This window comes from Lutra lutra, chromosome 5, assembly GCF_902655055.1.
Source record: "Lutra lutra chromosome 5, mLutLut1.2, whole genome shotgun sequence".
In the NCBI taxonomy this organism is placed as follows: domain Eukaryota; kingdom Metazoa; phylum Chordata; class Mammalia; order Carnivora; family Mustelidae; genus Lutra; species Lutra lutra.
The window spans coordinates 87,109,436-87,253,614 of NC_062282.1; the positions used below are offsets into that span (position 1 = coordinate 87,109,436).

The 144,179-nt window shown below is 41.6% G+C and overlaps 1 protein-coding gene and 1 long non-coding RNA gene across 3 annotated transcripts; one reads left to right on the top strand and one right to left on the bottom strand.

The window, feature by feature from the left end:
• Positions 1-218: 218 nt before the first annotated feature.
• LOC125101011 (uncharacterized) lies at positions 219-5,769 on the top strand. Its single transcript, XR_007127731.1, has 3 exons — positions 219-266; positions 375-486; positions 5,549-5,769. It is a non-coding gene; the product is annotated as an uncharacterized LOC125101011 (long non-coding RNA).
• On the bottom strand, positions 5,273-99,692 carry ANKRD55 (ankyrin repeat domain 55). Of its 2 annotated transcripts, XM_047731600.1 has the most exons (12): positions 99,597-99,692; positions 97,767-97,857; positions 74,961-75,083; positions 62,937-63,067; positions 60,980-61,089; positions 50,471-50,531; positions 34,105-34,233; positions 24,246-24,430; positions 20,012-20,179; positions 15,756-16,417; positions 8,065-8,157; positions 5,273-5,684 (listed from the first exon to the last, which is right to left on the bottom strand). In XM_047731600.1, exons 2-12 carry the CDS (start codon positions 97,822-97,824, stop codon positions 5,563-5,565), a joined length of 1,842 nt encoding a protein of 613 aa, XP_047587556.1. In that variant the 5' UTR covers positions 97,825-97,857; positions 99,597-99,692; the 3' UTR covers positions 5,273-5,562. The 2 variants fall into 2 exon arrangements, with proteins under 2 accessions (XP_047587556.1, XP_047587557.1); XM_047731601.1 differs by lacking the exons at positions 97,767-97,857; positions 99,597-99,692 and adding an exon at positions 82,866-82,896.
• Positions 99,693-144,179: the final 44,487 nt, after the last annotated feature.

The window sequence follows — 144,179 nt, forward strand, 5'->3', positions numbered from 1 at the left end:
TCACCTATTCAGAGAACACTGGGTAGGTATCTTAGAGCGAGCTATTTCAACACATGAGAACATTCCTTTGGTTTTTAGCTTTTCTGGAATTCAAACGCTTACTTAGCTTTGTCATAGAGATTTGAGAAAAGTCCTCTGGCAGCCTCCTTCTAGCTGTAAACCACAGTGCTGATTGGCCTCACTGGTGGTTTGTTATTCTCTTACATACTTTCAGAAACTTCTCATCTAGCTCTGCAGCTTGAATAAGTTCTACTTTTTCAAATATGGTTAGTGCTTGGCTCCATAGTGGTGCTCCCGAAGTCCATTTTTAGGGTTTTAAGTTTCTTTTTTTAACCTGATTGAGCATAATGCCTGTCTGCTCTGTATCTCATCAGTAGGTAGGATTGAACCCTGACAAAATAGAGAAATTATAGTTGGTATCTCCTGGGACATCTTGGAACAATGTCTTCAGTATTAGTCAAGGGAAATGGGTGTCATCTTCTGCAGGTGAGACCAGTGCTTATTTTGTTTATCACAGAGAACTATTCTTTGGGCTCTAATATGTGGCTTTGCTTCCTCATAAGCTGGTCTTTTTATTATCAGCATCTAAATAGTTGGTAAATATAATTGGTTTCTCTTTAAAAGCTTCTTTGGGAGTACTTTTATACACCACATGAAATGGAAATAATGGAGAGAATTTCCTTTCCTCGTCCCTTTATGTCACTTACTGCTATGTCTCTGGTGGTGATTCACCTTCTGGGCACCAAGATACTGTTCGTGATCATCTGTATCTGGGCTCAGTTCTTGCATTCACTTACCATGTGCAGCCAACTACTCTCCACCTTCCCTCCACCTTCTCACCTTATAGCTGGCCTCACATCTCTAAATCTCCAAACTCCATCTTCCCATCAGTAAACACAACATGTTAGAGTCTACCTAAGGGAAACAGCAGTGTTTCTTTTGTTCTCATTTTTCCCAGTTGTGGACCACTAGAAATTGTAAAGTGACTTACCATTCACCATTAATAAAATTTTTACTAGGGATTTAGTAATTAACAAGCTATTTCCCATTTTTCACATGTTAGTGTGAAAATTCCCTTTGTCCTTCTGATGACAGTTGTGCTAATATACCATGCTGATTCATTGACTTTTCATGTTGGTCTTTGGGGATTTCTTGAAGCTTGAAGCTCAGTTGCCTAAAAGACCAAGGTTGGATGGACTAAAATAGAGGTCAGTATGGGAAGGCATTTTCTTTGAAAACAATAGTTTTGATAGAAACATAAAGTTTGGTGACAATCTTCATCTGTCAGTATTAATATTTCTATGCCCATGTCTAGGAAATATGTGACTCTGACGGAATTTCCTGATTTGATTTTTTTTAAAAAAGATTTTATTTATTTATTAGAGAGAGAGAGAGAGTGCATGAGAGGAGAAGCAGAGGGAGAGAGACAAGCAGACTGTGCTGATCATGGAGCTGGAACGCAGGTCTTGATCCCACACAGACTGTGCTGAGCGTGGAGGTGGAACACAGGTCTTGATCCCACAACACTGAGATCATGACCTGAGCTGAAATCAAGAGTTGGTAGCTTAACCTGCCTGAGCCACCCCAGTACCTCTAAGGAGAAAGATCATTTTCCCTGAAGGCAATAAGAGAAGCTAACTACCACACTTGAGAGTTGCTATCATGTGTTCTGTTTATTATTATTAATTTAGTTTTTCACTTGAGTGTTATGTTTTATGCTAAGTTCAGATATGTTCCTTCTTAATTACCCCCATTTAAGCCCTACAGTAGATTCCAAAGTTTGTTTTCAAGAATGCCTTTAAAACACCAAGATGCTTAGAGACATGCATTGGTAAACTTCAAAGAGTAGGGGCAAAAGCAAAATCAATGATTATGTATGTCTTTCTGGAAGGCACAATGTTTCTAATCAGTCACTTGGTGACGTTTTCTAAAATTGCATTATCAGGCTGTGATTATTAAGAGTTGGAAAGGATAATAAGCTGGAGTCACAGAAGCTTTTTATATTGGCTGAGTCCTATGAAAACGAGAGCATTAGAGTTTAGTGCTTATGGGGAGAAAGAACACCTGTGTTACACCAGGTGATTACCGAAGGAAAATAAGAAAAATGGCGGGGGGGGGGGGGAACCCTACCTTTCCAACAACCCTAACTGGTTAGCACAAATTACTGAATTGGTGGACTCTTTCCACAAGTATTAACATTAGCTCTCCTCTGCCTATACAGCTTTTAGGCTGAATGAATAAATTCAGAAAGGGATGCTTTGCCAAAGGTGTATCTCACCAATGATATTTCTGGAACAGGAAAACAATGATTTGGGAATTATGTATGTGGACTATGGGACTAGGAAGACTCTGCCATTAGCTGTGTGACTGTGGGCGAATTAGTCAACTTCTTTCTTTGCCTTGGATTCCTTGTCTGTACTTGGATAATACAGGTTGATGTAATGATCCCAATGAAATAATGTATGAACAGTTATGATTTTTATGGTGTAAATAAATGATACGTCCTTAGCAAGGAAGGGAAGTATAAGAGGTAAAATAATAGTGATTTTAGAAGAAAAACTTACTTGACATTTTTTAAGTTGGGCACAAACCAGCAAATACCTAATATCTGATTTCATCAGTAAAAGGATAAATCTACCCCAAACAAGCCACTTTACTTGGTGACAAAAGGTTAACGGGTCTATTTAAAAAGTTGGTAGTGGGCAGCATAATACTTCTTCATAGCTGACAAAAGATTCTTTTTTTTTTAAGATTTTATTTATTTATTTGACAGACAGAGATCACAAGTAGGCAGAGAGGCAGGCAGAGAGAGAGGGGGGAAAGCAGGCTCCCTGTGGAGCAGAGACCCTGATGTGGGGCTCAATCCCAGGACCCTGGGATCATGACCTGAGTCGAAGGCAGAGGCTTTAACCCACTGAGCCACCCAGGTGCCCAAGATTCTTAAATCAGCTTCAGCGGGCAGGCCTAACATTAGAAAATGCTAAGTGTGGGGGCCCCTGGGTGGCTTAGTCTGTTGAGTGTCTGACTCAATTTAGCTCAGGTCATAATATTAGGATCTTGGGATTGAGCCCTGCATCAGGCTCCATGCTCAGCAGAGTCAACTCGTGATTCTCTTTCTCCCTCTCCCTCTGGGTGCATGCTCTTTCTCTCTCACTCTCAAATAAAATAAATAAATCTTAAAAAAAAAGAAAAAGAAAAAAAACTAAAGGGAAATGTTATGTGTGTATACCTTAGTGCAAGTGTCGGGGGATGGTGGCTTTTTCCAGAGCTATAGACAGGTATGGTTTCCCTGTTTGTTATTTTTATTTATTTTTTAAAAAGATTTGCAGGGCTCGATCCCAGGGCCCTGGGATCATGACCTGAGCTGAAGGCAGAGGCTTTAACCCACTGAACCACCCAGGCACCCTGGTTTCCCTGTTTTTTAAATTGCTTTAGCCGCTTAGCTATCCACTTGGTAAAGAGAACTTAAATGAGCACTTGGGGACTGAGCTTTGGTTAGTGTGGTAATTTTTTGGATAATTCATTAATATTCCAGTTCTCCCCTTTCCTGCGGGTGGAAGAATTACCTTCATCTGATTGCCTCATTTGGAGTTAGGCATGTCCCCACATGACTTGATTTGGCAAATGAAATGTAAAGGGAAGTGATGAGACTCTCCTGGCACTTCCTCTATTTTCATCACCAAGGAGGCATGTGCTGAAGTAGAATGTACACCTGCCAACTCTGCCAGCTGGTACGCGACATGTACTGTGAATGAGCATTGTCAGCCAAGGAGATTTGGGCGTTGTTTATTATTGCAGCAGAGGCTGGCCTGTCCTGACTAAGCTAAGCCATCTATGTCTGGGTATCTACTTGCACGAACATAGATTCAGAAGTAACCGGTGACATTATAGAACCACCTAGCTGATACTTAACAAAGAAGGATTCTTCCAAGATGCAGCCCATGAACGAAAGGTAAGAGAAAACCCTTCAGAATCTATGTCCTGAGAACTCTTCCATTTGCCCTCCCATTAGCTTGGGTGACTGTCAAAGGCTTTCTCTTCTATAATCCCTAATTCAGACTACTATCATTGGCAAAATGAGACTGTGGACTAGTAACCTCTTTATTATCACTTCCTACATCTCTCTACCTTGCCACCTCCCTCTCTACATCCCTATTTCCTTCCCTTCCTTCTTTCCTGGGGGAAAAAAAAAAAGACTAAGTGCACATTGTGTGCCAGGCACTGTATACATTTCTAGAAGTGCAAAGCCAAAACACTATGATTTGGCCTCAGAGGAGCTTCTATTTAGTTAATGGCACAGTCTGACCTCTCTCAACAAATAATGCCAATATAAAATGGTAGTATTGTACTTGAGATATTTACAGAATAACATATAGGCTTAGAAACAACACAGAATTGGGGCACCTGGGTGGCTCAGCTGTTAAGTGTCTGCCTTCGGCTCAGGTCATGATCCCAGGGTCCTGGGATGGAGCCCTGCATCGGGCTCCCTGCTCAGCGGGAAGGCTGCTTCTCCCTCTCCCACTTCCACTGCTTGTATTCCTTCTCTCACTGTGTCTCTCTCTGTAAAAAAACAAAAAAAACAAAAAAAACAAAAAAAAACCCTCTTTTTTTGTCAAAAAAACAAACACACACACAAACGACCATAAATAAATAAATAAATAAATAAATAAATAGAAATAACACAGACTGAATATGATCTTATACACCTAGGCCTTAAAGTTTAAATCAGTCCAAACAACACACAAATATCTTAGTAAGACCTACAGTTAGCAGTAGTCTTTCAAACTTTACTAAATCATAAGTTGAGAATGTCTTGAATAGGCAGAGACCATTATTCTCAGAGAAAAGAATGATTAAAAACACAGAGTATTTGAGGAATGTATGAGAAATTCCTATCTTATTCAGTTGGGCCAGGATGTAGATCCTTCCAACTCACACGATCTTCTCACTATTACAACAATCATATCTAAAAATGACAATAAGTGGAAATAATCAAATAACAAAGAAGATACATAAACACTGGCAAATGATTTGGGCTATAGCCAAAATCAGAAGATGTTAGAAAATATCTTACAGAAGCCTGTACATTTAAAAGCTATAAACTGTTTATAAAGGAATTTGCTACTATAATTTTAATTAAGTTTCATCAACGTAAGATAGAATTGCAATAAATGTGAAGAAAAAGTATGGAATATACTTTTCTGTTGTTTTTTATTCAGCAAAGCATGTATTTTTAAAACAAAATCATTTAGGAAAAAAAAAAATCTGGGGATGCCACAATGCAAACGAAACACAGCAAAGTCTCCCTGCTGATAACATATTGTGACTTTTTATTTTGGCATGGAGACACCACAGAAACTCACAGACTTAAAACATACATACAGTCAAAGATTCCAAGCACTTCTTTGGGAAGTATCATTGGAATAAGGAGTTACAAAACTGTGAATGGCTTCTAGAACGCAATTTACTACATCACTCTTTGTTCTCACAAACTAGAGTAATCTCATTCTTTGACGGCTGAAAATATATGTCATCTCTATTTTTACAGCTGGTGACCCACAGTTAATTTTCATCAGTGGCGGGATTGGCCAAGCTTTCTCTGTCCTTGGCTGCTGTGCTATGTCCCCGTTGGCTTGGAATAGCAGGAAGCACTCGGTTTGTCCGCAGAGGTCCTCCAGACAGAACTGTGGAGAAAGAACAGAATGGGAGTCTTTCAAGGTTTGCTTCTCTCAGAATCTCAGGACAAATGGAGGTGGCAGAATAAGGAGTGGAGGAATTTCTAAGGAGCCTGTCTTGGTGAGAGCCCAGCTGCAGGAAAAAGCTATGTCTCTATCCATTCAGGCTTACCACGTGTCATCAGCGATGTCAAATATGCACAAACACAAGACGGAGCCAAGTTTGTTCAAAACACATCAGGCAGTGCGTGCTTGGCAGAGCTCTCTTTTCCTGGGGTGGAGTAGCTGTTGATGGCCAAGTCAGCATAATGCTCTAAATGAGCCCCAAGACATCTGTACTGATATTTTATGCGAACCTCAAAAGGTTCTCAGGGTTCTCTTAAGAAAAGCCCTCTGTACCTTTCCATTTCTTTTTCATTGAGCTAAAGCTGATCGAATATCTTTATCTTCCCTTCTCTCCTTACATTTAATTGTGGAGAACGAAACGCTCCTGGGCTCTGCGAAAGAAAATCCCTTCTCTGGCTTCTCCAAACCCCACCAGGATTCAAGGCCAAGTGACTACTTAATTAGGTATCTTTGTCAGTCGTTTCTGCTTAAAGATAAGGTCAGGCTTGAATTTCATCTAGTGATTGAATTCACACCATCCCAAACTCTCACTTTACATGGATCAGGAAAAGCAAAGGAATGGATCTGAGATTTTGGTTTTGGCTACAAACTCTTTGTATGAGTTTGGACATATTATCTTCACCTCTCCTTTTCCTTATCTGCAGAAGGACAGGGTTATACTAAGACCCCACTGGTTACTGTTTTTACCTAAGGAATCCTAGAACCCTTGATTGGTTCCTTCCAAACTACAGCCTGGGGCAGAAAAGACATGTTGGATATTTATTCTGTGCAAAGTGTTGCCAGGGTTTTTCACCTGTTACCTCATGTAATCCTCCCAACAACCTTGTCAGGCTGGCAGTGTTCCTATAGGCTAAGGGAGGAAACTGAAGGTTAAGAAACTTGTCTGAAACAGGGCAGCTCTAAAATCATCCAACCTCCGAAATAAAGAGGGTATGGAGAAAGAGAGAGAGAGAGAGCATGAGAAAGTACCTGCATGCTTGCATACATATTATAAATGACGGGGCTGGGATAGAAAGAAAAGGAAGGAAGGAAATTAGAATTCTTAAGTATTGCTTGTTTGCATGAGTCATCTGATTCAGTGTCTTATAGTTTTGCTCCTGGCTCTGCTACTTACTACCTGAGTAATGTTGGGCAAATCATGTAACCTCTCTGAACTTAGTTTTCTCATCTGTACAATAGGAATAATAATAGAACCTGCCTCCTCATACAGATATGAGGATATACAAACTCAGAATTTCTGGATATGGGGCCCAGAAATCTACTTTATAACAAGCACCCCAGGTAATACTTTAAGTACACTCAAACTTGAAGATCACTGGCTGAATAGAATATATTTAATATTTTATATTTAAGAAATTTTTGTACAAATTATAAAATAAATCAATAATGTCAAAAGCAGTATGGGTGAACAGCATCTCCATGATTATTCCTTTCTGTTTAGGGATGCATAGCTTCTGAGTACAGGAATAACACATATTTGTATCTGTTCATCAGAGTAAGGAAAGCAATGTCAAGAGACCAGTCTTAAGAATTTTTTTTTTTGGGGCGCCTGGGTGGCTCAGTGGGTTAGGCCGCTGCCTTCGGCTCGGGTCGTGATCTCGGGGTCCTGGGATCGAGCCCCGCGTCGGGCTCTCTGCTCGGCAGGGAGCCTGCTTCCTCCTCTCTCTCTGCCTGCCTCTCTGCCTGCTTGTGATCTCTCTCTGTCAAATAAATAAATAAAATCTTTAAAAAAAAAAAAAAAGAATTTTTTTTTTAAAGATTTTATTTATTTATTTGGCAGAGAGAGATTACAAGTAAGCAGAGAGGCAGGCAGAGAGAGAGAGAGAGAGAGAGAGAGAGAGAGGAGGAAGCAGTCTCCCTGCAGAGCAGAGAGCCCGATGGGGGGCTCGATCCCAGGACCCTGAGATCATGACCTGAGCCGAAGGCAGAGGCTTAACCCCCTGAGCCACCCAGGTGCCCAGTCTTAAGAATTTTTAAAGCACCTTCTTAAACTCATTAAATAGTACATAGCAAAATAAACTTGTCATTGTTTTTATAATCCAAACACAAAAATTCCTCAAGGGAGGGAGTATTCTTTTTTCTTTCTAAACAAGCATTACCAAGTTGGACGAAGCTTTCAACACTGTCTCTCTTCTATTTTCCTGTAATTCACAAGTTTTGGCGCCTGATGTTCCCTCAAAATATGAAAGTAAACTGAAATAACAGTTGCGTCTAGACATGTTAACACTTGCAAAGGCAGCCGAAGAAGATTCAGAATACTTACATTTTTGGTCTGGCAGAGGAGCTAGGTTGTTCCGGGTGATAGGAAGGTCCCTGATCTGGGGTCTGTTTGGGGACAGATGCTGAAAATTTTGTCCTGGGGACAAAAAGAATTGTATCAATCATTTGAGACATAACCAAGTACAAATTACAAAATCCACTGCATTAGAGAATTGTGAAGTTGTTAGAGATCACGGAGTTTAAGATTCTAACAAGAACAAAAATCATAACAGCTACACTTTACTAAGTTTCTTTACAGCAAAGTCACTGTTTCAATGAAAGAAAAAGACATCAGAAGTCAATTCTTAATAAACTAGTTGAAATAAAATTTTAAAAACAGCACAGTTGACCACCCACTCCATAAAACTTAAAAGTTCGAAAAAATAAAATAGGGTATAAAGTATAACATCTTAATCAAATCTGTGGTGAAAAATACAAATCAGTAGGATATATTCTTCTAGATTAGTGTTTCTCAATGCTGGCTGCACATAGGAATTATCTGAGGAGTTTAAAAAAACACTGTTGCCCTAGCCAAACCTGAGATCGATTAAAAGAGAATGTCTGGGGCTGAAATGGGGCATCAGATTTTTATCAGTTTTTTTTTTTTTTTTAAATAAAGATTTTATTTATTTGTCAGAGAGAGAGGGAGAGAGAGCGAGCACAGGCAGACAGAATGGCAGGCAGAGGCAGAGGGAGAAGCAGGCTCCCTGCCAAGCAAGGAGCCCGATGTGGGACTCGATCCCAGGACGCTGGGATCATGACCTGAGCCGAAGGCAGCTGCTTAACCAACTGAGCCACCCAGGCGTCCCAGATTTTTATCAGTTTTGAAGGGATTCTAAAATACAATAGGCTTGAGCATCACTGCCCTAGAAGATGGGATCTGGGTGAAGGTACTCAGGAGATGGCTACTCTCTAAGTTAGGCCATAAGCAGTTCTGTCCAGGAGCCCTGTGTACTGCCTTTTGGGAACCAATGGTTAAAATCTCAGGAATTTAGTGATCAGCTTGACATCACAGTGGCAGCCTGGTGTCGGTCATGGTAGAAGTATTTATACTATGGACGTGGCAAGCACTGATTTCTCTCCTGGAGAGCCAGCTGTTAAATATTTATCAATACACTACCGATTATAAAAGAGTGATCTAAATCTCTTAGAGTAGAAAGAATACCCAAGGTATTTAGGTCCTTTTAAATAGCTGACCAAGTGGGACAGAATTAGACTCGTTTGCCAGCTTGGGCAAGAGATGCTCCCTCTCTAAGCCTCAATCTCCTGACCTACAAAATGGTGAAAATAAGGTATCTGTCTTTTTCACTTGTCATAAAAATGAAGTAGGAGAACAAATATAAAGCATTCAGCTTACAAGGTTAACGCTCACAAAACATTAGTAACTATTACAGTTTTATTCTGTGGAGTGTTTAACATGATCTCCTGGAGAGTGGAGAATCTTTTGATCTTTTGCCTCATAGTCTTGTAAGAATCAAAACACTAACAGAACTGCTCATAGGTTTAATTCTGCTTGGGTCAAGAAGTCCTTAGAATAAGGTGGAAAAAGCATTAGCCAAGATCCACTGTCCATCTGCGTAGAGGAGTCCAATGACATATACTAAGGGCAGAGATCTGAGCACTGCCATTTGATGAAAATTGAGCAAAATTTCCAGTCTCTCTGGTGGATATTATATTTTTATTCCTTTGTATTCTAAAGGTCAAACAACTTCATAAGCTATTTAAAAAGAAAACATCCTTGAATAGAATAACAGTAAGTGATTATAGCAAGTACCCATATCAACTCATACCTTACTTATCTATGAACATTTGAGCAGAAATTTACAAAACCAAGAAATGAGATAATGATAATTATGGTCAATGTTTACTGAGAACTTAGGACTCTCAGGAACTGGGCTGAACCCTATAGGCATGACTTCATTGAATCTTAACAATCACTTTCCCTTGTGACACAGATACCATTATCATCCCCACTTTACAAAGGAGGACTCTGGGTTGGAGGACTTCTCAAATGTGCTCAAGGTCGCAGAATGCAAAGCAACAAAGCTCCAACTTGGGTTTGTCTGACAGAAAACCCCATCCCGCCTCCCTAGCAGCCAAAGCCATTTTGACAAGATAAGAGATGGGCAGAAAGGGGACATGACAGTGATCTGAGAGGTGGGGGGAGAGCTAGACTTCATTCTGCACTGGCATCTGGCTCAGTTTGGAAGGACAGGGTGGAGCTATGCACAGCCCAGAGCACTTTTACCTGTCCTATGGGCACCTTGGGGAGCATCCAGCCCATGGGGACAGGGTGGAGGACCACTGTCCTAGATTGAAATGGCAAGAGGGGTTTTCACAGTTAAACAAAGGAATTTGGTTAAGCAACTGAAGAAATTCAGCACTCTATTGTGTTCTCACCATATTCCTGAGCCTAGAGCACAAAGAGGACAAGGCAATGTGCTCAGGAGGAGATTATAGTGTATGCTGGAAGAAAAGCAGGTTAACTTGTTCTTTTCGAGCCCAAGAGTAGAGGTGTGAGGGCATCACGTAGGAAAGAGGGGTCCAGAAAGGTGGAGGTGTCCTGAATCCCACAGGGCTCCCCCACTTCCTACCTAGCTCTGCGACCTTAAGCAGGTGGGCTAACCTGTCTGTGCCTCCATTTCCTCATTTCCAGAATAGGGATTAAGAACTTCCTCCTGTAGCGCTGTCAAAGGGGAAGTAGCACTTCACTACCTGCCCCACAGGAGGCTCATTAAGCCGTTCTTCCATGGTTCACGGTGAGAAAGAGCCACAGCTCCTGTAGAGGTCAGGGTGACTTCCAGACAACAGTGGCTTTTGAGCTGGTTCTCAAAAGACTATACAAATCTGCCAAGCACACAGTGGACAGAAGGCATAAATAACAGGGGCACTGATGCCATAGACTGAAAGGTATGGGTTATCAGGGAACTGAGAGATATTCAAGGAAGTGTTCAAGGGGTAGGGAAAGGATTGGAGATGGGAGGCCCAGATGCTGAGAATGGGAAGTGAGGCCCAGCCACGCTGGGAACATTCTGTTTACCAGCCAAAGAATCTGACCTTTGTCCTGGAAAAGATGCAGCACCTCTGAGGAGCTGAAACACAGGGGTCAGCGGATCAGATCCTACAAGATCAGGGAGGACAGCACATTGCTGCTGTGATAGTCTAGAAAACTGGGATTAGGGAGTTCTCTCTGGAGGGAGAGGGGGAAGCGAGCGTTTTCTTACTTTCTGTGTGATGGCTTGTAAATAACCAGGCTGGTAGCAAACACCGCAGAGCTTTCTGTTCCATTTTCTCTGAAAGCTGCTTGCAATGAATTAAGCTGATGTGCTCCAAATTTCCTCATTAGGTTAAGTGCCCCATCCCACATCTCTCTCCATCTAGCCCACTGACAGGTCTCAATGAATGTTGAACAATAATCATTGCAGCTAAATGTTCAGGGTTGCTGATGCAAGCACAGGGTATTGGCTGCCAGGAATTCAAACGGCAGCACTGTTAGCCACCTCTTACTTCTACTAAACCCAGGGCAGAAAAAGACGAACTCCAATGCCAAAGGGGCTATTCAAGTTCAAACCAGTGGTGGGTGCAGTGGTATGATTTACAGCATCCAACTGCTTTATCGTATTGGACTTTCATATCAAATATAGGGATCAATGTTGAAATCTGCTAGATAAATAGCTTAAACCACTAAGTGAACCCTCAGAACCCTCAGAACTGTAGTCCCGAAGCCTCAGCAGTTCTAAAAACAACATTTTAAAGTGGGTTAAAAATGTCCACAAAAATAAAATCTGTAAGGCAGGAAAATCTTTTTGTTTGGGGAAGGACGACATAATTTCTAAGAAAATTGCACTGTGCGGGGGGGCACCTGGGTGGCTCAGTCCTTGGGTGTCTGCCTTTGGCTCAGGTCATGATCCCAGGGTCCCGGGACTGAGCCCCACATCGGGCTTCCTGCTCAGCGGGAGGCCTGCTTCTCCCTCTCCCACTCCCTCTGCTTGTGTTCCCTCTCTTGCTGTGTCTCTCTCTGTCAAATAATGAATAAAATCTTTAAAAAAAGAAAAGAAAAGAAAAGAAAATTGCACTGTGGGTAAAGCGGCAAGTATACTAACAGACTGGACTGTGAGATTTCAGGAGACAAGCACATTGCCACGATGATACCTTGCTGTTTAGGAGATCTGGGTTCAAGTGCTGAGTATGTCGTTAATTGGTTGTAAGACTCTGAGCAAACCGTTTTAACTATTTTAGGCCATGTGAGTTATAACTGCAAAGGCCTCATGAGATATAATAGCTCTGGCCTCTGGATAAGAAACTCGCTCAGAGGGGCGCCTGGGTGGCTCAGTGGGTTAAGCCTCTGCCTTCGGCTCAGGTCATGATCTCAGGGGCCTGGGATCGAGGCCCACATCGGGCTCTCTGCTCAGCGGGGAGCCTGCTTCCCCTTCTCTCTCTGCCTGCTGCTCTGCCTACTTCTGATCTCTCTCTGTCAAATAAATAAGATCTTAAAAAAAAAAAAAAAGAAACTCGCTCAGAGAGATGACATGTCTTCCTTTATCAATCAGGGCTCATCCAGGAAAAAAGAGACCTCTGTTTGTCTTTCAAAAAGAGGGAATTTCATACAGTTGGTTATGTCTGTGATAGAAAAGCTAAGAAGCCAAATGAAGAGAAAGTAGGAGGACAATCCAGAGATTAGCTGTTTATATATATATATATATATATATATATATATATATATATATAATTATTATTTTTAAAATGCAACCACCCCTAGGCTGGTGAGATGAGAGGAAGAGATGGTAGAAGCTAGTGGGGGCCAGAGGCACAGTGAGCAGCTGTATGGGGGGAGCGGGAAGAGGAGGTGGACCTACTGTTGGGAAGCAGAGGAAGCAGAGGGACACTGTGTACAAATACACTGCTTTCCCTCATTCTCTTACTCTTCTGCTGCTGCTGTGCCTCCTGGTACTTGGCCCAAAGTACTTGGAAGCAGCTGCAAGGGAGCCTAGGAAGCATCGTTCCCTGAGAGACAGAATAGAGCTGAAGAAAAAAGACTAGATGTGAGAGCAATGAGGCAGCTGACTAGTACATTTACTTAAACTTCATCATCTTTAAAACAAGGTCATTTCTAGCTTGTATCTAAAGCACCGTGCTTAGTAAAGGGCCTGGCACATTGTTTTAAAAAACAACAACAACATATACTTTTGTGTGTGTATAATACTATATTCAAATCACTGTTCTAAGTACTTTACATACACCACCTCTTTTAATCTTAACAGCAACTCACAGTCCTATATTAAGGTATTTCCTCCCACTTTTTTTCAGGTGAGAGGAAAAAAAAAAAAAAAAAGCCCAGAGAGATTAAGTAACAGTAAGTGACAGAGCCAGAACTTAAAGCCAGATGTTTTAACCATGGCAGTATTCTGCCTCTTGACAAATTAGAATGACAGAGACTCTAACCATTATAAAGACCATATAATCTTCTACCTAAACATGAGAAGAAAATTATAATTTTTTTTTAATTTTATTTATTTATTTGTCAGAGAGAGAGAGGGAGAGAGAGCAAGCACGGGCAGACAGAATGGCAGGCAGAGGCAGAGGGAGAAGCAGGCTCCCCGATGAGCAAGGAGCCCGATGTGGGACTCGATCCCAGGACGCTGGGATCATGACCTGAGCTGAAGGCAGCTGCTTAACCAACTGAGCCACCCAGGCGTCCCATGAGAAGAAAATTAAAGTCAGTTGCACAATCATTTTAGCAAACGCATTAAACTCATTTAGAGGCTGAAGATTCTTGGGAGATTTATCTTATCACAACTCAGTTGCCTACAATGGCTCCTAGTTATTAACAGTGCTTAAAAACATTGGTTGAAAAAAGAAATGCTTCGATGTGCCACAGCTAATTATTTAAGATTCCCTTGGAGAATTTTGCTGCTTCTTTTCTGCTATTCTGCCACCCCAGGACTACTCAAGTTACTTCAAGTTGTTGTTGAAGCTGCTGTTACTTTCGTTTCTGTTTCTGTTCCAGACAGCTGAGCCCAGTCGTAACTGACAAAGAAAAGATAGACCAAGGCTATCTGGGGAACAGAAAAAGAACAGGATTTTCACAAATTTCAAAAGCTTTTCAAAAGAGAAGGTATTAGCCAAGACAGGACCAAATCCAGGGCTATGCCACTAACCACATACTTTCACACTTTGTGGAGGAAAGTAAAATGTTGGGTGGAATTTTCCTCGGATACCAGGCAAAAGCCTTCCTGTGCTCATCCATATTTACCCTGTGGTTCAATACATAACAGACACGTATGAGGGCAAGCCATACTCCTCCTCACGTGTTTCAGACACCACACACCAGAAATGAGGGAAGAGAGCCAGACTCGTGCTGCATATTAAACAGGAAGGAATATTTTGTATTTCCAAACACATGTTCCTCCTCCTCTTCTTACAATACCCATAGCTCTCCTGGTCTTTCCTTCCTCTGTGTTTGACAGAAACAGGGGTTCAAGATACATCATTTTTCTCCCTCTCAACCCTATCGTAAGAAAAACAACAGAAACACGTGGATAAAGAACAACTGACATTCCACGGAGAGATACTAGGACGCGTGGTGGACTGCGCTGAACTGGGGACAGTGACGTCCAACTGGGATCGAAGGGGACTTTGGGTATATACATCCAGCCTGTCATGACCCTGTGCGATTTAGGTTCAGGGTTGCCCAACTTGTTAATTTCTCAAGAGAAGCTAGAATTTTCCATTTTTGTGTGAAACTTCAAGATTTTTGAATATTAGCGATTAACTCACTTGAAAACAAAAGACACTGTGATAATGAATTGATTTGGGAAGCTGTTTTGTAGCCTCCGCTTTGGAACAATGGTTTCCTTTCTCAGGTGTGCCTCAGAATCCCCTGTGGACCATTTACAAAATAAAAATAAATGTTTTAGTGTGATATATTTATTTAAAAAGTGGGGGGAATTACACACACACACACACACACACACACACATATATAGTTTGTATGTATATAAAAACAAATTTTTTAGTATGATACATTTATTTAAAAGGGGGATATATACTTATGTATAAATGTTTTGTGTGTGTGATGTATATAAGACATCTCTGGAAAAATAAACAAAAAACAGCATCAGTAGTTTTGGATGTGGGGTGCCCTCCAGCTGGGGGAAGAGACTGGAGGGAGAAATGCAATGTGAGCCTTTGGAATGTGTGGAGACATGAACCATTAACATGTGAATGTTGTTTCCTTTCTATGTGGATACACAGAAGGCACTGCCACTTCCCCTTCTCCGTCACCAAGATTTTGCTTCAGTAGGTCTGGAGCAGGGACCAAACACCTGATTTAAAACCAAGCTGGCACACAAACAGATCAACACCTCGTGACTGATCTCTGCCACTTACCCCTAGCTAAGAATCTTGCTACTGGAGATACTAATATTCCCGTTCAAATCTGCCACAGGTATTTGCTGGGAAGATGAGAAGGCACATACTTTAACTTGCTGACTGCTCTCAGGGTGGAAAAGCAGAATGCTTCCATAGCCTGGAGATCTTGAATCCAGTGGATTCAAAGACAGAAGTTGGCCCTAACCATCCATTTTGTTCTGGCCCTGCCCTCAAGGCTACTACTGTTGATCCAGTTCCTCACCCAGAACTATATAGACTATGAGACCCTGCCCGGAATGAGGGAAAAGGAAGCAAGGACAATACCTGATGAAGGATTGTATAGGTGAGGAAGTTGGGACAGCCCCAAGACCTCCTGGTGACCAGCCTTGCTGGTGAGCAATCTGTCTAGCAGCTTATCAGAAGAAGACACAGTCCAGGCTTTACAGAACACCTGGTTGGAATCACCTCTCCAGGGGTGATCTAGCAACGTCTGGCAGCCAGTTCTGTTGTGCAGTAAGTCCTGCTCGCTTCGGCTTTTCTGAGATCTCTGGGCCATCTGATGAGTACCGGAGTTCAGGCCGGCTTGGGAAGTGGCCCCCTGGGAAGCCGTGAGGAAGTTATTGCCCAGGGTGATGGGTGGGAGACTCTGCGTTCTGATTGGTGGAAGCCCCTTATGGGCCAGAGGCTTCTTTTCTGGCAAGAGATATTTTGAATTCTCCGAGGTCCGCTTCTTAAAGTCAATCATAGCCACCTGACCAGCAGGCTCTTCTTGGCAGTTGGTCTCCGTGATGCTGTCAAAGGTAGTGATGATGTCATCAACTTCCGAGGTGAGCTCCCCCCTGTGTCGATCCCTGCTGTGATCCTTATGATAGGCTCTCTGCTCTTCTTTTTTGTTTTTGCAGAAGATTTGGTTGAGCATGCTGAATCGTCCCTCCTTCTTCTGGGGTCTACTGTTCTGGGAAGGAAGAGGTCGAGCAGGCTCTGTTCTATGGGGATATAAAATAACAAGGATGCCATGAGAGGACAGGAAATGGAGACAACCCCCAAACAAAAAAACAAAACAACCTCCCTCTGTTCCATCTTCTTGAGAAGGTTGTCTGAGGTCATCCAAAGAGACCCCCAAAGCTGTCTCAAGTCAAAGGTGATGTGGAGGAACTTGCAACACCCTTTGTCTCTCCCCCTTCCTTGCCATGGTCACTTCTCAGCCCAGTTATTTCTTATATTCCTCTTAGTTCCTCGGGGGCTGTCCTTTCAAAATTTACCTCTAGAGAATCTATTTTCACCAAGGGATAACCTAAGCTGAAAAGAGCTTAAAACACTACTGTTCTCACTTCTCAAGGGCAGTCAATAGGAGTATAAGTTATTTTTTTTTTTTAAGATTTTATTTATTTATTTGAGAAAGAGACAGTGAGAGAGAGCATGAGCTAGGAGAAGGTCAGAGGGAGAAGCAGACTCCCCATGGAGCTGGGAGCCCGATGTGGGACTCGATCCCGGGACTCCGGGATCATGACCTGAGCCGAAGGCAGTCGTCCAACCAACTGAGCCACCCAGGCGTCCCAAAAGGAGTATAAGTTTTAAGTCACAGAGATGAAGGCCAGGCCTGAGCTGAGGCTTCAACTAGTGGAAGTGGGGTGTGCTCGTAGAGGTGGGGGAAGTGTGGTTTGGGGCTTTCTCTGCAAGGGATCCCAACAGATCTGGGCAGAGCTCGGACATTATCTACTTTAGGAAGCTGGCCTGTTTTATGCTATTTAGATGTTCTTCACTTCCCTTTCAGTTTTTACTAAATCTCCTATTGAAAAAATACTTAAAAAAAAAAAAAAGTCTACTAAAGGAAAGCAAGGGAAGAAACTTTTGTCTGGGCTTCAGCTGCTCTAGAGGAAGTATGTAAGCCAGAGATTGGGCGTGGCAGCAGAAGCAATGTGAGCAATGCCCAGTGGACAGGCAAATTCTAAAGAAAAAAAAGTTGTCTAGTTGGCTCCTTTTCTGTGGAGAATTTCCCTGAGGCACTATTCTGTTTTTGTTCCTTGGAAAATTCTGTTACTCTCTTTTGAGGCCACAACTGACTTAGTGCTTTCTGTGGTACGAGTTAATGATGCAACCTGACCCATGTGAATGTCCTAAAAGCCAGATTGCAACATTACTTTTTGGAGTGAGATATTGTAATCTGTGATTTGGAAAATATCGCCCTTTGACTGCATATAATTCATGTTTATCTTTATAGGTCACGCAGTGTGTAATTGGATCTTTACTTCTATGATGTATTTCTACCTTCCTTCTTTCACATTCCACTAGGCTTTTTGAACTACTGAACACAACTTCTGGACCCCTGATGTTATCAGAGAGAGCCCCGGGGATTTCTAAAGTTCTTTCAAGTTGACCTGTAGAGAATATGGCCCTGTGAATTAATCCTACTTTAGTATCTTCTACAGTCTTTCCTCCTTCTGTCACAGATTGTGATTCAGCGGGGGGTGGGGGGGTGGGGGGGTCTGTCTCAGAGTGCAGCCCATTGACCCTGAGGGCGGGGGTCCCTAATAGTCTTCAGTAGTTCCATGAGGTTAAAACCATATTCATAGGGACGCCTGCGTGGCTCAGTGGGTTAAGCAGCTGCCTTCGGCTCGGGTCATGATCCCAGCGTCCTGGGATCGAGTCCCGCATCGGGCTCCTTGCTCATCGGGGAGCCTGCTTCTCCCTCTGCCTCTGCCTGCCATTCTGTCTGCCCATGCTCGCTCTCTCTCCCTCTCTCTCTCTGACAAATAAATAAATAAAATCTTAAAAAAAAAAAACCATATTCATAATAATATCAAGATACCTTTTTCACTGTGCTGCTTTTTGCACCAAGGGTACAACATGATAGGGGGTCAAAGTATTGGGCTCCTTGGTACAAATCAAGACAGTAGCGTCAATGGACTTATGTTAAAAAAAAAATCGTCATTTAATTTATTGATGTCCAGCAAAAGTGATTAATTTTATTAAATATTAACCTTTAGGTATACATTTTTTGACAAAACAGGAAGTGCTCGTAAGCAATTCCACTATATAATGAAGTATGACCGTTGTCTTGAGGCAAAACACTTGTGTAATTGAGTTGCCAGCTAACCCAGAAACCTTTTTTTTCATGAAACACCATTTTTATGACTCATAGACAAATTATGGTTATTTGGAGTTGGCTGTTTACAGAAATTTTCTCAAAAATGAATAAAATAAGCCTGCCATTTGAAGGTAAACAATTGACAGTAATTGTTGCCAATGACAAAAATCCAGTTTTTCAAGAAAAATTAGAATCGTGAAAAACCTACAGGCACCGCTGTAAGCTTGACAACTTCCTGATACATAAAAGCTTTACTGATAAGATCAGTGATCGTATTAACTAGTGTGATTTTTTAAAAAATTCTATCACGAAGTGTGTCATTTGGAAGATATTCACAACTAACTGAACCAGTATTTTTCCAAAGGACCAGAACAAGATGTTATAAAGTCATGCATGGGTATAAAACCCATTTAAAGTGCAAGACAGAACTAATGGATTTTGATAACAACAGAGTATAAAAGGTTCATTGATATGCTGACAGTCCCTATTGCAACTAACCTTTAGGAAACTAACACTTGTCAAGTTTTGATGTAATATCAAAGGAAAAAGTATCCACAATCATCTCCAAAGACCACTGAAATATCTTTCTCCAACTACATGTTTATGCAAAGCCAGGTTTTTTCCAGACACTTCAAAACAAAGCACAGCAACAGAGGGAAGGCAGGAGCAGATATGGGAATCCAGCTGTATTGTATCAGGTGTCTGTTAAGATATCAAAGAGATCTGCAAACAAGGTGGAGCTCAGCTATTCTTCTCATTACAACTTGTTTTTGGTTTCAGAGAAGAGGTTGTGTTTAACTAAAAACATGGTCTTTAGGTCACCATGCAAATGTAATGGGGTTATTATTACTTTACAGGAGTAACTAAATAAATATTTTATTAAAAATTTATTTTAAGGGGTGCCTGGGTGGCTCAGTGGGTTGGGCCGCTGCCTTCCGCTCGCTCGGGTCGTGGTCTCAGAGTCCTGGGATTGAGCCCCGAGTCCGGCTCTCTGCTCAGCGGGGAGCCTGCTTCCTCCTCTCTCTGCCTGCCTCTCTGCCTGCTTGTGATCTCTCTGTCAAATAAATAAATAAAAATCTTTAAAAAAAATTTTATTTTAATTTCTAATGCCATAAATATCAATAGGTGTAACTCACATCCATAAAAGCTCTCTGGGGTTCCCAATTTTTAGAAGTGCAAAAGGGTCTTGAGAACAAAATTTTGAAATTGTTGATTACAGACTAAAGAATATGAAGAGACCATGGCATTAAGGGAAGAAGAAAGGGAGAAGAAAGACAGGAGAAGTGCCAGTCCAGAGGGCGCTGGGTCTGATGGATTTGTGCTCATGACTATCACTTTGCTCCACTGCGTTGAGAACATGTCACCCTCTGTTAGACAACAGCAAACACAGTATTAAGGTAGTGCTGCCCTGGTGCATCAACAAATTCAACAATTGTAAGGGATTTTGTGCACTGCTGGGAGGAAGAAAATGAGGGCCTGCCGTTGCACTCACCTGCTCTCCTGGGAGAGGAGTCTGACGCAGGCCGCGTGGCCGCAGTACAGGGCATAGGCCAGGGGTGTGCTCTCCTTGGTGTCCCGCAGGTTGCTGTCCATGCCCAGATCCAGCAGTGACTGGACACAGTCTGCCTTCCCTGCAGCAGCAGCCCAGTGCAGTGGGGTCCTGGGGGACCACAGGGGAGCAACACAAGGGTCAGAGCACAGACGTGGCCCAGGTTGCTTAGCCAGCGACAGGTCCTGTTTAAAGTCTGGGCCCCGCCTGAGACACATGTTGCTACGTATGCCGTGGACACACTAAGCTTTAGATGGGGCTGTAGGATGACAGTGTGCCCGTTGGAGCCTGTCCTCTAGTTCTAAGCATTCCCTGGCCTTCTGCCTTCACTGGCCTTCCTGAGAATGTCCTAGAAGAGGAAGCAGTGGGTCAAATGCTACGGATAATTTTCAGGCTCTATATACCCAAGGGCCAAACGGTCTTCTAAGAACACTGACTCAGTTTAGTCACCTACCAGCTGGGTGCCTATTCTTTCCCTAAACTGAGTGTTACTAGCACCTTTAAAGAAACTCCTTGCTGGGGGCTCCTGGGTGGCTCAGTGGGTTAAGCTGCTGCCTCCGGCTCAGGTCATGATCTCAGGGTCCTGGGATCGAGTCCCGCATCGGGCTCTCTGCTCAGCAGGGAGCCTGCTTCCCTCTCTCTCTCTCTCTGCCTGCCTCTCTGTCTACTTGTGATCTCTCTTTGTCAAATAAATAAATAAAATCTTTAAAAAAAAAAAAAAAAAGAAAGAAACTCCTTGCTGGGGTGCTGGGATGGCTCTGTCGATTAAGTGTCTGCCTTCAGCTCAGGTCATGATCCCAAGGTCCTGGGATTGAGCCCCACATGGGGCTTCCTGCTCAGTGGGAAGCCTGCTTCTCCCTCTCCCTCTGCTCTTCTACCTGCTTGTGCTCACTCTTGTTCTCTCTCTCAAATAAATAAATAATATTAAAAAAAAATCTCTGCCAATTTGGTAGGCAAAATGATACTTCAGTGTTGTTTTCTTTTGCATTTCTTTAACAGTGAGGTTGAACTTTTTGAAATACATTTCCGTCATTTGTGTCTCCTCACTGAAATGACTCTTAATGCCCTTTGGCTCTTTTTCTGTTAGATTGGTAGTTTTTTCTACTATTTATGTGGGCTCTTTATGTATTAAAGGTATCGGTCTTTTGGTAAACATTTTCTCTAATTTGTTACTTGACTTTTAAGTTTTTAGTGATTTTCCATACCATTGAAAAAACACAATTATCTCTTCACTTTTGTTTCTTTCATAACTTTATCCTTAGAAAGCCCTCCATTGCCAGTATCTAAGCCTTTATTAACTTGTAAAAAATTAAATCTTTTATTAAATAAAAAATTGTAAATTTTTTTCTTAGGGGGAAAAAAAAAGCAAGAGACTGGGAAAAAATACTGTAATTTATAAATTGCCCTGGGAAAGGCTCAGTCCTGAGGCAGGAAAGGAGGACATGACCAGCTTCTCCTTGGCTTTCGGGGGGGGCCTCAACCTTGGGCAGAAGGGCAGCCAAGTGGTCTCTCAGACATGGAGGCAGCTGAAGGGTTCAACTGAGAAGGGCTCAGTTGGGGCTATCTGTAAAGGTACATGAGCCTTAATATTTGGAGAGTAGTCTTGTCTCCAGTGTGGCCAGTGTCCCGAGGTATGGATTGGATTGTATCTCCTGTCAATCAAGCATCCTTCACCTCAAGTTATGCTATGGGCAGCACTTTGAGACCACTTAATAGGACCATATTTCTTCTTCAATATAGTGATCAATCACAGTGCTTATTTGAATATGTGGCAGATGTGATTCATTCCACTCTACTTGAGAGAGGTCTCCAGACACTATTTATTATGAAATAGGATGAGGCAGCAGCCAGATTATGCCATCCAGTTTAGAGAATATAATGCCAATAAATTCGGTAGATGAAGGGTTGGACATCAATTTTGGCAATTTACTAAATCATGACAACCCACTCTGGAGCAGCTTGAAATATTTCTTCACGACAACTGTGAAGGCTGACTGTTTTAATTGTTTGGACTACCAACACAGAAAAAGAGGTCCAGAAGAATGGGGGGAAACTGACATTGTTTTTCAGAAAAACAAGGGAAGTATATAGACAACTCCTAACTGATACATGTAGAGCCTTTGTGGGCAATCTGTAGTGTCCAATTGCAAGTTATCCCCACCGTAATTCCTTTCTTACTCTGAACTTCCTGCAGTTTCACAGGAATAGCAGACTGGTTTCAGCCATCACAGTGTGGAGTTGGGAGTTGGGATCAGAAGAAAGTCATTCGAGATGGCTGAGGAGGTAGTCTCTGAGTGGCAGGAAATGAGGACTCTATAAGCATGAAGCATTGGTTGAGGAATCAGCAGCTATGGAATGATTTATAGGACATGTAAACGTTCCCTAGAGGATTCCCAGAAACATGGAGGGAGGGGAACTTGGTGGAAGATGGTCTTTCCTGATGATAAATGGGTTGGATATTAATGTCAATCTGACCCCACAGGTTGATGAAACTTGGGACATTTATGCTACATAAGCTACTTCTGGGTCATGTGTTCTGTGCCATCACTCTTAGGCTAATTTACACCATGTTCTAAATGTCACAGATCTGTAAAACTTTAGTATCTAGGAGAACTAGGACCTCCACATTTTCCCTTTTTTTTTTTTTAATTTAAATCGCTGCCTTATTTCTTCCCTTTTCTTCAAACACTTTCCCTCTGCTAAGAAAGATAGGAAATCACAGTTACTACAAATGCTTAAGGCACTTACACCTATGAAAATTTTGAAAAAAATCTACCACAAAGAGGAGCTCATAGTTTGTGTGAAGGCACAGCTGCATGACGCAGAAAACATGAAACAAGAGGGCGGGCAGCATCTGTCACCGCTGGCAACCTATGAGCTGAGCTCGGGAGCAGGAACTAGATTCTCCTTGAGCTTTTACTTGAACTTAAACTCTCCTCGGCCTTTATCTTTTGTACCTTTTTTCTCTGCTTGGCTTTACTTTCTTTTGACACTTGTGGAACTGGCTTTTCTTTGCTAAGTGTGTGATAATGCAGAATGGCAAGTACCCTCTTCAGAGCTGCTTCTAAAACTACTTGGAATTAGGCAAACTTTTCTCCAGCCCTCCTCTCCTCAATGTGTTGCTTTTTTTTTTTTTTTTTTTGGCCTTCTAGATCATTCACCTTTTCTCTTCATATAACTTTAGTCCTGCTACTACCGTCTTACCTGCTCAGGATCAACATCTGCTCTTAGGAAAAGGTCTACTTTCAGTGCTCTATGCTTTAATTTTACAGTCATCATGTTAATAATGCCCAGCTCCTGAGACTCAGGCGCAACCTAAGATTTTTTCTCCAGCGTTACAAGGATTTCAGGAATCAGGAGTAGGCGGCGCTTCTTGGAATTTATCTAAAGTTAGGATAAATAGGTGGCTAATGTTGCAAGAAGGTTAAAAACACACAAACAAATAACAAAACAGAACCAAAAAAAACCCCATACATAGTGTGTAAACCTTTTACTTATTTTCCAAGTCTTGTTTGTTGTTATATTATTCTTGCATTTCCATTGAGTCAATGTTTAACTAAAAGGAAGATTAGATAAACAGTGTAATTGAAAAGCTCTTAATAGTTGATTAGGAAGAAAAGCACTGTGTATGAAAAGTTCTGTTTGGAAGAGGAGGGTATAAGTCTTCCTTTAATTGCTAACTACCTCTGAGATAAGTCTCTTCCCCTTTCCGGATACAGCTTCCTTTTCTATGCTAATATTATTTTAATGCTTGGGGAAAAAGGCTTGATAAAGTCCTATCTGGTTCTGAATATAAAACCTCTATTATGCTCTTGTCTGGATAGCAAGAACTTTTTGACTTTATAACATAATCCAGGAATTTAGAAAAAAAATAAGACTTACTGTTAAGAATAAAAAAGAACGTATAGCAGGAAACTGACATACAGAAAGCTTTCTGAAAACGTTTAGCAAAAAGTGGAAAATCTGACAATACTGTTCAGTCACAGCATTTCTCTCCATAACAATGATTTTTCCTGCCCTGACTAAAACAGAGCAGTTTTGTCACCAGCACATGTGTCAACATTACCGGCAGTGGGGATATAGTCATATAGGATAACCCCTTAACCATGTTCTTTAAGATTAACTTTCGGAGAAGATGACTGGTAGTCCCCAACCCATCCTGAGTAGGCCCAAATACCTGTCATCCACATCCAGAGCCTGCAGGTTACACTCAGGCACTCTGGCCAGCTCATTAATGATGTCACTGAAGCCCGCCGCCGCTGCGATGTGCACACACGTCTTCCCACTCTCGTCGTCGTAGTTGACAATGGACGGCCCTTGGTGGTGGCTCAGGATAATGGAACACAGGATTCTGTTTCCACTCTGGGGAGGAGAGGTCAAAAGGAGCTCATGAGGTCCAGCCTGGGGCTCTTCCCTGCCCATGCATGTGCAGAAAAAAATACAAAGGGGAAAACAAATGCAAAAGGAAAAGGAAAAAGAAAAAGGGAAGTAAACACATTTTATCAAACCCTCCAACACCTTCCCACTTGTCTCTTGTTACCGCCAGGATTTCTGTTTCCCAGAAGAGCTAAATTGTCTTCTATGATTCGACAGCTAAGAAGGACTTCAGTTATACAGAAGTCTAGTTGACTAACGTTGGAGGTGGCCCATGCAGGGGCCACCGACACAGCAACTTGCTGCTCAGATCTCTGTGCTTGCTTTCCCCAAATGTGGCAGAGGTGACCGCTGGTACAGTGAATTCTCATGTTAACAAAATGACCATGACAGGTACTCACTGGTGGCATAATGATGACCAAGAGGATCCAGTAATGGTCAAATGGCTACAAATGGCATGAAATTTAATCTCCAAAAATCCTTGGTGAAAGGAAATGGATCATAATTAAGTAGCTAATCAATAAAGAAATCGACAAGTATGAGAAAGAACTTCAGGCAACCATATAAACTGGGTCTATCTCTCTGTGTAGATCTATAATAAAGTTTTTATCTTATCTTTGAAGGGAGGCTATTGTACACTCTTTTTAGTAACCTGTCCCAGCCTTAAAAGCCACCAGTCCTTTGAGGTGTCCTGTATTTCTCCAGTTTGCACAAATAGGTGAGTAAAATCTGTGCATATTACTGCTATTGAATACCTTCTATCAAATTGAAAAAAAAAAATTGCATGAGCATTTGCAATGTAAGATGACAATAAATCTTCAGGGCAAGTGAAAGAAATTCTCATATCACTCAATAAAAAGTCTTATCTTTTAGATTTCTCCTGGTATCTCTGGGAAGATCATAAAACAATCCAAATAATTCATTAGCATTTTAATTTTCTCAGTGAATCCACAGAGAGACCCTGGAACTCCACGCAGTAGGACTTCTGGGTGGGATGGAGGCCCCTCTGAGGCATGCAAAGCCAAGTTAAGGAAATGGGAGAGGCAAGTTGTTATTCTGGAAGCGCAGCTTAGGACCACATGTTAGGGTCAGAGACCCGGGCAAGAGAGAGAGTTGGATTTTTAAAACGCAGCAATTCTGATAGGCTTCAAACGCTATTCAGCAGCTACTTCCTGATACACTTTTCCATGTAAAATTTCCTGTTGATCTTCTTCCCGCTTTGTTACCCTGTTCATGTGATCTCAAGTTTGCATTCTAGAACTTGAGTCAGTTTCCACAATTCCGTGGAACAGCACTCATTCATTTCACCTTTCCTCTTCCTTTCCCTCCCTTGTTTCTGTTCACACTCTGGGCTCTCTGGCTCTCCGGATTTCCCATGACTCAGCTTGCTGCTGGCTTCACAATGAGCCATTACACTGTGAACCCTGGGGTGTGTTTCCAGTGCATAAGGGGACAGCAGCTGACAGTCCCGAAACCTCTTGCAGGACCGAGGGCCAGGAGCCTCACAGCTCTGAGTGCTGAGTATGTGTTAACCGCAACAGCCAGGGCCAGATACATCATGTGTGTAGTCCCCTATTCCCATGGCAGGGAACAAGCTTATTCTTTTCTTTTTGGTGTCTTTTTCCTCCCAAATACCCTTTGTCCTGAATTTTCCAGGGAACTTCTTTGTCTCTACATCCAGCTCTTACTTACACAACAGCGACACTCTATCTCCTTTTCTCTGATAGGAAGATAATTCCCAGGAATAATGGGGAAAGCTGTCTTTACCGAGTGAACATTGTGTGCCTGGCACTGCTCCAAGCATTTTCACGTACCAGTTCATTTCATCCAGACAACAACCCTGTGGGGTAGATCCTCCTTTGAGTCCCATTTCATAGAGCAGAATATGGTGGCACACGGGGGTTAAGTAACTTGCCCAGGGTGACAGCCAAGAAGTGACACAGCACGATAGACAAACAGCCTGTCTGCAGAGCCCTTGCACCTCATGGCTACACCGTTCTGTCTCTGATAAAAGGAACCCTGTCTGTTTATTTGATCCTTCATGTTCATACTGGAGAAACAAAAGTAAAAAAGTAAAGAACTCCTGTTTAGGCTACAATAGCAGTAGCAAGGATGTGTGCCCGGCCAAATGAAACATGAGGTCTTTAAAAGCTTCTGCTCTGAGGGTTGCCATGGTGTACCCTCAGAGGAATCTGAGGGGCCTGAGAGAGCACTAGGCTGTGAGCTGGGGCTTTGGCTTGCTGGTTTCCTGGTAACCGCATTTCTTTCTTGGTGAGCTGGCTGTGTCAGGCAAAGGTAGGCTCCAGGCCTGGGAGGCCAGCAAGGGTCACAGAGACCAAGAAGCACCAGGACAGAAGGAATGGGATGGTGCCTGGAAGAGCCCTCAGGAAGAATGGAGAGTGGGTTTCCACTTGGGAGAAATGTCATTAAACGGGGGGGGGGGGGGGGGGGGGGGCAGTAATACTGTACAGATCCTATTCTTACGGAGCTCTGGATTTCTGCACTGGATGACCTGATGAACATTGTGGATTTCTTTGTCTTCTGTTGTATTTGCTCTGTTTCTGTTCGTGGATAATTCATGAAATTGCCCTCATGTGCTCTGAGAGCTGCTGGGAACTACTGAATGTTAGTCATTGTCACGTTACTTGTCATAAGGGAGGGTTCATAAGACGCCTTGTGTGATATAATGATTTATAAGAAATATATATATGGTCACTCAGATTCCTGAAAATGCTTCAGAGCCATAAAGGTGAAATGGGTGTCCTGTTATTAAAAGGTGACTTTTGGACCCCACCCAAGGGTGGGGCTGGTTGCCAGGAGGACCTACCGTGTGATTAGAGGATTGGAGCTGTCGGTACCCCCACTCAAAGCTTCTAGGGAGGGGAGAGGAGCTAGAGGTTGACTCAGCCCGTGGCCAATAACTTAATCATGACAGTGTAGTGAAGCCTCCATAAAAATCCAAGAGGGCAATCTTTAGGCCTTTCTCAGAGAGCTTCCATGCTTGGGGAACCAGAAGGTTTCCATCTGCTACCAAGCCAGACCCCAAAATCCATGAGGGCAGAAGATCCTTTCTCTGGGACCTCACCTTATGTATCCCTTTAACTGGCTCTTGATTCCTATGCTTTATCATATCCTTTCATAAAATGGTTAAGTGTTAGTGTGTTCCCAAGTACTGTGAGCTGCTCCAGCAAATTAATCGAATCTAAGAGGAAGTCACTGGAACGTCCAACCTGTAGCTGGTCAGTCAGAAGCACGGGTAACAACCTGGAGCTTGAGACTGGCGTCTGAACTGGGGAGTGAGGTGCAGCCTTGTAGGACTGAACCTTTCACCTGTGGAACCTGGTGCCATCTCCAGAGAGACAGTGTCCGAACTGACTCGCATTCTCAAATACCCTGAAAAACCTTGCCACCCACACACAAAACTTGAACTAATGTATAATAATTTTGCTGCAGGAAGACTGCTAAAAAACAAGATTCCAATGTTCTGACTGTAGATGCTTTTTATTCTAGGAGACCTTCCAAAGGGTCTTAGTGGGCGACTTAGGACTACTTGGTTATTTGCTAACACATGTCTGGGGAATTAGTGCTATCATGGCTTCTTCTCAAAGGAAACTCCAACCTCCTCCCTTCTTTTGGAAGCAGTGGCCCGTTTGCAACACTTGTCTCATGATGGTGACCAAATAAATGGGAGGCTAGGATTTTAGGTCATAAGCCAGAGCCAGATGCATCAAGCTGGGAATGTAGCTGTGAGGGAACATCTACCAGTCTATACTAGGCAAATATTTGAAAGTTGAGAGCCTGGAGCTAACCAGATATAAAAAGTACCTAATAGCCTGAAGTCTGAACCATCTTCATGTTTAGCCCTTTGGATACAAGCTTTATTGCTTGGCCTGACTCCAGAGGCCAGTGTACCCCAAAGCTTGGGGCTGACTGCCCTGGAAAGCTAGGGGAAAGACAAAAAGGGGGGAATGGGGCATGAGGCATGCTGATCCTCAGCTTCTGAGCCTCATCATTTCATAGATTCTCTAATATGGTAGAAAAAAAAAATCTGCTTTCTTGCTCTGTTAGTGTGTAGAAAGGGGCTGAATTCTGCTTCTGGGTGTCTGACAAGATGAAGATCTCCAGGAGGGCCCTATCTGTCCTTGCTAAATGTCTGACTGGGATTCTGCTGAAATGAAGCCTAGCAGAGTCACTCTCAATAAATATTTGCTGAACAGTAAATAAATGAGAAAAAAATATTGACGAACTTTGAGCAAAGCCAAAGAGAATACCCATCCTTTTTAGCCTCTCTCTCTTTTCTTCATTATCTTCCCCCTTTTACTCTTTTCACTCTTTTTTTAATATGTATTCCCTCTTAGGTGAGTCCCTGTTATCTTCTTCTCCTGTACTCTTTTTCTCTCTATAACCAGGTGCTGGGGAGCTGACCCACGTCGCCACTTAAACTCAGGTTGCCCCTCAAGCCTGCAATTTCCCTAAGTGTGTCAGCCTTTCCTGCTGGGTATGGGTTTAGAAAACTTGACTTTCTTTTTGTTTACTTTAGGCTTAGTGGCTTTGTAGTCCTCCTCTTATCAAGCGCTGGGAGATAATGCCTGGGTGCTTCTGCAGGTGCTGGGTGTCCTTGTTCCAAGGACAACCTCTGGTACACTATTTTCTTTACCCGTGAATTGGATGGTGGGACTGAATGAATTAGCATAGTCACTTCTAGCTCTAAGATTCTTTCCCTATACAAACTGGACCCTCTGGTATATGACATTTATCCGTTGTCACTCTGAATATATTCAGGGTAAAAGTATATTTCTAAGATTTTGACACAGTCCAAAAGGTTGACCACAGATCTTCACCACAGGAAGGAGGAGGATTCCATGCTGGACCAAACCAGGCTCAAACACTAGAGGCTCAAAGGTTATATTAAAGAGCTCTAAGGGTGAGAGAGAGTGTGTGTGAGTGAGTGTGTGTGTGTGTGTGTGTGTGTGTGTGTTTAATTTCCTTAACCACATAACCACATACTGAATGAACAAGCATGAAATAGTTGTTTTATATTAGTGCAGCTCTTTTCTTTCTACTCTTCTTTAAAAATGCACGAAAAGAAAGTACTTCTAAGGAAGATTCCAAAGAAACACATCTTCTAATAAGCAGAGGAGGGAGCTACTGGTGAGATTTGAGGAGCACTAGATACCTGCCCCCTCACTGACCTGCCATCATATCTATTCTAGAATTCCTACCATTAGAAAAACCTTCCTAGTATTAAGGCATTACTCTCCTGCAAGTCTCAGTTGAGCTAACAAATGGTGTTCTACAAAGAGAACTCAGTAAGCCATTGATCTCGCTGATTTGAGATGGGTAAATTTATTGGATTGAATTCAGTGAACACTTCTTAAAGGAACTAAGATTCACAAAGATCCGTTCTGGGTCTGGAGAGACATCTACATGAATAAGGCATATTGTCCTTAAGCATACAGTCTATAAGGGAAGAATCAGCCATCCCACTGCTTGCAACACCAGTCCTAGACATAAGAAAGTACTAGATGGGCAACTCAGAACAATTCTGAAAGGGAGTTCAACAAAGAAGGTGGCATTCCTTTGGGTCTTCAGGAATAAGAAAGAATAAGCAGAGATTCTTCAGGCAGAAGGAATGATGTGGGGAGTGCAAGAAGGGTTTCAACAAAAAGGAAGAGGGTGATTAAGATGGAGACAGACTGAATCTCCATGATGTACTGGAGTAACCATTCGTATTTTGGTGTGACTGGAATAAAGCCTATACGGGCTGAAGAGGAGAGGTCAAGGAGTGGGTGGGGACTAGGGAGTGGTTGTTTACAACAGTAGGCCCTAGGCCAGGGATTTTGTTCTGTACCAAAAAATGGAACTCACAGAAGGTTTTTGAGTCAAGGACCAATAGTGACCATAACTGTCCTGTAGGATTAACAGTTGTGTTCATATATTCCTTTGGGATTTGTAGAAATAGCCCTTGGTGGCAATGTAAGAATAGAAGGGACAAAGAAAGGGCTGAAAGTAGTAATATAGATAGTGAAACTGTTCAGATGAGAGACGGTAGAAGCTTGATCTAAGAAAGTGAAAAATTGTCTCCATTTGCTCTTCCGGGTTTACTCTCCCATTTTTTTCCATCCTGTTCCCATCTTTTTCCATTCTGCTCTTCCATTTAGCCTTCCTTGCCCTATGGCTTCTGGTTGGGTTTGGCCAATGAGTGACACTGACCAGAGATGGGAGTATGAGGATAGAAATTGGGGTGTTTATCATTCAGTTCTCTCTCTGCTGGGCCACAGTTTGGTCATTCCATCAAAGGTTATACCTACTGTCCTGGGCCCTCTCCTACAGCTCTAGCTTTTGTTGTGTCTTAGTAACCACTCCCTCCCATGCCCTTTTAGAGCCAGATGCCCTAATCGCAATCTGCTGTGGTATGTGATAGCCTCTTCAGGAATCTCCACCCAATTTATCCCATCCCGACTGGGCTATGTTTCCTGCTGTGAACCTGACCTGTACACAGGGGAGAGAAAGGAGATGACAGAGATGTGAGAGCTGAGGAGGTAGAATTGAGGGGTCTTGACAACCAACTAGACACAAAGGCTGATAAGGAAGGAGTGTGGATGACCCAAAGCTCTTTGGCTTGGGCTACTAGGAGGACAAGAATGTGATAGGAAGGGAAGACCACGGGTTAAGTTTGGACATGTCCAGTTTGAAGGGTCTGGGAAATGATGTGGGGATGCCAAGGAGAGCTAGAAATGTGAGTCTAGAGTTTCAGAGAGAGGTCAGATTTGAGAATCTTCTGAGTAGAATGACAGTTGATGGGATGGGCTTTCTGAGGAAGAGAGGAAGAAAAAGACTGAGGACTGAACTTCTGCAGGTCTCCTGGGCAGACAGGGGAGGTGAAAGAGGGCAACAGGCCCACAGGAGGACATCACCAGCTACCAAGGCACTTGAGAGATGGGGCAGAAGCCTAACCCCAAACCACTTCATGGGCCTAATGTTTCCAGTCTTTCTTGCCTTGGTTATCTGGGTGAAATACAGAGGCTCTATTATTTGAAAGTGTCATGGCTTTAAACATGGGCTCATGTGGTCCAAAAGAAAAGCACGAAGTTTGGGGAAAGGAATAAATGACAAAGGGAAATAGACTCATTCATGTGGAAAGGAGCACAATGCTGGTCCTGTGCTATAAATGAACCAGAAGGCTAAAGGAGGCAAGTGTAATCATGGTTTCAGCTGACATTTGGAATTACCCTTAGTCTTCTTGGCAGATTAAAGGGCAGGACACACCACTTCTGAATTTCACTGCTAACCACAAGGACAGAGAGGGAGCATGGTTCTCCTACAAGTGTAATTCTGCACCTTTTAGGGATAGTCACTGATCTACACTGAGGGAGGAACTGAAGAAAGTTGTGGATGACTTCCTCAGAAGAGTTTGCCTACATATTTACATCTTCACACATAGCATGTTTCATACAGTTGTAGGGGTTTTAGAAGGGACCTGTCTAGTTAATCCTTTTTACCCCCAAAGGCAGATACACAGTGGGTGCTCAAGAAATATATATTAGGCAATTGAGTAAACAAATGGATGGTGCAGTATGTTTATACCAAATCATGATCAAGATGCAAATATCTTAGGTATGAGTAGATAAGATTTTAGTACCCATTAATATGAATTCATTTATCATGTTTTTCAACCCTCAGTGCACATTTCAATCTCCTGGGGTGAAGGGAAGCTTTAAAAAGTATGGATGCTTGGGCTCTATCCCAGAACAACTAGCTGAAAATCTAGGGTGTGAGGCCTGTGTAATAGTATTGCTTAAAAGCCCTTTAGATGATTTTAAAGTGCAGACAGGACTGAAATCAATGTAAGCACATTAAAAGCCCTATCATTTGGTAGAGAGAAAGGAGAAGAGGTGGGTATGATAATTAAGCTGTTGTGGAGGAAATCAGTTACCATAACAAAAATGGTTATCTATTCTAATTACCTAGCACATTACACGTTGCTGTCACACACAAACTCTCATTCATACCCCAATGACACACAGTTAATCCAAGAGGGATTGGTGATTTTTCTCAGATATAACCCAGGTCTGTCAATGCAAACAGATTTTTTGAGTTGAGTACTGGGTGTTCTTTTCATTTTGCCAAATGGCCTCTTTGAGGATAAGAGCAGGGGTTCCCACCCCTGAATAGTCCAAATCAGAAGGTCAGGAGTAGGGTCTGGGAACCTATCATTTTACAAGCACTGTGGCTGATTCTATTGCAAGGCAGGGACCACAGCAGCAGCTCTAAATTGCGGGGGTGGAGTGGAGGACATGGGAGCAGGGGTGTGAGCCCCATCCCAGATCTGTGGAATCAGAATGCCAGGGTGATGAGGGTGAAGACAGGAAATGCTTGATTTGGATACCAGTCCCACCTCAGCTGAGGACCCGCACACACGCTTGCTCAGCCAGAGGACTGGCCCGGCAGGGACTGGCATGAGGGGGGCAGGGTGGGAGATTAGATACTGAAAGTATGTAGGAGGATGCTACAGCAGGTGGGGAGGACAAAACAAGTTTTGCTCACTTCGCAGTTTTGCCCAGCGCTCATGTTAGTACAGAGTAACTAGAACCAAAGTTGGAGTTACAAAACCAGAGAAGTTTCCAAATCACTTCAGTTTCAATTTTACCTCGAGCCTGAAAGTGCCAGGTGCTCGTCTCTGGCATGCTTGGCACGTGAAACCATTAAGTGAAACGGCCAGCAGGGCAGGCAGAAACCCCCTCTCGCCAGCGTCCTGGCACCGGCTCGGCAAGGGCGCCTTTATTGGGCTGATGAAGGTTAACAGTGTCTCTGCTTGGGTAGCCGAAGACAGAATGGGCTGGCAACTTGGTTGAAATGATGCGTAATACTACTGTCCTCTGAAGGACAGAGTACATGACTCTGAGTTAATCTATTCCTCTAAAGTAGAAAGCACGTCAATAATGGTAGCTATGGGCATTCTTTCATCTTATTCTCACTTTCCCCCTCTTTGGGCTGTAGACTTCTTGGGCCTATTCTGATTTCTTTGGTCATGTGTTCTAAGACAGACTCCCTTTTGTGATCATGGGATAGCGTTAAGAGGCATGATTTTCATTGCTCAGCCCAGAACTCAGGGTCACTTGGAGTAACTCTGCTTTGGAGGATTTGGAAGAAGAGAGTTATGGTCAAAAGACTTTGAAGGGATTTTCCTAATAAAACTTTGAAGGTTTATCCTGGTGCACTGTGAGCTACTTAGCAAGCATGCAGATGGAGAGAGTAAGAGAGCAAGCAAGAGAGGTGGTGTATATGTGTGTGTGTGTGTGTGTGTGTGCGCGCGCGCGCGCGTGTGCGCGTGCATGTGTGTATAACAGCCAAAGCAGGCTCTCTTCCCCCTGTGTACCTTGGAGGGGTTTCTTCTCAACTGATGCACTCAAATCCTCCAAAGTGACAGGTTTGTGGTCAGGCCCTTTGGACATGAAGGGACGGGAGGAGGGCAGTGTGCATCTTCCTTGCTCTAGCACACATTTAACCTCCATATCCGTGCAGTGGCTGCACCTTTGATAATTCCATCCTTCAGGTCTGATAAACTCAGAGACTTGTAACATGGCTTTACACCATCTACAGCAGGTGGGGAGGACAAAACAAGTTTTGCTCACTTCGCAGTTTACTGGTCAATTTCTCACCTGCACTGCCCAGTGGAGAGCTGTTTTAAAGTCTTTATCCACAAGTGTGGGGTCTGCTCCCTTCTTCAGCAGCATTTGAGTATGCTGAGGCTGGTTGTGGAAAGCTGCCCAGTGGAGCGGTGTCATTCCCTACAAAACCACAGTCAGAAAGGGGAAAGGTGAGCACAGGCTATCAGGAAGGAAAAGGGAGGTCCTACTTTCTCCCCAGACCCAAGGGCCATCACCAGATACATTGGTTGCTGCCTGTCAGTTCAATCAGTCCTTAAGCCATTCAGTCAACAGATACTTACTGAGGTTCTGCTTTGTGCCAGGAAAACAGGGATGGAGAATACTACAGAGAATTACATAAACAAGATCCTTACTCTCATGGGAACTGCAGTGTAGTAGAGGAAGACAGACAACAAATGGAAATGAGCAAAAGGATTTTCCAAATTGTTCAGTGCTATAAAGAATGTATGTGGGGAGCTGTGAGAGAGGAATTACAGGCTCAGTGACTGTTCTACATGGGCCTCTAGGAGCCAGGCTGGGGGAACAGAGCAGCAAGCGCCAAGCCACAGAGGCAACCACTTGTGACTGGGGTCACGCTAAACTGCCATATCCCACCCACAGGGGGAGGGACACTGTTTTACTACAGTATCTCCAGTGGCTACAACAGAGACTGGATAAATAGTTGTTGAAGGAATGAATGGAGAAGGAGAGAGAGCCATGTGAGATGAGTCTGGAGAGGGAAGCAGGGCTGATCCTGGGATGTAAGATGGGGGATGCAAACTCTGTATAAAGCATTTAGATTTCATTCTGAGGTCTGTGAAAAGGCAGTGAAGGGTTTTGAGAGCATGTTGATATGATCTGATTTACACTGTTAGAAGAAATCACTCTGTGGCAGCTTGGATGAGTTCATCTGGTGAATCTCAACTTCTTTCAGAGCTTGAAGTCACACCCTTTAGGCATCATTTAATAATACAATGAGCTTATGCTGGGAAAGGTAACCATGAGGACGAGTATTATTGGGGAGTATACCATGAAAAGATGGCCTCTTCTCCTTGCCCACACTCTCAGTACACAAAGTATCTCTGAAATTGTAAAAGGTAACCATGAGGACGAGTATTATTGGGGAGTATACCATGAAAAGATGGCCTCTTCTCCTTGCCCACACTCTCAGTACACAAAGTATCTCTGAAATTGTAAGGACGTATTTTATATTTCTATTTTCGCCAGAGGCTTCCATTGAAGTTAAACAATAACTTTGTTGTTTAACCCTTAAACTGTCCCTGCTCCCCTTCCCCCAGGGGACCTAAAAACAAGTCCCGGAAACCAGTTCCGGGTGTGAAGGCCAAGAAAAACAAGGCTGTACCCACCTCGAGTCTAGCCCTGACATAAGTACAGCCATCTTGGCAAAGCAAAAGCCGGCACCTTGCACGGTAGGAGTGGGTTAGCATAAGAATGGCCATCCTGAAGGCCAGGAAGCCATTTTACTGAGCGTCCCTAACCAGCCCACAGGTCGCACGCAACTTGAGATAAGAGAAAGTAGCTAAAACCTGAAAAACAACTTAATCATATGCCACCAGGGCGGTTAGGCAATGGCACCACAGGGACCAAATGTTAAAGAAAAACAAATAGTTAACTTGCAGAGATCACAATCCTGCAAGACAGGAGTCTCCCTTGGTTTGCAAATGTCCTGGTGATTTACAACAAAAAGGGCTATCTCTTCAATGGCCCAATTTCCAGAGACAAATGGCTCAGTTCCTCAAGGCCTAAGGTTGCACCATAAAACTGAAGGAGGCTGAAGCAGAAGGAAATGTAAAGAAAGTTAAATTTCTTCTAAACCTAAATCTCACTTAACCGCCAGGATGGTTCCAGGGTGACGCCGGGGTGGCAAAAGGTTAAACGAAGTTAAACTGTCAAAGTGGGGTGCAAGATATGTATGCAGCTATGGGAAAGTGCCTTGAAAATGCTATATAAACCCTTGGCTTTGAGTGCTCGGGGTCCTTGTTGAAACCCCCTGCGCCGGGCGGATACTTGGACCCCAGCAAGCTGGAAATCAACCTCTCTGTGTGACTTGCATTTTCGAGAGTGTTCTCTAATTGAGGGGTGGTCGGCTCCGTACCCTAACAAAATGACTCTAGATTAAGATGCTTGGTAAAGAGGGTAAAGAGTATGGGCAGCTTTAAAGTTCTTTTCATAGTCATCTCTGCACATAATATAAAGCTAAGAGTCTAATACTTATCAATCCAATGGTCTTTATGAATTCTTATGTAGATTTTTCACTGAATCCTCTAAACAATCTTCCGAATTAAGTACTGTGCTGAACTCTACTATGTGTTCACCAAACTCTATGTCCTCTTCCTCCAGGGTGCACAGGGTACATTCCCCAGCCTCCCAGCAGATAGGGGTGGCCTTGAGACTGAGTCCTGATCATTGCAACATGGACAGAGTGGGAGGAAGCCCCTCACAGGCCTGCCTAGAAAACAAAACCCACGGGCTCTCCTTCCCTTCCTTCTCTCTTTCCTCATCCAACAAATGAATGCAGACAGCAAGACTGGAGAAGATTCCAGAACCATGTAATTATGACGCTTAGGACCTGACTGATGAAGGTTACCTGTGATCCAGGATTGGACTATGATTCTAGCAAGAAAGAAGCTTTAACTGTGTCAGGCCCCTGAGATTTTGAGTTTATTACTGTAGCAGTGGGCCAACTCTGATAGGTGCTGCTGTCCTCGTTTTATAGAAGAGGAAGCTGACCTCTAGAGAAGTTCCCAAGTCTGTGAGTGAGAATCTAGGGTTTGAGGTTTACAGGACACTGGGATGAGAATGTTAATCCCCTTGAACAGGTCGAAAATTCTAAATCATTTTACTATGATCTGCTTTCAAGTTGCGAGGCTCACATAAGTGAGATATGCTTTTCTTTTTTTAAGATTTTATTTATTTGACAGAGACAGAGATCACAAGTAGGCAGAGAGGCAGGCAGAGAGAGGAAGGAAAGCAGGCTCCCTGCTGAGCAGAGAGCCTGATGTGGGGCTTGATCCCAGAACCCTGTGATCATGAACCAACCTGAAAGCAGAGGCCTTAACCCACTGAGCCACCTACGCACCCCAGTGAGATATGTTCTTAAGAATACTTTAAGAAATTAGTTACATTTGGAAAAGAAGGCTACACTGTTAGAACACAACCTGGATCCTTGCCAATGTGAATGGGGTCGAGTGTGATTCTATGAGAAAACTTCAGGAGATGAAGGGCAAGAGTCTTCCTGGGCCAATGACGCCAGGAATAAACATGGGAGGATCCCCGGAGCACACTCAAGGCCTCCTCTTAGATCTGATAAGTGTGGAGAATCCTTAACTTGCTCTTGTCATTTAAAGTTAAGAGATAAGGCTCTGTAGCGCAATGGCTAGTGCATTGGACTTCTAAAGCTAAGAGATAATCGTTCCGTGTCACAGTTGATTGCCTGTATGTGGCCCACATCCTGCACGTAGCTCACATCTCACACGCCGTTCACGCCCTGCTTGTAAATCTATATTCTGTTTGTAACCAGATCTTATGTAAAGTATAAAAGAAGTGATTGAAAAAAAAAAATAAAGTCGTCTACTGATCATCAGTCGGTAATTCCCCATCATTTCAGCTCTGATCACCAGGATTCCCCCATCGCGTAGCTGACAAGTGACACCTGAATAGGGACCTGAAATTGACAAACAGTAACGCAGTGATCCGGAGACCTCACAGAAAGAGGTAAGTGAGAATGATGGGGCAGAATCAAAGTCACGTCCAGCATTTCCTAGCATCAGTACAACATCTTTTATCTCAGGGAGGTGCTCGAGTGTCCAGTGGTCGATTAAGAGTGTGTCTGGATGCTACTTGTGAATATAATCCTTGGTTTTCCAATGAAAGGACTTGGGAAGAGGCAGTTTGGGAGCATGTATGCCATAATGTGGAAAAAGCTTATAGACGAGGTGAAAAAATTCGGAGTTTTGGGTTATATGGGCGTTGGTAAACAACTTCAAATTTGGGAAGGAAACATAAAGAAGAGGATCTTAAGGCTGAAACAGCCACTTCTTTACATACATTTGAGTTAGATGATGAAACAACCCGACAAATTCAAACCGGAAGTTAAAAAAATTACTTCTCGGCAAAAAGGACAAATGCCATGTTTCTCCTTTGGCCACTGCATCTCTGATTCCCTCTGGGGATGAGGACGAGGAAATAGCAGCAGATGTCTTTGGGGATGAGTGAAATGACAGTGGGTTCGATGATTTATGCACGTTACAATTAGGACCAACAAAAACTAAAAAACACCATTCTGTTTCTACATCATCTTGCCCCCATGAGCTGCACTTAGTTGTCCCTGTAACTTTCAGGGTAATAGGCCAAATACTTAGGATGGAATGCCGATAAAGACAGTAAGAAAGAGAATTTAAAGGCATGTTCCATGTGCAGACCTACTTCTCCGTATTATTAGGAGTATTTATCCAGTTGGAGCAGTAATGCCCGCTGGATACCCTATGATTTTCAACTCCTAACTAAAATGGTATTAGTCTTCTCTGAACTGCTACAATGTGGCTTTCTGAGGAGGCAAATGAAAAGTTCAGGAGTTTAGGACAGAGGGAATGTTGCAGCTGTTACTCAACATGGGAACAGGAGCTTGGACAACGTCCAATCATCTAACTCATAACATTCCTCCCTCAGCCCTTCCCTGCATATGTGATGTGGCCCTACAAGCCTGGCAAAAAATGAATTCTGGTGCCAATTATACTCCTAGTTAAACAAAAATACAACAAGGGCCTAAAGAGCCATACATTGAGTTTATTGGCAGGTTAAAAGAATCATTGGAAACTCAGGTAAGAGGAAAACAAATTAAGACCATTAGCATATGATAATGCCAATGAAGACTGCCAGGCCCTGATTTAACCTCTGAGAATCTGGCAATGTCCTGGATGATTTATAAAAGCTTGTGGTAATGTTGGATCCTTTAAACATCAGGCCTGAGAAACAGCGTTAGAAACCATGGCTGTTAAAAACAATTGCAGGCAAAATGTTAATTGTGGACAAACAGGATATATAAACAATGCCCTCTCCCTCCCTGTCTGATTGCTCCCTCTTCTGCCAATCACCCCAATAAATCGAAGATTGAATTGCCTAATGTTTTTCCCCCCACTGTTGACAACGCAAGCAAACATTGGGCTAAGAAATGTAAGTCAAAAGCCAATAGAGATGGAAATCCTTCTGCGAACCCTCATCAGGGAAACCCCAGGCCCCAATAAATGTGGGGTTACAGAATTCCTATTCAGTTTGTACCCAAAAGCGACTCTCAGTTAATGGACTTAGTCCCTGCTACTCAGGGGAGTGCTGCTTTTGATATCCCTCTTCCTAAGGCTTGCTTTTATATGTCCATCTCGATGTCCTTAGATGTCCTTATAAATTGTCAACAAACTGATATGGATCTCTACCCCCAAATACGGCTGGTTTCCTGCTTGAACGGAGTAGCTTAACTATGAAAGGAGTTACAGTACATACAGGAGTCAGACGCTGGTTGTTATAGTGAGATTCAAATTACGGTTTCTGTCACACTTACTGGACCTTTCCGGCAGGTGAACGAGTCCCCCAACTTTTGTTACTTCCCTATATTAAAGCCTACTCAATCTTCAAACTTCAGGGAAGGAGGATTCAGCAGTACTAATAAAGAGATTCATTTTTCTAAGAAACTGTAGGAAGTCGACCCCAAATGAAGCTTTCTATTAAGGGATGAATATGTGAAGGGCTCTTAGTTCTGGAGCAGATATTTCCATCCTTTGTCGTCAGTGTTGGCCAACGACCTACAATTTGGCCTGCTGATAATGCCCTTGAGGGGGTCTTGGCTCTGTAACCACTCAACTGAGACAAAGCAGCTGACCTCTGCCCTGTGTGGGCTCAGAGGGATTACAAGGTCATATTCAACCTTATTTACGTGTTATTGATACATTATTTCTAGATTTCTCTGGGCAGTTCTCAATCCTCTGAGTCCTTTACTGCCGTCAGCTCTATTGCAATGTTTTAGCGTTACGGGGGTCCCTACTACCAGAAAAAATGAAGGCACCAGTTTACAAAAGCCACAGATTTTACTGCCTTTTGTTCTGTTTGGCAGATTCATCATATTACAGTTATAACTTAAAACCCACAAGGATCAGGTAGAGTTGAACGAGCTCACTGTACACTAAAACTACAATTAAACAAAAAAGGGGGAAACCCCAAGGATGTTTTACCACTCTATTTACTCTTAATTTTTTGAATTTATGCCAAGGCGACAGTCTGACAGCCGCAGAAAAACTCACAACCACAGCAATCCCTTGAAGCGTCTATTCCTATTTGGTTCAAATGTTTTAATGAATGGCTTCCTGGCCTCCTATTAAGGAAAGGCAAAGGGTCTGCTCTTATTCCTCAGGTACGGTGATGGAGCCGCCGAAACACTATGGCTTCCTCTTTGGCTCATCAGGCCCCAGAAAACCAATGACCCCGCTGATAACCACTGCACCCCCGATTTCTGAGAAAGATCTGGAGATAAGAGACAGAGGTGGTCACTCAGAAAAGTCCCTGGTGATTGGACTGTGACATCCTTCTGTATTACCCCTGCAAAATATAATAGTACTCGTTATGAATGGGATGAGATCAAATATCATTTACAAGATTTACGAGGGAATCTCTCTCTTGACTTCAAGGGCTCCAGCAGGAGATTTTTGAAACCTTTCGAAACAAATTGCCAGGCTTTCCTTATGAGAATCTTGCTACAGGGATTGCTGAGGCACTGCAGGACCTTGACCATTGAGCTTGGTTTCAAGAGTATTATGCATTGTTTTGGGGGCAGGAGTTAGCTTGCTAATACTGTTTATGTCTATTTCTTACAGGGTACTATTGTCTCAAACGACAAGTGACCTCAAACGACGAGCGAATAGGTGTCTAGCTTGGAATTGGCTCTTAAGATGCTGCAATTAAAAAACAAAGGAATCGCTAGAACCAACCTGGACCCTCGGTAATGTGTCTGGGATGGAGTAGGATCCTGTGAGAACACTCGAGGAGATGGAGGGCAAGAGTCATCCTGGGCCAATGACGCCCGGAATAAACATGGGAGGGTCCCCGGAGCGCTTTCATGGCGTCCTCTTAGATCTGGTAAGTGTGGAGAATCCTTAACTTGGCCTTGTTATTTAAAGCTAAGAGATTCCTTCATTGCCTGCTTGTAGCCCATCTCCCAGATACAGCTCACATCTCATATACAGTTCATGTCCTGCACGTAAATCTAGATCCTGTTTGTAACCGGATTTTGTGTAAAGGGATAGTAAGATAACCGTTAGTCCTCACAGTTCCCCCCCATCATTTTGGCTGTGATCACCAGGATCCCTGCCTTGGGAAGGTGACATTACACAAACGCAGGGGAACTTCTTTTTCGTATTCTGACAGCTGAGTATTTACTGAGGATTCAGAATAACTCCGTGCATTTCAGTAAGTCTTCATTATAAATGTGGCACACTGGAGGTAGAAATCTAGACTCAGCGGGAATCTGATTATTTTTATCATTCATGGATTTTCCCTTCCCAGTGCTTAGTCTTGTTTGCTTCAGACTCACTGGTTTCTGCTACCAGTATTCAGTGTTAAAAGACCCTCAAAGAAAACTGGAAGTCACTGCAGTGTAAACTCTTGAGGATAGGTCCTTGTCTGTTGTCTGAAGGCTTAGAGCTTAGAACAGTGTCAGGAATGTTGCAGGTGCTAAGTAAGTTATTTAAAATGAATGACTTCTTAACCATCCTTGATTAAATTGTTTTGCTTTTGCAAATTCTAGCTTTGCTTTTAAAAACTACACGGCACCTTGTAGGCCCTCTTTAGCATATGAAAGTTCCATTGAAACCTCCCTTCCCCTCCCCTTACCCCCAACCGCAAGGTACATAACCTGCCATCCCTCACAACCCGGGGCAGCAGTTCTTCCTGCCCACGGGTCCTGTCCCCGTGCTTTAATAAACCACCATTTTGCACCAAAAACAAAAAACAAACAAACAAAAAAACAAAACAAAAAAAACCAACAACAACAAAACACAAAAAAACCCTACCTAAATAAAAAGCAAAACCTGACTTCTCCTTTATAGAAAATCAGTTTGTCTGATACCTCATTGTTAACCAACTCTTCAACTGAAACCTAGTAGAATTTTTGATCAGTCCAAATAGGTAATATGGCTATCACTCTGTGCATTGGTATGATTTACTAATAGGCGAACTCAATGTGAAAATAACAGTTAAAAATTAAATTCTGGTTATGCACTGCTAATCCTTGTCTTCTAAACACAACCATTAAACTTCTAGTTATTTCCTTAAAAAAACCCCACCCCCTTCCAAAAAAAACCTTAAAACCCCAACTTCTGCATCCTTTGGTAAAGTGGTAGGGTGGGGAGAAACACTAGAGTTTTTTGTATAGCTACTTGCAGCCAAGAAATTTATATTACCTTAACCATATTTATAGACCTAATCCTTAAGGGGTAGACCTTCATAGCCCCATTTTACAGGTGAAGAAACCAAAACACAGGTTAAGTAATTTGCCTATGGCTATGGGTATGTGCCATAGTTGGGATTCAAATCCAGGTCCCTTCAACCTTGGAGAGTAACATTTCTTCCCACACATGCTCTTAGGCTTTCCTTTTGAAAGTGAGCTCAACTGCTGGAGAATGCTTCCCTGGATCACTGGATTCAGATCTAACTTTCTGAACTGGTTTTCATTAGTGTAAGGGTTGCCATCCTATATTTGTTGCATTTAGCATTGCTTCTAGGCTCTCAAAACAGCACATACTTAACTTTGGAAGGTACTGAACTATATATTTTCTCCCATCCCCCACCCTAGAATTTGGGTGACCATCTGACCCTAAATCAAGACTTCAATCATTCCATTCCTTCTTGAAATAATCATAAACACACACGTTGTATGTATTACACTATAACAGGTTGCAAACAAGTCAAGGGAACTTTGACATTGCTGTTTTTTCAATTGGGTTAGTGAGAAAAATAAATCCCCTTAGAATTAGTAATATGAAAACCAAAACTTTCAAAATCAGCTTTAGTGGAGGCCCTGGCATTGCACAACACACTGTTTAGGAGAGTAGACTTTTGCTACAGCTGTCTCCAGCTTCTGGGCAAACCAGAAAGCATCCCAGTTTTGTGAAGGCTGGTGGCCATCTAAGGGGCTGACTTCAGGCTCAGACTGGTGTCTGCGTTAAGCTGTGATGCACTTAAAGGCAGAAGCTGTGGCTTCTTGGGCATGGTAAGCCCACAGCACTGAATACAGTGTTCAAGAAATACAGGAAGAATTAGTGAATTACAGGTTCTCAAGGCTCCCTTGGTCTCAGAAAATACCAGAGTGTCTTGGATGCAGTCCAGCCCTCTGTGTCCTAACTGTGGAGACCTTTTCTATCAGTTGCCCCTACAATTTCGTTGAGGACTCAATTGGGCCTGCGAAGCATCAGGGGGCTGAAGACCCCGGAGCCATCTGCAGACATTTTGCAACAAACACCCAGATGATCCAGGTCAGAGTAGAACTCCACTTCTTTTGAAAAAGTATTGGCTCAGAGACTAAAAAGTAACTGACACTTGAGAGCATAGCTCTCCAGAATGTTTCAAAGGGACATGTTCAGTTTTAGTTGGCTTTGAATCCTTTTCGAGATTGCTGATGGGTCTGTGTTGGGTGTTGAGCAGGTTGCTTTGAAACGGGGCTTTCATACAGATGAGGAATTCTGTGCCTTGAGCCTGTGTCACTGGCATTTTAAGGGCTTACAAGTCCTATCAATGTTTCAGAACCTCCCCGCGCCCCCAAAACCACTCTCTCTTCTGTGTTTTCTGAACCAGAAATCTGGTTAAGTGCTCAGGATGGCACCTTTAAACTGGCATTTGCAGACTCTGAGAAGCACAGAGATGTATGATGTGGCCAGGCCACTTGCTACACCCCTCAACTTGGTGCTCTGGGGGGTAAAATTATAGCAAGTGCTGAGAGGTCAGCAAAACCTAAAGGATCTAGAATTTAACAGAAGTCCAGCTTGGCTTTGCTTGACTTTCTAAAATTTACATACTGTTAATCTCCCGATCACATATGACTACTGCTCACAAAAGTTGTCTCTTCTAGACCAAAAAAAAAAAAAAAGAAAAAATGATGTGTTTTAAAAGAATTAAAAAAAAAATAGAAGTGGAGGACGAAAGCCATTTCCTTCAATTTTAATTTTGAAAATATGTTATAGATCACAAAAATTAATTATTTCATCATCTATGTTTTAGAGTTTTCCAATCTGGATAAGTTATGTTCATCATAACGGTCAAAAGATAATTAAAGACTAAAAATAGATGTTGGGTTTTAGGACAGTAAGAATGGCTGCTATTGATGATACTCTTTTAAAATGATCACTCTCTCCCTGGCGGGGCACCTGGGGGCTCAGTCATTAAGGGTCTTTCTTAAGCTCCGGTCATGATCCTGGTGTCCTGGGATCAAGCCCTGCATTGGGCTCCCTGCTCAGCAGGAAGCTGCTTCTCCCTCTCCCACTCCCCGGCTTGTGTTCCCTCTCTCACTGTGTCTCTCTCTGTCAAATAAAATCTTAAATAAAAAATGCTTACTGTCTCCCTGTAATAATGACAAAAACTGTATCCAACAAAAACATAAAAATCTTTAGGGTAGAGAATTTTGTAATTTAAATGAGACCCTAACAGAAGAAAGGCTACGAAGAATAACTGAGGCCATGGAAGCAAAAGGGCAAATTTTAATAAGAACAAACTTCTAAAGTAAAGCCTTGAGAATAGAGACCTAAGTTGTTGTATTTATTTTTCAGCTAAACAGAACATCTACATTCTGCACTAAACTGTGAACTATTAGAGCAGGAATCAAGCCTACATGAGACAAGGTAGGTAGCTAAATATTTTTTAATGAATAACACAACAACTTTTCTCATTTCAAGCAGATCACCTTGGGAGGCCTACAGTTATTCCACTTGTTGATCAAAGTATTTTTGGAAGATCTTTTTTGGATATTCTGCAATATCTTGCAAAAAATATTCTGCAATATCCACTGCACAGGGGTTCTAGCCATGGATAGAAAACAGGCTTTGTGTGAACTTAGATCAAAGAAATAAATTACAGGGCGCCTGGGTGGCTCAGTGGGTTAAGCCGCTGCCTTCGGCTCGGGTCATGATCTCGGGGTCCTGGGATCGAGGCCCGCATCGGGCTCTCTGCTCAGCAGGGAGCCTGCTTCCCTCTCTCTCTCTCTCTCTCTCTCTCTCTCTGCCTGCCTCTCCGTCTACTTGTGATCTCTCTCTGTCAAATAAATAAATAAAATCTTTAAAAAAAAAAAAAGAAAGAAATTACATCTCTACGATCACTAACTTCAAGTGGAAATTTAGCATCTTCTTTAAATACGGATATAGGCAACCACTGTTAATGATACCTGTGACTTTGCCAATGATACAGATACTTTTGTATTGCCTTCATTAGCACAGATACCTCAAAATATTGTTTCTGTGCATCACTAGTACACTGTTACTTGTCTGACCACTAAATCTTAACGTATTAACAAGCAAGCTTGCATATCACCATTGCAAGTTTGATCTTTATAATATTTTGATAATGCTGTTTCAAAATAACTGGTTTCTCTTGTAATCCTATGTATTTTATTTTACATAGTTTCAAACATTTTTCTGTGGTTGGATCCATCAGCTTCATCAGTGCACCAGAGGTGTCCGTATCATAAAAATGCACAAGGACTCCTGGTTTAGTGTCTACACCACATTTTTTGAAGATCCCAAATGATACAACGTCTTTTTCTTGAGAGTAGATTTTTGGCAATAATTAAAAGTCACCTGGGGAGTCAAATCTGATACATAAAATGGGTAACTGAGTTGGGTCAATAAAACAAAGAGAAAGGGCCAATAAAATGGATTCTTCAAAAGTTCGATAATTCCTTATCTACATATGTAAGTATATTTTTGAGGTGAGGGCTCTACTATGTGCAAGTTACTGAGCTAGAGTCTAGGGATCCAAAAATAAAAAGATAGGCCTAAAAAAAAAAAAAAAAGGCCTACCTCTAGACATGCAGGGAAAGGAGAAGGTGAGGGTTCCTAAGTTGCAGAGACTTACTCCATTTTTTTTAAGGTATTCATTTTTAGGATAAAAATTCTGGAGCATTAAAAAAATTTCACTTTATTATTTTCCCTCTTGCTAACTGTAAAGTAAAATGATTTCTAGAGTCAGGCGCTGTTTCTGTTGATTTTTGCCTTGACAGTGCACAGTCTCTGCTTAGGATTATGTCTTAAGGATGTTTTAAGTGAATTTAGTGGTAAGAATTACATCCAAAGGTTCACATCTGTTTTTGCAATTTGGATTTTTTTTCCTCAGAGCACTGTTAGAATGAAAGTTTGGTCATTGTCAGGTCACTTACAAAAATCTACTCCTATCAGAATGTGCGTTCAACATAGGATTAACGATGTACCCTAAATATAGTTAAAAACCGTGCTTCTCTGGATAAATGCATTAAAAGTTCTAAATGAGCTGCCATTAAATTAGTTTGTAGCCCCTTTTGATGAGGCACTCTTCCTGTCAAAGCTAAAATGAGAGCAAGAGAGGTTAGATTCCAGGAGTTTAGCAACTTGTCAGCTCCCTCTAACTGCAACAGACAGCTACTCTGTCTGTCAGTGATTCCTCTGAGGTCCAGAAGAACAAAGGCACAAAGGACAATCTGACCCATTTTGCCTTTCCCACAGTGTCAAACTCTGCAGTGTAAATAAGTCACTTTATAATTAAGTTCAGTGGTCAATGAAACAGGAAAAACAAACAGATCATTAGAACAGAACAATTACAAGAAAACTTAGCATAATGTAATTATGCCTTGTGGGCTTAGGGGTGGGCCTTCTTTAAAAAGGCCTCAAAAGCAGAAGCAGTAAGGAGTAAGAAGGATCACTTTGATTATATCATATTTTAAAAAATTTCTGTACTAGAAAAGACACCACAGACAGTACTAAAAGGAGTCATGCACTGCGAAAAATTATTTGTAATCCAATAGCAAACAGAGTTAATGTTCACAATAGAAAATAAACTATGAATCCATACAAAAATGACAAAGTAGCCCAATAAATGAATGGACAAAAAAATCTAAAGAGGCAAGTCATAAAAGAGGATACAAAAATGGACATTATGCCTATGTAATGGTACTCAGTCTCATTAGCTATCGGGGAAATGCAAATTAAAACAAGAAAATATGACCACACTATTCAACTGCAGGTAGAGCTATAAATTGATGCAGCCTGGAGAAGCACCAGGTGTGTGTATAGAAAACAAAAATGTACACCCCATTTCCCACCATTGGTTTTCTAGAGAAATGATTGTGTAAAATACTCAAGGAGGCTTGTATGAGACACTCTTTAGAGGAGCGTTTGTGATGGTGAAAAACTGGAGACAGTCTAAATATACATTCATAGGGGAATACCAACTTAAACGGAGGTATTTTCATAGTGCGGAACATCATGAAGCCATTAGAAGGAATGAACCAGATCTGTACATTATTGACATGAATAGAGCTCTAAGACATTCTGTTGGGTGAGAAACCAAAGTTGTAGAACAACATACGGAGTGTGATACCTTTTGTGTTACAGTCCACGGGGTCTGTGGGTATATAGAAGACATTGGGAAAGATGCATCAGACAGTGATTACCTAGGGGCTAAGGTGGTAGGGTGGAAGTGATCAAGGACTTACTATCATTACTTGTAATATTTAAATTTGTAAAAAGCAAATGTGTTTACATATTACACAAGTAAAAACTAATAATGCAAAAAAAATTTGTTTCAAGCCCCTGAGCTCAGATCAAGACAGCCACTAAAGTGATAATCACTTCCCTGATATGAAGTATTACCTCGTGTTTTATTTTACCTGAACAGGAGAGGTGCTTGCTTTCTTCCTTTCTCTATTTGGTAGTTTCAGTTTATAACCTAATCTATCTGCTAATGAAGTTTGATTTCTACTAACTGATCCTTTAATTTCCAATCATGATTATGACAAGCTTGGGGGTCCTTCAGTTATTCTTGGAGAATAATTTCATTCAGACTCTGCAGAGGAATGCCTTGCTCTTTCGCTTGTATTAGACAACCCTAATGCTTCACTAGCAGCGGTAACTTAATTTTTCCCTCATTTCTCTTCCCTTTAATCTTTTCTCCTTCCTGTTGTTTAGCAGATGCGGGGGGTGGGGTGGTGCTGTGTCCATGTGCCTATGCTTTAATTGTTGTCCCGTCATATATAATGGAGGATCATTGTGCTTGGAGCTAGTTGGCAAAGTGATTGGGGGGAGGGGGAGAGTGGGCCATTGCTTGTTCAGAACACTGAGAAGCCGAGTGTAGGAAATCTGCCAAGGTGGTGAATGAAAAAAAGCCTTTGCTGTGTTCTTTCCATGTCAGAAGTGTCCTCATTTCCTAGTGGTTAAGAGCTTTTAGCTCTTAATCCATGTATATGGATTGACTCATAATAGCATTGATCTGTGTGTGTGTGTGTGTGTGTGTGTGTATGGGTATATGTGTGTATACACACACACATATATTTTAAACACAGACAAGCATTAGCAGTTGGCTTAGATGGATTTCAGATGTGCTGTGACACGTCCCAAAGAGGAAGCTGCAACACTGGCTGTAAGTGTCCTTTTGAGGTCCTCTTCTCTGTGCATAAAAGCCACAGTGGGAGGAATCTCTTCTGAGCGGTTACTTTGCATGCGAAGGAAGTGGAGACATTTCCAATATTTAGCACATATTGTCTGAGAAGTGGAACAGTTACCATTGTTAGAAATACCCGGGTCTGCTTTCACTGTCCTCAGCAGCCAGGGCCCTTGCAGGGTGGGGAAGAATAGGGAACCATCACTTTGCCAGAGGATGTTCTTTTAGCTGAAGACTGAATGGAGTTGGAACTAAGCTTTAGGGTATGAATGAGAGAATTTGCCCCCTTCCTAAGAAAAGCCAGTTTTGCTGGGTGGGGGTATGAGTTGGAGGTAGAGGAAGTTGATTGTCAACTTTCCCAAACTTCAGAAGTTCATGATCAGACTGCGCCACTTGGGATGACTGGGTGGTTCAGTCAGTTAAGCAACTGCCTTTGGCTCAGGTTATGATGCTGGGGTCCTGGGATAGAATCCCACATTGGGCTCCCTGCCCTGGTAGAAGCCTGCTTCTCCCTCTGCCTGCCGCTCCCCTTGCTTGTACGTGCCCAAATCTTAAAAACAAAACTGCACCACTCAAGCTCCCTGCTTTCACACCATAGGCAGAGTGGTCAGAGTGTGCTTTCTCATTGCTGGTTCTCATTTTTAAAGCAGAAGTTTAGAACAATGTAAACCTCTCATTCTTAGGGTTTTGTTTTAAGTCCCTGAAGACATGGTTAGTGAAAGCACCATGTGACCACTGAGTCAGGGTGGTGTCCAACCTCAGACTGAGGTGGTGAAGAAGGGGCTTTTCAGTGTGGTCATTAATGCTAAGCCAGCTGGGAGGAAACCCTGTCATCAGAAAACTCGAGAAAGACTAAGGGCCCAGCCCCGGTTAGGACACTTCCTCCTGCAACTGCTGTCTATGGCCACCTGGCTTCCTCGAAAACTGTAATTTGGGATTTTCACGCGTATGCGTTTTCAATGCTATCACACTTTCTCAAAGTTACCAGACATTCTTAGTAGAGTGAAGCCAAACCAAGCACATAATATATTAAAAAAACCAACAACATTAAAACATTTAAATCTATTTAAAGAAGATTGTTAAAGAAAACAGGCTGGGTAATGAAAATCAGTCCTGTTTTTTAAGAGTTAAGTAGGTAGAATAAGACCCTGAGCTACGCTGTGGCAGCTCTGCCTGGTATCTGGTAACACTCAGGCAGGGATTTTGTTTGCGAGTACTGTATTGTCGTCTTGGAAGACTTCTGTTGTGTCTGCCACGTAAAGGAAACAGCAACAGTGATCGCTGGTGTTAACGATGCGGCCTCCGGAGCATGGAGCCTGGAATTATCGGTCATCTTTTCTCTCAAAGGGAGAGCAATGGCAGCTTGCCCTAGAAGTTTCTGGCTCAAGAAGACAGGAAAGAGTAACGTTTATTTCTCAATATCCAGAGGGAAATTACAAAATTTCAGTGGTGTGATAGATGCTTAAGTATTTAATGCAAAAAGTCCTATCCTAGTAGAAGCTACCCATAACCAGGGTGGGGATAAATTTCTGCCTGAGGGTTAATAGTTGAGATACAAGCTCCCCTCTCAGAGTGGGAGCCCACAAATGTGCTCCATCCCCTCCCTGAACCTCTATGATAGGAAGCACAGGTTGAGAAAAGCCCTTCCTTCTACCCTCACAGGTGCAATGGCCAGCTGTTCTTGAGAGAGCAGGCTCACCTCATTGTCCTGGTGATTAATCTCGCTGAGATTTGACCGTTGCACCAAGACTGTTAGGAGCCTGTGAAGAAAAATAGAAAGGCTCAAAAGAACAATCTGTATGAGGACATAACATAGAAAGACAGTCCACTGAACGCCTCCAAATGAAGATGGGCTGCTTCTGCTTACCTAGGGGAAAGAGCCATAGAAAAGGCAGTGTGATCAGTGAGAAGGCACCTGGGGGGTTCCTCTGTCTCTTGTCCTCCAACCTTTTTTCATCTCAATGACTCAGGTTGGGGTAGGGTGCAAATGGCACAGAGAAGGTGAATTTTCAGGCTCATTCTTACTCACCAGACCTATTCTGTGTGACACCTGAAGAACTAAAGCCCTCCACTACTTATTCTTTATTCTTTTACATACTCTCCTACGACTGTATACAATGCTTTCTTTTTTTTAAATTTATTTATTTATTTTATTTATTTTATTTGACAGATAGAGATCACAAGTAGGCAGAGAGGCAGGCAGAGAGAGAGGGAAGAGGAAGCAGGCTCCCTGCTGAGCAGAGAGCCCGATGCGGGGCTCGATCCCAGGACCCTGGGATCATGACCTGAGCCGAAGGCAGCGGCTTTAACCCACTGAGCCACCCAGGCGCCCCTGTATACAATGCTTTCAACTTGCTTCACCACTCACTACATGGTCATGCCTTTTAAATGTATAGATTTTAAAAGGAGACAGCATTTACAACTTTGCGTATTTTTTGCCAAACATACAAATATCTAAGCATGAAACGACCCTACTCAGTGTGAAACAACTATCAGTGTTTCTCAAGTTCAAGTTTTTATCGCAGTTGGGTCTCACACGTGGATGAACTTGGTCAACACTGTGGGAGAGCAGTGACTGAGTGTAGTGGTTAGGGACTCATAATCTGGAGCCAGACTGTGTGGGTTCACATCCCAGCTCTGCTACTGACCAGCTTTGTGACCCCAGGCAAGTGTCTTAACCTTTCCGTGCCTAAGAGTCCTCATGTGTAAAAGAGGGGTGATAAAAAGTGCCTAGTTTAGAGCTCAGAGTGCAGATTAAATGAGTTAATGCATACAGCATTTACAGCATGCCTGGAACACAGCAAGTGTTATTTTTAGAACACTTAATCCTAAAATTTTTAAAACATATTTTATTTATTTATTTGAGAGAGAGATAGCAGGAGTGAAGGGAGAGGAAGGGGGAGAAACACACTCCTCACTGAGCAAAGAGCCCAATGCGGGGCTCCATCCGAGGACCCTGGCATCATGACCTGAGCTGAAGGCAGACTCTTAACCACCTGAGCCACCCAGGTGCCCCGACCCTAGATTTTAACCCTGGCTCCATCTCAGAATCGCCAGGGGAAATTTTTTTAAAACCACAAATAACCTGGATTCTATATTCAGGGTTTCTGACTCAGTAGGTCGGGAGAGAAGCTCAGCTTTCACAGTTGAAAAGGGCTTGTTCAGGAAATTCTGGTAAACAGGAATGTAAAAACCACTGAGACAGGTACTGAATGAATTAATTAATGGATACTCATTGCTATGAACTGAATTCTGTCCCCTCCCCCTCCAAATCAATAAGGCTCTGACCTCCAGTGCCTTAAAATGTGACTGTACTTGGAGACTGAGCCTTTAAAGAGGTAATTAAGTTAAAATGAAGCCATTAGGGCGGATCCTAATCCATTTTGACTTGATGTTCTCAGAAGAAGAGATTAGGGCACAACAAACACACCAAGGGTAGGGGATCACAGAGGAAAGACTATGTCAAAAGGCAGCAAGAAGGTGATTTCTCTGCAAGCCAGGGACAGAAGACTCAGAGAAAACCAACCCTGCTGGCAGCTTGTGGGTGAACTTCCAGACTCCAGAAATTTGAAAAGATACATTTTTGTTGCTTCAGCCGTCCAGTCTATGCTACTCTGTTAAGGAAGTCCTACCGAACGGATATACCCAGTCAAGATGATAAAGGATCGTCTATGGAGAGACAGTGAAGGTAATTAATTTTTGGAAGAATTATTTGAAAAAATGAAATGGTTTAGGCTTTCCCTCAGATTTTCATTGTGTCTCAGCTTAGATGCCATGTAGTCCTGAGTGTTAAATTGCTACCTGCAATAGAAGAGAAAGTGGGACCAATCATGTTCCATTAGTGGTAAATGTAACACGAAGAGCGCTAATTAAGCGCTAATTAATTAGGGATACCCTTCTGGTTATTTGCTCTGGAGGGAAATAACCAAGAAGCCCAAGGTTTAAATCTAGTTGTACCACTGTCTTTGGGGGAGCTGGGATCATGCTGTGATTTAATTCTGCATGATCTCTCTGAGCTTCTGGATCCTCACGTTTATCACGGCGATAACGGCACGGGGATAACGTGGTAAGGACTGAATAATGAAATAGGCATAAAGCTCTTAGTACAGTGACTTGAACAATGTCTCTAAATGCAAGCTTTCTAAATTCAAAAATTCCTCCATCTAGTGGGATGAGGCTATAAAAATAATTGCACAGTGGATAATGTTGTTTTTGTCTTCATGATTCTATTTCATTCCTGGATATATTTTCTCTTACAGTTGCTTTGTAAGGCTGGAAGGCAAATGGCAACTGACTTTCTTCTCTCTACTGGCCATTGTTTAAGCTCTATGGCTCATTTGGTCTCAAGTGTGGGGGGAGAGTGGGAGGGAAAGGCAAGAGGTCAGCTGTGGTCCAGTCTGGTTATCCTCAGCTAACCCTGAGCAGACTGAGATCATATGTAGCTAGATGGCATCTCCTGGGACTGCCCCAGAGCAGTGATCACACTGAAGGAAGTTGGGCTCTGACCAGATAGGAATGAGGGAAGGGAGGGCAAGACCTCTTGTCACGTCCTGGGGATGCCTCCAAGAGGGCATGGGATGAATCCTGTACCTGGGTATTTCTCTGTTTGCTTCTCAAATCCATTTGCTACCCTGCAATGTCTTTATTGTGCAGGCTTCTTTGCCCTCTGACTTCTGAGTTTGGCCAGGAGAGCTGACAGGGGAGAGGAGGGAAGACACTTCCTCTTCTGACTTCTTTCTTTTACCAAAAACCAGGGGTCCTGCTAGGTGGACCACCTTCTCCAGTCAGAGCTGTCAGCAGGTTCCAATAACAGCTCCCTTCCTTGCCCCTCTGGTCTAGGGGTGGAACATTTTCCTGTTTTGGGGCGGGGCGGTGGTGGAGGGGAAGGTGAAGTGGGGAATTATGTTACCATTTCCCGTTAGTTAATTTTCAGTAGTCTCCATGAAGCTTTGTACAGGTACCTTCTACTATTCCACGACTTCGCTCTTAGGACCTTGATAGATACATGCCAGTCTATTTTTGCTTCAACAGTTTGATTCCTAAGTGCTTCAGAGTCATTGATTTTCAAAGATGGACACAAATTTACAGATAAGTATGCTTGCTTGGTCTCTTTTTGGCAGAGCAAATGACTTGAGCCCCAACCTTGTAGGGCCATCCTACATTGCCTTGGTGGTGATCCAGCCTAGACTAGAAAACAGGTGTTTGGTTCCCCGCCTGGGGCTTCCATGATGTTCCATGGTACAGGGGTAATCTGCCAGGAGCTGGTCCCACATCTATCTTAAACCAGAGGACTTGCAGACCTCTTAGTTTTGTTTTCTCAGAGCCCTCGTTCTGTGTTAAGGTGGCTCAGGAGTATTTCTCCCACAACCCCCAAACTAGTCTCCTCTTAGCACCAGCTCTGTCCTGTTCTCAACTCTCTAGGGAGCAGCACAAAGCCTCCCTTATCCCAGGTAGCAGGACAGTAGGTAAACGCCCCGCAAGAGCACTCCCAGACAGGCAGCATGGTGAATGGTAAGACAACAGATGCTAGGGCCAGATTGCCTCCATTAGAATCCCTGCTCCATTACCAGCCAGCCAATAAACTTAGGCAAGCTAGGAAAGAAACTCTCAGTGCCCATATTTTCTTACCTTTGAAACAGAAGTAATAATAACACCTATTACTTAAAGATCTGTTGTGATTTTAAGTGTGTCAATACATACAAAGCACTTAGAATGACATTTACAAATTATCTATGATTTAATAATTTATAGAGAGAGAGTGTGGGGTGGGCAGAGGGGGAGAGAGAGAATCTCAAGCAGGCTCCATACTCAGCGTCAAGCCCATGCGAAGCTTGATCTCGTGACCTGAGATCATGACCTGAACCAAAACCAAGAGTTGGACTCTCAACCAAATGAGGCACCCAGGCATCCCTAATTTAATAATTTTTTTAAAATTCCTACTCTTGGGGCGCCTGGGTGGCTCAGTGGGTTAAGCTGCTGCCTTCGGCTCAGGTCATGATCCCAGGTCCTGGGTTCGAGCCCCACATCGGGCTTTCTGCTCAGCAGGGAGCCTGCTTCCTCCTCTCTCTCTGCCTGCCTCTCTGCTTACTTGTGATTTCTCTCTGTCAAATAAATAAATAAAATCTTTAAAAAAAAAAAATTCCTACTCTTTATGTTTGGGGAAGCCCCTGATCTCCATGAGGTGATTGGGAGGTCAGAGATCAACTAGATGTATGCTCAAGTGGGAGCGGCTTGCCTCTTTGGGCTTCTCTGTTTTGCTGGCTCCTTGGGCTCAAAGCCCTGGATCTGACCAGCACAGTGATGGCTGGGGAAAAGGGTCCCTAAGTTAGCTGTCTGTCCTCCTATTCCTAAAGCTGCTGACATGGGAGTATGCTGTAATAACAGCACCCACCCACAGGTTAGTATACATCACCTGGCAACTCGAGAACAGGACCCCAAAGAAATAATTTCCTTCTTCCCTCTGTCTGTCACCAAGAGCCATGAAAAGAGGCAGAGCCTCTGGCACTCCGGCAGAAAAGAATGTGCCAGTAACCATGGAGACCATGAAAAAGACTGTGCTGTGGGCCCTGTGGCTGCATTCAGAAGAAATCATTGCTTGCCTTCCAATGCTAGTATATGCAGCGCTGTACAAACACAGCTCCTTTCTCTTTGGAGCTTCATCTTAACCCGCTTTCACACAGTGCCCTCTGAATGTCCAAGCCAAGGAAGCAAGAAAAGCCATGGTGAGCTGAAAGGGAGAAAACGTGGACCTACTGAGAACTGAGGGTTCAAAGCAGAAAAGGGAACCATGAGATAAAACCCGCACTCCTTTGCTTTTGTCCACCACCTTGCTTTCCTGTTCATAATTATAAATCTCTTATTCCTGCATCAGTTTAAATCCCCACTGAGCTGCAGCTTAGCTAAGGCTGTGTATTGGAACTTGCTGGTTTGTTCGTGAGTTGTTTCCATCACAGAATCTTGCTGGGAACACAGGGCTAATGGAGGTGACCCCTTGGCTTGTTTATAAGCAGCTACAGTCTGAGGCTTCACTCTAAACAACCTCCAGTTGAGCACTGAGTAGAAGGAGCACGCTATTTGGAAATCTGAGGGTTATCAGGTTTTTTTTTTTTAAAGATTTTATTTATTTATTTGACAGAGATCACAAGTAGACAGAGAGGCAGGCAGAGAGAGAGAGAGAGAGAGAGGGAAGCAGGCTCCCCGCCGAGCAGAGAGCCCGATGTGGGACTCGATCCCAGGACCCTGAGATCATGACCTGAGCCGAAGGCAGTGGCTCAACCCACTGAGCCACCCAGGCGCCCCAGTTATCAGGTTTTTAAAATGAGTATGAATACCTGAGTTTAAGGACACAATGTGGCCCGTACATACATGTTTTATGATCAAGGGACAAGTAGAGATGAATGTGCACCAGCAAGGTGGGGAAGGGAGTTTCAGGGAAGCTGAATGGTTGAGTTGATGTTCTTTGGATTCTAAAGTCTACCAAGAGTCTTGCAGCGGCCAAGGGAAGGCCACCCCAAGATGGTCTACTTTGGCATGGACATTACTTTGAGTTTAAAGCAATTGAAACTCAGTAGATTCAGAAAGAGCTCTTTTGCTCCCCTTCAACTGCCTGCCTCTACCTGGAAGAGAGCTATTAACAGAGATTCCCTTTTACCTAAGAAACTTACCTGTCTAATAGGGCAATCTTTGTTTTCCAAATATCTCCTCTCATCTTTCTTCTCATGGTCGTCTTCCCCTTGTCTGCTCAGATCCCAACCCCTCTCCTTAGGTTAGCCTCATGTTGCTTGACTGTCTTTGGAATTTCCATGTCTGTGGGAATCCATTCCCAGTACACATGCTACTTTTAGTTTTACCTGTGAATCTGTCTCATGTCAATTTGATGCTTAGCCCAGCTAGAAGAACTCTGAAGGGTAGAGCAAACAACTCGTCCCCAATGCAAAAATGGGTATATTTTTTTGTGGACCTGTGTGTGCTAAGGTAAAGAAGACTGGCGTGAGAACTGGTGAGGTGACAATAGCAGGGATTTGTTCTTTAGCACTGATCTGTAGTATTTCTTTATTTCTATCCATCTTCCATCACAATTAATCACTACTATCATCAATATAAGCAACACTTATTGAACACTGATAATTGACAGTGTTCAGTGCTTTTCACATGTTTTCTCATTTACTTCTACCTTTTTACTATGAGATAAATATTGTATTATCCATACCTTGTAGGAAAGGAAGTTAGCTGAGCTTTGACATGTTAATATGGTCATTAAGAGGTGGACCAGATTCAAACCCAGTCAGTCTGACTCCAGATCTTGGTTTTCAGATACATAGAGTAAAACAAGATTACAAATGAAGAAACTAAGCAAAGAGAAAACAAGGGCAAAGAGAAAACAAGAAAAGACGATGCAGTTATGGTCCTACATGTGTGCCAAAGGTGGGACACAAATTGGGCTACGGGTGTTTTAAACACACAGAGAGAAAAACATAAGTCACAGCTTCCACATAGTAAAAATCAATAATTTATCAGGAGAATTACAGCAGTTCTTTCTTTAGTAGAAATCTTTTTTGGGTTTTTCCTTTTTTTTAGATGCTGTGACAAAGTATTTCCTGACACTGAGACAATAGGAATTTTGTAAAGTTTCTTAAGGTAGGGCTTAATGACAGAATGTGGCAGTTAAAATACATTCTATAGGGGCTGCAGCAGTGGATCCTAGGAACATAGCAGGCCCCCTGGGCAGGTTACTTATCCTTACACATGCACTAGGTAATAAATTATCTTCTTAGTGCCTCAGCTTCCTTAGCCATAAAATGGGGATAAGATACCTATTACATAAAGGTGTAGTCAAGATTAAATAATACATGGAAAACACTCAGAACCTTGCTCAGAACATGGTAAATAATCAGTGCTGTTTGTCCTCCTTTTCTTCATCATTATAAATGCAGATTTATATACTTTAGTGGTTAGCTGAACCAGCCAAAAGTTGTATCCACTTAGGAAAATTAAGCAAACAGGTTTTCATGGCCTAATGGAAGGTCACTACTTCTACATTATGTCTGTAGGGTTAGAAGTACCCACAAGCCAGACCAATTTTTTTTTTTCCCAGAAAACAATTACAGTTTTCATGTGGGCACACAAACAGATGGAAGAAAGAAAGAAGGCCAAATTTCATGCCAGAGAACATGGCTTGACTACTTTCTGCTTAAAACACTGAATGCAGATGCTATCAAACACTCCGTGGCTGTATTTTTTCTCATAAGACAATGATAAAATACCTAATTTTAAGCAACATAATTCCATAGAGAATTCTTTAAGGCAAACTAGTTTCTAAATGTTCTCTAGGTTATAAAGCCAGTTGCTTTGCTATATTGATTGTTGAGGTTTAACCCAATTCATTTTTGAAGAACATTTACCAGAAATGATGTTTTGGTTTTGCAGTAGTTAATCTTAACCTTTGGGTTTTCCTAGTTACCACTGGTACTATTATCATAACCAAAGTAGGATTTCATCTTTCAGAATCAGCTAAGTGTCCATTTAGGACAATAACATTATATCGTCAGGACACAGAAGGATGTTTATTTTTCTGGCTTCCCCTCTTCTGAAGGTGGTGGCTGGGTCATTAGGTATAATTTCAAGAGAAGGGGAAACCACAACTCTGTGTTATCTGTTATAGTGATGTAATGTAAATCCTAGAGAATCTAGAGCCACTGCTGGGCATAATAATAGACTGATATGTCCATGAAAGAGGAAGTACATTTGGATTGGTTTTCAATTCATTAACTGCAGTGATTTGAGATGATGAGCCCAATCAACTGACCAAATTGACCTTGAGTATGATTTTGACTGACAAGTCTTGGTTCACCCCTCAGGTGCAATGGCATGATGATGGAGAGAGCTTCTCACCAAAATTCATGACCTCCTTTTTTGGACTGGAGTCACTGCCAGGAAGTGGATTCTATTCTATATTCCCAAGTGCTCCTTATACCTATGTGTGGTATAGGACCAGTATGGTAAATGACTAGTCCTTATTAAAAGAATGTGAGCAGAAGTGAATTTTATCAAAGGCTGAGATTTTAAAGAAATAAGAGGGGTATCTCCACATTACTCTTTTCCCATTCCCAGGCTGAACAAAGAAGAATTCTTTGATCCTAGAGGATGGTGGAGTCACAAAATAGAAGAAACTTAGATCCCTGAGTTACCATGCAGAGGGAAGCCCCCCCCCCCAATCCAGGAATGCCTACATTGGACAAAGCTCTTCCTGTGTTAAAACATGGAAGCTTTGGGTTTAATGTGTTACAAAAGCTATAATCACCATAAGAAAAAGCAGTCATTTATCTTCCAGAGTCAGGCAGATTTTGAAATGACCACTGGGTGAGGCGGGTAGAATGAAGTAGAGCCAATCAAGGCAGAATAGTCTTTAAAAAAAAAAATTATTTATTTATTTATTTGACAGAAAAAGAGAGAGAGATCACAAGTAGAGCAGCAGGCAGAGAGAGAGAGGGAGAAGCAGGCTCCCCGCTGAGCAGAGAGCCCGATGTGGGGCTCCATCCCAGGACCCTGAGATCATGACCTGAGCTGAAGGCAGAGGCCCAACCCACTGAGCTACCCAGGCGCCCTGGCAGAATAGTCTTAAAGGCACATTTTAAATATATATATTTTTAAGATTATTCTTAGGAAAACAGTGTGATTTTGTAACTAAATATTTTTGTGGGTTGTCCAGAAAAGTCATTCTTTCTTTTTCCTGGTTCATCAAAAAGGAGTCATCCTTTATGATGTCTACTGATTGTTAGCTCTGAGCTTGCTATTTCTTCTCTAAACTTCCTTGTTTTGTTGGGCTTTGAGTAAATCCTAGTTTTTTTTTTTTTTTTTTTTTTTTTTTTTTAATTCCTGGATATAATCCAATGATAACAAGAGGTAGTGCTTGGTTGGGAATAGTTCTGGAATTTCCCAAACCCTTTTAGTGTAAAACAGAATGAAATGAAGAAATCTGTTAACCTCTCAACTTTGTTCTCATGAACCCACACAGAGCTTTAGTTTTAGTTCTGGATACAGGGTCTAGGGGATGAGGCTCCCAGAATGCCACCCCCTGTGGTGCTAGTCTGGGGAATGCTAAATTCCTGTCAGAAGCATGTTCTGTTCTGCAGAAGTTAAGGAAGTGCCCAGAATGTTGCTGATTCCACAGTGGCAAATGCTGTTATTAGGTGCTCCAAGGGCTTTCAAAAGATTATAGACTGAGGCCTTTAGACACAGAGGATTGGGGAAGCTATACTTGGTCTGGACAAAACTCTTTCCTTTGTTGCTCAATTGTCTTACAAAAATGTGACCCTTTTGATCATCCAGTTTACTTGAGTATATTTCTTCATACAGCTCCCAGCGACTCAGAGGCCTGGTTCGCTTTCTAACCCACTTGTTTCTCTGTCTCACTCTACTTTGCTGGGTCCCTTGCCTCCTTCCAACCCATAAACATTAAGCATGACTCTGGGGTACCTGAGTGGCTCAGTTAAGTGTCTGACTCTTGATTTTGGCTCAGTTTGTGCTCTCGGGGTCCTGGGATGAGTCCCTCATCAGGCTATGCACTCAGTGGGGAGTTTCCTTGGGGGTTCTCTCCTTCTCCCTCTGCCCTTCCCCCTGCTCAGTCTCTCCCTCTAAAAGAAAGAAAGAAATAAATCTTAAGAATGTTGGCATGACTCTGACTTCAGACATTAATTTTTATGCCCAGTCAGTGCTTTTCCACTCCCTTCCCACTATCTGAAATTATCCTATTTATTTTGAAATTACCCTCTTCATTTGTTTACTGGTATGCCACTTAGCACCTTCACTAGAATATAAGCTCTTTAAGGTCAGAGACCCTGTCGTGCTTACTGGGAACCCCTATGGCATACAATAGCACTTGGTCTATGATTAAGCACTCAAGATTTATTGAATCAATAACTGCCTGATTGAATGAATACATGAATTCAGATAATTAAAAAAATAGCATTTCTTAAATCAGAGATTAGGAGAAAAGGGTTTTATTGAAGTAGGAGGGGATTTGAGATTACGAGTTTAAGATTCTTCCAGGATATTTTGAAATATTCTGAAATGTGGTCCTATCTGCTACAACTTAAAAAAAAAAAATGGACAGGTTTTGTTTTTATTCACCACTGAGGTTGATTAAGTGACATTCTAATCCAAGTTAAGTTCCTGCCAATGTGAGCATTGTGTGAACCTGGCTACTTACCTCACATCGGGCTCAGCAGTGGCAGCATGCAGTGGCAGACGGCCATTTTTATCTGGGATATTGTGCTTGGCACCATTTCTAAGCAGACTCACACAGCCTTCCAGCCAACCCTGAAATATAAGAGCAACTGTGTCATTATATAACACAGCCTGGTATAACACAGACCAACAAACTTTCTCCAATTTTCTTTCTTTTCTTCAGTGTGGCCAAAACCATGTCTTACTGATCTGAAGTGGTTAAGTGGTTAATTTCAGCCCTTCAGCGTAAGGCTGATGGTCTTTGAGGTGTGGCTTCCTGAGTTTCCTAGACTCTCTCCTCTGTCTCCCATTCCCTATTTCTTAGTTGCTGTTTTCCACTTTTATACTGAATTCCTAGGGCTAAATGTGGCACATGGTAACTCTAGCCTCTCATTCTATGGGCCTAGCTCCAAATCATGCTTGTCAATGGTCTGACCCAGGTGCCATGGTCCAATTCCAAAAATTGGGCTCCTATGTCACTCTTGAGTTCCAGCCTCCACTCTGTGCCTCAGTTTATATCTGATAAGCAAGCTTTGGTCTACTTTTCTAAGTTCCCTTCCTAGTAACTACAAGGGTAATATTTTGCTTATTCTAGTCTGTCTTCTCCTAGTGTCTAGAATCCTAACCTGAGCCCTAATCCAAAGGGTAGGACCCTGCCATCTCATTGGCTGATTTTTCTAATGCTGAATACGGGGCAACTACCAGGGCCCTCTAAGATTTCCCTATAGCTGTGTTTCACCTACTATGAATTTCCCTCAAGAAACTTCATGTAAACTCCCTGCTGTCCACTCACTCTCCAGATTGGGAGTGATACTGCTGCACCTCATGCTTGTCGCCTTCCTGGTTCGTCCTTATAGCTGGGCCATTTCCCCACTATTTCTCATTTTAGAGGGCAGATAAAATAGCCAGCTAGTCCTCCCTCCATTTCTGTTCTACACTACTTAAAGTAACTGACTCAACCCTACTGATAACAAAGTTTGGCTAAGGAGAATGCCTCCTACATTCATCCAGAGCCATTGGGGTTACTCATTCAATTATAAGTAGACATATAAGTAGATGAAACTATTATTATGAAGAGTAATATATATAACTCTCTCTCCTGCCTTCCTCCATTCCTGTATAGTTAAACTTGAAGACTACATGGTCCAATGAGAATGACTGATTTTCCCTCACAATACTGGAAGCAGTGAAAATCAAAATGTTATTAAATGAATGGAGAAGAAAGATAATGAAAAAAGAACCTTTTGGTTCTGGAAATTCTGGAAAAAATTCTTTCAGTGAGAGCACACTCATAGGTTCTAATATTGAATATTGTTTTGAGTTGACCAATAATCTATGTCTTAAGTAGAAGCAAATGTTGTTCAGTTAAATGTTGTAGTTTCCTAAAGTATTAAATCTGGTTTTAGTTTCTAATGTTCAAGTCATCAAAATCTCTGATTAAAAGGAAAAAATATGACCGGGAGACCCAAAAGAAAGGCATGCTGGACAAATTTTTTAGTTGCCTAAGTTTTAGTTTTTGAAAACAGACCTTCTGGTGGGGGAGGGGTTGAAACATTTTTATCATTTTGCAACATTTCCTGGAACTGTGTGTATGTGGTTTTCTTTTTTTCTTCGGAAAAGAAACTAGAAAATCACTGAATATACTTGAAACCAGTGGTCACTATTCAGAACCAACAAGTACGTTTTTACTCACTATGCTCTGGGTGGTTCCACATGTGTTTCTCTTTCACTTGTGATAAATGTAGGATACTATTTTTTACTACATTTTACAAATGAGGAAGGAGGTAAAGTCATTTGCCTAGGTTTATATACATCCATAGTAAATACATTTGTATACTGAGTTTGGAGCTGTGATAGACCCTTCTCCTGCAAGAGGGACCCCATAACAACACATTTAGCCCTCCCCATTCCCTGACAGCCACCAAAGACATGATTGGTACCAGATAGGTTGCCAGGCATAGACTTGTGCGACCATAAGCATCCTGCATGTTAATATTGGCCCCCATCTTCAACAACAGCTTCACTGTGTCCACTTGACGTCCAGAAACCGCATGCATCAAGGGTGTACATCCTGGAAGGAGACATTTCAACAGTCTTTAATAATATTTGACTTGTGAAATCTATGGGCAAACTTTATTTGCCCATATATGTGCTCTTTGCAGATAAATGAGCTGCTCTCAACACAAACGCAGCTGCTGAGCTACATGGGACAGGAGAGAAATGAAGATCATTGTTGCTACATTAATACAAACTATGTATTTTTTTCTGGTTCTGTTAAATCTTCTGTTATTTTGCAGTAATGGGTTGATTAAAACATTTTGTGCCAATGATAAAAATTCCTCATTACTACCTTGAGAATTAGCATGACTTGGGACATAATAGGCAGGTTTATCCTGACTTGGCTTGAACAATGTAGAATCTGGAAGTGTCCAGAAAGCAACTCCAGCCAGGCAGACAGGTCTAGCCCACTTTACTAGAGGTGGTGGGTGATAAAGGGCAGCCTAGCCTTAGCTTGCACACAATCTAAAGAAAAGGGTCCACCCTTGTTGAAATACTTCTCTGTTTTGGTTATTAATATAAGCCAAGGCATTTGGTTCTTCATGTCTTGTCTTTCTGAACAAAAACAGAGATGAAATTACACATTGTAAACAACCTGTAGGTTTGTGGGAACAAGCCAGGCTGGTAAGGCAGAAGCCTGGTGCTTCACACTCCTTCAGGTGAAGAAACCAAATCTCAGACACAGTCCCTTGCCAACCTGAGACTTGTTTACAAGCGTTTTTGTTGGCGATTCACACCTTCTTCTAGTGAACTACAAGCTATGACCCTAGGAGATCCCTGAGAATGGACAAATGGAGGGACTGCTGTTCTCACCAAAAGACTGCACTGGCAACCCAGTTGCTCTGCAGATCTCTCCCTTCCAATGCTCTTTGGGTAAAAGCAGCAGTGAAGCGCTATGTCTTAAATAGTTGCAATAGTTCCTTCTTTATTTCTTCCTCCCTCTCCTCTTTCCTTTCTTCCCTCGCTAATCCCTACTGTCCCTCCCTCCATCTCTATTCCTTTTTCTGTTTGTGGGTGTTGAATTGGTCTAGCGCCTGTTTGTTGAAGAGGCTGGCTTTCACCAAATTACATTTGCACCTTTGTCAGAGATCAGTTGAGTATATTTGTGTGAGTCTATTTCTGAATTTTTTGGTCTATTCCGTTAATCCATGTGTGCATCCCTCAGTCATTACCACAGTCTTGATTTCTGTAGCCATAGAATAAATCTTGAAATTTGGCAGACTGATTCCTCCTGCTTTCTTCTTCTTTTTTTTTTAACATTTTTATTTTAAAAAAAGGTTTTACTTATTTATTTGACAGACAAGATCACAAGTAAGCAGAGAGGCAGGCTCCCCGCAGCCTGAAGCGGGGCTCTATCCCAGGACTCTGGGATCATGACCTGAGCCAAAGGCAGAGAGGCTCAACCTGCTGAGCCACTCCGGTGCCCCAACATTTTAAATTTTAACTCCAGTTAGTTAATATACAGTGTGATATTAGTTTTAGGTATACAGTATAGTGATTCAACACTTCCATACATCATCCAGTGCCCATCACAACCCCTGCCCTCCTTAATTCCCATCACCTTTTTAACCCAACCCTTCACCCACCTCCCCTCTGGTAGCCATGAGTGTGTTCTCTATAAGTAAAAGTCTGTTTCTTGGTTTATCTCTCTTTTTTTCCCCTTTGCTCATTTGTTTCTTAAATTCCACATATGAGTGAAATCATATGGTGTTTGTCTTTAAGTGACTTATTTTGCTTAGAATTATATTCTCTAGCTCCATCCATATTGTTGCAAATGGCAAGATTTCATTCTTTTTTATGGCTGAGTGATATTCTACTATATATAGATATAGATACAGATATAGAAATAGATATAAATACAGAAATAGATATAGATAATATAAAATCAATCACATCTTTTCTACCCACTCATGGAAACTTGGGCTGCTTTCATATCTTGGCTACTGTAAATAATGCTATAAACATAGGGGCATGTATTCCTTTGATTTAGTGCTTTTGTATTTTTGTGGGTAATAGGGTAGTTCTATTTTTAACTTTCTGGGGAAACTCCATACTTTTTCCCCACAATGGCTGCATCAGTTTGCATTCCCATCAACAATACATGAGGGTTCCTTTTTTTCCACATCCTTACCAACATCTGTTGTATCTTGTGTTGTTGATTTTAGCCATTCTGATGGGTCTGAGGTGATAACCACATTGTAGTTTTGATTTTCATTTCCCTGATGATAAGTGATGATGAACATCTTTTCAGTTCTCAGTTGGCCATGTGTATGTCTTTTTTGGAGAAATAACTGTTCATGTCTTCTGCTCATTTTTAAACTGCATTATTTGTTTTTAGGTGTTGAGTTTTATAAGTCCTTTATATATTTTGCACACTAACCCTTTATCAGAGATGTCACTTGGCAGATACCTTCTCCCATTCCATATGTTGCCTTTCAGTTTTGTTGATTGTTTCCTTCACTCACAGAAACTTTTTATTTTGATGCAGTCCTAATTTATTTTTGCTTTTGTTTCCCTTGCCTCAGAAGATGCATCTAGACAAAAGTTGCTATAGCCAAAGTCGAAGTTTTCTTTCATGATATTTATGGCTTCGGTTCTCACATTTAGGTTTTTAATCTATTTTGAATTTATTTTTGTGTATGGTGTGAGAAACTGGTCCAGTTTCTTTCTTTTGTTTGTTGCTGTCTTGTTTTCCCAATACCATTTGTTGGAGAGATTATCCCTTTCCCATTGGATATTCTTTCCTGCTTTGTTGAAGATTAATTGACCATATATTTGTGGGTCTATTTCTGGGTTTTCTGTTCTGTTCTGTTGAGCTGTATGTCTACTTTTGTGCAAGTACCATACTACTTTGACTACTACAGCTCTGATATAACTGAGTTCAGAATTATGATACCTTCTTTTTCAAGATTGCTTTGGCTGTTCAGGGTCTTTTGTGGTCCCAATCAAATTTTTAGAATTGTTGGCTCTAGTTCTGTAAGAAATGCTGCTGCTGGTATTTTGATAGGGATTGTGTTAAATGTGTAGATTGCTTTGAGTGGTATGGACATTTTAACAATATTTGTTCTTTCAGTACGGGAGCATGGAATGGCTTTCCATTTCTTTGTGTCCTCTTCAATTTCTTTCATTAGTATTTTATAGTTTTCAGAGCACAGGTCTTTCATTTCTTTGGTTAAGTTCATTCCTAAGTATCTCACAGTTTTTGATGGAATTGCAAATGGGACTGCTACCTTAATTTTGCTTTCTGGTGCTTCGTTACTGGTGAGAGAAGAGCACCAGATTTCTGTCCGTTGTGCTGCAACTTCGCTCAATTCATGTATCAGTTCTAACAGTTTTTTGGTGGAGTCTTTTCAGTTTTCTATATAAGTATGATGTCATCTGCAAATAGTAAATGTTTTACTATTTCCTTACTGATTTGGACACATTTAGTCCTTTTTCTCATATGATTGCTATAGCTGGGACTTCAATACTATGTTCAATGGAAGCAGTTCTTGAAAGTAGTAACTTTATGAAAAGGAGATCCTGGTGTGCCCTGCAGTGTGGTGTCCCCTGTTTACTAGAACGTGGCCCTTCGAGAAGAACATCCTATGTGCGCTGCTTATGCCCTGCTGTTGCATCTGAGTCACTTTTCCTTTCAGTGCAGTCCTCTGCACTGACTTTGTGCCTTTTGTGGGCTGTGCTTCCTCTGTGGTGTTAATGGGACTCAGGGAGCTGTGAGGGAGAATGCCCACTGGGGAACTTCAGAGTGGGGTGGCAGTGTGTTGGGCCATTAATTCTATGCTGGATCTCCTGAAGTACCATGGTGGCTGAAAGATGTACCCCGCATCAGGAGTCATGCGGCTGTCTGGGGGCTGCACTCTGGCTGGGTGCTGTGGCTGGGTGGGGGACAGGTGGCAGTTGTGCTCCTGGCTGCTGGGCAGGGCATGTGTGAAGCTTTAACAAAATGTGCCTTGAGCTCTGGGCCAAGGCTGTTAAGTGTCTGTGTAGCCCCAACTCCCACAGGTGGCTCTGTGTTTATGATGGGGGACAGGGGAAGAAAATGGTGCCTGCCAGTTCCCTCATTTTCAGAAATCAATATGAGCAGATCTGTCTCCCACTTGCCCCTGCTGTTACGTAACCTGCCATTTTTGTGTTGCCTCCACATAGTCTGCTATCTCGTTAAGGGTATCAACCCAGCCATCACTTGCCCTCCTGGGCTCACCCAGAGCTGAGTCAGCTGACTTTTAAAGATCTAGGCTCCAAGTCCACTGGTTTTTATAAAAACTCACAGAATTCAGCCCCTCTTCATAAAAAACATTATGGGAATTGGTCTTCCCTGTGTGAGGTCCTGTGTAAGGGCCTGTTTCTGTCCACAGTCCATGTGCAGCTCCCTCCCTCCTACAGGTAGCTTTCCCCCACCTCACCTTCCTGACCTTCCTAACCTTTCAGAGGCAGCTAATTCTCTATTTAGTTGTGGAGTTTGTTCTGCCAATCTTCGGATCACTATCCAGTTTATTTACTTGGAGATGGATGATACCTAGTAAACATGGGATGGTGTGAGCTCGGGTTCCTCCTACACCTCTATCTTCTAAGTTCTCCTTCCTACTTTATTCTTTTTCAGAATTGATCTCTACTAATTCTTTGGCCTTTCTGTATAATTTTAGACAATTCTGTGTATATCTACAAAAAAATCTTGCCGGGGTTTGATAGAAATTGCATTAAGCCTGTATATGAATTTGAAAAGCACTGCATATTTACTATCTTGAGTCTTCTAATCCATGAGCATGATAGGTCTTTCCATTTATTTAGAACTCCTTTGATTTCTGTCATTAGCATTTCATAGTTTTCAGTATATAAATTTTTTTTTTTTTAGATTTTGTTTATATATTTGACAGAGAGAGATCACAAGTAGGCAGAGAGGCAGGCAGAGAGAGAGGCGGAACAGGTTCCCCGCTGAGCAGAGAGCCCGACTGTTGAGTGATTTTAAGTGGTATTAAAGGGTTTTTTTGGTTCTGTTTGTTTTTGTTTGCTTTTTTTTCATGAGAGAGAGAAGGAGTGAGCAGGGGGAGAGGCAGAGGGAGAGAAAGTTGTTTTTTTTTTTTTTTTAAGATTTTATTTATTTATTTTACAGAAAGAGAGAGCACAAGCAGGCAGAGTGGCAGGCAGAGGGAGAGAGAAGCACGCTCCCTGCCAAGCAAGGAGCCTGAAGGGCACTTGATCCCGGGACCCGGAATCATGACCTGAGCCGAAGGCAGCCGCTTAACTGACTGAGCCACCCAGGTGCCCCAAGAAAGAGAGATTCTTAAGCAGGCTTCAAGCTCAGCATGGAGCCAGATGCAGGGTTTGATTCCACAACACTGAGATCATGACCTGAGCTGAAATCAAGAACTGGACACTTAACCAACTGAGCCACACAGGCATCCCAAAGGGTATTACAGTTTTAATTCGATGTCCGTATGTTCATTTCTGGTATACAGAAATACAATTTGTTTTTCTGGATTGATCTTATCCCTTGTGACCATGCTAAACTCACAAAATCAAGCTGTGCAAAAGGGAATAGTTTTATTTTTTTCATTTTCAATAGATAGGCTTTTTATTTCCTTTTCTTGCCTTTTTGCACTGGCTAGAACTTCTGCCACTGTGCTGAAGTAAGAAAGAGTGAACATCTTTGCTTTGTTCCTATCTTAAGAACAAAGCATTCAGTATTTTTTACCATTAAGTAAAATGTTAGCTCTAGGGTTTTCTTTCTTTTTTTATAGATCAAATTGAGGATGTGCCCCTCTATTCCTATTTTTATGAGTTTTTAATCCCCACTGTGTAAAATTTTTTCACATGCTTTTCTGCATTCATTGATATGATCATGTAATTTTCCTTCTTTAGCTGGTTAATATGGTGGATTACATTGATTTTGAAATGCTGAGTCACACAATTCCTACAACAAATTCCACTTGGTTATGGTATATAATTCCAGTTATAAATTACTGACTTATATTTGCTAATATTTTGCTAAGGTTTTCTATATCTTATGAGGAGTACTGGTCTTTAGGTTCATTTTTTTTTATACCATCTGGTTTCAGTATCAGGGTAATATTAGCTTCATAAGTGTAACCAAGAAAAGTTTCCTTCTCATTTTTTTCTGGAAGAGTTTATTTAGAATTGGTACTATTATTTTTTTTTAAAAGATTTCATTTATTTATTTGACAGACAGAGATCACAAGTAGACAGAGAGGCAGGCAGAGAGAGAGAAAGGGAAGCAGGCTCCCCGCTGAGCAGAGAGCCCGATGCGGGTCTCGATCCCAGGACCCTGGGATCATGACCTGAGCCGAAGGCAGAGGCTTTAACCCACTGCACCACTCAGGCGCCCCTAGAATTGATACTATTATTTAAAAGTTTGGAGAGATTGTTGCTGGGAAGATGGCGGAGTAGGAGGACCGTGGGCCCACCTCTTGCTGCATGGTTGCCTGGAGAGCACCTGCATCGGCATAAATAACCCAGAAAGCAACCAGAAAGCTGGGAGAACAGATTCTCTGTGGCCTGACATAGATAAGAGGCCACAGCAAAGCAGATGTACCCCTCTGATCGCTCTTGGCAAGATCCCATCAAAGCACTTCCATAAGCCTAACAATGTGCAAGCAGCCCAGAGGAGGGCCAGCACCACTCCAGAGTGAGTCCTGCCCCAGGCAGAGGGGAGGAAAACCACAGGCCACTCTGACTGTAGGCACCCCCTACCACCAAAAGCTTCTCAGGGGACAACACAGGGAAAATGCCTGCAGTTTGGTGCTACTTCATGTCTGGTAAACTCCTGGTCTGACTCAACTCAAGCTCAAGGCAGCCCCTGACCGCCCCACTAACACCACAGGGACCAGACTCTGTCCACAACAGGTAGAGAGCCATTGCAGCCTGGACTGAAGGCAAACACAGCTCTGGCACAACGGTAGGACACCCCTATGGCAACACACAGAGCAGACACCCCTGAAGTGCCAGGTTCTGGGGAATAGGACATGGCACTGCGGGACCTCTTCTTTATTAGGCCTCTACTTTCAAGTGCGGGAGACGTAGCTGACTTTCCTAACACAGAAAAACAGACACAGCAATAGACAATGAGGAGACAGAGGAATATGTCCCAAATGAAAGAAGAGAACAAAATCACAGCAATAGACCTAAGCAAAATGGAGATAAGATATATGTCTGATACTGAATTCAAAGTAACACTCATAAAGATCCTCCCTAGAATCAAGAAGGAGTGCAGAACCTCCATGAGACCCTCCATCAAGAGATAGCAGCCAGGGGCGCCTGGGTGGCTCACCGGGTTAAAGCCTCTGCCTTCGACTTAGGTCATGATCCCAGAGTCCTGGGATGGAGCCCCACATTGGGCTCTCTGCTCTGCAGGGAGCCTGTTTCCCCCCACCCCCACTCTCTCTCTGCCTGCCCCTCTGCCTACTTGTGATCTGTCTGTCAAATAAAATCTTAAAAAAAAAAAAAGAGAGAGATAGCAGCCATAAAAAAAGAACCAGTTAGATCTACTGGACTCACTAAATGGAAATAAAAATACATAACCTGTAATAAATAGCAAACAAGAGGAAGTAGAAGAACGGATCAGCCACCTGGAGGACAGAGTCATGGAAAGTAATCAAGCTAAGCAGATGAGAGGGGAAAAAAGTACACAAAATGAGAACAGACACAGGGAACTCAGCGACACTGTCAAGGGTAACCATCGCATGACAGGGATCCCAGAAGGAGAAGAGCGAGAAAAGGGGGCAGAAGATTTGTCTAAAGAAAGAATAGCTGTGGGGCGCCTGGGTGGCTCAGTGGGTTGGGCCTCTGCCTTTGGCTCAGGGCATGATCCCAAGGTCCTGGGATGGAGCCCCGAGTCAGGCTCTCTGCTCAGCGAGGAGCCTACTTCCTCCTGTCTTTCTGCCTACTTGTGATCTGTCTGTTAAATAAATAAAATCTTAAAAAAAAAAAAAAAAGAATAGCTAAAAACTTCCTGAATGGGAGCAAAGAGAAATCCAGATCCAGGAGGCACAGAGAGCCCCCAGCAAAACCAACTCAAAGAGGTCTGCACCAAGACACAAAGTAAATAAGATGGCCAAAAGTAGTGATAAAGAGAATTTTAAAAGCAACAAGAAAAAGGAAAGCCGTGACATACAATAGAAACCCCATATGGCTATCAGTGGGTTTTTCAGCAGACACTCTGTAGGCCAGAAGAAAGTGGCATGATCAATTCCAATAGCTAAAAGGAAAAAAAATCTACAGCCAAGAACACTCTATCCAGCTATCCATTCTTCATTTAGAATAGGAGAGACAGAGTTTCCAAGAAGTTAAAAGCAAAACCAGCTACATCCCTGTCACCCATGGGTCCCAAATTCACAGTTCAGCTGTCGTCCTGCCTGAGGAGCAAGCATGGCCTGCTACCTGCTCAATGCCAAGACAACAAACCTTCACCTCAGATTGCCAAGGGCTCAAACTGACACTTTTCTCAAATTCCAGCTCCTGTGGTCATGTTTGTGCACGAAAGTGGGCATGATTATAACAGCAGAATGAAGTAGCACAAAGACTGACACTAATTCTGTGGAATATATAATGGATAAAAGGAGTGTGCTAGGCTGAGAACATCACCAACAAGCACGTCAAAGAACAATACATGCAGCATGATTCTGGTTAGTAAAAGAAACAAACCCGGAAAAAATAAAACAAGATGAAACCAGAGAGGGAGACAAACCATAAAAGACTCTTAACGCATAGAAAATAAACTGGGTGTTGCTGGAGGGGTGGTGGATGGGGGTATGGGGTAGTTGGGTGGTAGGCATTAAGGGGAACACTTGATGGAATGAGCACTGGGTGTTCTATGCAACTGATGAATTACTGAATTCCACCTTTGAAATTAATGTTAATTAATTGGATTTAAATAAAAAACCCCCACACACAAAAATTAAAAGTTTGTAGAAGTTTCCAGAGAAACCATGTAGGCCTGAAAATTTTTTTTTCTGGGAATTTAAAAATTTTGAATATACTTTCCTTAATGGTTATAAGGGGAATTCAAATAGTCTATTTCCTACTGGACGAATTGTGGTGGTTTTATCTTTTTTGAGAAATTCATCCATTTCATCTACATAGTCCTAAAGTTATGTGTGTGGAGTTTTTTTGTTGTAGTTCTTTTTATTGGTGAGATGTCCACGTGGTCTGTAGTGGTATCTTTGGTTTCACTCCTAATAGTGGTAGTTTGTGACTTCTTTCATTTTCTGTCAGTATTGCTAGAATTTTGTCAATGTTACTGATTTTTTTCAAAGAATCAGTTCCTTGCTTCATTCATTTTCTTTATTGCTTTCTGTTTTCAATTCCATTGATTTCTATTCTTTCTTTATTATTTCTTTCCTTGGGTTTATTTTGTTCTTCTTTTTCTACATTCTTGGGGTAAGAACTTAGATTATTGACTGATACCTTTCCTCTTTTATAATGAATGTATTTAGTGCTTTCCCTCAGTATTGTTTTAGCTGTGCCCCACAAATTTTAAGATGTCATATGTTCATTTCCTCTCAAAGGCGGTATAAGCTAGGCTTGAACCCAAAGAGTCTGGGTCTTAAATTATCACACAAGTGGTTTTCAACATTTGTTTCTCCTCATTTTCCATTTCTAGCCCCAAAGCAGATGTACTAGTAAGTCTGACTTAAAAACAAGCAAACAAAACCCCCCAAAACTACTATGGATAATTAGGGGCAACTACTCACTTTACAAAACATTTTATATACATTTAAAAACATTTTGCTGTCATGATAAGGAACTCCCAAGCTCTTCTTGGGCAGGTACACTGGCTAAAAATCATTATTAAGTTTCCGCAAGTAATAGAACAGAAGAAAACAATGACAGAACTTTCGTTACAGTCCCACAGGTCCCTGATCTTTTTTTTTTTTTTTTTTTTTTTTAAGGCCTATTTTCTTTCAGTTGTTTAGACTGGCTTATTTCTCATTTCTGTCGTACTATTTTTTTTTTTTTGATTTTTTAAATTTTTTTATTTTTTTTCAGCATAACAGTATTCATTATTTTTGCACCACACCCAGTGCTCCATGCAATCCATGCCCTCTACAATACCCACCACCTGGTGCCCCCAACCTCCCACCCCCCACCCCTTCAAAATTCTCAGATCGTTTTTCAGAGTCCATAGTCTCTCATGGTTCACCTCCCCTTCCAATTTCCCTCAACTCCCTTCTCCTCTCCATCTCCCCTTGTCCTCCATGCTATTTGTTATCTGTCGTACTATTTTCAAGTTCATTGATCCTTTCCTCTGCTTCCTCATTATGCTTCTGAACTTTTCTATTGAATTTTAAATTGTGATTATTTTTTAGTTTTAAAATTTTCTATTTGTTTTTTTGTATCTGTTATTTCTTTGTTAAGGGTTCCTATTTTTTCTTTTGTTTCAAGCACATTTTTAATTGCTCATTGAAGCATTTCTTTTTTCATGGCCTTTTCAAAATCTGTCAGATACTTCTTTTTTTTTTTTTTTTTAAGGTTTTATTTATTTATTTGAGAGAGACCATGAGAGAGAGCAGGAGAGGTGAGAAGGTCAGAGGGAGAAGCAGACTCCCCGTGGAGCTGGGAGCCCAATGTGGGACTTGATTCCAGGACTCCGGGATTGTGACCTGAGTTGGAGAGGCAGTTGTTTAACCAACTGAGCCACCCAGGCACCTGTCAGATAATTCTAACATCGGTTATCTCAGTGTTGGTATCTACCGATTGTCTTTTTCATTCAGTTTGAGGTGTTCCTGTTTATTGATATGACAAATGATTTTCTGTTGAAACCTGGACGTTTGGGGTATTGTGTTGAGTTGCCTAATCCTATTTAAACCCTCTATTTTAGCTGGCTTTCTCTGACATTGCTTCACAGGGGAAGTAAGGGTGGGTGGGTGTGTTTGTGTGCCCCCTCATCATTGCCAGGTCATATTAGAAGTCCAGGTTCCCTACTTTACTACCATTGACATCTGAGGGAGAAAAATCTTCATTACTAGGTGGTGGTAAAAATACTAATTCTCAAAAAGGCTTCCTCTGACACCACCCTGCCTGGTAGGGGGAGGGAGGCTCAGTAGCTGGGGTGGAGGTTTAAGATCTCTACTTGGTCTTTGCTGGAATGACAGGGCTAGGGTGACAAGTTTTTGTTTGCTTGCTTGTTTGTGTGTGTGTATGTGATATTTGGTGGAGTAGACTCATTACTGTCTAAAAGTTTTTTGTCTTGCTTTGTGGTCTCTTTCCTTGTTCTTTGGTTAGAGAGCAGGCTTTTGTTTGTGGGGCTTGGGGTTTTTTTTGGTCTGTGATTATTAGCCTTCCTGGGCTGTTGGATTCTTCAACTCCAAGTATGGGACATAAGAGGCAAAAAAGAAAACCAAGGAAACTTACACCATGTCATTCCTTGGGTCCCATGGTCCTAGCCAGTCTTGTCATTTTCTTTCCACTCTCTAGAGTGTTCTTATGTTTATATTACACACAACATCCAAGATTTTTAGTTATATTTAGCAGGAGGAGTAGAATAAAAGTACGTCTACTCCATTTTCTAAAAAGCAAATCTTTGCTTTCTGGCTTTAATAGTCACACTTTCCCAACATCCAGTGCTACCAAAAATAGCCCTCTTTCCATACTCCCTTTTTAACTACTTGGCCTATCTACTTCAGTTATTCATACAAAGAAGTTGAAAGTAAATCCAAACCAAATGGCTTCATTATACAAGGTGATATAAAAGAATTGGTAGATTTGTGTCCAAGACCATTATTTAAAGAACTACTAAAGGACCTTCAGCCACAGAGGCAGGATACTCCTTGTCCCTCCAGTATCAATGGTCTGTCAATATATGATTTTATTAACATTGCTCACTCTGAAGGCCTTCTGGAAACAATAGGACAGAACATTCTGCAGGATTAAAAATGGCATAAATAGCTCACCTTCACTGTCACAGCATTCTAGGATGGAAGGGTCTTCCCGAATTACTGAAGTCAGAGCATTGACATCTCCATTAGAAGCTGCCTGATAAACCATGGTCAGGTCGACTTCTTCAGATGAGTCACCTTCATGAATCAAACAGAGATACACTTAGTGTGTATACCAAACTCACTGAAAGAATTAACACCTACAACATCGCCCATACAAGTGATTCATGAAAACTTCTCTGATGAATCCAGGCAGGACGCTGAGTCATCCTCCTCACAAGCACCCTCAATGCTTCTGAAGAAAGGTGGACCCCTGTGGGCCATGTTGTAACATCACCATATACAGGGAAGGAGTTTGAGGGATTAGATGTCCTCTGAGATTTTACTATTCTCTGTAGGCCTTCAGGCTACTCAAAATCAGGTCAGAGAGGAAAAAGAGACCCTTATTTTGGTTCTAGGTTTCCCTCTTCGATCTGAAACACGTTAAACTTTTCAATGACTCCATTTACCCAACTCTGATAGAGATACTGCATTCTCTATGTCCTGTTCTCCTGATGTACTCTCCACCCCTTCCCACCCTGCTGTGTACCCCGAGGGGCTGACACTGACTGTATCACCTGGGCCCCCTCACTCTCTGGCTTGCCCACAGAAGACACCGCAGGAGACTGATCGGGAGAAGATAGAGAGGTAAGGAATTCCTTTCTGCCTTCTCCTGGTGTAGTGTCTAACAGTAGCTGCTTCTCTTCCACCAGGAGTTTCCTCCTCCCCAGAACCAGCTCTTACTGGGTTCCCTTTGGAACTGTTCTCTCCACCCTGCCTCATCTCTGTATGTAATCTCTACAAAACTAGTTGGGGTTTCGCGATAATGCTGTTTCCAGAAGGACCAGACCTATATGCAACTCCTTGGAATTTGGTAGTCACCTGTATTATACCTTTGAACCAACTAATGGTACTGCCAAAGGTGACAACAGAACTTCAGGTCAGGTGATGCCAGGGGAGCACTGAAGGGTTGGGAGGCAAGCTCTGCTCATGTGGAGACCCCTAGGGAGGCACTGTGCAGAGCCCCTCTACTTCTACAGTTTCTCCCCCACACAGCCATTATTCAGAGAAAATACATGTGTCCATACAGAGTTTTTAAAATCATGTTTTTCTGTGAATGTAGACATTACACCAGAAATACTTTACAGTTCTAATCTGTAGTTGGCAGTAATCCTAACCTTTTGGCTGGGTTTCTCTGCCCCAGTACTTCTGGGAAGTCATTAGTGATTTTTTAACTAGTTGACCTGTCCCAGGAGGAGCTTGTTATTGAAAATGGTTCACTTTTGACAACAGGCTGCTTTGTAAAGTGAGTAGCTGCTCCCTAATTTATCCATAGTAAATTTGTTGTTGGTATGGGTATTTTTAAAGCAGACTCATGTGCACTTTTGCCTGGGGGCTGGAAGTAGGAAGTGAGAGATACCAATGTCAGATGCCCCTTCTGTGGTAAGTGGGAAGACTCTGGAGGCACACAACTTGGGTTCAAGTTCTGATTTATACTAACTAGGTCTGTGAATTTGAAAATGACCCTCTCTGTTTCTTTGCTCCTAAAATGGAAATGATGAAGGCTGCGTGGGTGGCTCAGTTGGTTAAGTGTCTGCCTTTGGCTCAGATCATGATCCCAGGGTCCCAAGACTGAGCCCTGTCGTTGGCTTCCCTGCTCAGCAGGGAGTCCACCTCTGTTCTCCTTTTGCCCCTCTCCCTCACTCATGCTCTCTCTCTTCAATAAATAAAATCTTTAAAAAATAATAATAAAATGGAGGTGATGATGACAACCACTTATGTCTGTGTCTATGTGTTTACTCCAGAGATTATTCCATGGGGCCATTATAGCAGCAGCTTTCAGATATTTGAAGATTTTTTTTAAATTAAAAATTGTGGTGAAATATATAACAAAGTTTATCATTTCAACTCTTTAAAAATATATAGTTCAGGGGAATTAGGTACATTCCTATTATTGAGTAACCATCACCATAAATCATTTTCAGAACTTTTTTCATCTTCCAGGACTCAAACTCTGTATCCATTAAATAGTAATTCTCCATTCATGCCTCCTACAGCCCCTGGAAACCACCATGCCACTTTCAGTCTCTCTGAATTTGACAACTCTAAGGAATCATTTAAGTGAAATTAACAGTGTTTGTGCTTTTGCAGTTGGCTTCTTTTACTCAGGATAATGTCCTAAGGTTCATCTATGTTGTAGCATGTGTCATAATAGCCTCCTTTTTCAAGGTTGAATAATATTCTATTGTATGTTTAGACTACATGGTTTATCTGCTCATCCATCAATAGATGCTTGGGCTCTTTCCACCTTTTGGCAATTTTGAATGATGCTATATCGTGAGCACAGGATTCAAATACCTCTTTGAGACCCCGCTTTCAATTCTTTTGGGCATAAACTTCAAAGTGGAATTGCTGGAACATATGCTAATACATATATATATATATATATATATATATATATATATATATTTTTTTTTTTTTTTTTTTTTTTAAAGAACTACCATAATGTTTCCACAGTGGCTGCACCATTTTGTATTCCTGCCAACAGCACACAAGGGTTCATATATTCCCATGTCCTTACAGACACTTGGTATTTCCTGTTACTGTTTTATGTGTGTGTTTGTTTTAATAATAGGTAGTCAATAGGTGTGAAGTGATATCTCATGGTATTGATTAGCATGACCCAATGATTAGTCATGTTGAGTATCTTTTCATGTATTTGTTGGCTCTTTGTAAATCTCTGAAGAAATGTTTCCTTAAGTCCTTTATCCATTTTTAATCAGGTTGTTGAATTTCTGGTGTTAAGTTACAAAAATTCTTAATATATTCTGGATATTAACCCCTTATCAGATACATGATTTACACATATTTTTTCCCATTCTGTGGGTTGCCTTTTCATTCTGCTGATCATGTCCTTTGATGCCCAAAAGTTTTTAACTCTGATGTAGCTCAATTTGGCTATTTTTCCTTTTGTTGTTTGCCGTTTTGTCATCATATCCAAGAAATCATTGTCAAATTCAAATTTAGTGTCAAAAAGCTTTTCTCCTATGTTTTCCTCTAAGAGTTTTATAGTTTTAGATCTTATGTTTAGATCCTTGATCCATCTTGAGTTAATTATTATATATGGTGTTAAGGTAAGGGTCTGATTTTTAGTCTTTTACACATGGCTATCCAGTTGTTCCGGCACTGTTCCTTCCCATTGAATAGTCACAGCACCCATGTTGAAAATCAGTTAATTTAAATGTATGGGATTATTTCTAGATTCATAGTTCTGTTCCATGGATCTATATGTCTGTCTTTATGCCAGTATTATAGAGTTTTGATTACCGTAAGTTTGAGTATATTCTAAAATCTGGAAGTCTTGAGAACTCCAACTTTTTCATTTGTAAGATTGTTTTGGCTATTTGGGGCTCCTTGAGATTCCATTTGGATTTTAGGATGGATTCTTCTATTTTGCAAAAATTTTTTTTTGACAGAAGGTTACAAAACCATTTATATGCAGAAGATCTAATAAACAATACATAAATTCTTCCTTCTTTCTTCTTTCCTTATCTATTATCCATTTTTCTATCTAGTATCATTGGAATTTAGATGGCAATTACATTCTCTGTAGGTTTCTTTGGGTAGCACTGACATCTCAATATTATCTTCTAATCCATGAAACAAGGATGTCTTCCTATTTATCAGTGTCTTCTTTAATTTCTTTCAGCAATATTTTATAGTTTTTAGTGTATAAGTCTTTAGCCTCCTTGGCTAAGTTTATTCATAATTTTTTTTTTGATGCCGCTTGTAAATAGAATTGTTTTTCAAAAAACTTTTTAAACAATTTTATGGTTAAATTGTTTTGTGGAACTCCAGCAGTTAGAAATAGCAGTGAGTGAGAGTGACAGAGAAAGGGTATTTTAAGTGTTAAAGCACTATAAAAATATTCTGGGTCAGGGTGCCTGGGTGGCTCAGTTGTTAAGCATCTGCCTTCAGCTCAGGTCATGATCCCAGGGTCCTGGGATCGAGCCCTGCATCGGGCTCCCTGCTCGGTGGGAAACTTGCCTCTTCCTCTCCCCTTGCTTGTGTTCCCTCTTCAAAAAAAAAGAAAGAAAAATATTCGGGGTCACTTAAAAGGTAGTGAGTTTCCTGACATTGAAGATGGCTAATCTTGGGTAGATGGTCACTAAGGAAATGTATTATAAAAGGAATTCACACAGCAGGAGGCACAGCATAAAGGGACAGGAAGATGTGTGAGGCAGAACAGAATTTCCTTCAGAGTTCCTTCTAGCCCTGAACTATGATACTAAACAGTGGAGCATTAAGAAATAGGAAATGGGGGCGCCTCGGTGGCTCAGTGGGTTAAAGCCTCTGCCTTCGGCCCAGGTCATGATCCCAGGGTCCTGGGATCAAGCCCCGCATTGGGCTGTCTGCTCCGCAGGGAGCCTGCTTCATCTTCTCTCTCTCTCTCTCTGCCTGCCTCTCTGCCTACTTGTGATCTCTGTCTGTCAAATAAATAAATAAAATCTTAAAAAAAAAAAAAAAAGAAATAGGAAATGAAGGGGCTTCCACAGAGGATGGGTAGACACAGCTAATTTAAGTTGAAGTCAATGCAAATAATTAGGTATAAATTTAAGACTACACAAAGAATTGGAAATGAGGAAGTGTGATGTAGAAATGACATGTACAAAGAGAAGGATGAATGATGGTCCTTAAAGATTCTAAAACAAAATTTTTTTCTACCACAGGTCATGAAACCAAAGGTCACAAAACAGAAGATTTAAATAAACAAACAATATATGCATTCTTCCTCTTGTTCCTCCTTTTCTTATCTATCTCTGTATGTATCTATCATCTATTTTTCTATCTAGTATTATCTGACTACCATCTAGAACATGTTTTGAATAGCTCTAGCCTTTCTAATAGTGTGAAAGTAAAACAGATAGACTTATGTATGGGTACATAAAGAGAAATTCCAGAATTCACAAAGAGGGGGAGAGGCTGAAAGTAGAACATGGAAAAGAGACAAAGAAGTAGGAAGAAAGAAGCATGTGAATAGATGTAAATCATGTTTTATAACATGTTATCTATGTATAGGTATAAACATGAAACATACAAGACTGGAAGGACATGCATTAAAAAGTCAATAGAGATCATCTCTTCGATGTTCTTTAGAACTTTCCATATTTTCCAAGTTTTCTATACTGTGTTTATATTTTTAAAAATCATCAAAGTAAACCAAGTTTTTTTTCTTAAATGCTGAGGAAAGTGTCGTATAAGCTTTATACTGATGTGCTACTACTTAAAGGATAAACAAAGCTTAGTGTGTCTGTAACTGAGAAAACAAGTTCTAGGTATTTCACCAAGTTCTGAAAAAGAAAAATATATATGTATTTTTCGAATTCTGACCTTTATAAATTCCCTAGATTAAACAAACAGGTACATATATTAAGTTTTTGTTAGGTTTTACCTAAAAATTGGAAGGATAGACACTCTTGCAACCATCTATTTCCCTCATTTTTCATGGTTAAAAACCCTAAAAGGTTTCTGGATGTGCCATAAATTATGTACCTAATCCCAAGTGCCTCGCTCTTTAATAGTGGAATTTCAGACATATGACAGGCTTTTAGAAAGGCTTTTTGAAATGTTTGGGATTAGAGGACCTTCCTCAGAATTTCTCACATTTTACACAAATGTAAGCCTCTTTTCTAAAGCTTCACACAGTAGTTCTGCCCTTGAGTTATTATTGCGGAGCTGCTTAGGAAAGTCATTGCCTACAGCAATAACTGGCCTATTTTATTGAAATGTACCCAGAGGTCAGCTTGACACTTGTTCTGCTTAAGGTGTGACTATTTTATGGAAGAGTTGAATCAATGTAAGGATAGATTGGTTATTGCAGTTTCAAGAGTCCCGACCAGAATGGTCTTGAGGGGCTTTCTTTCAGTTCACACTATTCTGAGGCTCCTTGGGTGACTGAACCCACTCTAGAATCACCCTAAGTCCAGATTCATTTTGGCTAACTTTGTAGATCTTCCTTAGACTGTTTCTTACAGAGGAACTGATTGCCTGTGAAGAGCTGAAGCTTAATGATTCATCCATTTACTTGACATCTACCCTAGGCTACCCTAGAAATTGTGGGGACAAATGTTGCAGAGTCCCGTCTTTAAGAAAGACAAGCCCTAGTGGGGAGACGAGTGCGTAAATGACAACTGAGATATACCAGGGATATGGAAGGACAGCGGAAGAATCACTTAAATCAATAGTTCCCTGGGCATTCCCTTGGTTCAGATCCCTCTCTCCTCCTGCAAGATTATCCTGGGTGTTTCAGGGACAGTAGAGAAACTCCGTTTCAGGGGTTGTATGGAATGACCTATCAATAAGGTGGTGAGGCCCTTCCACTTTTAGGGAGGGTACCAAGCCTACACTGCACCCTGATGGCTTCATGTGACAATATTGCCTCTCACTGGTGATGAAGAGTCCCTGTGGGCCTTGACCTGGTACCTGAACCAGGATGGTACCAGTTCTGCTGGAGAGAATTAAAAGCCAGTCTGGAAATCTCTAAGTGCAGAAACAAGTTTGAGATCATTGGTACAGTTGGGTGGCATTGAAACAAAAGTAGTTTCATATGACGCATCATATATATCATGTGACACATTGCGTACATACTCGAGGCAATGTAGGAAAATACTCAGAGCATAGACCCAACCTCCAGAGTTTGTTTGAATCCTGGCATTGCCACTTACTTGCAAGCTGTAGGACCTTAGGGGAGTTGCTTAACTTCTCTATTCCTATTCTTTAATTGTCAAACGGGATAAGAATAATAACTACCTTATAGCTCTGTTTTGAGAGCTAAATGAGTTAATCCATGCAAGGTGCTTCAAGCAATGCCTGCACAGAGTGAGTATTCAAACCATGTCAATTATTATGAATATTACTTCTCTGACATAGATAGGGTTTTCTGTCTTCTTTGCCCTTAATGAGACCCTTTGCATTGCTAAGCAGGCTACAGAGATCTTGTGAGCTGAAACATTTTGCTATTTCTCCTGTTTTCTCCTCCAGTTCCTCAGGGTATATTGGCTGAGGCTTTAAGAGTATTTTATAAAGTGCCAGTCATATGCGAGGAGGAAAAAGAGTCTCTTTCTAACATTTTAAAAAGAAAAACAGCTCCAAGCTTTCTGTATATACCAGCTGAGAGAACAAGTACTCAAAGGAACTTTCATGCCCTGGGAATGGAAAAGGGGATTTCATTCTCTGGGGAGGAAGTCTTGCAATAATATCTCAAGGGCAAATACCTGGCCACAATCAGACCTTTCTTAACTGGATTTGTGATGTGGCACATGCTGTGTTTCTTTGAATCTCAGCATCACTGTGTCCCTCAGGCTGCTGCTGCTGACCTGTGCCATTCCACAGTTGGCATCTCTACTGAACCTGGGGTGGTAGTGGGATGAAGGGTGGGGGGGGGGCTGGGAAAATGAAACTTGCTATTTTAAGAAGCATGTCTGTGTTGAACTTCAGTCATGTTGTCTCTCTAGAATGCATTTTCATGGAATGAACTTCATTTTAATAATACTAATTCTTAAAATGTTAGATCTCAATCTTCAATGTGTAGGGCATTGAGGATATGTACAATGAATGGATCAATTGAGTGTTTTAGCCTGCATGTTCAGTGGGTTTTCTCGCCTACTGGAGGTCTTGTGGAAATCTCCTTGATGTTAAAATATTGTGTCTTTAAGTTCTTTGGCAATTAGGCAGGTATAAATTTTAAATGAATTTTGTAAAGGACTGTACTAGCCTAGTTGGTCTTTGGAAATTGCCAAACAAGTCAAGTACTGTTATTTCAACCACCCTTCCTCCAATCTCCCTGACTTTCTTCTGGACCAAATATATCACTCTACCTACCTCTTTCACTTCCAAGAATTGACAGGTTTTCCACATCAAGTATATGCCATTTTAACTGGGGACTCTGGAAGGTGAAGAATAGGTGAGGAGGCAGAGTTTGTTAGCTAGGAGAACACAGGACAACTGCAAGGCCATGGGGCAAAAAAGTTCTCGAAGGTGCTATAGCCCCCTGATGTGCTGAGCCTCAGGATAAGGACAGTGGCTTCCTGCCTATGGCTGCTGATCAATTACTGAATGCTACATCTGAAAGTATATACTTTATATTATATGTTGGCTAACTGAATTTAAATAAAAATAAAGAATAAAAATAGTTACCAAAACAAACGAACAAGTAGCAAAGATACCATGGCAGGAAGTCTGCCACAATTCCATTTCAATTTCTTCAGGCATCTTTAGAAACACATGAGACTGCTGTTAGGAAACTTAATGTCAATCGGTGGCTATGGACAGAGAGCAGATACAGACATTTTGAAGATTAGAGCAATTTTAAAGAAAAAGGTAAGTAAGAAAGGTAAGAGATCGGTGTCCAATCTGGGACTGGATTACTGATGAAGAGGGAGCAAGAAGAGTCAAGACAACAAGACATCCATGGAAGGCCAGCTGACAGAATGTCTGCAACAGGGCTTCAGGAGCAGTGCAAAGCTAAGGGATTAGAATACAATGATAGAACCTGGAAAAAATGAGTAAAATTTCCTAAGATCCCATGTGAGTTAGGCTCATAGTGAGGGCATTTCGTTGCTTATTTATTAAGTGAATCTCTGTGTCTCCCCTCACTCCAAAATCCCCTTCCATAATAAGAGGCCAGGTCAAGCATGATGTTAAGTGGATCTAACAACTGGTTTATCAGAGCCTCCATCGAAATGGAGGCAGGCCTAATAGCTGGACTGGGAGCTATAACTTTTTAGCTGCTAAATTGTACATAATGTGTATGTGTTCCTGGGGAATGATCAGTATAGGAAGATGGGTGGTCTCTATTGATCTGAGGGTATAGAGATATTTAACTATTGTAAGAATCAATGACTTAACAATTCTGAGCATAGTGCTGGAATTACACATATCTATTTGTTTTTTACAAAAATAAGATCATGCTGTACATATAATTTTTATTTTTGCCCCCTTTCACTTAATATTTGATCATAAATGTCTTCCCATGTCACGAGATGAGATTTTAAAATGTTGTTTATAAAATGTGGCAAAGGATTCCATTGACTGAACTTAACACAACTAATTTGATCATTTTCTTATTACAGGACATTTAAATGTTTTCTCTTTTTTTGAAGAATCCTAAGTTTTGTGGCCACTCCAAATAAAGCTATAATATTCTTGCTTATATGTCTTTTCCCCCATCTTTGACTATTTCCTCTGGGCATATTCCTAGAAGTAAACATGGGAGTAAGTGCATTTGAGTCTGTCAAATTGGCCTCCAGAAAAGTTAAACCAATGTACCCTCCCCAAGCCAGGCCTGAGAGCATACACTTCATCTTTCTTAATGACACTGTACATTATTTTTTTAATTAATGTTGATGTGAAAGAAAAACAGTATGTAATTGTCAGTGGTTCTTCTGTTCCCTGAGAGAAAAGTTTTTCCATCTGTTTATGGCCATTTATGAATTATTTATTGGTGTCCTTAACATTTTACTATTTCAGGGCATTTATCTTTATCGAGTTGATTTTAAATACCTTTATATATAGTAAGGACATCAGTTTTTCACCTGTTACCTATGCTGCGGTTATTTCCCCTGTTTGCTACTCAAGTTTTCTGCTGGTTTTTGGAAAAATACATCTTCAAAATTTATGGATACTGCATTTATAAAATCTACTGCATTGCTTTTATGATTAGAGAGGTCAGGATTTGTGGAACTTTAAGCCTAAGGTCCTAACTTACATGTTAATATTGAACTATAATTAATACGGAATTTCTAAATTAAATTTTTGTATGCTACAATTTTTTCCCAAATAACCAATTAGTGGATAATTGGTCCCTTTCCTTGCTGCTTTGTAGAGGCAACCTTATCTAAACTAAATCATTATTAACTCCCCACAAGAGGCTCTTCCTACATCCTGTTCCCTTAAACTGTGGCTTGGCAAGCAGAAGCCCTGACCTGCCCTCTCTGCAGAGGTATACACATGAACTTGGGGACAGAGCCAAAGTGTACCTCAGACACATTCCATAGAGTCTTGTGGTTAGTCCACAGTCAAGGTTCTGAGCTTTTTTGGGTTTCCAGCAGAGTTCTGAATTCTAGAATTTTTGGTAGCATGTTGGAAGGAATTAAAAAACTTAGAACAACCCCAGAGTTAGAAAAACTATGATAACAGTCACTTTTACAGGACAACAGTGTCTACCAGTCACTGTGATAGTACCCACTGTTACTGTGCTCTTCATGTCTCTGTCACTGTCTGAAAAACAGTCATAAGGATGGTTAACAGTTTCATGGTTTTTATGCACCCTTTCTGTAAATCAGCTCATTTAATTTTCACCTTATGAAGTAGGTACTACAAATTAGCCCCATTTTACTGATGGGGAAACTGAAGCATAAGGCAGGAAAGTGACTTACTCAAAGTCACATAGGTAGTAAGTAGGTGGTGTAATTCCGAAAAGGCTGCAGGCTGTCAGGCCTCAGATTCTACCCTCTGACCCAGGTGCACTATTGTATATAACTGCCTTTTCACTCAGGAGGCAAAGCTCTCAAGTATGAATGTGAATTTGTGACCTCTCTTTTGTGCCGGATGGTCATTCTATATTCCATTCTCTCTAACAGAGCTTTTGCCCTGCTCTCCTCTCGGGGCACCAGCTGCGTGGTTCAGCATTCTGCCTGACAGATACCACTGTCCTGGAGTTTAAACTCATTTGTAGCAAAAATAAAATTCACACGTTAACTGAAAATTGGAAATGTATCTATGAAGAGTCGGTTGTACACCAGGGAGAGAGTTAAAGTTAGTAGTAATAGCATAAAGATTCTAAAGTGAGGTTGACTGAATTCTTTCCTTTAAGATAAATATCAAATGACCAAGGAACAAATAATTCCCAAACTGAAGCACAGAAAAAGAGGGAAATTTTGCTAATTTCTTATTTTTAAAGATTTTCTTTTAAAATAATCTCTACACCCAACATGGGGCTTGAACTCACAACCCCAGGATCAAGAGTTCGAAGCTCTACCAACTGAGCCAGCCAGGTACCCCCTCAAATTTATTTTCTAAGGCAGCAAAACTGATAACACACACACAGAAACACACAGAGAGGCACCTACAGAAGAATTCAGTTTATGAGCACAGAATTCTAAGTTTTAAATTAAATTTTACCCGATAAAATTCAGTTGGATATTGAAAGAATTCTAATTTATAAGTCATTTATAAATTATCATTTATCAAATACTTTATCATTTATAAAGATGTTTGTAATGAGGGAGCAGAAGGCTAGCTGAAGACAAAGCATAAACTAACACCTTGCAACCCCCCCCCCCCTTGGGGTGGGGCAGGTGTGACATTCTTCCTGGGATCTCCCAACTACCTCAATGTTAATACCTGGCTAGAGTGGAAAATAATGGCAATATCTCCTCAGTATCTTGTAGGTCAGTCCCTGGTCCTCTTTAGCATATGAAAGTTCTTTTGAAACCTCCCTTTTCCTTATTTCCCCTAACTCCCAAGTGTGTAATCCGCCACTCCTCAGGACCCTGGTGCAGCAGCTCTTTCTGCCCACCGGTGCCTGCCAAGCTTTAATAAAACCACCATTTTGCACCAAAGACATCTGAAGAATTTTTTTCTTGGTCCTAGGCGCTGGACCTCACCCCACCTAACCTCACGTATACTCCAAAACTACATCATTTTGATTTCTTGATGTCTATTTAATAAAATATATCACAGCACTAGAACAAAGGGGAAATACATGACAATTTGAGTAAAGAATCTAAAAAAAATGATTTACAGCTAAAAGCTTACATTCTAAGTATGGCTAAGTGTATTTATTTCTAATCAGTTCCAAATATCATATTTAATAATAAAACAATAGAGAAGAAAGAAGACAAACATAATCTAATACAGTAAGTATGAAACCAAAAAAAGATACAATAATCACAAAGGGAGAGCAAAATTATCATAGTTTTAATAATAGCTAACTTTACAGATGACTCATGTTCCAAGTACTGTCCCAACAGTATCATTTGAATTAGGCTGTTTATTTGCTTCAACAATTTTATGAAGTAGGTGGTATCTTTATCCCAATCTATAGATAAGGATATTGAAGCATGGAGAAGTTTAATAATTTCCCCATAGTTGTACAGCTATTAAGTGGCAAAACAGGATTTGAAAACAGTCCACCAGATTTCATCCTGTGCATAAGGATGGCACAAGAGAATTAATGATGAAACTATTGGAGGTAATAATAATAACTGATTAAATTAGCAGATTTTAAAATCAATATAAAACTAGATAGTTCTTTGTAGTAAATAAGCAGGAAAATCAGTCCTCCTTACACAGAAAATAACTCTTACAATGAAAATATGAAATGCCCAGGAATAAATATTTAAAATCTAATTGAGGAAAACTACAGAATTTTGTTAAGCCACATAACAGAAGAGTTTAACTGAAGGAGATATATGCCATATTCCCAGAAAGGACAAACAAAATAGAATAATAAATTTTAATTATTACAGATTCATTTGTAAGTTTATTTTTTTTTAAAGATTTTATTTATTTATTTGACAGAGAGAAATCACAAGTAGGCAGAGAAGCAGGCAGAGAGAGAGGAGGAAGCAGGCTCCCTGCTGAGCAGAAAGCCCGATGCGGGGCTCGAACCCAGGACCTGGGATCATGACCTGAGCCGAAGGCAGCGGCTTAACCCACTGAGCCACCCAGGCGCCCCTCATTTGTAAGTTTAATGTCATTTCAATAAAAGTTACAATAGTTTTCTGGAGGATCAGGGTCAGGAAAATGATACTACTTTTATTTTATTTTATTTTTTTTTTTAAGATTTTATTTATTTATTTGACAGAGATCACAAGTAGGCAGAGGCAGGCAGAGAGAGAGAGAGAGAGAGAGGATGGGAGCAGGCTCCCTGCTGAGCAGAGAGCTGGATGCAGATGTGGGGCTCAATCCCAGGACCCTGAGATCATGACCTGAGCCAAAGGCAGAGGCTTTAACCCACTGAGCCACCCAGGTGCCCCAACTCTATGCTTTAAAGAAGAAAAAAGAATATATTTAACTGTTGGCTCATCTACACAGAATCTCTCTAAAAGAATACATAGGAAACTGCTTACATGGTTTTTGCTTTGTGGCTAGGAGAGTTTGGCAGGGTGGGAAAGTCTTCATTGGCTATGGCTTTATACCTTGAACTTGTATTAATGAAGCATTCTTCCAAAAGCAAAAATAAACAAAACAAAAAATAAGTAAGAATATCCAATAAAATTGAAAGAAAAAGAGTACTGAGGGAGTTTTCCTCTATCAAATAGTAAAACATAATAAAACTAAGTTTTAAAAAAATGACATTCTGGAGTGATGTGAAGTGTGTAAGCCTGATGATTCACAGACCTGCACCTCTGGGGCAAATAATACATTATATGTTAATAAAAATAATCTAAAAAATCTAGCACATAATAAATAAATAAATAAATAAATAACATTCTGCCTCAAAATCAGATAGATTCCCAGAACTGTGTCGAGAGCCCAGAAACCTGCTTTGCACCAGCATGGCCAGTGAAAGCCAGCAGGTAGACTGGCTTTTGAACGAAAGGAAGAGTTTAATCTGGAAGGGACAGAACACCAGTAACAGAGGACAGGCAAAGTAGAAGTAGTCCAAGATGTGTGAGCTTTCCTAGAGAATTCATTTCCTTCTGATGTGGTTTTCCTGCCCAGGAAAATTCTGCACCTTCCAATTTCCACAAAAAACAGTGGTGCTATGCCATGTATTCATTACTAAGGAGGAGCCAGCTTAAAGGGTAAGATGTTCTCTTGACCTGGGAAGACCAGTTGTCCATGTGACCTTACGTAAGTCATTTGTAAGAATCACTGGCACTTGTGGAGTGATTACCCTGGGGCATGTGTAGTCCAACTGCTTTGTATGTATTCATTAAATCTTTAGAACAATCCTCGTTAAAACCATCTTTACAACAATCCTAAAACCACCACTAGCCCTCACTGAATGATTACTATGAGCCAAGCATGGTTATAGGGGCTTTGAATGTATTCATTAATTCAATCTAGATAAGCAGTCTTTGGTAGTAGCTTCATCTTAAGTTTACAAGGTAGGAAAATGAGCCGTAGAGATGTTAAACAGCTGGGTCACACAATAAGTGGTGGTACTGGCCTTGTTCAGTTTGGCTCTAGGACCCATTACAGCATTACACTTTATCCCCATCAATAGCTCTATGTTTCAGTCTTCACATATAAAAAGTGAGGGAGTTGGATTACACACTGAGGTTCCTTCCAATTCCAAAATACAACTGTTCTAAGTTAAAACACTTCCAGGATCCATCCTGAAATTGATTTCCACTCTGACTACCTGAAACCAGATACCTGTGAGCCCGTCTTGACTCCTCTCTATGTTCAGTGGTCATGCTGAGTCAGTCAAGTTGTAGCCAAAATCCTAGCACAGCATTTTTTAAATAGTACTAAGTAATCAGAAGGATAAAAATGTCAATTCAGATGAATTTCAGGTGTCTCTCTCACAGTTCTTAAAAATAAGTTAAAAAAAAAAAAAACCCTACAGTAGACCGTGTTCTGATTTACTATGGTGAGTTAAAGAACAAAGAAATGGTCTCAGGGTTATTCACAATCAAACCACAGGATATTGATGTCAAAAAAATTCTTTTTTTCTTTCTATCAAATGCTGTTTATGTGTGACCTTGTTTACAGGGCTGGGCTCCCTGAACTCTCTTTTGGAGAAACATCAACAGTGTGCTGCCCAGAACAAATGTGCTGAGTAGGACTATGATAAAGAAACTGGTTTCTTGGGGCACCTGGGTGGCTCAGTGGGTTAAAGCCTCTGCCTTCAGCTCAGGCCATGATCCCAGGATCCTGGGATCGAGCCCCGAATCGGGATCTCTACTCGGCAGGGAGCCTGCTTCCTCTCTCTCTCTCTCTCTCTCCTCTCTGCCTACTTGTGATCTCTGTCTGTCAAATAAAATCTTCAAAAAGAAAAGAAAAGAAACTGGTTTCTTGGGGTGCCTAGGTGGCTCAGTCATTAGGCATCTGCCTTTAGCTAAGGTGGTGATCTCAGGGTCCTGGAACCAAGCCCCACATCAGGCTCCCTGCTCAGCAGGAAACCTGCTTCTTCCTCTCCCGTCCTCCCTGCTTGTGCTTCCTCTCTCACTGTCTGTCTCTATGCCAAATAAATAAAATCTTTAAAAAAAAAAAAAAAAAAAGAACCTGGTTTCTGAAGCTTCTGTGATGGAACCCAAGTCTTGACTTTGCAAATACCCAACTTCTATCACATCGGCTCCCTAGGTCCCACTCCAGTGTAACCCCAACCTTTTAGCTGCAGACTCATCTCCCAGTATGCTGGTGCCCTTCTCCGCTCCCAAGGCAGCCTGCTGTGGAGATTGGATCCACTGATACCTTGAAGAGGTCAGGCTGTCACAATGAGCAGAAGCCACTGGTCAGAGTTCATTGCAACTGGACATTCAGTGTGGGATAGCCACTTTAGGGCTGTCAGCTCCCACCAGCCCCACTTGAGGTGCCACTACCTTTCTTTTCCTTCTTGTGCTAGGAGTCATGAAGTGGTGGATGGGGTGAACTATCAGAGACCACAAAGTCTAATTTTGTGGTGAAGGGAAGCGTGAGGAGGGGTTGGGTTTCAGAAGCTGAAGTTAAAATGGCAGGTTTGCCCTTGTCCCATGGGGTGCCGGGCAAGTCATGTGACTTCAGACAACCAAAGATGGGACATACTGAGGTTCATGTGACATTAACAGGAGTAAAGAGTTAAGCACACCACCTAGCACATGGGAGCTGCTTAATAAACCAGTTACTGCTCTTCTTCTGATTAAAGATGCTGATTAATATTCTTGGCCTGATTTCCTTTATCTCCCTTTGAAAGCTACTTCCCAGCCCTAGCAGGAAGGGTGAGTTACTATGAGTCCATCTTGGTGGCTGAGAAGCTGAGGACAGGCTGGGCTCATAGACTGAAGAACAGAGCCATTCCCGAGCTCTACAACACTTGTATTGCTAGAATACAACACTTTTTTTTTTTCCCAAATATTTTATTTACTTATTTGAGACAGAGATCACAGTAGGCAGAGAGGCAGGCAGAGAAGGGGAGGAAGCAGGCTCCCTGCGGAGCAGAGAGCCCAATGTGGGGCTTGATCCCAGGACCCTGGGACCATGATCTGAGCTGAAGGCAGAGATTTTAACCCATTGAGCCACCCAGGCACCCCTAGAATACAACACTTTTTATGCTGAAATCCTTTTTGTATTGCTTGACTATTTTGAAGAAGGTGGTGTTAATTTTACAACAGAAAAAAATCCTAGTATATTAAAAAAAACACTTCTTGATATGTAGAAGTGCAACACCTGTCACTTCCAATTACCATTTAAAAAGATTTAAATGATACTGTGATAACCTGAGATGGGGACATCACCCTGTGGCACTTTGGCTGGGAAGGCATAGTCTAAATCTAGTCATGAGGGAGTGTCAGACAAACCCAGAAAGAGGAACTCACTATGAAAAGAGAGAGAGAGACTGTAATTTCAAAATGTCAATGTCATAAAAGACAAAGGAAGTACGCAGAAATCTTCCAGAAGAAAGGAAACATAAGACACAGGACAACTAAATGTAATACTTAATCCTAGATGGGATCAAGTACTGGAGGAAATGATATGAAAGACATTACTGGCTCACTAGACAAAATTGGAATGCAGACAGATTAAAGTATATGGACACACATGCATATATATATACATAGAGGCAGAGAGAGACAGAGACTGGGAGATGTGGGACAGACAGAGACAGAGAAGAAAGCCAACAATAAAGCAAATTGGGCAAAATGTTAATGTGAGGTGAATCTGCGTAAAAGACAGTCAAGTGTTCTTAATATTATTTTTACAACCTTTCCTTAAGCTTGAAATTATTTTTAAACAAAAAGTTAAAAAAGGATTAGGATGTTATTAAATATTGTACATGTATATTTCAAAATTCTGAGGAACATTCAGAAGTAGAAATATCTCCTGTGTAAAAGGACAGTCTTCCCTTTTCCTCCTCCCCAATAGACCAATAAAAGCAGATCATTGATGAGCAAGTGACATTTTGAAGTTTTACAAAGAGAAAACAAACCAAGGGTCCTTATTAAGCACACAAATCTATTAGCTGGAAGCTGGTAAGTTTTAGGTTAAACCACCACGATTTTAGGAGATAAATCAGAAGAGCTAAGATCATCCTTCTTCCATAGGTGGATTCTCAGAATCAGCCAATACTTCACACTGACTGACTGGCAGCCTTTCTGATAGAAGTGTTAAGTATGACTCCTGGTTGGATGTGGTCTTTCTGCAAGATGGTATGTATCTGCGTACATCTTCTATACCAGTCTTGCATGTACGTGCATCCAGACCCTCACCTTCTCACCTTGTCTCATATTTGAGGACAGGTGAGATGTTTGTTTCATATGTGTTTGGTAATAATCATAGCTACATGTGTAGTCAGTCATTTCTCCTTCACATTCCATTAAAATATCCTTGCATCCAAATGGCTGGATCAAAGAGAAAAATATGTGAGTATCAGTTACTCAACACAGTTGCTTGATAATTGTTAAAGAAATATGGAGTTAATGAATAGAGATGGTAGGAAAAGCTCAGTGTGGGGCCCCAGCTTACTTCTGAATAAGGGGCTGAATAGAGGATTTGCATTCTGGAGTTGATCTGGCTACGATGTGGGACATAATGTCAGGGTTAATGCGGGAGACATATGGGACCCAGTTACCTCCATTCCCTCTGGCTACCATTCCTGGATCTGCCTTGGGATGCATCACTGGGCAAGAGTCCTCATTCCCCAGGTAGGGCTGTCCTCTAGAGGAGAATAGTGACAATGACACCAGTTTTCTAATCCCCAGCCCACGGAATCGCTCGCATTTTTCACGGCTCTCTAAGGTTGTGAATGGTGAGTATTTGGATAAGACTAGTCAAGGGCTTCCTTTCAGCTAGGCTCTGAAGAGGTGCCAGGAGAGGACTGGACTATTACAACTTCTCCCAGGAATTGGTTGATGGGAAGGAGGTTCTTGTGCCAAAGGGACAGCAAGGAAATAAGTAAGGGCAAAGGGCAGGCTTTCAGCAAACTTGTTTGATGAAACTTGGTCTCCAGTGGGCAACAACACTGGAGAAAGAATTCGCTCATCTCTCATTTTCCCTCTGCTCTCTTCCTTCACCAAAAGAGGGAGAAGGCTGAGCATTTCCCAGAGGCCAAGATATTCTGCTTCTAAACCTATGGATTGATGACTTACCAGCCTATCTGCCTTTATCAGTCTGAAAATTAATCACAGCATTCTTCTCCTCAGTGTTCCTGGGTTTCACTCTAGGCACCCATTCAAGGTTTTTAAGCCTAAAATCATCATGTGAGCCCAAATCATTCCCTCTCTGTCTTGTCTCCTTTGCCTGACTTTGCTCTGCTCTCTTCCCAAAACTCGTTGGAAATTTGCTTACTCTTCCTGTGGGGGCATCTGGATGTCACCCAGAATTTTCACTTTTGCTTTTTCAGCAAAGTGCAAATCTGTATACTTTAAATTCTTTTTGTTTAGCATTCCCATTTTGGATGAAAAGTTAGAAATGAAAACCGTCACATCTGTGTGTGGGAGCTTCAAAAATCCACAACACAATGGAAGAACAGCTTGATTATGAAAATACCGCCTCATTAATTTGAATTTTCATTAATCTCTACTTCTTCCTTAAAATGTAGGGTTGATGAAGGAAGAGTACTGTCTAGATCCAACATGGGTTTTGAAGTCCAGCCGATTTATGCTTGAATCTCAGCATTGCCATTTTGTCTGTTGTAACCTTGGGTCAGTCATAACTTTTGAAAAATTCCCTCCTTCGGGCACCTGGGTGGCTCAGTGGGTTAAAGCCTCTGCCTTTGGCTCAGGTTATGATACCAGGGTCCTGGGATTGAGCCCCACATCAGGCTCTCTGCTCAGTGGGGAGCCTGCTTCCTCCACTCTCTCTCTGCCTGCCTCTCTGCCTACTTGTGATCTCTGTCTGTCAAATAAATAAATTAAAAATAATAATAATAAAAAATTCCCTCCTTGGTAAAAGGGGAGAAAATAATAGTGGGGCAGATATGAGGGTTAAATGAGCTAGTCTATGTGCATGTGGCACAGAGCCTGGCTCTGGTAAGTGCTCAGTAAACCTTTGTTCTTATCAAATGTATTTGAGGTAAAGTACCTGCAGAGGGAAAAGGCAAGGAAGATTCCCGAAGGAGCAAGCTGACATTTTGATTTCGTACTTCTGGCCTCTAGAACTATGAGACAATGCCTTTCTGTTGTTTTAAGCAACCCATCCTATGGTACTTGCCAGGTAGCTCTAGGACTCTACTGAAGGAATTGAATCTGCACCAGAGCGTCTGGCCCTCCTCCCATTGTCTCAGCACCCTTACCAGTGAAAAGCCTGTGGGGTGGGCCCCAGCCCCCTCAAGTGCCCACAGACACACTGCTCATCAAACGTGTAACTTCCCAGGCCCTGCTCAGGGCTGGGTATAGGCAAGACCCTTGGGACCAGTTGTCCAGCTCCTGTTCTCTCTCTGAGGCCTTGGGTTCCTCCTTCAGGCATCGCAAACCTTTTCTTTCCACAATTAGAGACAAAGCTTATAATGTAAATCTCTTCAGTTATATAACATCTCCACTGCAGGAAGAACCTTTGTGTTCTGTAGTAAATGGTTTTACTACAGGTCCTTTCCTGCATGTGGGCTCTGAGAGGGAAGACAGCCAGAAGGAGCACGTGGGACCAGAAGTGATGTTGCTATGGTGAGAGCAAGAAGCACAAAGCAGGAGTGGAGAGCTCTGAAGACCCAGGCTTCCTGCGTCACAATTTCACAAAGCAAGCCAGAAACACGGCTCTAATTCTTTTGGCCAGTCAGAAAACCAGATCTTCAAGCCTCCCAGCAGCTCTGCCCCTGCACATTTTCAGACACAGAGATCAGTTTGCCCAGGTGCATGCAAATGGGAAGAAAACTGAGACAGGACATGAGTAGTTGCTCTCCATTCCCGTGCCCCTACCATAAGGATGCTTCATTTTACCAAAGAGAAATATAGAAAATAGAGAAAAATGCCATTGGAGGGATTCAGATTTAGCATATCCACATCATTTGAGCCTGGAAGGTCATTCTGTGTCATATTTTTCAAGTGTACAGTGCTAACCGTTCTCTGGGAACCCATAAACCAGAGCAGTCTGAGCCCTACCACCACCCCATAGTAGACCACCCATGAAAAGAAATTTCTTATTGTTCTGTTGTCTGGAGAGTGAACATACCTGGGTCTCAGTCCCCTCTATTACTCATTAGCTGGGTGTCTTAATACAAACAGGGCCTGACTTTTAATCTCTGTGCTTCATTCTTCCCATCAGAGAAGTTAGGGGGATGGGTTGGATGAATGGTTCTCAATCTTCATTGAACAGAGATCTTCCTGGGGAGCTTTTGTTAGGCCACACCCCACACCAATTAAACTGGAGACCCAGGTATCAGCATTTTCAAAACATGTTCATGTGATTCTTATGTGCAGCTACATTTGAGAACCAATGGATTACATGACTTCTAAGATCCTTCCAGATAGCCCGTCTTTCCTCAACATCTGCATCTACTAGAATTTTTATTTTTCTAAATCTTCAGAATTCACAGAAGCCCTCAAATAAAGCCAACATTTAACTTTTAGAGAAACGGTCACTTTGTCGTGGTTTGCCCAACTACACAATATTAGTATTTAAAATCTATTTGATGGTCTAAACCATTATGGCCTTGCATGCTTTTAAGCATTGTTCTGAGAACTGCTAAATTCAAGCTGGAGATAGAGAAGTGAAGAGCCTTTCACATTTGAGATACTCACAGTCCAAGGTAGTAATAATTATAATAGCAACAATAATAACAAAAGCACCACAATTTAAAGGTTCTTATGGCACATTAGGCAATGTGACTGGTGCTTTTTACAAATTATTTTACATTCTCAAAACAACCCTGCTAGGCCAGCATTACTGCCTCCATTTTATTGCTGAGGAAAATAAGACCCAGAGAGGTTAGGTAATTGGCAAAGGTCACATAGCTAAGAAGTTGACCTACCATTCCAACCTATGCTATTTCCACCGTACCACATCACCCCTAGAAAGGATTGAGAACTGGAGATAGAGTTGGCAGGGAGAAGGTTAACTTTGATGAGGGAGAGTCACAACTACGTGGAGGAAATGCAGTGAATAGCTCACATGAAAGGTGCTAAAAGAAAACGAATGTTACAGTTTAATATGTTAACTAGTTAACTTTGTTTGGGGCTCAGTCCTGTAAGGAGACACAACCTTGGAACAGATGAAATTCATTATGAAGGGCCAGCTCATCAGTCGGTCCCAATTTCCTCAAATTCATCTTACAAAATAAACCCACTGTGCTCCTCTTTGCATTGCATAGCTTAGCAATGTCATTTTTTAAGCCAGTATTAGGTCTTTGCATTTAGGCATATTTTCACTTCTGCTGATTGTCCTCAGTGATACAAGACGGAGATGGCTTGGGCACAGCTGTACCAGTCACTTTCTCTATGGCGTTCCTCAACCAATGCAGTGTGAAACAGTACATTCTGAAGGTGCGCGCGTGCGCGCGCACACACACACACACACACACACACACACTTCAAAATGAGTTCAGAAGTGGAGATCAATCTGTGTGTGTGTATATGTGTGTGGACACCTGTACATACAGTTATTCAGAGATGTAAATGTAAAACTAGTATTTGAGAAAGCACCAAACTAAAATAATTCACCCATCAAACCATATGTAGCTTGAAGGATAGTAAACACAGTATGGCCTAAAGCAGGAAAAGGGAAAAAGAAAGAAGCAATGAATTTTGTGAATGAGGCTTTCACCAATCACCATTTTCATGTTGTAGCCAAATCAAGGAAATGACCAAAGAACTTTAGGATCCTGAAGAATACTCACAGGTGACCAAAAGTGTATCACATATTTTTTAAAAATATTCTAAAAAAAATCTGTGACATTTACAGAGTAGAAGTTTCCTGTACATACATAGAAAAGATGCATAATTGCACAAAGGTATTATGTATATGTACATATGTAAACACTTCATAAGCAAAATGGATACATGTAAACTGTATGGCTGAATACATGCTTTTCATGAAGATGGGTTGATTCCACAGCAATCTTTTCATGTGGAAAATGACCTCCACTCTACAAATTATGAGTAAGAAAGATATATCCTGTCATCGTAAATAATAACATAGTGATGTCATACCACAACCCCAGATGAGATAATATATCAACTACGGTGTAAATCTAGGTAACATCTATTCCTAAAAGGGAATCAAGAAGTATTTCTGAAACTGGAGCAAATGAGATGCTGGGTTAATAGACTGAAAAGAGATATGTGATTTATTCTTTTTATATAACTTACTATAACATTTTTTGAGAAGATTTGAAAAAAATCAAATTAGAATAAAGATTATCCTATCTGAAATAGCTGGTGTGCTCAAAACCCAATTTTTAAAATTTGTAGATCAGAATATTTTAATAAGACAAACAGACCATAAGCTTATTTTTCCCTTCCAAATGCTTATCAAATAAGAAGTGGGCATTTAGAACAGGTTTTCTGTGTGAAATCCTCTTTGCACACACACACACACACACACACACACACACACCCCTCTTTCCCCTTAGAATTGCAAAATCTCAACTACTGACTAAAGATGCGAAGAACCAAAGGATGTATGAAAGCAGCGTTTTACCTTTTTGCTGATCAAACACAGACGGAGTGCTGAAATCCATGGTTGCCTGTCTCATCATTTACCATCAGAATGACAAAAAGCATCCAGGTTTCTAGAGAGGGAAAAAGCACCACCTCACATGTTACAGTCAACGTATCAGTCAGATACAGCATCACTCGCCAATTGTGAATTAAATGTGCATTAGAGCTGCAGGTTGTTGTCAAGGCGAACGATGGCAATAGGTAAATAAATGTTCTTCCTATAATACCTGCCAGAAAAAAGAGTTACTTCTTATGGCTCCATTCATTAGCTATGCTTGTGGTAATTACCATACACCTTCCGACCCCCAACAAATAAACAAAAAAGCTCAAACTCTAAAAAAACGCCATTTGCAGGGGGCCACCTGCCTTGGATTAGAGCCAGGAAAACACTGGAGGTCACGGAGCTTCAGCAGCTGGGATGTTGCTTTAAACTAAAAGAAATCTCAATGGGTGAGTGAGGATTCACAGGGCCAGACGGAGCATGTGCAAAGCTGCCAATGCAGTTGGATTCAGCTGTGTTCTTGGTGGAGTGAGAGCTGCATTTGGGTCATGTGAGCGGAGAGTGCCATCTCAATGGAATAGGACGTAAATACTGTAGCAGTAAGCTGCTGGCCATGTGCTATATGGAGTGATTATCGGCTTTCCTGTCTCATCGGCAGCTAGCTTCATTCTCCAAATGACAGGGAGGGTAAAGGGAAGCAAGTGGCATTTGAAAGGTTAGATTTCAAGGCTCAAGAGACCCAGGAAAATGAAATTAAAACAGTCTGCCATCACAAGGGTGTTCAGTGCAGTATTATCTGTGGTGGAAAAAAAAAACAAAACAGAAAATATCAGAATATACATAATTTGAGGAAGAGGTGGATAAATGATAGTAAATTCATACTCTAGATTAAAAGATGTGAGGGAAATCTCTCTATTCATCTGGTAGGATGTCTCTAATCTATTGTTAAATGGAAAAATTTATATTTCATTTGTTCACATTTTTATAAAACCAAAAATCACCCACTGTACATGTAAATATATATATATATACATATATATATGTATATATATATATGTTCTAAGGAACACCAAGGAAGATGCAGAAAGATACCCACTAAACTGTTAATATTGGTTATCTCAGGGGATTGCAATTAGAGTAGTAGATTTCTAACTCCATCCACCGTTGTGTTTTTAGTCTTACCATAACAAAGGTCTATTATTTTATATTTGTCATTAAAAATATGATGTGGTAAGTTCAAAACAAAGTAACAAAGCTCTATAAATAATTTGATTTTGGGATAAATCACAGAGCCATACAGCAGGTACCTGTCTAAATGCTATTGAAAATGGTAGTATTTTCTTTTTAACTTTGTGTGTGCATGTGCAAATGAAAGCAGAAACCATTTTTCTTCATATATGACCATAATTTGTTTTGATATTGACTGATATAACTTATGACATATATTCTTCACTAGGCAAGCTTCTTTCTTAGCTCTTGCTTCCGTATTTTCTCACTGCCTTATCATTTATTTTCCATTAAACACATTGTCTGGCCTCAATTCCCTATGGCAATATTGCCACTCACTTATCTTTCTCACATCAGCCCCTTTCCCCAAAATTCCGTGTGTTCTTTTTATTTAAAACATGAGCAAACCTACTTCTTATAAATCATTACACAAGATGCGCTCCATAGGTAAATCTCTTAAATGTCCCGGTGTTGTTTTTTTGCATTAGCCTTGAAAGCCGAAGTGAGAAGGCTTAGGGGACTGACAAATAAAGTGACTCATACTAGCACATCCTCAGCTAAGGAAAGATGGCTCAAGCTTACCCAGAGGACTGAGGTAGAACGATTTAGATTAGTCTCCTTCTCATGCATTTGCTCGTTGATTTATCGATTTCTGTGGAAGGATCACCATATTCCAGTCATTTCTATAGGCTCTGATGATGCAGGGATGAGCAAGGCCTCCATACTCAATGAACTTAACACTCTTGGGTGCAACTTCTGCTTCTGGCCAAGGTGGAGTCATAGGAACTGGATTTGCCTACTGTGTAGACAACTAGAAAATTGGGCAAAATATCTGAAGCAATGTTTTTTCAGATAGCAGGTAGTGATTCCTGGAAGAAGAGAAACAGATGAGCTGAGTCTGATGGGTCTCCCACTGACTGCCCAGAGTTTCCAGGCTGAAGGGCAGGGAGGGTGCAGTGGGCTCAGTGGGGTCCCCCAAAAGATGCATAAACACCCTAATCCTCAGACTCTGTGGAAGTGACCTTATTTGGAAAAGGGACTTTTGCATATGTAATTAAATTAAGGATTTCGAGTCGAAATCATCCTAGATTATCTGAGTGGGCCCCAAATCCAATGACAAGTGTCCTTAGAAGAGCCACACAAAGAGAAGGGGAAGTCATGTGACCAGAGACTGGATGATACAGCCACAAACCAGGCACCCTTGGAGGCACTAGAAACTGCAAGAGGCAAGAAACAGATTGTCCCTTGGGGACTTCAGAGGGAGCATAACACATTCGTTGCTTGATTGATTTTGAACTTCTGGTCTCCAGAGGCGTGGGAGAACAATTTCTGTATTTTCAGCCAAGTTTGTGCTAATCTGTCACAGCAGCTTCAAGAAATTAACACAGAGGACATACTCTCAAAATAAATGCCAAGTCTCTATAATTGTTACATTTCTGCACCCATTTATAACATTACCAAAAACAAATTAAAATATAGACAATTTCATGTGTGTAAAGGGCTATGTGGGGCTCATTTTGAAGAAAGGCAGTCAAACAGAGTGGAAAGGATAGGAGTTTGCACTTGTTTCTCATTTGCTTTGTGATTAAAGCAAGTTAAAGAACTTTCTGGGCTTTGGTGCCTTAATCTGCGGCAGGAAAACTCCATCTCCTAACTTCTTAGGAGAGTTACTATGGTTGAGTCCACTTTCCAGGCTTTGAACATAGAGAAAATTCTTGCTATCCAACTAAAACCAAGTGTAAGATAACATTTGGTGTTTCTTCAAGTACGTTTTGAATAAGGCCCTTATTCAGGCATATGGAGTTCATAAACTCTTATCTATACTGTAGAGAAGAGGTCTCTGTGATTGCAAAACCTGGCCACTGGCTTCCCCTGCCGCTCATTACCCACCACCTTTCTCAGCCCTCACATCCAGCCACACTGCTCTCCTTTCTGTTCCATAAATGCCATGCCCTCTCCTAGCCTTGCAAAACTCTGCCGTTCTGTCCCTCCATTTGGAGTGTTTTTCTCCAGTTCAAAGGTCACCATTTCAGAGAGGCTTTCCCTGACTCCATTATCTAAAGTAGTCCTCCAGTCCTTTCCCCCACCAGTCACTTCCCTCTCCAGAACGCTGGTTAGTGGATTTACAATAAGAAATAGCCCTGTCGGGGCACCTGGGTGGCTCAGTGGGTTAAAGCCTCTGCCTTCAGCTCAGGTCATGATCCCAGGGTCCTGGGATCGAGCCCCGCATCGGGCTCTCTGCTCAGCATGGAGCCTGCTTCCTCCTCTCTCTCTCTGCCTGCCTCTCTGCCTACTTGTGATCTCTGTCTGTTAAATAAATAAATAAAATCTTTAAAAAAAAAAGAAAGAAAAAGAAATGGCCCTGTCAGGGAGATTGGGCTGCCATGCTTCTCAGACTACTTGTGGCAAAGGACCAAGTTTTAAAATTTCCAAAACGTCATGGACTGATATATTAATAAAATATGATAAAAATCAATAACAGAAAAATAAAAAGTTTACAGAATGCCAGCCCCAGTTTTTATTATTAGATTCAGTAGCCATAATGTTACATATCAATAAAAATAATCGAAACAGGGACGCCTGGGTGGCTCAGTTGGTTAAGTGTCTGCCCTTGGCTCAGGTCATGATCCCAGGGTCCTGGGGTTGAGCCCCATGCCAGGAGCCTGCTTCTCCCTCTGCTGCAACCCCCCCACCCTCCAACCGACTCATGCGCTCTCTTGCTCTCTCTCAAATAAATAAATAAAATCTTAATCAAAACAAACATAGAATAAAAAAATCATAAAAAATGTACACATTGTTCACTCAAAGTACATGTAGGCATTAATATACTGTGCTCTCCATTGTGGTAGCCCCTAGTCATATGTAGCTACATAAATTTAATTAAAATTAAAAACTTACTTCTTTTTTTAATTTAATTTATTTATTTGACAGACGGAGATCACAAGTAGGCAGAGAGGCAGGCAGAGAGAGAAAGGGGAAGCAAGCTCCCTGCTGAGCAGAGAGCCCAATGCGGGGCTCAGTCCCATGACCCTGAGATCATGACCCGAGTCGAAGGCAGAGGCTTTAACCCACTGAGCCACCCAGGCACCCCTAAAAACTTATTTCTTCAATCACTATGGCCCCTGTGATTATATTTTGTCATAATTAAAACTTTTGCTCTTTAAGAAGTGCTTGAAAGATGATGGAAGCACAAACTACAGATAGGGAGAAAATATTTGTAAAACATATCTGATAAAGGACTTGTATCCAGAATACACAGAGAATCCTCAAAACTTGGTAAGAGAAAACAACCCCATTTTAAGAAGGCAAAAATTTGGGGCACCTGGGTGGCTCAGTTGGTTGAAGCCTCTGCCTTCGGCTCAGGTCATGATCCCAGGGTCCTAGGATCGAGCCCCACATCGGGCTCTCTACTCCACGGGCAGCCTGTTTCCTCCTCTCTCTCTGCCTGCCTCTCTGCATACTTGTGATCTCTGTCAAATAAATAAATAAAATCTTTAAAAAAAAAAAGGCAAAATTTGAACAGCATGTCACCAAAGAAGAGACATAGATGGCAACTAGGTACATGAAAAGATGCTCAACATTAGTAATCATTAGAAAAATATGAATTAAAATCATATTTTTTAACGAAATACCAGCACACACCTATTGGGAGAGCTTTTAAAAAAGCTAGCAACGCACTGCGTGCTGGAAAGGATGGGGGCTCTCCAGCAGGCTGCAGATGGCCACTGACATCTTGGAAAATAGCTCAGCAGTTTCTTAGACAGTTAAACATAAATATGGCTCAGTGATCCAACTCCCTGGCATTCCGTGAAGAAAAATGAAAATACCTGGTTTCACAATACACATGATTGTTTATAGCAGCTTTACTATGAGTCAAAACTGGGAACAGTGCAAATGTTCACGAACAAATGTTCATTCCCATGACGATGGAATACTAGTCAGCCATAAAAAGGACAGAAGTACTGATACATGCAACACGCGGATGAATCTTAAGAGCACTGCACTGAGAGAAAGAAGCCAGACACAAAGGGCTGTACACTGCATGACTCCACTTACAAGGCATTATTGCAATAAGTAGAGAGACAGAAATCAAAGGAGTGCTTCTCAGGGGAGGGAACAGACTACAAAGCATACAGAGAGAACTTCTGGAGTGCTAGAAATACTCTGTATCTTAATCATGGTGATGGTCACACACTGGGTTCACTTGTCAAATTCGTATAACCAAACACCTCAATGGGTGATTATATAAATCATATCTCAATAAAGCTGAAAGAGTCAACAATACAAATTCTACCTCTATAATTAAACTAACAATGTTATCCTAAATTTAAAGGTACATTTGTTAAAAATTAAACTGAAAATGGCAAGTCTTAAAAATAAGTGCTTATATCAGATTTTTATATACTTTTCGGTAATAGTCGACAAGCTAACCTTAAAATACCACATATTTCACACTCTTCTACTATGACTTTCCACGCAAGCTGGACGACACCCAAACAAGTCTACACAAATGTTCAAGGAGACAAATCCATCATCACAGGCTTAGAGGCTGGGGCAATGTCAAATTGCTGTAACCGATTCTAAATGGTTACATTATAAGTACTCTCAGTTTTGTACTTACCTTGTCTCCGACAGATGACAAGCAGTTCCTGGAGGGGCACTAGACTTTTGTAGTGCAGGTCCACATCCCTCTTCCCTGGGATCAGTGGGCTTCCACAGCAGGCTGCTGCTTATCCTCGGTTTCAGCTCAGAGGCCTTACTGATCTCCATATTCCACCTCAAGCAGCAGCTGCTTCCCTGCCCCATCCCAGTTACAATTAATACAATGAGCTCATTTTTCCTTCTTACAATTGTCCCTATCTGTAATTAACTTGTACTTCGTTAGGTCTTCATTATTTGTCTCCCTGTAGCTGATCCTGTCAGTCCCGACTTTTCAATGTGCTTCACTTTCAACTTTCAAATGCCCATGTCTGTATTTCGGTTTGAGGGTATTTTTCCAGAATTCAGAAGGCGGCTCTGCTAGCTCTCAGGGTAGGTCCGAAGTTCCAGGGCTTACTCATGCCCTCCCCAACCAATAGCAGCCCTCAACCAGTGACTCTTGGGAGCCGGTCTATACCCACCGGCTGCGTTGTCTTTGGATGTAATGATTCTAAAGTGTACTGTTTTACGCCATTTCCCTAAGTTTCCCGTTTAAAACTAAGCTGTTGCCACCTGTGTAAACTGGTTTAAGAAGACCAGTTGCTGGGTTGCTGGTCCCTCCCTGTGTGATTTCCCCCTTTCCTACTAGTATTTTCCTGCATTTTTTTAAACCAGCTACTTGCTTTAGAGTCGTCTCGGGGTCTGCGGCTAAAGAAACCTAAATTAAGACCCTTTTCCACTAGAGGGTAAACTTCCTAAGGGCCTGACCCTTGTCTGCTTTGTCCACTCTGTGTCCCTACAGTCTAGCACAGAGCAGGGCACAAAGGAGGTGCTAATGAATGAAGAACTGCCCTGAATACTTCGAGAATGAACATCATTGAATGACTCTCCCTGCCAAAGCTGATAATGTTACATTAGGACCCAATTAACCGTCACTCTTTGGGGTAATTCCATACTAAGAACCTTCTGGTAAGAACTTATGATGAAACTTTCCCATATAAACAATAAATCATCTATTTGAGAATTTCAGTTTTTAATGATATTTTGATTGAGCTATAAACCAGAGGAGAACTCACAGAAAAATTGTAGGTAGCTCTACATTTCATTCCGGCAAAACCAGAGCTCTTCCTGCAAGGTGCTCAAGTTAGGGCAGGGAGAGCTGTATAGGAGCAGCACAAGCAGTGCTCAGGGCCTCGGGCTTCAGGCAGCCTTGAGTTTAGGTCCCAGCTCAAGCACATTCCTAGTACATTTATGATATTGAGCAAATCATTTAACCACAGTCACAAATGAAGATAAAAAATACTCACAGTGGGGGAGCCTGGGTGGCTCAGTTGGTTAAGCGACTGCCTTCGGCTCAGGTCTGGTCCCGGAGTCCTGGGATCGAGTCCCATATCAGGCTCCCAGCTCCATGGGGAGTCTGCTTCTCCCTCTGACCTCCCCTCTTATGCTCTCTCTCTCTGTCTCTCTGTCTCTCTCGCTCTCTCAAATAAATAAAATATTAAAAAAAAAATACTCACAGTGGGGAGCCTGGGTGGCTCAGTGGGTTAAGCCTGTGCCTTCGGATCGGGTCATGATCCCAGGGTTCTGGGATTGAGCCCCACATTGGGCTCTCTGCTCAGCAGGGAGCCTGCTTCCCCTTTCTCTCTCTGCCTGCCTCTCTGCCTACTTATGATCTCTGTCTGTCAAATAAATAAATAAAATCTTAAAAAAAAAAATACTCACAGTGGGGGCTCCTGGTTGGCTCAGTTGGTTAAGCATCTGCCTTTGGTTCAGGTCATGATCCCAGGGTCCTAGGATCGAGTCCCATGTTGGGCTCTCCGCTCAGCTGGGTATCTGCTTCCCCCTTTCACTCTCCCACTGTGCGCCTTCTCTCTCTCTGATAAATAAAATCCTTAAAAAAAAATACAACACAACAGCAACAGTGTTGTTGCAAGCATTAAGACCCAATGATGTACATAAAATACTAGTATGGAAAACTGAGATCATGCACTGGTTTTAAAGAAATGTATTGAAGTCACTTATCTATATTACTTAAAAATGCCATTAGGTTTGTTTCTGATTATAGAAGAATACGCATAGTCTTTTTTTCCTGGTTGAGTTAATTAAAACTAGGCTAAAGAAATCAGTTAGTAGGTTAATTATTCATAATACTCATGGGAAAAGTTAATCTCTCAAAATGAACATGGGTATAACTTGAAGTGAACAAATACAGTTCTCTACCACAAACTTACTAAATCCTGTAGTTTCTTGTAACAAATATAATATCATGAAGCCAAAAGTCCTTGGAGCTTTTAAAACAAAACTTTCAATATTTTCTCTCTCTCCCCCTTAGTAAGCAAGCTCAACTTTATAATGCCAATATGGCATCTAAGTCTAGATTAAACTTAAATTTATGGAAATTGGCACAAAAGTTTTTTGAATCTTATTATTTTAAAATCTACTTAAAGGCTAAAACTAACCAGTACTTCACATTCTTAAAGTAGTTAGGTCAACAACTTCTTTATTTAGAACTTTCCATTAAGATGCATGATGTGTAGTTTCAATTATAATTTTAATTAATACCAGCTTAAATAATTCAAGTTTCTTTTATAATTTTTTCCACAGTGTTCATTGTAGATGAATGTTTGTTTTTGCCCCAAATTCATGTGTTGAAACCTAATCCCCAATATGATGGCATTTAGAGGTGGGGGTCTTTGGGAGCCGATTAGGTCATGAAAGTGGAGCCATCATGAATGGGATTAGTGCTTTTATAAAGACTTTTCTTTTTCTTTCTTTCTTTCTTCTTCTTCTTTTTTTTATTTTAATTTAATTTTATTTATTTATTTGGCAGACAGAGAGAGAGCACAAGCAGAAGAGTGGCAGGCAGAGGACGAGAGAGAAGCAGGCTTCCCGCAGAGCACGGAGCCCAATGCAGAACTCGATCCCAGGACCCTAGGATCATGACCAGAGCCGAAGGCAGCCATTTAACTGACTGAGCCACCCAGCGTCCCCAGAAAAGTTAATATTACAAACGTGGCTTGCATTTTATTTCTACCGTACCCTGCTATTTTATAGGACTCCATGTCATCTTAAGGAAAGGTTGTTTAGCTGATTGGCTCAGCTGCATCATGAATTTCCAGCAGGACTGATGGGGCACAGTTTGGAAGAGGGTAGAGGAAGAGAGGAAACAGGGCTACACTGAAGAACACGGAGCCCCGAAGAGCCCCAAGAGGCTGTCATCGTTTTCATCATCACCACTATCGTTATATGACGAGTCAGTCACCCACCCTTCAAGCATCACTTTCCTGTGGTATCAGTGTGCAGGCTGCTTTCGCCTGTGTCCCTGTGGAAGTGGGCTTGCTTCTCTGTGGAGTGCGTTTCTCTTTACTACCGCCCCGTGCTCCCATGTCCCCCTCGTCCCCTCCAGTCCCACATCGCTTCTCTCCCTGATGCTACTCCCCTACCAGATCCTCAATTAGATACTTCTGTGAACCAGCCCAACTGGGGATGAAGAAGCAGTGGCTGCTCAAGAACATTATCAGCTGCGGAAAAGAATTGTGGACCACAGGACCACCGTCCTTGGTGCTCTCCCTGGAGTCAAGGGGTTTCTAAACTACTTCTGAAATAAGTGGACACTGTCCAGAGCTTATCTGGACCTTTCCTAAGGATAGATAGCCCGTACACTTAGGAGATCCCAGTGTTTTACTCAGAACTATATCCTTGTCTGAAATCTTGAAGAACGGAAAATTGATGGTCTCTGTCACTTCAGATCTCCAACCATTTATTTACATTCTACCCACTCATTTCGGGAAGCAGCAATATGAACTTTCTCCCTATAAAATATATATACACACACATATATACATATATATATATATATATACACAAAATATATATATATAATAATAATATACATATTTATTATTCTTAAAATAATTTTCATGTTGCTCTGAGCTTATACCATGTACCTTTTAACACTCATCTACTTACTCATTCACACAAACATTTAGCACTTACTATGTGCCAGGGACTCTTACAGTTTAAACTATATCTCCTTTATAAAGACTTCTTTGACCTTTTAACATTCATTACCCTATTTGGCACTTAATCATAAAATATTGATATTTTGCATGGTGTTTTTAAAAATTTGTTATATGATCATATTACACTTACATTTGCAACTAAATTCTAAGTTCCCAGAAGACCTGAGCTGAACGATAGGTCTTTCATCTCTCACAGTGCCAAAAGAGTGCTATGCTCACAGTAGCCATTTTGTTGGTAATAGATACTGGTTTGTAATAGATACCAGTAATAGATACTGGTTTGTTAAATTCTCAGTGCTAAATGTCCAAATGGGCAAATCCAGCTTTTGGCAAAATGACGAATTGGGTGATGGAGGCTTCTGACTCCGCAGAGATTGCCCCTCTTCTCCCTTCCCAGTCTGCACAGTCCCATTCCCACTTAGTGCACACACCCCCATTTCTGACTTTGTCCTATGTTTTCCTTTTATTTTTAGTTTCCAGGCTACTGTTAACTTATTTTTTTTTATTTTTTTAATTTTTTTAATTTTTTTTTTAAAGATTTTTATTTATTTATTTGACAGAGAGAGATCACAAGTAGACGGAGAGGCAGGTAGAGAGAGAGGAGGAAGCAGGCTCCCTGCTGAACAGAGAGCCCGACGCGGGACTCGATCCCAGGACCCTGAGATCATGACCTGAGCCGAAGGCAGCGGCTTAACCCACTGAGCCACCCAGGCGCCCAACTTATTTTTTTTTAAGATTTTTATTTATTGGGGCGCCTGGTTGGCTAAGTCGTTGGGTGTCTGCCTTCGCCTCGGGTCGTGATCCTGGGGTCCTGGGATCAAGTCCCGAGTTGGGCTCCCTGCTCAGCAGGGAGCCTGCTTCTCCCTCTCACTCCCTTTGCTTGAGTTCCCTCTCTCGCTGTCTCTGTCTCTGTCAAATAAAATCTTAAAAAAAAAAAAAAAAAAGATTTTTATTTATTCATTTGAGAGAGACAGAGAAAGCACAAGCAGGGGAAGGGGCAGAGGGAGAGGGAAAAGCAGATTCCCCTGTTGAGCCTGAGTAGGGAGTCCATTGCAGGGCTCCATCCCAGGACCCTGAGATCATGACCTGAGCCAAAATCAAGGAGCAGATGCTTAATGGACAGAGTTACCCAGGTGCCCCAGGCTACCAGGTAACCTTCTACCTTCATGCACATCATGGTGAGTACTTACCAGGCATTTCTAGCATGCTGAGGTTAATCTGGAGCAATGGCTTTATTCATTCATCCATCATATGATAAATATTTAATGAACATTAATTAGGTACCAGGCAATGCTGTTGGTACTGGGGGCATGGTGGTGACCAAAATAGGCATGTGGTCCCCATTAATAAGAAGCTTTCAGTGTAGGGATGATTTATGAGACTACCTTTTGTGGCCTCCTGGCACCTCAGAGTCCTGGGATGCTATTCTTGGTCACTAGAAGCCTGAAGAAATATCTCTGAAGGACCACCCTCTGCAAGAACACAGTAACCCTCCCCATACCTGGGCAGACGGAATGCTCTTCCTTCTATCCTTCTGTTGAATAATGTTGCTCTTCTGGCCTCTAGAAGGCATGCTTGCTACCCTACCGTGGTCAGATGAAAAATGGGAAGGGAATTTTCACCCTGCTATCCCAGTGGGATGTATTTAGCCTAGTACCCACTGATGAGCATGAATAATTTTGGCATTTTAAAATCCCAAATAGATCTTCAATTTTTTTCCCCCTGAACTGCATTTGTTTCATTTCTAGACTTGTATCTCAATTGGAAACCACAGGAATTTACCTTCAATTGCCACTGGGTTGTGGCCATTTCCTCAGCAACTTGATGGCTTGGGAAAACAGAAAACGAAGCATAATAGAAACCCAACCCACAATGCTTTTTAAATGTGCGGATGGCGAATTTAGTGAACATCTCAAAAGTGTTTTTAAAAGTTCTAACTTTGGCCACATATCCTTTCCTTCTATTTTCAACTCATGAATGATTGGCCAAGTTCAAATGAAGTCCTGTGGTTTGAATTAAGCTAGCACGTCAGAGAGGTCTGGCTCCAGCAGGCTCACTCCTCCCCACCACTTCCTGACAGACTCTCGAGTGTTTAGAAGTTATTTTTCTTTGCATTAATTTTTCTGAGAGGAAATCCTTGTGAGGAATCCAGTTGAACTTGGCTCTCCAATGTTTCTTGTAGAATTAGAAAAACAAAATCTGAGGTTACTAAGCAGGTTAATGCAAGAGAAGTCTGTGGCTGTTTCCTCAGAATAGTGCTAATGAGGCCGAGTCTCAGTCCGTAGAGTCTCTCTGTTTTGTGACCACAGACTGTACGCCTAACGACCACAAAGGGGATGGGATAGGATAGCGTGTGTTGTGTCAGTGCCTGTCACTGCCAACTGCAAAACAACATACAATGTGACACATTCTTGGCACATGAGAGCCCGGCCTTGATTGCTGTAGTCTAAAGCGATGCTTCTTAAATTTTAATGGGCATACATATCATCTGGGGATCATCTTACGGGACAGATTCTGACTTAGCAGATCTAAGTAAGAAAGAGTCTGGATTTCTACCAAGTTCCCAGATGCTGCTGCTGGTTGGCCCATTTTTTAGGTAGCAAGGGGCCAAAAAATATTTCGAGTACTAAGTAAAATATACACTTATTGGGCTTTTACACCAAGATACTCTCCTGGGCAGTAAAGACCTACAAATATTAACTAAGTCCCCAAGGGGCCATAAGAAATGCATCCGTAATAGAGGTGAGCCAGAGGTGGGGATTGGTTACCACCTGGAATATCTGTGGCGGTTTTTAGGTTAAAGGAGGAGTACAGGCCTATGGCTAGATGTTATTAGGGTCATAGAGCCTGAGCTTCCTTCAGAGTTCTGCCCCCATTCTCGTCCTGTGCACTTGGGCAAATTATATTTCTTCCAATATGTACACTGGAAATAATAGTGGTCCTTATCTTAAAAGGCTATTGGATGAAATGGGATAGCAAAACAGACAGCACTGAAGTCAGCACCTACCTGCTCTCTAGAGATAACTGTGAAGTATTGAGGAATTTTATGAGGTATTTTGGTAGCTTGAAATTAGCAACGGTGGGAATATTTACACCATGGAAATTGGCAAATACTACCAGTGAGGACTACTTTTTGTTTTTTTGAGAGCTAATTTACCAGCATACCACTTTGTATAAATTACCCAGTGCCTAAAGAGCTTGATATATATGAATACTATCTTAGCTACCTTACTGAATTCTTCTAGCACTTGTGGTCTGAAACACATCCTTTAGCACTGCATATTTTATACCAGTTTCCTTTTCAATAAATTCTATAATCGGTTCTTCTCAAGAGTGGGTCTTTTGAAACTGGATGCATATTCTGCCATATCCCATGATTGATCAAAGCCTTGCTTTTCAAGGTCTCCAAGGAAACTACTGAGCATAATTTCAGAATTTTTGGAGTTCATTGCTACAAGAGTTTTGACTCCTTTCACAGGAAAAAGTCAGAGTCCAAGCTGTACAACATCAGGATAGATCCCAAGATATTAACGTCTCTTCAAAGTTTGTTTAGTGAAAATCAGAAGAGGGAGAAAGGATGTATACAAGTGCTATAAAATAGGTATGTGTCCCAGTCACAAGTTTTCACACATTTGTCAAAATAGTTGTAGCTGGTAGCTTAACTGGGAAATGGCACCTGCCCTAGCAAGTAGGGAGGTAATGTCTCCCTGTGTATTTGTGCCAACAACACAGATCTGAACATAAGAGATCTTAAGAATCGGCCTCGCCATCTAATGTGAACGCCCTCAGCTCTTCTCTCCTGTCCCTCCAAATTTCTCTGTTCCTTCCCCTCGTCTCTCCTCAATCTCTTCTGCTGCAAAGAAATAAATGTCTTTTCTCCTTGAGAATGCTGGGCTACCGATAGTGTATCTCATTCTACATAAAAACTTCCCCTAGCAAGGCACATTTTGCACAACGGTTTAGAGCTCAACTGGAGCCTGACTGGCTAGGTTCAAGTCCCAGTCTTGCAACTTGATTCTGTTTAAGCTATGCCTTATTTTCCTCATCGGTAAAGTCAGAATCATATTAGGGACTTCCCATAAGGTGAAGTGAAGTAAATGGATTTAAATATGTCAAGCTCTTAAAGCAATGCCTAATACATAGTAGTTCTTATACACATTGATTATTATTTCCATCAATTATTCCATCTCTTTTGCAACTTCATCCTTTTCCCCCAAAATCCTTTTCTTTAGCCTACATATAGGCTCATATCTTTCAATCCTCAAAAAACTGAAACAATATAAAACAAAACTGTGATGTTTCTTCAAACAGGTTTACTTTTCCTTTCCCAGCATGCTTTGGGGGGAGCCTATATTTGCTCTTTCCTTCCTGACCACTTGGTCTGTTTAAATTTCAGTTCTATAGCTGCTCAGCAAAGGCCCTGTGGGCAGATACTGTGTTGACCGGACACCAGTTCTGACGGAACGGCTAGGATTCTCTTCCCCTACGGCTGCACCTATGGCTGGTAGAGTTGGTCGGTAATGCTTGCTATGAAAAATAGACAAGCTCAAATAATATTTTCCACATATCTCAGGCCTTCTACCCCTTAAGAAGCCAGGATTATTCTGGGGGTAGAGTGGGAGGAAATGTGGTATGGTGGAAAGAAGGGGGAACTTTGTTATCACAAGAACGGGGCCAAGTTCTCTTCTGTTCTACACATTGTTGATCATTACAGATGCTTTCCTAATACTTATTCAAGTACTCTGAATTATTTCCCAGCAAATCACTCAGGACTCATGCCTTCTTATTTTTATGCTAATGTATCAGTTATCCAGGTTGGTTCTGACACTGACAGAGCCTGAACAGAGGTCCTGTGTCTGAGCCTCTAAGTTAGGCTTTTATGAGCAAGAATGAGTAAACCCAGGGGCTTTGGAAGGATTTTGTCCCTGAAGGAAGATGAAGGCAGGATGATGAAATTGCTCACAGGACCCAGATCTGACCCTTTAAATAAAGAAATGGGGCTTAGATGAAATCCTCTCCTGTTTGAAGCCAGTGTGGTTTTTCTCTGGTACCATCTATAATGTATCTAATCTCTTTCTAGCTCTGCCTCTAATCCCTTTTTCCTCTCATGAGAATCTTAACCCTGGAACTCCTCCTGTTATATGTCTGGAAGAAAATTCTGAATGTTCCAAGAATCATAAAATACATTAGAGCAAAAAATTATCTTAACTCTCCTCATTTTACAAACAGACTCAGAGAGTTGATAATTCAACCAATAATTGTCAGAGAATATAATTTTCCTTCATTTGTAGGAAGAAAAAATAAGGAAGTTTGGATTATTGCTCTGCTGGTCGAGGCGACGTTCGGGTTGCATGAGTACAGCATCAACAATTTAGTGACATCAAAGGTTTGGGGATTTCCTTTACACATTGTCCAAAAGGATGTTTTCACATGAGCTTGAGCCAGAAAACAGTTTTGAAATGCTGAGTTGATACCCAGCAATCCCTTTTTGGATTTCACAATCTTTTTGTGAGACACAATTAAAAATATATCTGTTTTCTTCTCTACTGAAAGTGGCATTGGAGCGAACAGATTTATATTAAGCTCACAAAGCAGAGAATTAAAAATTTTAGCCAAACTGTTATGTACTGTATCTGATTTAAATTATTCTAAACAACTGGTTTGGTAGGCTTTGGGTCCCTAAAGTAACCATCTTTTGGGTATATCATATGGACCTAGGCTGCATGTTTCTGGGTAAAACCATGCCTGAGTCCTTCTTTGGCCGGATTTGTCCAGTTTGTCAGTAGAAATGTGCTGTGGAAGCTCTACATGTAGCAATATATTAGCCTTTAGGCAACTTTTGCTTGGTGGAACATTTCATCTTCTGTAGGATGTAAGCTTCCAGAGTTTATATTCTGACATTTCCCCTCCTTTCCCTCAGGGAAACAAATTCTGTTGAAATCCAAATTGAGAAATAGAAGGAAAAAGGAGATCTTAATTTGCAGCATGAGATTTTAGGCATGGCGAGGTTTTAGGAAACAAAACAATAATTTTTAAGAGCTAAATCTCAATTAATCTCTGAATCTCCAAGCAGACAACAGGCTTAAACTTTGCTTCATCCAGTTACGCAAACAAACCGAAATACTATGGGCATAGGAATAGAGTCGTCATTTGATTATATATTCTCTTTGTTATAACTTAAGAGAGAAAGAACATACAGGGAGAGGCTTTCACTATTTGCCTGATAAACTGAGATGTGAGAAAAGTGGTTTTCATTATCAGGCAACTAATAATTGATGGGAATAAAAGGTGGCTACGATGATCTCTGAATTCCCCCTCTGGCAACGATAGTCTCCATAAGAGGAAATCAGCATGTTTAAGTGCTTTTCATGTAATTCTGTTTGCATGCAAGCATACTCTTGTGTATTAAGTTCTACGCTTACCATGCATGAATAGAGGTCCAAATCAGAATTCTTAAGTTTTTCTCAGTGAAACACCAAACAGCTGAGTTAGAATGATGTTTTAGAGAAGATCATTCACTGACAACTGATCGAGAAGAATGTATTGGGGGCGCCTGGATGGCTCAGTTGGTTAAGCGACTGCTTTCAGTTCAGGTCATGACCCTGGAGTCCTGGGATGGAGTCCTGCATCAGGCTGTCTGCACAGCAGGGAGTTTGCTTCTCCCTCTGGCCCTCCTCTTCTCATGCTCTCTCTCTCTCTCTGTCATTCTCTCTCTCTCAAACAAATAAATAAAATCTTAAAAATAAAAAAGAAAGTATGTATTGGATACTCACTGAGCACCTGCCTGATATCTGGTGCCATTATTCACTATCCCAACATGCTTCATAAATGAGCTGCCTATTCTTAGACCTACTATATACCTGAACTCCTAATAATCAGAAAGGAGAAGTATTTTTCAGTCCAATTTCTCCATATGGATAGGTATAAACTAAGGGTACATTTTATCCCTTCTCACATTATGATGCTTCTAGACCACTTTCCAGAGCAAGACTTGTGTGTTCAGAAACTTTCCTGCCTCTTGGAGAGGTATCCTTCCTTTTCAAGGCCAGCATCTGTGAGGCAGGTGCCAGTGGTTAGCTGTTCTAAGACCCAGCTCTACGGTTAGAACATAATCATCCTCTGAAATAAGCAGATTCCTTCGTATATCCTGACATCAGGAGAACAACCAGTCTAATACTCTGATTTTACAAAAGAGAAACCAAGGCCACAGAGGTATGTTCACCCAGGCCAGTGTTTTCTCCACTGCTCCATGCCTACTCTTGCTCTGTGGGTGGAAACCAACATTGGCTAACTATCACAGGTGCCTTCTGGGGATGATCTCCTAGCCAAGGACCTGCAACTTTGTGAATTGGGCAATGTGAGGGACAGGAGTACTTGATCACACTTTTCAATGCAAAGATACGTCTACGACTAGATGTGAGTCAGCCTATCAGCACTGATTGCCTCATTGTGCTCTCAAATCTGAATTTCCTCTGGAGTTAACCTGGCCCTTTGGATCTCCCCTCACCTTTTCAATTCCCTTTAAGTCCCATGATCCCTAGTTGCTATCTGGCCATAGTATTTCACATGAAACTTTCATGGATAAAAATATGTTCATAATTAACAGATAATTTGCATTAAGAGTTTACTATGGGGCAGATGCTGGGCCAGGCTCTTTATGTGTATTTTTTTTTTTCATTTAATTCTTGCAGGAGCTCCATGAGATAGGCAGTATTAATAGCTTCACCTGCAGATGAGAATATTCAGGTTTGGAGAAGTTAAGTCACTTGCCCAAAGTTCAAGAGCTAGATTTTGAATTGAGGTAGTCTAACTTCAGGCCCAAGTCCTGATTTATACTATTAATAAACCAAAAAACATTTTGAGCATTGATTTTATGTAAGCCATTCAGCAAGGCTCTGTGAAGGATGGGGCTTCTAGCCCTGACGAGGTGTCTGGACATCTGAAGACCTGTTTAGCAACACATTATGTGATAATGCATAATAAGTAATAAGTCAGTAATAAGTTAAGGTGGGAACTTCATCTTTTTTTCTATGCGTGTCAAGGACCTCTTTGGCAGTCTGGTAAAACATATGGACTCCTTATCAGGATAAATGCATAAAATAAAAAGCACAGAATTGCAAAGGAAACCAATTACATACCAACATAGAACAAAAAGTTTTAAAATGTTGTTGTATGGTGGTGTGTAAACTTCTGTACTAACACATCATGAACATCACCATTGTGAGAACCAGTGACATGGAGAGGAAAGAGCAGCGGGCAGCGAGGGGCCAGAGCTACAGCGAACCAAGTGGATATGGGGCCCAAACTGCTTCTCACACCTCTTCAGTTCACCCAACCCTAGGCTTCATTCCCAGAGATTGTAAACTGTGCGTATTTTCACTGGGCCATGCATGTCCACACACTAGTTTTTCTCATTGCTCCATAATAAGTAGATTTTCTCATGGCTCACTAAATAGACACATTTTGGCACCGTTATTACATCTACTGACACTCAAGTCCCACATCTCAGAGAGGGATTTTAGTTCTTTTTTTTTTTTTAACTTTATTTTTTATAAACATATAATATATTTTTATCCCCAGGGGTACAGGTCTGTGAATCGCCAGGTTTACACACTTCACAGCACTCACCATAGCACATACCCTCCCCAATGTCCATAATCCCACCCCCACTCAGAGAGGGATTTTTAAAAGGCTGTGCAGGCAGGTTTCTCCGACATTTCTTCATCAAAAAGCAATTTTAAAACCACGGTTTTAAATACCAAGAAATGAATTTGGATAGATTTCAATAATTGCAAACAGTCATGTTTAATTCCAAGAGTGAGGTTTCTGTGATAGGCTTTCACTTTTTGCAGCAGGCTGGTGAAAGTTTCTTATGTATTTACAATGGGGAATTAAAATTCATTTCACTGCAATATGAAAACCTTTAAGAGAAACCTCACTCTTTGAATTTAACCAGGCTGTTTATAATTATTCACACTTATTTTAATTCACTTTCTGGTATTTAGAGCTGCGGTTTTGCAATTGTTTTTTTTCCAGGAGAAATACGGGTGTTTCTGGACTATGAACAACATATGGTCTCAAGATGTGGTTTTAATTTGCATTTCCCTCATGGGTAATGATGCTGAGCACCTTCTCATTTGCAATTTGACCATTTTGATATCTTTGTGAAGTGCCTGCTCAGGATTCTTGTCCAGTTTTAAAAATCATGCTATTGTTTTCTTATGGATTTGTAGAATGCTTAAAAAGATATTCTTGATATAAATCCTTTGTTAGATGTCTGTGTGTGTGCATGCCAATCTAGGGTTTGGTTTTCTATTTTCTTAACAGTGTCATTTATTGAATGGAATTTCTTAATTTAATTAAATCCCATTTGTCGGAATTGTCTGTGTCCTATTTAAGAAACTGTGGCCTCCCCTGGGGTCCTGAAGATGTTTCTCGTGTTTTCTTCTACAAGTTTGGTTGTTTTACTTTTCAACTTTAAGTATATGATCCATCTTGAATGAATTTTTGTATATGGTTTGAGGTGAGGTCCAAGCTCCTTTTTTTCCACTTGAGCCAGCGCTATTTATTGAAAAGACTGTCTGTCCTTCTTTGAATTGCTGTGGTGTCCTTGTCATGAAGGAAGTGACTGATCATATGGATTTGGAGCTGTTAAACTGTATTCTGTTCCACTGTCTACTGTCTATTCTTATACTAATACCACACGCTTTTAATTACTCTAGCTTTGATATCTGGTTTTGTTTTTCTCTTTCAAGACTGCCTCAGTTCTTTTAGATCCTCTGTATTTCCATATACGTATTACAAGTAGCTTGTCAGTTTCTACCAATTTAAAAAAGCTGCTAAGATTTTTGTTGGGATTGTACTGACTCTAGAGATGAATGTGGAAAGAATTGATATCTTAACAATGTTACATCCTTGAATCCCATGTTCATGTTATCTTCCTTCATTTATTGAGGTCTTCTTTTACTTCTCTTAGTATATTTTTGTAATTTTAAGTGCAGGACTACTATATATCCTTCATTAGATCTATAACTGATGTTTTTGGTGCTCTTAAAATTTTACTGTTTGCTTCTTTTTAAAAATAGATTTATTTTCCTGTTGGAATTCTCCAACTTCTCTTCTACCATTTCCTACATTTTCTTGAACATATTAACCATGATTATTTTATTTTTATTTTTTTTTAAGATTTTATTTATTATTTGACACACAGAGAGACAGAGCAATAGAGGGAACACAAGCGGAGGAGTGGGAGAGGAAGAAGCAGGCTTCCCAGTGAGCAGGGAGCCCAATGCAGGGCTCAATCCCAGGACTCTGGGATCATGACCTGAGCTGAAGGCAATCGCCCAACCAACTGAGCCACCCAGGCGCCCCTCATGGTTATTTTAAACTACCTGTGGGCTAATGTCAATATCTGAATCACTTAAAACTCTTTTTCTATTATCCATATTTTTAAACTTGGATTTTAGCAGTTCAATCCCCTATGTTTTCACATGCATCATCATTTCTGCTTATATGCCAGACATCAATGAAAAATTATAAAGACTTGAGATAATGTCACCCTCTTCCAAGATTGCTTTCTTCTGGCAGGTAGATAGTCAAGATCTTGAGAAAACTTGATTTTAGCTTCTTGGAGCTAGTCCATTTCAGTGTTTTCCTAACTCCTATGGATTGGTCCTTATTCATATAGCATGCCTCTTATTCTTAGGGCATGACCCTTCCGAGGTTTCAGTTCAAAGCCTGGGATTTGTACCGAGCTTAGTAAGGCTTTCGTGATGACTTCTGCCTCCCCAGTACTACTGAGATCTCTGATTTCAGAGGGGATGTATATGCAGAATTTCAGTGTCCTTCTCTGCTCACCTCTCTTCTCCAGGACTTGGCTCCCTTAGTAGCAAACTCCAAGCTGCTCCAAATTCTGACTTCTGCCTCTTCAGTCCAAGGAGACTCTGGTTGTATGCCCCCATTCTGCAATTTGCAAATGTCTGTAGGAAAATATCTGGGAAGAATGTGGAACTCACGTTATGGACTTTCTTTCAAGTCTGGTCTGGATTTGCTGTCTCCAGAGACTTCAGACAATTGCTTTAGATATTTTGTGCAATATTTAGGTTGTTTTTGAAGATAGTGGAAGTATGATGCCAGCTACAACTGTGTAAAGCAGAACTACTTTTCTGGGAAAACAAAACAAAACTTGTGCTAAGTCCCTTTCCCAGAGGGTATCACCTCATCTAAGATTGGAGGTCAGGGTGGGATGTAGGGAAAAACAAGAAAAGATCAATTATTATTCATTCAGGAAGAACTGTGCTGGGAAATGGAGCTTTGACAATGCACAAATGGCCTCCTAACCTTTGAAAACATGTTGAAGATTATATTTAAATGATTAACCCTGATAAGTCAATGAATCAGAACTCATGCTGCTTCCTACTCATTTTTGAAGGAAAAAAGCCGAAACCATGTATGGCTCCACAACTTTCCTCTGAAAATTGTTTTTAAGAATAAGTTGTCATGTTTTTATTTCTTAGTTGGGCATATCCGCAGTGTTCAACATTGATCAAAAGTAAAAGCATTTGTAACCATTACTGTCCTAGAACTTTGTGATAAGAGTAATTTAGGGCAGTCTTCTCTTAAGAATTCATGGCAAGAAAGTTTTATAAGCAATGTAGGGAGGGTGAATCAGAGAGGAAAAGAGCAGATAAGAAATTCTTTTTTAAAAATTTTTGAAAAAATTTTATTTGTTTGAGATAGAGTGAGTGAGAGAGAGCACAAGTGGTGGGGAGGGGCAGAGCCAGGAGCTACATGTGGAGCTCAATGCGGGGCTCAATCCCAGGACCCCGAGATCATGACCTGAGCTGAAGGCAGACCCTTAACTGACTGAGCCACCCAGCCACCCCAAGAGTAGATAGGAAATTCTTAAGGAGGTGGGTTCCTCAGATCTGGAAGAACGTTGGTATAAAGAACAGGAATGGCTATAAGAGTCATCCCAGGAATGATTCAGTCCAGTTTTCTCTGTCTCCTCTTCTAGTTAGTAACTCTTCAGTCACTAACTGGATTTGCTGTCTCCAGAGACTTCAGACAATTGCTCCAGGCAGCAGGGTCCCGATGCTGCTCAGGGTACCCACTCCTGTGCTTATAGGCCTGTCCAGAGGACCTGAACTGGGAGTGAGGGTGTGGGTAGGAGGGTGGGAAAATTAAGAGGTAGATCTGCTATTTGCTAGATGTGTGAACTTCACCAAGTTACTTAATCAATCTGTTAAGAAGCTTTTCATTGCAAGTAGTAGGAAACTAAGCCTCAAAGGCTTAAAAAGAAGAATAACTCACTATCTTGTATATTAAGAAGTCTAGGATAGAAATTCTGTAGGATTGGTTGATTCAAAAGCTTGATAACAACACAATGCAGGTTCTGTCTGTCTTTCTACTCTGCCATCTTATGTATTGGTATTGTCTTTAGCTATTTGATTTCCTGAGTTACATCCAGACACAATACCTGAAGAAAAAAATGGAAAATTTCCTTCCTATGTATCTCTTTTTATTAGCTAGTAATCCTTTCCTAGGATCCCCCCAGCACACCTCATTTCATGATTTGTTGAACATAACTAGGTCCCTTGTTCCCACCTAAGCCAATCTCCAGTAAGAAGCAGAGATTCCTGTGACTGGCCTGCAGAAATTGTATTTAAGCCAAAGCCTGGGGAGAGATGGGCATTTGAATAAAAGTGAACTCTGCCCAAAGGAAAGGAGGGTATTAGGTAGATAACCACTGGCGTCTATTATACTTGAATTTGCTGAGCCTTATTTTCCTCATCTGCAACATGAAGAATTTGGCTTTTGGAATTGTTATAAAGCTGAAACACAAGAATCCATCGGTTATTCCTCCAAAAATTCCCTCTAGACTTGTATTCCTATATAACTTCTGAAATCGTGCCCCATAGGATTAAGGAGGTTGAGACTAACAGAAAAATTAAAGCTTGTTTTCCAGAGACTTGTTTCTCCCTAATCAGCTATTATTTCTTTTCAGACCCCACTAACAAATCCACTAGCTGTCTCCACAGAGGCCTGGGCTGACACAGACCAAGGTCACCGATTCAATTCTAGCCTATGAACAAGCTAGGCTCTGAATTCCTTCCCAGAGATAAGGAGTTCTAGACCCCATCCAGTTTATACCAACTTTGGGAGGATGAGCACAACATTCTCCTTGTTTTACAGATCACCTCCTGATGTCAGGGCCTTAAATTTTGCCTCATTTCAGTGTTAAATCTCCACCCCAAAGTGAATATGGGAAGTATGTTACAAACATGTTTGCTCAATGCGGATGCTCCATCCTTCGTCATGGATAGTATTATATTTCCTAACCTTTTTCTCCAACATGTGCATAATCCCAACCGTTACAAATGTAAAACTTGCTCTAATCCCAGAGAGGGGAGGTGGATTTGAAGCTTGACCTTCCATCTCCACAGCGGGTTCTCTCTGCAGTAAACCCTTTCTTCGCTGTCTCAGTGATCAGCTTTGCCGCATGTCAGGCATATGAACTTGGTTTTGGTTACCACTCTGCTCTACTGATAATACCTCCTAGCTACCATTTATTCTTGTCTTGGTGTCATAAGCTACAACAGGTGATTGATAGATAGATAGATATATTAAATATTATAAATACATACTGATACTATGAATATATGTATTTATTTTTTTCCCTAATCCAACGACCAAAAATGTATTCATGCATTCTCTGCATTCATTCATTCAACACACATTTGATGGCTAGGAATCTCAACTTACGGACAACGCAACAGGTCTAGAGAGGCTGACTAGTATGTTTTGAATGACATAGCAAGTGAGTGGCCAAGTTAGACACGTGCTTAGATCCGTCTGATGCCACAGCTTACAAAATCTCTATGACTTCCTTTCCCGAAGCCTCCTCAGGGTCCCATTTCACCAAGCTAACCAATGAAAAGGGTGGCTGGGAGCAACTATGGGGTGTCAACTCACACTCGAAGGTCCAAAGAAGAGAACATTCTTACTAGATTGCCTACATGAACCTCTTCCCTGGAATTTCGGGTTAGTTCTGCTTGGCTCCAGCAGGTGGCGGGCTGGTATCAGTCAGCACTTGCCACCTCTACTCAGGAAGAAGTGACTGAAGTGGTGAGAGTGACTTTCTGGCAAACTGTACAGATCAGACTCATCACATTTTGATCCCACTCTGTAGGAAGGGCAGCTGGTTGTTCTCAGCTATTCCCACGCATGAAGTGAGAGATGAAATAAACTGCCTGTGAATTAACCTTTACTTTCAAAAAGTGCTCTCATTTCTATATACACAGTCATCCCAATTACAAATGTTGAGACGCTTGGAACAGACTTTCTCACCTATTGTTAGCAACTGTTTTGCTTTATTCACTTAAACGCTGTGAGCTCCCTAAGGAGTGGGTAGAGTGACTTATCTCTGGACACCCAACATCAGGCCCACGGTGTATTGTGGCTGCTCAGTCAGCATTGGCAGAGTGCATTCCTGAGTGTCCTGGGGTGGGATGATCTGGATCTGAGCTTTGTCTCAGTTATGTCCTATTTGGGAGGTTCTTAGTAAGTCATGTTCTCTCTGAGCCTCAGTTTCCCCATCAGTAACATGGTGATGATGATGATGATGATGGTGATAATTTCTAAGCCCACCTGGGACAGGACAGGTATATGAAAAAAAAAAGTAATAAAGTACTGTCATGGGTGCCTGGGTGGCTCAGTCTGTTACGCGTCTGCCTTCTGCTTGGGTCATGATCTCAGGGTCCCAGGATTGAGCCCCTCGTTGGGCTCTTTGCTCAGCGGGGAGTCTGCTTCTCCCTCTGACTGCTGCTCCCCCTGCTGGTGCATGAGCTCACACGCTCTCTCTCTCTCTCTCTCTGACAAAGAAATAAATAAAATCTTTAAAAAATATGGAGCACCTGTCAGATATAGTTTGTTTTTTAGGTGAAAGTGCCAAAGTTGTAAAATACACTAGTGGTTGATACTTCCTGATAGGGATTAGAATATAGAGTGCCTGGGGCCAGAATTTAGCCAGGTCCCACTGGGGACAGCTCATCTCCGGTTGTCATTTCCTGCCCACTACTAAGGACTTCCCTTCATGGCCTCACGTGGAGAATAACTGAAGTGATCTACTTACTCTCTGTCCTGGCTCCAGCTCTACCTTTTTCAACCCTAGTTTGTGGAAGGTGTTATTCTAGGAGGTCCTTCCATTACCTGACTTCAACCTGCTTTTCCCAAGTAACCATCTGCAGTTCACTTACGTACATGCACAAAGAATTTACAGCAGACAGCGGCTTTACTCCTGGAAGCCCAAGCTGCCTTGAGCATTTTCAGTTCTCTGCCTTTGTGTGCTCTCATTCCCTCTCTTCCACATTATCCTCAAAACCACACTCCTCACTCTTGCCAAGCCTTCCTCCAAGAAGGCCTCCTCTAGCCCACACCTATCTCCTACCTTAGAACTCCCACTGCTCTCCTGAGGCAGTATAGATCACTGGATCTCTAAGGGCATGGTCTTGGGGGTCAGACAGCCTGGAATAGAATCCTGGTAAGTTATTTAAGCTCTGTGTGCCTCAGTTACCTTATCCTTAAAATGACAATAATAATAGTACCTACCTCATAAAGATGTTTTGAGGATTTAGTGAGAAAAGGTACATAAAAGGATTTAGCACAGTGATTAGGAAAGAGTAAGCACTCAATACACAGTAGTTAGTATTATTATCATCATTATCATTAAATAGATTACCTGATACTTCTTTGGTACATTTTTGGGCCATGCACATCTTCCTAGTAGGGCAATCAGCTTCTTATATTCAAGGACCATATTTTGTATTTATCTGTAGTCCTTGCTTTGCTTTGTGTGCTCCCTGAAAATGATAGCTATACCATAACTTTTTATTGTTCAGCCTTACCCAGTATTAAGAAATAAAACTGACCCACAAGTTAATTTTTAGCACAGAGACACTGGCTGATGATGCCATTGCAATGTGCCAGGGAACTTTATGAAGTTTTCTATCATCAGACACTGGCCATTCAAAACTCACAGAGTAGTATGTAGGACTATAATATACACCTTATTAAGTTAAAGAGATTACTTTTATACAATTTGGGGATTATCTACAGGACAGGAAGAAACAGAACAGGAAAAAATGTGACAAGTGACAAAATAATATCTATATAAATTTTATCAAACATAGAGCTTGATTTGTTCCTGATCTCATGAATATCTCTGCTCGCCGCCCCCTAGCCCCAAGTTTTGTGGTGATGATGACAAATAATGGCCCAAATCCAGGATTCTGCCGCTCCCTCCTTTTGTTTTTATGATTCTCAAAGAAGCACTAACCTGCTTTCTCTCCCCTTGCCAGGGGTGGATGTGGTTGCAAAGCTCTTCTCAGTCCCAGATCAAGATTACTTTACCTGTGGTCCCAGGAGATGTAGCTCTATTTCTTAGCCCTTTTGTGTGTGTGCTGGGAAACCCTCAGGTGAAATGTCACTTCTCTGGAGAGGTAGGGGATCTTTCACCTCTTGGGAGTGCACGGTTCTCACACTCCTGTGAGCCTTACCCTGGCGCCCTCTGCTGGCCGTGAGAAACAAGACAGAAAGCCGTTCTTCAGGATAAGAAACCCTGAATTTTATCTTTGAAAGTAATACACAGAAAGATAAGAATATTGCTATTCAGCAGGGACAGTCACAGTTGGGTGATGATTCCAAACAGCGAGAGAAGACTAAGCTAGAAATGACAATACAAATCTCCTTCTAAAAAGGGGATTAACAACTGGATTCAGGTCCCAATTCAAAAATCAAAATTAGTTTAATACAGATCCCTAAAAAAAAATATCCTACTGGGAATACCTGTGATGTACAATTGTTTTCTTTTTAGCACACAGTCAGCAGTTAGTAGAAATTGCTAAATTGGTTTGAGCAAACCCACTGGAAAGTATGCTCCTTACCCACCAACACTCTGCCTTTCCCTGGGCTTGCTTTAATGCGTATACCAGACTACCAAGATGTCATAGTGAGAAATGCCAGAGAAATACCAAAATGAGCAGATGGAATCAGACATTCAAATGTGCTCAGAAGATGGGGTGTCCTGATGATAGACGGGTCTCTGTGGCCCTCTGGCCCCAGCTTCTCTTCACCGCCCTGCCCTGGCTCCCTGCAGAAGTTTAGGGAGTGTTCTTTGTGGCCAGGGCTTTGGCTCTCCCCCAGGCTCTCTTGCAAGCATAAGAGAGCATGGGCTCAGTTGCAGACCCAGCTGAAGGGCTTCGCATAAACAAAGGAGTAACACCTGGTGTTTGTCACCCAAAGGACCAGAACAAGAGAAACCAAAACCCACCACAAATGTAACCAGCTCAAACCTCTTGGCTCATTCTCTGATGACTTGGAATGAAATCCATATATAATATAATGATAAGAGACACATCTGCCACTTCAGAGGAGAAAGAGATGAAGAGTTTTAAAAACTGAAAAAAAAAACGATGAGGAATAGATGGCACCATGTAGGAAACACTAATAATACAGCAAAGAATAAATGGGTCCGGCAACCCCTGGGAAGGACTGGTGTGCAGTTAGGGGAAGGGCAGCGTTTGCCCGAGCCCAGGCCGCCTCCAAGATGCAACACATGCCAGCAGCCAGTGGGGGTCGGAGGTGCTCTACGAAACAGAGTCTGGCTTGCGTCTACTGCTTGACGAGTTTTAACCTCAAGATCCACAAATTCTGCTAAGGGGAACCCAGCTGGAACTCCCTCTGAGTTCACCCTTGTCTTCAGGAAGAGCAGAACCATGAAAACATAGGAGGCAGCTGATCTCAGATGCTTTGCCATAAGGATTAATTCTGACTTCAAAGAACCCTCCTGCTGGTTGCAGACACGGGGCGGTCATGTGTCAAGGTCAAGCACGTAAACACACTGAAGCAAGGAAGGACTCCAGTCTACATCCCTAACCCTCATTGGTTTCCTTCTAAGGACTTTCCTTCTAAGAACTTTCCCTTCTAAGTCAGCAGCAGTTTGAAGACAATGCTGAAGTGGATGGGTAGGTCTGACTGGTTCATAGGCCACACACCCAGGCTGGAAGTGCTTACTCATGAGAGCTGATTGTGTACATCTCTTCCTACCATGTACTTAACGGATGTCAGGTTGGTAGCATAACACCAGGCATGGTGAGAGTATTTACCCCACATAAATGAGCAAATCTCATGAGCAAATGCAAGTGAGTAAAACTGCAAATCAGTGCTCTGTCTCCTAGCAAGCTGACTTTGTTAAACATGTCAGCACACCCATGATTCCAGGGCAGGTTTAAGAGTAAATCATTTAGGGGCGCCTGGGTGGCTCAGTGGGTTAAAGCCTCTGCCTTTGGCTCAGGTCATGATCCCAGAGTCCTGGGATCGAGCCCCGCATCGGGCTCTCTGCTCAGTGGGGAGCCTGCTTCCTCCTCTCTCTCTCTCTGCCTGCCTCTCCGCCTACTTGTGATCTCTCTCTCTCTCTGTGTCAAATAAAAAAAAAATCTAAAAAAAAAAAAAGAGTAAATCATTTAGCACTGTCATTTATCATGCTCAGACCAGAATGCATGTAGTAAAGAGAAAAGGAATAATATCTGATTAGCCTAGAGGATCTTTCAGTATGAACCATTTCTGAAACTACAGACAATTGATTCTATAAAGATATCTTTGCTATCAGGACACCTGGGTGGCTCAGTCAGTTAAACGTCTGCCTTTGGCTCAGGTCATGATCCCAGGGTCCTGGGTGATCCTGGGATCAAGCCCCATGTTGGGCTCCCTGCTCAGTGGAGAGCCTGCTTCTCCCTCTTCCTCTGCCTGCCACTCCCCCTGCTTGTGCTCTCTCTCTTTCTGTCAAATAAATGAATAAATAAATAAATAATTTTTTTTTAAAAGATAACTTTCCTACCAAAGACTACCAAGAAGTTAAATAACACATTCCTAAATAATTTTTAACTGTTGAATTGCATACCGAGAGGCCCACCCATGCCCCATGTATTCTTTTTCCCTTTCTAACTTTGGGCCTTGGGAAAAATGTGAGCCTCCTTAGAAAGTCTACAACATCCATTTCATTGTTTCTACAAAGTAAAAATCTGGAAGAAAACAGTGGCCACCTTTCTCTTTTGTGGCACACTGGGAGCCATTGGACAATGGCTCATGTGATACATTCATTGTACAACTCATAGATTTAAACCCACAAAGCAGTCAGCTTTTCTTAGAAAAAACACTTTCAGAGCCATAGACTTTCACCTTAGCCAATCCAACAAAATTGCCTGGAAAAAACACATTCAAAGTGTCTGTTGTACTATAATTTTTGTAGCATTTTCTACAAAGAAAATGTGTTTAGGCTATTAGTGAACAAGTCTGTATTTTTATCATTGTAGCCAAATGTTTGTTTTTTTTTTTTTAAAAGATTTTATTTATTTATTTGACAGAGAGAGATCACAAGTAGACAGAGAGGCAGGCAGAGAGAGAGAGAGGGAAGCAGGCTTCCTGCTGAGCAGAGAGCCCGACACGGGACTCGATCCCAGGACCCTGAGATCATGACCTGAGCCGAAGGCAGCAGCTTAACCCACTGAGCCACCCAGGCGCCCTGTAGCCAAATGTTTAAATGAGAGTAAACATTCTGGTGGCTCAGAGAAGATGGCCAAACAGGGGTGGTAGCTCATTGGATTTGGGAGATAGATTAAAAGCAGGATATAAGGAGGATTTTAGAAAGTAAGTCAATATAATAAGGTGATGAGAACCAGGTTTCTCACTAGACAAGGGAGTAATAAATAAAGGGAGACAGCTGGAATGAATCATTGGCGTAGAATTACAATGGGAAGTTTGGTGTAAACTTAGAGCGCTCAGTATGTAGAGCAAGGTATAGAAATAAACACTGATGGACATTTCTGTATACTCATGCAAATACATCTATGTCTTCACATGTATGCACATGCATACACATGTACATCACACACATTAATACATATATTTCCTGCTCTATCCCTGAGAGAGCTTGGGAGTAGTGACCCCAACAATGAAGAGTCTACCTAAAGCCCAGACCTTGGTTTGTCAATACCAGCCTCCACTGAAAGGGAATAGCATTGATTTCAGGTCTGGAACAGGAAAAATATAAGACATGTTTAGAACATCTCATAATTCCAGAAGATAAGCAAGCAATCAAAGAGTGATGGAGACATGTCCAAAGGACACAGAAGATAGCTCAAAGGGCTCCCAAATGGTCCAGTTTGGGATGATTTGATAAATATGAATTATAGCATCAGATTAAGTCCCCTTGATTAAAATGGGCATCCACTCATTTTTCCTGACATTAATAAGTAAATGACCAGGTAAGAGGAAAAGAATAATCTTCCCTATAGTATGATGCCTACTTATAAATGTCCAAGAAATGATGGAATTAGTAAAGCACAGTTTGAGACCCACATTATTTGAGACCCTCATTATTTCAGACAAAAAGTACCAATAGATTCTAAAACTAGTGGATAAAAGTTGGAGTATTTACATAGCCTCAGAATATCTGCCCACAAAACTCTTATTAATAGCAAAGAAGAAAACGAATAACCATACAGTAGAGACCCGTGGTAGATACCATGCTACTGATGAGCTCAAAGTCTACATCACCAGTAAGAGGATAAACCAAGATCATGTGTCATATTATGGGATGCCATGAAAATGCCACATCATCACATCTGTGATATTCCTGCCCAGAATGCATAATTTCATTTAAATTTCATCATGAAGAAATAGCAAACAAATCCAAATTGAGCCATTTCCTTGAAGTAAATCTCCTTAAGGAGCATATACATGTATACACACACACACACACACACACACACACACACACACACACTCATATGCTGTTGGTTCTGTTTCTCTGGAAAATCCTAACTGATAACAGCAACAAGTTTGGATTCAGAAGCTTTTGACCATTCAGCTTGCCAATTTTAAATTTTTGCTCAAATGTCACATTCTCATAAAGGCCTATTCTGATCACTGTATCAAAAATGAAAATTAATTATCTCTCCATTCCATATCCCTGATCCCCTAACCCCTCTATTTTCTTCCATAGCAATGTCACTTTTCACATAGTGTGTTACTGTTTACTGTGTTTATGTTCTGTCTCCCTTTTCCAGGATATAAACTTCACAAAGGCAGACACTGTAGGACAGTTACTCTGGGAAAAAGCTCTGAGGTGGAGATTTGTGTGCAGGATGCTTGGGTTGGGGGTGCTCCCAGGAACAGTAGGCATAAGGGACTGAGGAAGCAGGGGCTGGGCAAAGAGTGGAGTGCAGTTGAACACAGGTCTCAGCTGATCCCAAGGGGAGCTCTGAAGCTGGGCTAGTGCTTCTGGCTGTCCTGAATTGAAACAAAAGGTGCTGGGTCTTTGTACCCCCACAGCAACCAATCATTGGATGCAGAGTGCACCAGGGAAGGGGTGTTACCTTGGGTAACATAGCTCCTTTTGGCCAAGGGCAGTTCCCAGGAGTCGTCAGTCATGGGGCAGCAGCGGGCACCATGCCTGGCACCTGGGGGAATGAGCAGTGTGATCCTGAATAGGGCATCTAGAGGGTACACCCTAGCAGTAGCCACTAGAGAGGAATCTTTGTTTATTGCTGATTCCCCAGCTCCCAGAAGAGGGCCAGGATTGTTGACTGGATCGGTGAATACATGAATGAATGAACAAATGAATGAATGAATTCCTTTCCCAAAAGGTCAGCACGGGCAGACAGGATGTGGCCACTAGTCTCAGCTGACAAGCAGAATGAAAGAGTATGAAAATAGAAAATAGGTCAATGTCAATAGAGAAAGCTTTAAGACAATTCAGTGTAAATCAGAAAGCAGCCGAAGGGAGAAGAGAGGCCCCAGGCTTTGGAAAAGAAAGGCAAGGCTGGATATGGCGTTGAATACATTTATATTCCAAGGAGCTTCCAAATCTTCCATGTAGATTCCGAGCAGTTTATTGTAGGACCAGGGTGTGCTGCTGCAGGCCGAAGGGGCCCGGGGTTAAAGAAAGCATCCTGCTAATACAAGGAGCAACTGGCTCCCGTGACAGAACTTTTAACAAGCCTTTTCTCATATCTGTTGACTTAACGCAGGCCAGGGAATTCTTTGAAAGGCAACATGGCTATAAATCAGCAAGTCCCATAACGCGCATTCCAGGGTCTTGGAGGAAAAGGCTGCACACAAAGGCACCTCTTCTAAGTCTTTAGGAATGCCATGGTGAGTGGCCCTGGGAGTCTTGGGGTTAGCCTGGGGCTGGGAATGGAAAACATCCAGAAGGGAGGAGCAGGGAAGCACCAGCCCCAGTAGCACAGCATGTTTCTGCTAAAACATTGGGCACCCAGGAGCTAGCTCAGGGCCTACTACTAGCGGATAATCAGCACTCAAGGAATTTCTGCTGAATGACTAAGTCATATTCAGTTGTCCTGGTTCTGGCCCTGGTTCTGTCATTCACTGGCTGTGTGATCTTGAGGAACTCTCTTCTCTGAACTTTGGTTAACTGTGTGCATAAAACATTAGGCTTGAACACAAATGGACTCTTTGGGAGTATAGGACCCACCAGTTCCTGAGTCCTAAAGAGCATTCAGAGAGGCACGTGAAGCTATGAAAAGGAGAAAAATACAAAAAGCCTACATGGCAGAGAACATTGCAGCTTCCTGAGCCAACATGACCCCTTGAGATGGTCAGAACCTGCTAAAGGAAGTCAACACCTCCTGCATGGCTGCACATCCAACCCCCCAGCCCCACCCCAGTGGGATCTGCTGGGGCAGCAGAGACACAGAGACTGCTGTGTCTACCACTCCAGGGGAAATGCCTTGTCCACAGCTGGCTCAAACACAACAGATCCCCTGAAACACAAAGAAATCCCCTCTGGGGAAGTCTGATACCAGGTCAAGGGGTAAGAGGCAAATGCTGTCTGATCCCCATTGCAACTTCCATTCTATCTGGGGCAGACCATTTCCCAAAGGCCCCGAGGCAGGCAGAATCAATTTTAGTCAATTGCTTGCTCACTTCCATCAGTAGCCCGATGTGGTGGAAAGGACAACAGGCTCCCCCTAAAAATACAAGTATTCAAATTCTAGCTTTTCTGATACTTGCAGACTTGACCAGTGACTTGATTTCTCTGGATCTGTAAAATGGGAGTGATCATAGCAGCCTGACAGGTATGATCAATTGGTAGGAGATTTAGGAAATCAGCACATTTATTTCCCCTCCCATCCTGTCCTCCCTCCTTCCTTCTCTCCTTCTCTTCTGTGCCAGTCAGCCCAGTTAGTCAGAGCAGAGTACAAGCAGGGCCAAGGGCATAAGTGTGATGCTTATATGGGACAGCAGTCCTGCTCCTTGTCCTCGCCCTGTCAGTCCTAAAGAGTCAACCTGCTAATTGTGTGCTTATACCTTTTCATCAAAGAGCAAAAGGCATTTTGCCACTGACCAGTATCACTGTGGACAAATACTATTTACTCAGCAAGGATGCCGAGCATTTTTAATCCCTGACTCATCAGGAAGAGGAATTTGGCAAAAGAGGGATGGGGGCGGGGAATGAATGAGATGAAACTGAGTGAAGCTAGAATGTAATTATGAGGGTCAGATTCCACCATTCCGGGGCACAGAGGAAGAGGGGAGAAGATGATCTTTTCCCTTAGAAGAGCTGAAGTGACCCCAATTCCACCTTTGGAAAACTGAGGAAGAGAGAACTATAAAAGATATGTGGGGTTTTTCAACTTTCTCTCAGAGTTGCCCCTTATGCTGAACCAGGGGCTCTGAATCTTTGGGCAGACTGCTGACATCATGGAAAGGGACCCTCAAAATCTACATTTGTACTAAGCAGCATTTGTGTACCATGCAACTACAAGTTCAAGTGCTTTCATAGAGGAGGCATCCTTTGGACTTGTATCTGGGTCTTTGTATTCAAATGAGTTGGATTCAGACCCACTGCTGCCAGGCCTGATAGCCAAGTCCCCATTTCTCCAGACACTCTCTGGCCTCATCTCTCTCCACTTTGGGGTTCAGCACCCCAGCCATGGAAATAAACCACAGAGCAGCTCTTTCCTCTCTGCCTGGGGCCTGAGGGCTTGTGATAAGGCCTGCCTGGGCCTTCCGCCTCAGTGTTAGTCTTCTTGGGAGCCGAACCTGAGGGGGAACGTGGCTCCTCTAGGAGCCGAGGGATGGTGATTCACATGGTGACAGTCTATTGGCTTATTGCACTTAGGCTGACGGCCTTGCTAGGATTACTCCTTTCTTTCTTTCTCAGCCCATTCTTCCTGTCACTGTGTCTCTTCCATCACCTCCTCTTCCCCTTTCTTTCTCTCTTTTTTAAGATTGTATTTATTTATTTGACAGAAAGAGAGAGAGCACAAGCAGGGGAGGGGGCAGAGGGAGATGGAGAAGCAGATGCCTCACTGAGCAAGGAGCCCAATGCGGGGCTTGGTTCCAGGACCCCGGGATCATGACCTGAGCTGAAAGCAGACAATTAACTGACTGAGCCACCCAAGCCCCCTCCTCTTTACTTTTCTAAGATGCTAAAGACAGCCTCGTTGCCCCTCTGCATCTATGTCTTCCTTTCCCAAGATCTTTGCCTCCTCTCTTAAGTCTTTCCTCTGTAGTTAAGCCATGAGGATTTCCTCCTTTGTGGTGCTACCAGATTGTACTCTGGTGGGCCCAGTGAATCATCCCTGGTGAGTAGACATCGAGACAGTCCTGAAAACTGAACAAGTCTTAGGAAAGAAAGAGTGGCATCAACTGAGCCCTGACTATGGGCCAGGAAATTTACATGCAATGTAGATTTTTTTCTTCACAGTATTCTTCTAAGATACTTTTACTCCCATTGTACAGATGAGCAAATTACAGCTCAGAGAAGTTGAGTACCTAAGCTGAAACCTCTGTTAGCAAATCACAGTCATAACCTACCCCAGGTCTGTTAGAGTCTGGAGCTCACTCTTGTTTCCACACTCCGGCGCCTCACTGACTCCACAGTAATCTTCACATCCACCTCTGGCTGATGCAATGTCATCTTGATGCTCAGGAAATCTGATGTGTCAGGTTCAAATTTAATCGCAACATCTTATAAATTATAGTTAGAGAAGCAGAAATAAATTGTGTCAAGATGATTTGTAGGATGAGACATAAGCTTGGATAATTTGACCTGAGTTGAAAGATGTTAAGTGTGTGTGTGTGTGTGTGTGTGTGTGTGTGTGTGTGTGTGTGTATGAGAGAGAGATAAACAAACAAATTCAGCACATTAATAAAAGCATCAGTGTAGGGCCGGTGGTCCCAAATGCTGGAGCACAATGAGGGAGAAGCTCAGGAAATGATTTTAATGAAAAGAGACTCTGGCCTTGGGGGAATACCCAGAATCAGGAAAGCCTTAAACTCCTCTCAGTTCGTGTTTCATTCTAAGGAGATAGTGTATAGAACTTGTTTTTAGCAAGAAATACACACTGAATTATTGAATAAGGAGTCTTTAAATAGGAACATACATAAAACAAGTTTATGTATTGATCAGTTGACAAAAATGTGCCCAGTGGCTTGTAGGAATCTGACTCTTAATTTCGTCTAGGAGCAATGGCTTAATATTTGCTAATTCAGTCCCTGTAGTGACTTTATAGACTATAATGACCAAGAATCATGAGAACTGACTGTATATTTGGATTTTTTTTGCCTGTTTAAATTGTCTCTTTCACTGAACAGTACACTCCATGAGGGTAGGCATCATGTCCTCTCGCTTCTTGATACTTGCAATCCCCTGGTTTAATCCGACTATGGCAAGTCCCAAACAAATGCCTTTTGGAATGAATGAATGGATTAGTGAAAGCTAGGAAAAGAATTGTGAAAGTGTAGAATCACAGACGTCAAGAGAGTTTTGAAGAGTGAGTAATCATCCATGTAGCCAAAGCAGAGGGGTTGCCCTGTAGGGAGCAGCGAGTATGCATTGGGTTGGGAGGTAGGAGGTGATTTCATGGCCTGGGAGACCTGTTTTAGCTATGGAAGGAGGACAGAAGGCATATTGTAGTGGGCTGAAGAACTGGCAGTGAAGAAGGGGGTAGGCCACATTTTTTAGAAGTTTGGGTGAGAAAGGGAAGAAATAGATTCAATAGAAACTAGAGCCTCTGGTCTAGGGGTGGGTCTTTCAGGACTGGAGAAGTGCTTTCATAGTTAGAAGGTGAGGGGAAGTAGCCCAGAGAGAGGAAGAGGCTGGGGGTATAGCAGAGAGAGGTGGAAAGAACAGTATGTGGTTCATTGCGGAGGTCAAACTCCGAACAAGACGAGGGAGATCTCAGCCTTACAAAGGAGGGAAAAGGAAAAAAGGATGAGCGCAGATATGAATATCTTTATAGTGAAGGAGGCAGGAAGTTGAAGGAGATCCTTCCTGATTACCTTGATTTCTCTCTGTCCAGTAGGAGGTCAGGTAGGACATAAGGGAAGGAGAGGGAAGGTTCCTATAGACTGAGTTGTGGCTTAGAGATCATGAAGCAGCTTATACCAGATAATCCAAGGACTGATGGGTAGAGAAGCCCTAGAGACCATGACGCTGCAGCGGCATTAGCAGCCAGGGTGAAAAAGGCAGCCAAGGCAGACTGTTGTGTTTCTGGTCAGCTCTTGGGTTTCCTGGGCAAATGCAATGGAAGGACTACAGAGCAAGGGAGCTGAGGAATCTGCGAGAGAAGAGTTCAGACTGGAGGAGGCTGACAGGTGTGAGAAAAAGCAGAAGATGAAAGATTTGTGATTCCCATGAAGTGAAAAAGCAGGTGTGTCAGGATAAGGCTATGAGTGGGCAAGGTCAGAGGTTTATGAGGGAAGCTCTAGGTGGTGACTGAGCCCAGAGTATTGCCCTGTGGGTGGGCAGCTTAAGATCATTAGACTTCCTAACCTTAAGGAGATCCAGGGGATGCAATATCAATGGTCCAACTAGTCTTGTTTAATTTAGCAAATTGTTTCCTGCATTCAAGCTTCTTATTCGTGGCTTTACAGCCTTAGCAAGGTGACAGTGAAGCAAAATATGATGAGCATCATGTATATGAGGGAAATTGAAATATTAATCTCATAAAGTTAGACAAATACAAATCCTCCCTTCCTTCATACATACTACAAAACCTAATGGGTTAGTTATTTGAAATAAAGTTGAAAAAAGGTTTTACTGATACGGAAGTAGTTTGGTGTGAAAGAAAATATCTGGGCGGGGAACTAAAGTAATCATGTATTTCTTGACTCTAGACTCCCTATCAACAAATGGATTATTACTATGCGGTCCAATTGAGTGGACTTCTTATCTGCTCTTAATCTTCCTAACTTTGGAAGAATGGCACCTGAGGCCATCCTCTCCCCTGACTTTGCCTTCAGGAACACCACCTTTGAGGTTGCCCAACTCCTTCTCTCTAAGACTTTCTCTGGCTCTGCCTTCTTATTTTATACCCACAAGGATCTGCTCTTAGCTGTCTCCCCTTTCTTTTTTCTATACTTTGTCCCTTGGCACTCTCTTTCATTTGCATAGTTTCAATCAGTATCTTCTTGCAGGGGATTTAGTTCTTTATCTTCAGCTTTGATTTTTGTCCCTTGCTCTAGTCTGAATTTCCAAATACCTGTGGGATATACCTGCCAACGATCAAGTTCCATCAAAATGGAATAGCTAACATGCAGAAGAATGAAACTGGACCACTTTCTTACACCATACACAAAAATAAATTCAAAATGGATGAAAGACCTAAATGTGAGAGAGGAAACCATCAATCCTAGAAGAGAACACAGGCAGAAACCTCTCTGACCTCAGTCACAGCAACTGCCTACTAGACATGTCTCTGGAGGCAAAGGAAACAAAAGCAAAGTTGAACTACTGGGACTTGATCAAGATAAAGGCTCTGCTCAGCAGAGGAAACAATCAACAAAACTAAAAGGCAGCATATGGAATGGAAGAAGATATTTGTCAATGACATATCTGATAGAGGGTTAGTATCCAGAATAAAAAAAAAACCTCATCAAACTCAACACCTTAAAAATAATAATCCAGTTAAGAAATGGGCAGTCAACATGAATAGACATTTTTCCAAAGAAGACATCCAGATGGTCAACAGACATACGAAAAGATGTTCACTATCACTTGTCATCAGGGAAAAACAAATCAAAACCATGATGAGATACCACCTCACACCTGTCAGAATGGCTAATATTAATAACATAGGAAATAAGAGATGTTGGGAAGGATGTGGAGAAAGGGGGACACTATTGTGTTGTTGGTGGGAATGCAAATTGGTGCAGTTTGTGGAAAACAGTATGGAGGATCCTCAGTTAAAAAATCGAACTACCTTATGACCCAGAAATTGCCCTACTAGGTATTTACCCAAAGGATACAAAAATACTGATTCAAAGGGGTACATGCATCCCAAGATTTACAGCATTATCAACAATAGCCAAATTACTGAAAGTGCCCAAATGTTCATTGACTAATGAATGCACAAAGAAGTTATGATTATGTAGATGTAAAGATAGTGGAATACTACTCAGCCATTAAAAAGAATGGAATCCTGCCATTTGCAACGACATGGATGGACCCAGAGTGTATTATGCTAAGTGAAACAAGTCCATCAGAAAAAGAGAAATACCACATGATTTCACTCACCTGTGGAATTTAAGAAACAAAACAGATGAACACTGAAAGGAAAAAAAAAGAGGGAACCAAACCATAAGAGACTCTTAACCATAGGAAAGAAACTGAAGGTTGATAGAGGGAAAGTGGGTAGGAGATGCTCTAAATGGGTGATGGGTATTAAGGGGAGCACTTCTTGTGTTGAGCACTGGTTATACATAAGTGATGAATCCCTAAATTATACTCCTGAGACCACTATTACCCTTTATGTTAACTAGCTGGAATTTAAACAAAAATTTGAAAAGCAAAACAGGACAGAATACAGAATTTTTCTTTTTAGGCCATTCTGTTCCATATTTCTGTCCATTGGACCATCGGACTCTTTTGCTAAACATATTTTCCCTTCCTTACAAGTAACAGTTACTCTAAAAGAATCACAGGACCATGGGCATTTGATTGGGAGGGGATCTAATTGGAGGCATTGTGGCTAAGAACAGGTATGGTCTTTGGAATTGAGTGGATCTGCATTTAAATACTGGTTTAGTCTTTTTCTTGCTGAGTGACCTTTGGGGACTTACTTAACTTCTCAGTGCCTTTAAAAGTTATTGTCAGCATTAATTAGATGATGTGTGTAATATTCTTAGTCAAGGGCTTAGCACTTATAAATGTTCAATGAAAGGTGATTATTATCAAGGATTCCACCCCTTCATTTCTCAGATGGTGAAACTAAGGACCAGAGAGATAAAGTAATTAAATAATAGTGAAAGAGTTGGAACTAGAAACCATTCTGATGAATTCCAGACCTGTGTGTCTTCCTAAATCTTGAGGCTTTTTATACATAAGCTAAGGGAGTAATGGTTAGAAACAGTAAGAAAACTGTCTTTGGAGAAGCCTATTTTTAGGTCATTACTGGGAGAAGAAGACACCATGTCTTTTTAGCTTGCTGTCAATTTTTAATTATTTATGCTAATTGGGACCAAGGAAACTTGGTTAAATGAAAGGCACGCAAAATATCCAAAGGCTATTTAAATAACAGTTTCAGGGGCACCTGGGTGGCTCAGTTGGTTAAGCAGCTGCCTTCAGCTCAGGTCATGATTCCGGGGTCCTGGGATCGAGCCCCGCATCGGGCTCCCTGCTTAGTGGAGAGCCTGCTTCTCTCTCTCCCTCTGCCTGCCGCTCTGCTTACTTGTGCTCTCTATCTCTCTGTCAAATAAATAAAAAATCTTTAAAAAAAAAATAAATAACAGTTTCAGCTTTTTCCTCAGTTATAGTCTACCAATTTATTGGAGGAACTACATTCAATGTGGCAACAGAACATGAAAAACCAACAAAATGTTTGAATCACAGGTTTCTAACTAGGTTTCTAAATAGAGGCATAGTATCATAAATAACTTCATCTCAAAAGAAATCTTGAAGAAAATTTTGAAAAACAGAAATGGAATGAGGGCATTGTGGTAAATAAAAATAGACAAATGAAATTTCTTATCTATTGTTATCAATGTCTGCAAGAGCACCATGCTTGGGAGGAAATTATTCCCTGCTTCCTAATGCTGTTTTTCATTTTACTTATCTTGTTAACTTTATTAAATCCAACAGGAAGCAATTTTAGCATAACAGCTAATTTGTTTTGATGTGTCTCAAGAGACCTATTTTTTTTTTCTTTTAAATAATGCCTGCTGCTTTGTATTAAACCATGCCCCAATTGAAGGGGCATCTGTTATTGGAATGCCTTTTCAAAAATAACAGTGGAGTCTGAATGTCTGGAAGGTTTACAATAAAATCTTCTATTTGGAGCCCACATTTGTGATGGGATGCCTGGATGTATTTTATTTATTTTTTAAGTCTTTTCAGACTTTTGAGAAAGTCATCATGTATGATCATGTTTCTTCAGCTGAACTTCATCAATTAAATCTGACTCAGAGAAGGTTGGATAAGGGGCATCCCCACATGTGGCGTTAATAGTATATTCTGGATGAGTCTAAAACCTGCAGGGTGGGATGTAAGTTGAGATCCATGATTTTTAAAGAAAACTCCTCACTTCTACCTCAAGTCAACTCCCAGTGGCAGCTATTTTGAATGGATTTAAGCCAGTTTGGTCCTCAGCAAATTATCTAATGTTCTTTTTGGCATATATTAACATTATTATACCATCCGGTGGTAAGAGGCAGGTATAGGGAGATGTATATAATTCCTTACTGACAACCTCACTACAAAAGAGTATGGTATGTCAAAATGATAGTGAGTCTTGGATCAATTTTGGCAGATATATTAATATTTATTCATAAGTATGAAAAGCAAATGCAGAGATACTTCAAAGGCAGAATGGGCCAGTCTTGTAAGAGGGTCATGCTCTTCATGAAGTTAAAAGATCAGTGGGACTTGAGATCTGATGCTCGGCATGCCAGAGTCTTACTCCTAAGTGATCCCCTATCCCCTACGCTAAGTAACAAACCTACTCGGGTAGATTAAGATAAGCTATATGAACTGCTAAGTAATAGTCCTGAAAGATACTGATTCCTGATTGGGGTTCTAAAATGTTTTAATGACCTCTGAAGGGGACAGTGCTCATTAGATACTTTAAATGTTAACCAACTGCTGCTAAACTACTAAACTGGAATTAACCTGTATATATACATCATACTATTTGCAGCCAAACACAGCATCATTATTCTCCCCAGCTCCTATGCTAGACACCACAGAGGCATGCGTGTCACAGCCAACTGGCTTGCCCATCAACAGATTCTGACAAGCCTAATTGATTAATCATTACCCCAATTTGCCTTCTTATCTGCAGAGGCACTGGCTCAGTTTCAGTCCTTATCGGGAACTCTCCTTGAATGACTTTAACAGCCATCTAACTGCTCATTTGAACCTTCGTCTCTTCCTATGCTTCATCCTTTCTCACCCTAAAAACAAGTCTGACCCAGTCACTCCCCAGCATAAAATTTTCTGAGGACCCAAATGGCCTATTGTGTGATATCCAACCTACGTAGCAGACCTCAAGCTCCTTATCCACATGGACCCCCGTGCTCCAGCTTTCACAAACTTTTTGTAGTTTCCCAAACATTTGGCCTGACTTATTCTTTAAGCCACTGGTAGATGAAGGTCCTCCCTGGTTTTGTTACCTGGCAAGCATTTTTCCTTATTGAAAGGTGTCCTTTATGTCACCTCCTCTATGAAGGACCCATGTGTCTGTTCAAGCCTTTGTGCTCCCACAGCTCTTTCTGCTCACATTCATCGCCAGCAGCTGTTGTGTTGTGCACACTGGGATTATCAGATATAAGACAGGATGCCCAGTTATGCTTAAATTTCAGATAATGAATAATTTGTACATGTAGGTTCCATACAATATTCTGTAGCAATTATTTGTTACTTATTTGAATTTCAAATTTAACCGAGCATGCTGATGTTTGTTTGTTAAATCTGGCAAGTCTAGCCATGTCGTAATTCAACTGTGTACGAGTCTTTTCCTTTCTCCGCCCTGTGAGCTCCTTGAAGGCACTTGTATCTAAGTGAGCAGCTACACTCCAGTCCGGGCACCAAGCTCCTATTCAATAAATGTTTCCTGAATAAAGAAGAAAAAGAAAGGTCAAAAAAGAAATGTTACTGCTTGCCTTTTCCCACTTGGGAAAATTAAAAAACAAAACAAAACAACCTTTGGGTGACTTAATTAGGACAGGTCATACTGCTTCTTGTACTTAGCAGTGTTTCAGAAGTCAAAAACTTTTCCAGAATGAGAGATGAAAAAATAGGGATGGGGTAGACAGATACTATCTGGTATATAAGCCAGAAGTTATGCTTAACATACAGAAGTAATAATAATGATAATGATTAAATCCGGTTGATTACATGGAACACATACCAGTATACTTCCAGGGTGTTCCCAGTGAATCCTTACAAATCCCAGGAAGCAGGTGCTCACTGCGGGGGGTTGGACTCCTTTACTCTGCAGTGTTGTGCCCTGCTAGCTCTGGTACCGGATACTATTCCACTTCTTCCCCAAAGACCCCCAGGGGAGCTGACTCAGTAGGAGAAGTGTTCAAAGCCCCACCTTGTAAACGTAAAATAATGCATTAAGTTGCCAGGTTTCTGTGAGGGATTTGGACTCGGTCCCATTTCTTCTTTGGGAAGCTTTCTTTGCCTGTAAAGGATTCTCAGAGTTCCACTTTTGTTTCAGTCTTGTGGTCATAAAACTGCCTTGACGAAAAGTTTGTTTTAAGGGCTTATGACTTGGGGACATAAAGAAATGTTTGAAGACGGAAAAGGGATGACAGCATGTGAGTTTCTGCATGGAATGGACCATACAGAGCCCCCCTCCACTTTCTTTCGTTGAGCCCATGGTGTGAGAACATTCAAAAAGCCAACAAACTTGGGTAACAACCTTAAATTGACATTGTTTGAGTATGAATGGATCCAATTGGTTTTAAATGTTTTGTTCCTCACATAATTCCTATTTTAGGCACATTGGTTACTATAGAGACTAGAGCCACCTTAATTATGGATGGTCAAGAGAGGACATGTTGACTAATGGTTAGAGCAGAGGTCTGAGGTCCATCCAAGGTCCTAATCTTAGTCCAACCACAGACTCACTGTGAGCCTGTCTAACTTACTTTTTGTGCTATAATCCTGTCTTAACTAAGCAGGAATGAAAAATACCTTTGCTGGAGCCCTGTGGTGAGTGTATTTTATTTTGTTTTTAGGAGTGGGGAAGATAGAAGATTCAGGAATGAGGCAGAGAGAGATTTTAACATAAAGTAAATTTAAGAAAAAGTTGAGCTTGGAAGGCTGTTGTTGACCTGCTAAGTGATCCATTGGCAAATGGGAAGTGACTACTTATCACAGCATCACTTCTGGGGCTGGAATGTGGGCAACAGTGTCTCAGGAATTTAAAAAAGTGTGTGTGTGTGTGCATGCCGCCCCCGCCACTCAAATTCTTAAAGCTAAGATATAAAAGCTACAATTTACAAATCTATATAAATGGTTTGGCCCTATCTTTTACAAAAAAATGATTTTCTTTCCTTTCTTTCTTTTTCTTTCTTTCCTTCCTTCCTTTCTTTTTTTCTTTCTTTCTTTCCTTCCTTCTTTCTTTCTTAGATTTTATTTATTTATTTGACAAACAGAGATCACAAGTTGGCAGAGAGGCAGGTGGGGGGGTAGGGGGAGAAGCAGGCTCCCTGCTGAGCAGAGAGCCTGATGCCTGGGGTCTGATCCCAGGACCCTGGGATCATTACCTGAGCCGAAGGCAGAGGCTTAACCCACTGAGGCACCCAGGCGCCCAAATGATTTTATTTTCTAGCTTTCCTTTGCATGTATTTTAATTTTTTTAAAAATTTTATTTATTTGAGAGTGAGCGAACATGAGAAGGGGGAGGGGCAGAAGGAGACAGAGAAGCAGACACCCTTCTGAGCAGGAAGCCACACATGGGGCTTGATCCCAGGACCCCAAGATAATGACATGAGCTAAAGTTAGATGCTTAACTGAATGAGCCACCCAGGTGCCCCGTATTTCAATTTTTTAAAAGATTTTATTTATTTATTTGAGAGAGAGGAAAGAGAGAGAGCAAAATAGAGGAGAGGGCCAGAGGGCCAGAGAAGCAGACTTCTCAATGAGCTGAGAACCCAATGTGGGCTTTGATTCCAGGACCCTGAGATCATGACCTGAGCTGAAGGCAGATGCTTAACCAACTGAGCCACCCAGGTGCTCCTGTATTTCAATTTTTACAAACAACTTTTTATTATGAAGATTTTGGGACACAAAGTAAAGAATATCCACATATACATTATCCAGCTTCGACTATTATCCACATTCTGTCAGTGTTGTTTCATCTCACTTAGGTCTATTTTTTTTCTTTTCTGGACTATGTTAGAGAAAATCCCAGGCAACATATCATTTCACTTGTAAAAGATGATAGGTTTACTTTCTTTAACAGATAAAGCTACAATACACTATAGCTACAATACACCTATATCTATATAGCTATACACCTATAGCTACAATACACCATTATCACCTCCAACAGAGTTAAAAATTCCTTAATATTATCTAACACCTAATCTATGTTCAATGTTTGTAGATTATTTTAAAAATATCCTTTTTCTATAGTTGGCTTGTTCCAATTAAGACTCAGATACGGCCTAGACATTACATTTGTTTATGTCTCTTAAGCATGTTTTAATCTATAACAATTTCTCTGTCCTCTCCCTCCTAATTTTATTTGGAAACACTTGAAACAAAAGTTGCAAAAAAAGCAATGAACACTCGCTCACCTTTATGCTTTATACATCTACTTAATTCTCTCTTTCTCTCCCTCTCTTATGTGTGTGTGTCTTAGCATCATCATTATTTTTTTGCTGAACCATTAAGAAAGGTGCAGGCAGTGTGACATTTTACCCTTAAATATTTCAGTGCATTTCCCCTAAGATTAAAGACCTTCTCCTACAAAGGTACATTATAAATATCACATGGGAGAAATTTAACACCAACACAATATTATCTACTATTCATTCTATATTCAGATTTCTCCACTTGCCCTAATACTGTGCGAATACTGTCCTAAAAATCCTGCAGCTGCTGCTGCTGCTGCTTCTTCTTCTTCTTCTTCTTCTTCTTCTTCTTCTTCTTCTTCTTCTTCTCCTTCTTCTTCCTCTTCTTTCAATCCAGGAGCAAGTACAGAACCAAGTATTGCATTTAGTTGTCATGTTCTTTGGTTCCTCTAACCTAGAATACCCTTCAGCTGTCTTTCATGACACTGAAATTTTTTAAGTGTTTTAGCTAATTGTTGGGCAAAATGACTTTCAGTTTGATTTGCTCAATTGTTTTTATTTTTTTAAAAGAACTGAAGAAACAACTCAACAGTTAGCATACTTTGCTCTAATTTAGAGCCAAGTGTGCACAGGTCGAGGCTAAGTTTTGTTCCTTCTCTTACTATTTTGCATTCCCTACTCATTGTCTGACTGGAAATGTTTGTCCAGTGTGGCATTTATGTCTTGTAATTTTTATGTTCCTAAGTGGATTAAGACTAACGTTTATTTTCAGGGGCTTCTGCATGGTTTTAAGGATGCATCTGAAGCATTGTTCTTTGTCTTTCTCTTGCTTTTTTCAATTCAGAGAATGGCAGTATGGAAAAGATGGGACGTAGGCACCAGATGTTACTCTCTGTCCTTGAAACAAAGCCTAGCCTCCCCTACCTGGAAATTTGGAGCTTTCCGTACTTCCCACGGTGGCAACAGATGGCGCAACCATCCTGTATGGACTTCCAGCCAGCAGTGCTGTCTGTGTCTGCATGTGTCCTCTGATCTCTGGTGTAAACCCTGCCCTAGCCAAAGTAACTGGTTTGTGTTGGTCCCTGGTAGCTACACATGTCTTGTGCGGGTGAACCATGGAGGAGCTTACTGTGTATTTTCTGAGCAGATATCCTAGAGCTGCTCTGCAGATACTGAATTAGGAGTCCTGAAAAGTGGCTGGCCGTGGGGTACACCCTGGTAAGGTCTGCCATCTCCACCAGCGCCTCTGTGTCCATACCAGCAGCCTCTTTCCTTTCTTTGCCCTGAATATGGATCCTGTGGACCCTCTCTCCCCATCACCATGGAGACTGCTGGTGCTGGGTTGGAAGAGTGCAGATGGTGCTTTAAACTCAATTACTACTCCAAGTCTCTTTGTCTCTTGCACACAGAGCTGTACTTCACCTTCCAGGCCATTTAGTGGAATGATACAGGAAGGAGGAGATTGGGACAGGAAAAAAAAGTTCTAGCAGCATCAATAGTGGACAGTTTTGAATCCCTAGGAGATCTCACCTTCCCGCCCACTCTTTCTCAAATATCATCCTGTGCCAGACTTTGATAGACAGCTATGCAGGTATCACTTTGCTCCCCCCAAAGGAAAACTGGGTACCAGCCATGGAATCTGCACTTTTTATGTTTTTGAGAGCCTTATGGG

Coding starts and splice junctions, on each gene's coding strand:
- ANKRD55 (XM_047731600.1), bottom strand. CDS start 97,824: ATGATGAGACAGGCAACCATGGATTTCAGCACTCCGTCTGTGTTTGAT. Junction 75,084..97,766: donor TGTGTTTGATCAGCAAAAAG/GTAAAACGCTGC, acceptor TGATTCATGAAG/GTGACTCATCTGAAGAAGTC. Junction 5,685..8,064: donor TCCTCTGCCAGACCAAAAAT/GTAAGTATTCTG, acceptor CTTTCTCCACAG/TTCTGTCTGGAGGACCTCTG.